General features: G+C 38.7%; 2 long non-coding RNA genes across 3 annotated transcripts; one reads left to right on the top strand and one right to left on the bottom strand.

Annotated features, from left to right (window-relative positions):
* Nucleotides 1–89,961: 89,961 nt before the first annotated feature.
* LOC121832627 (uncharacterized) lies at nt 89,962–143,460 on the bottom strand. The gene is made up of 8 exons (XR_006076251.2): nt 143,375–143,460; nt 114,573–114,710; nt 108,718–108,845; nt 107,203–107,351; nt 103,755–103,815; nt 101,903–102,371; nt 98,248–98,469; nt 89,962–91,101 (listed from the first exon to the last, which is right to left on the bottom strand). It is a non-coding gene; the product is annotated as an uncharacterized LOC121832627 (long non-coding RNA).
* Nucleotides 90,192–99,660, top strand: LOC143267663 (uncharacterized). Of its 2 annotated transcripts, XR_013043037.1 has the most exons (3): nt 90,199–90,326; nt 92,165–92,278; nt 99,349–99,660. It is a non-coding gene; the product is annotated as an uncharacterized LOC143267663 (long non-coding RNA). The 2 variants fall into 2 exon arrangements; XR_013043038.1 differs by lacking the exon at nt 92,165–92,278 and having other exon boundaries at nt 90,192–90,326.
* Nucleotides 143,461–144,179: the final 719 nt, after the last annotated feature.

The raw sequence follows: 144,179 nt of genomic DNA, 5'->3' as shown, positions 1-144,179 counted from the left end.
TTTCATTACTGGATATTGGTTCAATAAGGTTATTTCTTTGTATCTGAGTGAATTTTGGGAGTTTACCTTTCACAGAATTTTATATAAATGCAGTTCATTATACATATTCAATGTGGCATTAATCATTTGTACTGACACAACTCTTTCTTGCTAAGATTAGTAATTTGTATCCTTCCATTGTTTCTTGATTGAGCTTTTAATTTTATCATTTAAAATAATCTCTTTATGATTATTTCACTTTTCTCTGACTCAATATTATTTTAAATTTTTATACCAATTTAAAAAAATTCTAGTTTGTTTTCCATTTTATTACTGATTTGTAATTTTTATTTATTTATTTTTATTTTATTTTATAACCATAATATGTATTGCTTGCTATGCAACAATCCAGAATTTACTAGCTGTTCCAGCAGCATTAATATATGTCTTTAGTTAGAAGAAAACATTATTTACATAAAAAATGTAGAGATAAGATTGATCTTTACTCCTACAGGCTATTTTTGTCTCTCATAACGCTCTTTTGTAAACAAGAATAGTAAATTGATAATAAAAACCTAAATGTCATGAATATATTATGAGACTAAAAAGTATTTCTTCCTTATTTTTTCCCTTATCTTTACTATCAAAATTATCTTGGAAAGTCTCTGAAAATTCTCACTAGTCTGACTCTGTTTCATTCTGTAACTGAATCATGTTTTCTTAGGGAAATGTGTGGATCCTCTTTTTGTTGTTATTGTTGTTTAGTTGTAAAATTGCTCCACAGAAGTATGTTATGAAAATTTTGTAGAGTTCTCCCGCCCCCTGCCAAAAAAATTCCAACCTTTAACCATGATGCATGATGAGCAGCACACAGAACCTCGGCAGATGGAGTGATGTGAGGGGCAGGCCTTCTGTATACACTATTCATTCATCTTACATTTCGAGGATGATTGCCTTATACACTTTTTTTTTGTCAGAAGCAGAAATGTATTTAGTACTTTTTTTGTCTGAGATTATTGTTCACACAATATTTACTATTTCTTTGGAAGAGGGGTTGTATGGTTTCTACATTCCTGTGTAAGACTTCCATGTCTCTTTTATACTTCAGTCATTTCCATCACTTGTGAAACATTTAGTGCCACTATTTATTTATACATATTTACCATATTGGTGGATTTAAAGGATGACACTTACTTGTCTATTTGCTGCCTACAATTGTGGCTTCATTTTTATAGTGTTTTTGTCTTTCAACATATCTCTGGTTATTTACACATTCCTCCTGCCTTCTTATTTTAACTTAATTGATTATTTTGTTTTGTTAATTTTTGAAGTTTTGCCATGCTCAATATTTATCAAAATTTCAATTTTAGATACCTTTTACCCATAGGTCTGCTGTCATGAATTTATCCAATTTGTATACTTGCAATCTTTTTGCTGTAAGGCATTCACAAGGCTGTCCATTACAATGTTCATAACAGAGAAAATAAAAACAAACAAGAGACCTTTAGGAATAGAATCTTTAACTAGGTTTTGCAGTACACTCATATGTAAGATACAGTAAGTGAAAAAGACAAAGCACAGAACAGTATGTATTACGTTATGCTTTTTGTAAACTTTCGTAAGAATCTATGGATAGAGACATGGATTTATATACATTCATATATGCATGAACACTTTAAAAAATAACGGAGAGCTCGTTACTCTTCGACTTACAGGGACTGTCACTAAAGGCAATAGAAAAAATATGTTTATTTGAATTTTATGATAAGTATTTTATTTTTAAAATATTTATCTTCTTATGTATATGTGTAGTGTGTATGTGTGTGTGTGTGTGTTTGTGTGTGTGTGAATTGTTTGAGCATATTGCCCCACATGCATAAGTAGCCCATTGAGATCAGAATAGGCATCAGACACCCTGAAACTGGAGTTACATTTGGTAGTAACCCAATTCGTGAGTGCTGGGAAGCCAAACCTGGGTCTTCTGCAAGAGCTATAATGCTCTTATGGCTGAGCTGTCCCTCCAGCCCAAATTATTTTACTTTTAAAAAAGATATTGAGAGGTCTTTGAAAGCTAGAAATCAGGCATTTTTCTTACTTATTTTATGGATAACAAAAAAAACCTCAATAATATAAAAATGGAAAGCATATGCAGGATATATACTTAGGTCTGAGATAGATTTGTTTCTGACTAGTACCCATCTTTGAGTTGGGGTCATTCTGTTTAGAGATTGGACAGAAGTTGTTATCCATACTCAGTCAAATAAATGTACACATATGAAGCTTCAACACAGCTATATGGCTTCAAAAAAAGATCCTTCCACACCCCACACATCTTATACTTCATCTTTAGGATCTTTTTTATAATTAAATCTGAGTAGTTATGAAGAAAGCCCTGAAATGCTATATACTTTGCTTATTCTAATTTCAGAATTTGTGTTTTCAGTACCTTGCTTGTGTTGACATAAAACAAAGCCACATGTTAGACAATTCACACAACAAGAATTAATTCATCAGGCTTCAAAAGGATGGTAACCTATTCTCAGGGTTTCAAAGCTTATTTCTTCTTGAGGCCAGCCTTTTGACCTACTCTGATTCCTGTGTCTTCACACAGCCTTCACTCTGAGTGTATACTGTTGTTTTCTTTCTTGTAAAGAGACCAGTAATACTAGATTAAAGCCACACCCTTATGATCTCATTTAACCTAGATACCTCTTTGATTGCCACATCTTTAAATGTAGTCACACTGGGAATTAGGAATGGAAACTTCAAAGTCAATTTGTTTGCTGTTGATTTTGACCAGAAGTTAAGGCCAGCTACCACCCAGCCTCTTCCTGTACTCTGGCATGCTGCTTCTGCTAGAGCTATCTAGTCTACCCAATACGCCCTTCTCCTCTACTCGTTTGCTGTTGTGTCCTTACATTATGCCTCCTGCTGCAGATATCCTTTTTGCTGGGAAAGTTATTGATTGGGTTGTTCTGCCTGGTTTAAAATGAGACTACAAATAAAATAAAATAAAGCAAAATGAGACTGTGTGCTGTGAAAGATGGATTGGTTACAGGTGGCCTTAAAAACCTTACTTAATTTCCATTGGATTTTGTAGCTAGAGTTTTCCTGCCTTGCCCACAGTCAGAACAAATCTTTGTCACCCACCAGTCCCAAAGCTGCTCAGACCCAACCAAGTAAACACAGAGACTTATATTGCTTACAAACTGTATGGCCGTGGCAGGCTTCTTGCTAACTGTTCTTATAGCTTAAATTAATCCATTTCCATAAATCTATACCTTGCCACGTGGCTTGTGGTTACCAGCATCTTCACATGCAGCTTGTCATGGCGGCGGCTGGTAGTGACTCCTTCTGCTTTCCTGTTCTTTCTTTTCTCCTCTCTGTTAGTCCCGCCTATACTTCCTGCCTAACCACTGGCCAATCAGTGTTTTATTTATTGACCAATCAGAGTAATTTGACATACAGACCATCCCACAGCAGGATTTGGTACAATTTCCACTGGATTTGGAGTTTTTCTTTATCTTTCTATTTTTTTTTTTGAAGTAGGAGTTTTCTCATTCCTTTACTATTTTATTCAGTGTTAAAGAGGGGAGTCTGGTAAAGGGCCTTTATTTTACTGTAATCTTTAATACTAGATAAATTATTGTTAATGGTTATTATTGACATTATTAGAGTTCTAAAGATAGAATTTTGGACATTAAAAGATGTTATATACTTATCTTTAACTTTTCTTCAAAATATTTTCAATGTTAAATACAATAATAACCACAATATTTATAAAATAATTTAATATTTTTTGAGATGTAGCATAACTGTTATTCTCTCTTTCTTTTCCTCTCTCCAGACCCTACCATGTATCCCCACCCCATTTTGCTTTTTTTCAAATTCATGACCATCCTTTCTTTGTTTCCCTCTCCATCTATCTGTCTATCATCTATCTATCTATCTATCTATCTATCTATCTATCTATCTATCTATCTATCTATCATCAATCTGTGTGTTCTTAAATACATAAACACAACCTGTTCAGTCTGTATAATGTTACACACACACACACACACACACACACACACACACACACACACACGTTTTCAAGACCTTAAGAGCTGCTCAAAAGGAGGTATATCATACCCGATACAGGAAACCTAGTCATCTATCCAGGACTAGTGAAGTTATGGAGTTTAGAGGAGAACCTACAATGGCTACTTTACTAGGCCAGCATAACCCCTAACTACATTCTAAATATTTGTCCTTATACCCATAGATAAGTGTGGTCCTCACTCCTCGTCAAGGTAACTTCGTTTTGCAACAAATGGACAGCATTTCATTTTTTTTTGCCAGCAATTGCTGAGCTCTTATTCTGTGCCAACTATTTCACTATTAAGAGGTAACATAACTTACCCTATGTAATCACCAAGAGAGAGAGAGAGAGAAAAAAACTACTAAATCTTAAAAATATATATACCTGTTCAAAGGCACACAAATGACAAACGTTAAAGCGGATTGTTAAATACAGCTCTACCTCTTTATATTGCTTGTTCACAGATGTTATCTTATGGATAGTGTCTTCGCAGGAAAAGGAATGAAATCTATCAAAGAAATCAATGTAAAAGAACAGCAAGAGCACTAACAAAATACTCTAATAACTGTTATGCTTCTGTTTAACTGATTGCTCTGTTCCCCACAACATCAATAAAATGTGGCTAAGTCATCTTATACTTGAACTCATACAATAAAACAGACAAAACAGTCATGGTTACAGAGTTTTCCACTGAAGAAAGCAATATATTGCCTGTGCTGTGAGCTGTGACTTGTTTATTTATTTCATAGTCATTTACTCCTTTATGCACCAGATAGACTCCACACAGAAAAACGAAGCCATAGAACTGCTTGGTTTACACTAATACAGTCAATACAGATTGATGCTGTGCTTTCTCCATGCCCAAATATCTACTAACATAGAGAAAATCTAGATTATCTGGCACTGAACACTCAAAAATGACTTTAGATTTCTGTGCTGGATGATGAAAACATTCTTGTATCAGTCTATCAAGGTTTGATTGAAATACAAATTCAGTGATAATTGGAATAGAACTCTGGTCCAAAGCATGACAGAAATATTCCAAGCTTTAGTTAATGAACAGGAGCAAATGGAGACTTCCAGGTACATGCCTTGACTGAATCAATGATTCAAAAGCATGCCATTATAATGTTTAAAAATAAGTTACAATAACAATTTTAACCATTACTACCTTGTAGTCAATAGATGAGTCAATAAATTACAACATTTTAAAATAAATATCTTCTCAGCCAAGGTCTTTTATCTCATACAATATTAGCATGTTACTACTATGAAGTAGTGGCTAAAGAAACTCTTGACTTGCATAGAAAGTTCATATTTGGTGGGGTTATATCAGAATATGAAGTATTCTATTCATTAAAAAGATCAGTTGATCATGCTGGTCAGTTTTATGGTCAATTGACCCATGCTAGAGTCCTTTGAGAAGGAGGACTCTCAGCTGAAAAAAGCCTCCACAAGATTTATCTATAGGCAAGTCTGTGGTGCCTTTGCTATGAAAGGGTCCAGCTCAGTGTGGACCGTAAGTGTGGACCACTGCGCTGATGGTCTTGGATGGTGTAAAAACCCCAACCTGGGAAATTCATGAGGAGTAAGACAATAAGCATCATCCATCCATGGCTTTTGCATCAGTTTCCACCTCTAGGTTTCTCCCATGCTTGAGTTCCTCTCTTGGATTTCTCCATGATAGACTGTGACATGGAACTGTAAGCTGAAATAAACCTTTTCTTCACTAAACTGCTTAGGGTTATGGTGTTTTATCATAGCAATAGCAACTTTTCTTAAGACAGTTGGTGAAAAGATCTGCTCAGGAAATAAGAGCACATGAACTGCAAAGCTGTGTAATTGCCACCATTGACATTTTATCTATTATTTTCAATCAAGCTCACTTGTTTCCTGTATTCAAAATTAGTTAAATCACATTTATAAAGATTGATCATTGACTGGATTTATAAGGTTTCTAGGCTGCACTTACTGTTTCTGAGATATTTGCTAAGGAAGTTTTAGCATTTACATTTTCACATTAACAAATACATGAAAAACTAAAGACAGCATGATTAGGTAAATCACAGAGATTAAATTGTGGCAATGGAGAGGAGCCATGAGGTAGAGATGAGCAGACAGGACCATAGCATAAAGGAGATTGCTTTACTGGCTGCTAAAGCCATGTAAATAATACCATGTCTCAGTTATGGCTGACACAAATCTACATATGTTAGGTGGCATGAAAGTCTAACAAACTAATATTAATCTTTTGGTTTATGTAACTGGAATGTCAGAATATGCACATTTCCACTCATAACTCCTTTTCATCCAAGAAATTATTACATAACTCCAAGAATATAGATATATGAAGTAGATATATATATCAAACATTTATTGACAATCAAATAGAAATTCATTTTAAAACAATCCCTTGGTATACATTATCACCAATAATATTATCACTTATTAAAAACAAAAGCAAAATTGCATGCATGACAGATGTACATTTTATGTGAAGAATTAAGTCATAATAATATGTACTACAAAGTACAGAACATCTTCACTGTTTTTCAGGATTGATCAATATTTTGATTTGATTTTTACAGTCATTAATACTGAGAATGGTGTGTGTTGTATGTATGTATGTATATACACACTATAAGATGGAGAAAGAGGTTTAAGGCAATTTCATAATCTGTTAATAATCTATCCTAATGCAAGATAAAAATTAAAAATTCATTTAACAAACTTTAATTCAAACTCAACTTAACAAATCAAACAGGATTTTGAGTCTGCTCCTCTCTCTCTCTCTCTCTCTCTCTCTCTCTCTCTCTGTGTGTGTGTGTGTGTGTGTGTGTGTGTGTGTGTGTTTATGTACATGTTTGGTATATGCATCTGTGTATGCATAAGAAGATGTTTACCTTTGAGAGGTCAGAAGTCAACATCTTGTGTATTCCTTTATTGCTCCCCCTCCATTTCCTTTTCAGAAGAGAGCAGGCTTCCAAGAGACAGCAGCCAAACAGAACAAAACAAGATACAATAAGGCAAGGCAAAAGCTCTCTTATTGAGGAGAGACAGAGACAGAGACAGATGGAGAGAGAGAGAGAGAGAGAGAGAGAGAGAGAGAGAGAGAGAGAGAGAGAGAGAGAGGTTGATGTGTGGAGTGAAGAGTTAACTGTAGTGAGAAACTTTAAAGATATAGGAACATACAGGGTATGTGGAGGATTTAGATGTATTTCTGGCAATGAGAAGCTATTGAAATGCTTTAAGTTAATGTGCGTCACAAGTGCAGCAGAGTGTCAAGACTACGGTGGCACCGCAATGAAAACTTACAGAACTCAAATGTCTTTCCAGAACTCAGCATAGAAAGTGGAACACAGTGAGTTCTCAACACAAATCTGTTCACTGCTAATGTGAGTGCATCCGTTGCTGTCAGCAGTTCTGCCAGGAGACTTGGAAGTCTGGAGAGTCCTAATAATTATTCCAATGCCATGGCTATGAGAATCATCACTGACACGGCTGTTTCTAGGCTGCATTCCATCTTGTTTTAACATCTAGAATGAGAGGGTATCCAGAGAGTATTTCATGAGCACACTGCCCAACCCCAGACAAAGGAGGAATTCTGCTACAGACTAGAATAGTAGCAATATTATAAACAAGAATATACTTATGCAATCCATTTTACTCTCCTGGGAATCACACAAGCATGTGGGATTAACATAGTAGAGATCAAAGGACCTAGTTTCAACAGCATTGATGCTGACTAGGTCTCAAGAAACAATAACATTTCCATTCTGGAGTTAATCTGCTAGGATTGGCAAATGTCAGTTTTTTAAAACAATAATTTACAGGCATCGTGTTTACAAGTGGAAATATAATCTGTGGGTTCTCAATAAACAGTAGCTGGCTGACTGACAGATAAACACCCCCATAAACAGACAAACACTCCTAGTCAATGGGTGCCATATATTTTAAAAGACAGTATCATATCTACATGTGTAAACTAGAGATTAAATATATAAAAATAATCAAAAATGAAATAGCAAAAACATTTTTAAGCTGTAAATTCCTTGAATGGCAATTTCAGATACAGATCAAAATTACTGAGGTGTTTTAGAATGTGGGTTTTGTTAAGTAACTTTACTCCACAAAATGAGTGTTCTTCAAAGACTACAAGTAACTATCCTTTTAGAATTTCAGTATTTAACTGGCCAATTAATTGATAAATAATGAAAGCAGTGATCTTGTGAAAAATATACGTCTTGAATGTAAAATATGTAAAAGTACATCTCAAACAAAGTTAAGGTTATAAAGAAGACAGGGCCAAGCCATGAGAGGGAACCCATGCCCAACACTGCCCGGATGGCCAGGATCCTAACACTAGATGGCTCAGAGACCTAGGGTAGAACCAAACACAACTGACAAAAAAAAAAATCAATGAAATGATTCCTATAATATTCTGCTATATTCATAGATCAATGTCTAGCCCAATCATCACTGAAGAGGCTTCCGCTAGCAGCTGGTGGGAGCAGATGCAGAGACCCACAGCCAAACATTAGGTGGAGCTCAGGGAATCCAGAAGAAGGGAGGTGGAAGAATTATTAGAGCCAGAGGACTCGAGGACACCAGAATACTGCACACAGAATCAACCAAGCAGGACTTATAGGAGCTCACAGAGACTGAAGCAGCAATTGTGGAGTCTGCATGGGTCTGTGCTCGGCCCTCTGAATACACGCTGTGGCTATTTATCTTGGGATTTTTGTGGGACTTCTAAGAGTGAGAGTGAGGGTATCTATGACTCTTTTGCCTGCTCATGGAACCCTTTTCTTTTTTACTGGGTTGCCTTGTCCAGCAGTGTATGAGGGTTTATACCTAGTCTTAATGCATTTTGTTATGCCATGTTTGGTCAGTATCACTGAAAGGCCTGCCCTTTTCTGGAGGAAAATGGAGGAACAGTGGAACTGGCAGAGCGGGGAGGGAGGGGGATGGGATTGGGAAGATGGAAGGCTATGGTTGGAATGTATTGTATGAAAGAACAATAAAGAAAAAGATAAAAAAGTAATTTGAGTATAAATTCTACTCCCAGTTTTAATCATGCTAAAATTCTGTCAGGTGCCCTTATCCAAAGCAATGAGCATATCCATAACAATTGAGATACAGTAACATTTTGATTATTGATTGTTGGACCAGTAGCTAACAGCTTTATGAATTTAGTAAAGATTTAACCATACCAAGTTTAATATTTTATTCTCTCAACAATGAGAATAGTTCATTTTATAACTGCAGCAAACAGAATATTTTTAGGAATACAATATCTGGTGCAATACTAGGCAATTAATAAGCGTTTATACTTTTGGTTCACTGGAATTCATTAACAATAAGGATAATGACAACCTCTCCAATATCAATGCTCCATTTAGCATCATCTCTCTAAAGACTGAGAGACAAGGAGAAGTTAATTTTATTTATTTGTAATATTTTTATATTTATTTTTATTCATGTGTATATGAGTGTGTATGCGCACCTGGGTACAGGTGCCTTCATAGCTAGAAGAGGATATTGGGTCTGCTGGAGCTGGAGTTACAAGCAATTGGAAATCCCCTGAAGTGGATGCTGAGACTCACACTAGGGTCCCCTATCAGCAAGTGCTCATAACAATTCACTATTTCTCCATTCCCACAAGGAGGAATTTTGGTTGTATCCCTGAATTAAGACAGAAAGAAATTAAAAGGTAACACAGACCCAGAAAGACAAGTATGGTATGTATTCACTTCTAAGTGGATATTAGCTATTAAATAAATGATATTCAAATTATTATCCACAGACTTAGAGAGGCTAAGTAACAAGGAGGGCTATGGGGTGGGGAAAGCATGGTCTCCCTGGGAAGGGGAAATAAAATAAATTCTGAGGGTGGACTTGAGGTAGGTAGGGACAGGAAAGGGAGGGATCATATATATCAGGGGTGGGGGTAGGGATGGAGGGAGAGTGAAGAATTGGAGGGGGCGGGCATTAAGGGGAAGCCAGGAAACCTAGTGCAGAAGACACTTCCTGGAATTTATGAGGCTGACCCTAGTGAGGACTCGTAGTAATGGAGGATTCAGTCTGAACTGGCCATCTTCTGTAGCCAGACAAGGCTTCCAGTGATGGGAATGGGTTACATTCGGTTGAGTTGTTGACCCAGGAGGTTCCTATGAAGACCCTTAAGCAACCCAGTCTGATGCTAGAACAGAAGATCACCCTCTGAAAACTGACAGCAGGGACCCCATTGCTGAGGGCAACATCCACTCAGCTCATTGAACACAGAGAGGTCGTTGAGCTGGTGTGGGCTAGGAGCCTTCCTCCTGTGTTGTAGCCTGTTTGGTGGGAGAAGGTGCTCTTCAGGCCATGGAAAGAGAAACCTGGACACCAACCCAGCCACAAAACTCTCCACCTACAATCTGTCCTGCTAGTAAGATATGCCAGGGTAATGGTGGTTCAGAAACTGTACGAGTGACCAACCAATGTCTGATTTAACTTGAGGCCCACTCTAATACTGCTTGGATGGCCAAGAACCTGAGACTGGATAGCCCAGAGATCTGGAGTAGAACAAAGCATGACTGGTCTAAATAATAACAACACCAAAACAATGAAATGATTCTTAATTCTGCTATACTTATAGATTGGTGCCTTGTCCAGTCATCAGAGAGGCTTCCAGCAGCAGATGCTAGCTGGTGCAGAGATCCACAGCCAGACATTATGTAGAGAAAGAGGGTGTCTAAATCAGAGATCTCTGTCAGGTAACCCCCTCAGAGATCAAGGAATCCCTCGGAAGAGGGGGAAGAGAGATTGTATGAGTCAGAGGGGATGGCAGACACCAGGAGAATATGGCCCGCTGAATCAGAGTTCACATGGGCACACAGAAACTGAAGTGGCAAGCACAGGGCCAGCATGGGTCTGCACCAGGTCCTAAGTGTGTATTTTATGGCTGTTAGCTTGTGGTTTTGTGGGACTCCTAACAGAGGGAGCCGGTGTGTCTCTGACTCCTTTGCCTGCTCTTGGGACTCTTTCCCTCCGCCCGGGTTGCCTTGTCCAGCCTCCATAAGAGAGCTTTTGCCTTGCCTTGTTGTGTCTTGTTTTGTCCTGTTTGGCTGCTGTCTCTTCTGAAGAGGAAATGGAGGGAGAGTGGATCTGGGAGAGAGGGAAGGTGGGGTGGTGGCTAGGATGAGAGGAGGAAAGAGAAACTGTTGGGATGTGTTGTATGAGGGAAGAATCTATTTTCAATAACAAACAAAAGAGTGCTGAAAAAAACAAAATACACACATTAATAAAGAACAAATGCTTGAAAAAGGTTAAAAGCCTAAGTATGTATATACGCAAATAAAAAAAGAAAGATGCAGAACTGCCCCAGTGGTTAGAGCAAGGAAGGTGAGGTCTGCTCCCTCTGGTGGTACAACTGAATATCTGAAGAGTGTTCACAACTCTGATGATGTAAAGGAGAAAGCTGAGATCACTAAACTTCCATTAACTAACCCTATAGACACATTAATGGAGGGTTTAAGTGGAGACCCAAACTCTGAATGAAGACAAGATTCAAACACTTTGAATGAATCGCTGTGACAGCCTCTTAACTGTTCCACCTGATTCCACATCATACTTTCAAGTTGAAAAGGAGCTGCTGGGGGGCTGGAAGATGTCTCTGGTAAAGCATTTGCTGTGTCAACATGAGAATCCGAGTTGGATCCTCAGCACAATCCATTGTGTGTGTGTTGCGGGGCATGGGGGTGGGGGGGTGAAGGGTATCGAATATTATGGCATCTGTAATTCTAGAGCTGGGAAGACAGAAACGAGAGTATCTCTGGAGTTTGATGGCTATACAGTTTAGCCAATTAGTGAGCTCCAAGTTTCAATCAGAGACCCTGTTTTAAACTAAGATAGAAAACAAGAAAGGATGATACTGAACATTGACCTCTGGCCTCTGCATTTATGTATATATGTGTGTGTGTGTGTGTGTGTGTGTGTGTGTGTGTGTGTGTGTGTGTCACTGTGTGCCCAGAAATACATACACAGGAAAATGTATATACCCATATCACCCTCTCAAATACAGAGAGAAAATATCAACTGGAGTAATTATTTTAAATCATTAAATGTATAAACTATGCTGTTCCCTTGCTCCAAGTCATTAAAGTTAGCAGATTCCATTACAGTGGCCACCTGATTTTAAAGAATTGCTACTCACCTATTCCACTCTTGATACACAGACCCTTCTTGCTGTTTACACATGCTGAACAGTTTTCTGTGTGCAGGCTTCTAGCTGTATCCCTGACATGTTCATATTTTATGACATTTTTAACATTGCATGTGATTTATATGTTTAATTTTGTCTTCTGTGTAGAAAGAAACATTACAAAAACAGGCCAGCCACGCTTCTTTCTATGTAACAGACTCTCGGTCATTTTCAGGAAGCATCACACTGCAGAGTTGCATACCCGTCAGCCATAAAATCTAAAATGATGTCATCTATAATGCCTACATGAGAAGCTAGCTTTACAGTACTGTCTTTATTCATCAAGACTTCCTTACAACCTCTGTCAAAGGCCTTTAGGATGTAAATATAAGAGCCTCTTCCCCCTATGAATGTGGCTTTGGCTTCTTCTCTTAATGTATGAACAGTGCATCCAGTATTGTTTATAATTTTCATTTTTTAAAAAATACTGTTCCAAAATTTCTGAATCTTTTATTTAAATTTACTTTTATCAGAATTTAATATAATCAGAAATTTGAGAGTAATACAGGTACAAGCCAGAGAAGGTTTATGTCTTCATACTTTCTGCACTTGCATGGGTGAAACACAAGATTTTGTTAATCCTGTTTGTAAGTGAGGACGGAAGAATCCTACAGTTTAGTTATAGAATATTTCAAAACCAGGAAGGAAATTCTTCTACTATTAATTTGTATGTTCGGAGATTTATAAACACAAAGTCATCCTGTGGCTTTAAGATGAAAATTACCAGAGAGAACCCATAGCCAGTGAGATTTGTGTTTTCCAGCACTGACTTTAAATGAAGAGACAGAGAGATAGTGCCGCAACACAGGCTCCTGATACTGCAGATGACAGTAAAGTCAGGAGAACAGTAAATAATAAAGAACTCCACAGTCAGAGCAGAAGGCAGACCACTTAAGGACTGGGGCTAAAAGATGACCAAAGCCAGAAATCAATGCAGATAAATATAAACTACGGAATTCTGAAAAGGAAGAAAAAGAGGTAATGTCATGGAAGCCAAATACAGACAGCTGCAGCATGGTGCCAGAAGTATAATCAGGACCCACAGGAAACAAGTTTCCAAAGGGTGCAAAGCCTTGTGTATATTTTGGTGATAAAGGCAGGAAGAATGATCAGCCCCTGAAATATAATAACAATCAACATGCAAAGGGGAGATTTTTCAGATGCTATCAACTAAATCTTTTGAGTGCATTACTGTTGTTATTGACCAGGTTCATATCTGGAAAAGCACAGACAGCCAATAAGAGACCAAGAACAACTGTAATGGTACTAAAAAATTAAAATTCCATTTTCCTTAACTTTTTTTGATGAAACAGTTGTATGAATTTCCAACAGACAGTAAACCAGATATCATATTCAAGTGTTCCAGGAATTTCGTTGCTAAAAAAAAAAAGGGGAGGAATTGGTCTGTGAAATTATATACATCTCTCTCAAAACACTGAATTTCGAAAATAAACAAACTGTCTCTAATGCCCTGTGGTGGTCTGAGTGACAATTCTGCCATAGGCTTAGATGTGTGATTACTTGGTCCTCACTTGATGGTCTGGTCTGGGTAGGCTGAGGAGATTTGGCCCAGCTAAAAGAAGCATATACCTGAGTGTAGGCTTGTTCAAAGCCCACACCATTCCAATTTTTTCCTCCCTGCTTCTTGCTTGCAGTTCAAGAAGCGAGCCCCCAGCTCGTGTTCTGCCACCGTGGAACCATAAACACAAGCAAACTCTTTCTTCTATAGGCTGCTTTGGTCGTGGTGTTTGATCACAGCAACAGAAAAGTGTCGAACACCCCTGAATGCATCTTTCTTGTCTTTCTTTTCTAAAGTGGTTGATAGAACAAATATTTATATTTCTTTTATGTAATTCATCACTGTTTATTTTTTTTGCCAACATAAATGTTCCCCAACGTTTACTCTAGTTTTGATTCCAAATAGTATTAAAATTTTCTGCTTAGTTTCAAAACAAAGACTTTATACTATGGTAACCGAAAGGCTTAATTTTAAAAAAATCAAAAAACAACAGCAGTTGTATAAAATGATTATCCTGTACAGTGTGGACATGCATTGTTTTACATGTTTAATCACAACTTTATGGGATACATCGTATAATTATCCTCTCGGCAGAAGAGTAGATGGAGACACGGAGAGACTAAGATGCCTGGGATGGGGAAGGGCAGAGTATATAAGTCTATAGGACCACTCAAATCCCACCCTTGCTCTCTAGGCCCTGGACACAGTGCTGTTTTCCCACACATCATATGCATGAATAGTATCCAAAATCAAAGAACTCAGAAACAACAGTGCATCCTGTGCTTCCCTGATGAGAGCAAAACTGCCCACATCTTGGAAGAAAAACAACATCTCATCTCTTTTCCTTGTTTGTTAAATCAAATGAGATGATATACAAGACTTCATGAACAACTTATCTTTATAAGAATAGGCTCAAAGCCAGGCATGGTAATGCATACCTATAATTCCAGTGCTTGGAACGCCCAGGCAGGAAGATGGCAAGTTTAAGTTCAGCCTAGGCTGCAGAGCAAAGTCTACTTTCAGAGAAAAAAAATCAATTAATCAATCAAACAAACAAACAAAGAACAGCACACTTTAAAAAACAGAGGGTGTTCAGTGTATAGCCTGCTGGCTGCCAGTTTCATGTTTTCCAAACTAAAAAGTAATCACTGTGGCTTTTCTTTTTCTATTTCAATATCTCAATGAGAACCAATAGAAGATCAGCCCTCATCGTGGTCATGTCTCCCGGAAGAGAGTATATATAGTGAGGACACCTTAGCATTTTATCTATGAGAAAAGCCACATCCAACTTTATTCTGTTGTCACCAGCAAAACCATATAATATTCATTGCCATAAGGGGGAAAGATGAGAAATGAGAATGCAATTACCAAAGACACAGCATCTTGATTAAAGGGATCCTGTGCAGAAAGACAAACAAGATGTAGGCAAATGTCAACATCCTAGGAGCTGGTCCTTTAATCAGACCCTCCTTTCATTCCATCTCAGAATAGGGCTCAAAAATCTGGTGCCATCTCCCTGCCTGGATGCTAAGTCCCTTAGAATAAAAGATGTGTCCTGGAAAAGAAAACCAGGGTTGTAACAGTCCGGATAGATAAGCGGACACATAGACTATCATTTTCCTGCAACAAATGGAATAAAGATCTGTGGGTGACAGTGAGAGAGTATGGAGGTGCAGCTTTATCACCTTCCTGGCAATGCTTCTGTGTAGCATTCATGGCCATCCCCGCCCCGGGGCCATCATTAGTCCTTGCACATGGAAGCAATGAAGATGTCTCTTCAAGTAAATCATTGGAGTATTTTTATAATCTCATATAAAATTCTCTAATATTTTTTTCTAAGTTTTCCAGGTTTGGGGTCTTAATCTTTTATTATTTACAGTGTGCCGCAGTTTGAAGGAGCATGGTGGGAAGCTCTGAATAAATACCTGGATGGAAAAAAAAAAGCAGCAGTATGCAATGCTCTATTAAAAACTAATAGTCTTTCTTTATCTTGTTATTATTGGTCTACCTCCAACTACATGTGGTTCTATGAACCTTTACCATTGATCAGTAAAATTATCATAAGACAATCTTCAGAGGTCCCATGTGAAAAATCCTGTATATATAGTGTTTTTAACTATCAGAAAGACCTTGGGCATCTACTACAATGAAACAATTTTTTCTATTTTTTTAAAGGATATCAGGATGAAGAAAATTATATGTAAAAAGGAAAGAAAGAAAAACCTTAACTAAAATAAATCTGCTTCAGATTCAAATTTGACCCTTAAGAATATACGTGAGCAGGACAGGTACTGTGGGTGAGAGAAAAATATCCTGCTTCATTATCAATGAGAATTGGATAAAATCACATGCTGCTAGCAATTCACCATTGTATTATTTATCAAAATACAGTTTGGGGGGGGGAAGATACATCATTTTAATTTCATTTTGGAAAGTCTTAAATTTCTGTGTTGATCTGTACTATTAATTAGATCTGATTTGCGTCAAGATTCAGCTCTGGATTCCAAACATATTGGTCCATGAAAAGGGTCTGATCCTTGTCTAATGACAGATAAGTGTGGACCAGGCACATGGAGAGTCAGGACAAAAGGTGAAACCCTGAAGACACTGCCGAATCTGTGTCCTTGTGTATCCACGCCTTCTGAAGTCCAGTGCACACAGGAAGAGAAGCAGGCAGCTGTACAATGATGAGGAGATGAGGAGGGGGAGAAAATGATACTGAGCCTGAGTGATTCGTGTTGAACCAAATACAACAATGATCTTTGCTGCATTTTAAACTCTGTGTTTGCCACATTTGTTTTTTCTGTACTAGCCTAAGTTACTTTTCTCAAGATAAGTACTATTTGTGCTTCTTGGGGACTGTGATTTTTAAAGGGCTTTCTGCCTGTTCTGGATTCTGTATGCCATTTGGATCCTCAGTTTATTTGCAGCTCAGCCAACACTCATTTTGAGAAGTGGACTGCTTGTCCTGCCATTAGTCTCTTCAAGTGAGTTCTGCCTCATTATGGTCTCCTAGAACATTTCATTCTCACAGAGACATGGTACAGACTCAGTCTTCTCATTTTACTTCCCTGGGCTTTAAAACACTTTAAAAACTTCTCAAACAAACAAACAAAAAATGTTAAAAATCACATTATCAGAACTGGGTTATGTTTTTAAAATATATCATGAACTTCCATGGTTTTAGTTTAGAAATGAAAAATAGTATTATGGAATGGGACTTCACATTTACACAAGTCAACCTCTATGTGCATGAATGATTTAAATATATGTATGGAAACGAATTCAGCTGCACAGACATCTAGTAACTTGGGATGCTTCTTAGGAAACCACTGTTTTCATATCTTTTCTTATATATATTTCATCATGAATGCCCAAATGTTGGTTTTTGAGCACTACCAATTCAAACCTGGGCTTCCTTCAATACATAAAGAGTAATAGTCTTATGTGTTTTATGACATCCCCCAGCTCTACTCATTTTCCTGAAAATGATATAATTTCATTCTTCTACATGGCCAAGTAAAACTTCATTCTCTATGCACAGTGTTTCCTTTTACCCAGTAAGCTGTTGAAGGTCACCAGCATTCACAAGTTGGCTATTATGAAATGTGACAAAGAAACACAGATGTGTAGGTAACTTCTGTAGCATGCCGTCTTATATTTCCTGGAAAATATTCCTAGAGGTGATATAGGCGGGTCACATGGTAGTTCTATTTTTAGTTTTCTTGAGGAACCTGCATACTGATTTCAATAGGGGTGTTACAAGTTTACATCCCCAGCTGTGGTGAATTGAAGTTCCTCTTTTCCATGCCTTTGCTAGTGCTTGTGGTCATTTGGTTTTGGCGTTTCTGCTTATTTGTTTTGTTTTTGGTTAAAAGTTGTTCTTAGTTGGATAAAATAGTCTCAAGCCAATTTTAATTTGCATTTACCTGATGGCTGGTTGTTGAAGATTTTTTTCATGCATGAATTGCCATATGTAGTTGCATCTTTTGATAACTTGATTTATTTCATTTGCTCTCTTACTGACTGGATTGCCTGCTACTTTGTAATGTAATGTTTTGAGTTCTTTATATATTCTAGATAATAGTTCCCATGTCAACTCTATATCAGACAAAGATTTTCTTCCATTTTCTTGGCTATCTCTTCTCTGAATTATTTCCATTTGTCAACTCTTGATTTTATTTCTTGAGCTATTAAGGTGATTGTCAAGGTTCCTTTACCTATATCTGTATGTCGAAGTGCTCTACAGAGACATTCATGTTTTACATTAAAGTCTTTGATTCATCTAAAAGATTTTGGTTTTGCTTTTAGGGTTTAGTATTGTTTTGTACAGAGTATGAGATGAGGATCCAGTTTCATCTTTCCACATCTTAAGCTTTTCCAGCACCATTTGTTTGAGAGGATGTGTTCTCCAATGTATGGTTTGGCTCCTTTGCTGAAAATACGTTGGGTGCTACTGAGTGGGTTTAATCCTTGGTCTTTCTCTATAATCCATTTATCTAGTTTCAGCTTTTGTACCAATGCTGTGCTGTTTGCCATCAAAATTCTAATGACACTATCACACAAATAAAAAATAATAATAAAATTTTTATGGAAGACAAAACACCCCAAGGAGCCAAACCAGTCCTAGCAAAGGACCAACACTGGAGGTGTCAAAATGCCTGATTTTGGATTTTGCTACACTGCTGTTGTAATAAACTTCATGTCTCCTAGACCTGAGTTATGGCATTTTTTAAAACTCTTTTGTTCCAGTTAATTTAATTCTCACTGTTGGATCATCTTTTTGAAAGTAAGAAATATCTCAATAATTTTCTCCCAGTACCTACTGAGCCCTTGACAGCAAGTAGATTCTCAAAACGTCTTTGACAGAGGAATGAATAAATTGAATGCTGTGCTAGCATTTCTTGTCATCAGTGCGTTTGAGGGAAGGCAGTAACCAAGGCAAGAACAGCACTACCCATGGAGAGGGGGTGGGTACAGTCTTAGACTTGGTGCTCAAACTGCTACCTGCTTCCTTGGGCAACTTCCCAATTATTAAAAGCCAGTGTGGACATGGATCCTAGTAAGTGGAAATTAGTGAAAGATAAACAAAGGTTTCATTTAATCACATTGTCAAAGCATAAGCTGTTGTGTACTTGGGGACTGAAGAAAAGAAGCCCAGAAAACCTTGATACAGCTTTATCCTTTGAGACAGATTTTTCATCCAATCATTCTTAAGCATCTTTATCATAGTTGTCTTTCAAGAAGGCAATTTATATTTAGCAAGAACAACTATTAATTAGTATTCATGGGCATAGTCTTTCTGTTTGTTCTGATGTTCCAAAATTGCAAGCAAAAAAAAAAAAAGCCTGCCATTTAATTATATTAAATCAGATATGTGAACAACAAAATTCTGGCATCAAGGACTGTATTAACAAATCGTGCCAATTAGAAACACACAGTAAGTTCTATGCACACCCTTTTTCATCGTGGATTTTAAATCATATAATGGCACAGTAACAAACACAGCTAGCATGATGTGACTGTCACATTTTCCACACGTTCATTTTTAGCTACTTTGCCTTTTGAAGGAAACATACAGTGTGCTGTAGGCCTATACGTAAATGCTTCCCAAAATATAGGAGATAATTATATGCTTAAAAAGTAATATGCAAATACAGTTCTTCAGATAATCATGAACACTTATTTCTCCATATGGGAAGCTAGCCAAGAAGTGAAGGCACACAGCACTTTGGGAAGCCTTCCATTTTGGATACAGCAGTCAGTGCCCAATCAAACACTGCATGAAGAAGGTGGTGAGACTTCTGTGACCAAGTGCACAACCCAATATAAGGAAACCTTAAGATTACAATGAACATCACTTGAGCAGGACCTCATTAAAAAAGTCCATTCAAAAATGTCTAGTTTAATAATAAATGTTGGCAATCACTAAAATGACACAAATTAAAAAATATTTAGAGCCGGGCGGTGGTGGCGCACGCCTTTAATCCCAGCACTCGGGAGGCAGAGGCAGGCGGATCTCTGTGAGTTCGAGGCCAGCCTGGTCTACCAAGTGAGTTCCAGGAAAGGCGCAAAGCTACACAGAGAAACCCTGTCTCGAAAAAAAAAAATATTTAATTATGTCTTTCTTCAGAAATATCCTTGACATAAGTAGAGATGGGAAAGAGCAAGTGCCTTTGGATGAACTATACTTTTTGATATCTTTAAAAATGGATTTTTATTTCCCCCTCCTTCTCAGTCTCCTCTGCCCCACTGTGTGTGTGTGTGTGTGTGTGTGTGTGTGTGTGTGTGTGTGTGTGTGTGTGTGTTGGGAGAGAAAAGAAAAAGGACATTGACTGTCTTGTCTTATTCTCCAAGACAGGGTCTCTCACTGCTCCTAAAACTCACCTGACATACAGCAGCCCCCCCCCACTTCTCCCCACTTGGCTGGAGGTTCAAGTGTGCATGCGCATAGGACTGTGCCTGGCTTTCCCCAGGGTGCTGGGGTGGAAAGTCCTGCCCTCTGGTATGGGCTCCTCCGTCTACTCTGCCACCTTACCTCCCCGACCTGTGTTCCGTGTCTTGTTTCTGCTCTGCTGCTTTGAGATTTGGAGAGATCGAGATTTGAAAGCAGGAAGCATGCTGCTGCTGCCATTTCCAGTCTTCCTACTCAAGGTTATTTTGGCTTTTGAACATCTTTGATGGTTCCACTGGGAGTTTAGGAATGTATTTCTGTTTCTTTAAAGAATGCTGTTAAAAGATTACTTTCTTGATTCTGGCAACAGATTTTTATTTATTTTTTATATTTTTTTTACTAAGAAATTTTCTATTCATTTTACATACCAACCACAGATCCCCTCCCCTCCCTCCTCCCACCCCCCAGCTTTCTCCCCCATTCCCACCTCCTCCAATGCAAGGCTTCCTGTGGGAAGTCAGTAAAGCCTGATACACTCAGTTGAGACAGATGCAGGCACCTCCCCCTGCACCAAGGCTGTGTAAGGTGTCCCACCATAGGCAGTGGGTTCCAAAAAGCCCATTCATGCCCTAGGGATGGGTCCTGATCCCACTGGCAGGGGGCCCCTTAAGCAGATCAAGCTACATAACTGTCTCGCCTATGCAGAGGGCCATACCATTATAGAGGGAGACACCATGGGTATAGGGAGAAACCTGGTGCTAGGGAAGTTCCTAGGAATCTACAAGGATGACCCCACCTTAGACTACTAGCAATATCAGATAGGGTGCCTGAACTGTCCTACTCCAATAATCAGATTAGTGAATAACCTAACTGTCATCATAGAACCTTCATCCAGTAACTGATGGAAGCAGATGCAGAGATCCACAGCCAAGCACCAGGCCAAACTCCAGGAGTCCAGCTGAAGAGAGAAGAGGGATTCTATGAGCAAGGGCCATCAAGATCATGATGGGGAAACATACAGAGACAACCAAACCAAACTAGTGAGAACTCATGAACTGTGGGCCAACAGTTTTGGAGCCTCCATGGGACTGGACTATGCAACAGATTTTTATTTCTTGCTGCTGTTGTCTGTCTTTCGAAATAACCAACTCTTGGGTCGTTTCTACTCTTCTACTCCTTTTTTTAAATTTTTGATTTACTTTTAATGCTAATAATTATTATTTTTTGCTTCTTCACCAACTGGCATTTTTTTCTAGTTCCTTGAAGAATAAATATATTTAGATTTTGTTACTGAAAGTTTGCTGTCTTCCTTTGGTTGAATCCTGAATTCTTGTAGCCTTGCATTGTTTTCTGTAGGCTTGAAGGAGTGAACATCTCTTTCAGGCCTTAAGACGACCCTCATGAGGAAAGTTCTTTACAGGTATGTGGCTATGAAGACATTGGCAAGGACAGTCACCTAGCCACTCTGTCCTTGATGGTGAAGGATGCAAAGGTCATCTAGCAAAGCTTGTGATGTCTGTGGTGGTAACAAGAGCTGGAGGGTTCTGTTGTAAGGACTCTATCTATGTCTTTCTTCTCTCCTGCCAGGAGAAAGACCTTTGTGGTATTATGCTCGGAGATTGGCTCAATATACTGTGAGTCAACTCTGGCACCTAGGATGTATGCAGATTTGTGATGGCAACTCTGATGGACATCTAGGGGGCGGGTAAGTGGTCACAGCTCTAGGCTTGGTGGGGAAGAGTGTATGTGTACCTTGGCATGAACTCTGAGCACCTCCACTGATGAGAGTCAGGGTTGCAAAAATGCTGTTTTTCTTTGGTGGCAGAAGCTGGGTGTGTCTATGAAGGTGATGGGAGTTCCTAGGATTCTGGGCAGCTGAGCTCTGCTGTGGATTTCTTCTTTTTACTTGATTTCAGAGAACAGGATAGCAGATAGCAAAGGGGGATCTGTCTTTATGCATGCAACTTTGAGTTTTGTGCCTCCGGGCTTCACTACCTTCTTCATTGTGATCCAGACTTCTGAAATTACTTTTCATGGCAGATTTGTTAAATTATTGCTTTTGGAAAAAACATGGACTCAGATCTACTTTCTGAGTTTAAAATCGAGTCTCTCTCTCTCTCTCTCTCTCTCTCTCTCTCTCTCTCTCTCTCTGTGTGTACACATACATACATACATACACACACATATACATTTGCTTGTGGAGGGTAATCAATAGCATTGACACTAGCCTGTAATGCTTGCTGGAAGAGGGGAGGTCAAGGGAACCCCTTTTGTTAACAACTCAAAAAGATGTAACCCATCCCTCGTATTGGGGTTGGTGTATGATGTCCAGTTGGGGCACTCTCTCCCCCAATATGTTAACTTCATTTAGAATCCTTTTTCATCTGTGTATAGTTCAGGCAATATAGAGCAGCAGGTTTCCACAGAGCTTTTGAAAGGCCGTTAGTGTTCATCATCGCTCCTCATACTCCGTCCTCTACTCTGCCCTCCCATCCCTACTCCATTTCATCCCCTTGTTTATGCACAGGATCAACACATGAATTTCAGCTCCCTTAAACCCCATATTTGCTATTTTCAGCACCTTATGATAACAGTCAGGTTCTGATGATTCCTTTCAAACATGAAAATGGAAAAACATCTTCAAACACTTTTTAAAGTTTGGTTTTATTTATTTTTATTCTTTGTATGTGCATGAGTGTTTTGTCTGCATGTATGTGTACCTTAAGCATTCAGTGCCCATAGAGGCCATCAGATTCCCCTGGGACTGGAGAAATTGATGGTTGTGTGCCACTACGTGGGTGCTAGGAGTCAAACCTTAGTCCTCTGGAAGAGCAGCACCCAGGGCTCTTTCTTAACCACTGAGCCATCTCTTGGAAATAATCTTTTTCCTCTTCCTCCTCCTCTTCTTTTTCTTCTTCTGTTTTTATTTGTTTATTTAATTTGTTAGAAGTTTGGACAGTTAGTATAAAAAAAAAGAGAAACAGATAACTGTTTTATGCTTAGATACTTGCATTATCTATTGTTTTTATTTATCATTATTTATTTACTTATTTGTGTGCCTATAGAGGGCAGAAGACAGCTTTAAAAGAATCAATTCTCTCCTTCTTCTGTGTGGGTTCTGAGTTCAGATCCTCAGGCTCAGGGCAGCTGTCCTCCCCCCTCCTCCACCTGGGCCCCTAGCTGTCTGGGCATGGGGGAATGTGTTTCTATTTGCAAGACAGGTTTTCTTTGGAGAGGATTGCCTCACTCTGTCGAGGAGTTCTGTGGTTGTATAGTTTCAATGTTTTCTCAGTGCTTTCTTTTCTAGGAAGGCAGAAAGAACAGCTCACTGGCTGCAGCCTATTGCTCTAACTTCCAATTACTCATTAGCATTGTGCTGAAAGGTGGGGGGAAGAAAAGGTTCTCTGATGTTCAAGCTAAGGGTTATCCTTGAGCAGAGGCAGAGGTGCTGAGAGGGAGCCATGCTGGATTCATAAACTCAGTCTTTAATTCCCTTTCACTAGCCAGGAAATAAAATCAAGAATGTGAACCTCTTTGGGCTGCATTTTGTTGCTCCATTTTCTGTCATCATCCCAAATATTTATTTATTTTTAAAATTTAAATTATCAGTCTGCCTTGCATATGAGCCACTCAGTAATGAATTAAAATGGCATCACTCCATGCAAAACTATGGAGTTTTACTAAGATAATTCTTATGCTCTTAAACATTAATGTACATGTAAAATTTGAATTTTAGAAAGCTTTTTAGAGGTTTTAAAATATCCAAATGCTTTATTTCTGATTTGGACTTAAAGACAGGAAGAATGGGGGACACAGAGTCACAGGAAAGTGGCTATTGTCTTTTAAAGAGGGCCTCTTCTCTTGTCATCCTCCAGTATCTCCATCTATAGTCAGGCAAAAACCCAATTAGTTATTAATTGATGTGCATTAAAATTCATTAACTCTGCATGTGAGGTCTGGACTATAATTAACTGTCTTTCTTACCTTTTGTTCTGAAATCTCTTGGTAAAAGATCCCATTGCTAATAAGAAGCAGGGAAACAGTTTTGCTGTCTGTCGTTAGAAGCAAGGTCTCCAGAAGGTTGTGCAGTTGAGTGCCCATCATGTCAGATCATAGCCATGTGGCGTTGTCAAGTCTTTAAAAATTAATTTCTCGGGTCAAATTTATTTTTGAGACATTTGAAAGAAAGGATCGATTGGAGTAACAGAATTTTTTGGTGCAATGTTTTAATCTGATTAAGATCTTTACATATTTAATGAAACTTTGTATATGTCTTCCACCAAATCAAAATTTATATTCAGTTGAAGAAGTAAAGAAAAAGAACAACCTTGCAATCATGCAGCTTCAAATAGCTTTGAAAGTAGAACAATTTTAAACTGAATTTGTGGAGATCATAGCATAGTTTCATAAGAGACACCTAGCAAATGAATGATAGACAAAATAAATTTTTACTGCATACTCAACCGAAGGAAGAATTTTCCTGAGTAGTTTGCAGCCAGCTTCTGAGCCGATATTTGGAAAGATTTACAGTAACAGTTATTTTGGATCTTTGGTATCTGTAATCTACCAATATATATATATATCAAAATCTCTCTCATCTCAAGTGTCTTCAAAGTTGGGCATGATGAGAATTATGTACAAACCTTATTTAGGTGGAGATTCTAACCCATTTTGTAGTGGATCCATCTGTGTGTAGACTCAAATGAGAAAGAAAGGTTAAAATTCATAAAATTTAGAGGAAAACCATTAAGAATTCTTGACTCGGTCTGCTTCTTTGCTCCGAATTATACTACTGGAGCTCTGTGGTTTCAATGACTTTCCTAAAGTCAAGGTTTTGCTAACTATTACCAGAATGCTGGCACTCTGCTCTCTACCTAGTGTATAGTAAGATATTTCTAGTGCTTAATGAACATAAGACTTACTCTCAATCTATAAAGCTGTCATTGATGTTTACATTAATCTGGATGTGCTGTCTGCAGGTAAAGATAATTAACTACATGTAGCAGCTAATATTTACTTTAGTGCTAACATGTTATAGCCACATGTGCCAGCCTCCTATTAAATAATTTAACCCTTAGATTAGCTTTGTAGATCTATCTCATATAATCCTCTTTGCTTAACAAAATGAAGATGTCAAATAATATGCCCAAGTCTGAACTTCAAGAAAGGTGACCTTTGTTTCTGAACATGCCCACTCACACCCCAGACTATTGCAATGGTGGCCCATTGCGGTTAAGTGATCTATGTGAATGCAATCCCATCTTGTAACTATTTTTAGTAATTCTCAAAATGTATTAAAATAATTGCCCATTTAAGTACAAACCAGACAATTTCCTCCTGCTTCTTGCTGCTTTGGGTTCGCACTAGATCTGAAGAGAGAAACAGGTGATAAAAGAATTCTGTTTTGGTATTGTTAAACTTAAGAATGTTGCTCATAACTTCTCTTTACTTAAAACCTTCCTGTGGCCATCTACTACACTGAGAACAGAAGTCAGATCTTCACCCCATCCTGAGGCATTATGGGATCTCAGTCTTGTTTATCTGTTTGTTTTCAGCCTGTTAATGTTTTTTCTACTAATTACATTCCAGCTCCAGAATCTTGCTTGTAGTTCTAGACTAAGCCATGCAAGTTTTTCATGGTGCTTTGCCCTCAGATTATGTTACAGAAGATTAGGAGTTAAAACATTAGTCAGGTGTGATCAGAAAAAAAAAAGCCTTATCCCTTACAAAGAGCCCTTGGTGCTGTTTCAAAGGACTGGAGTTTAGTTCCCAATACCCACATCAGTCTCACTAACATCTGTAACTCCAGCTCTAGAGGATTGGGTGTCCTTTTTTAGGTCACCATGGGTACCTGCACGTACAGACGAACATGCACAAAGACACATGGCCAAACACACGTACACACATACATAAAACAATAAATCCTTTTTTAAAATTGAAAAAGAAAAATAATATTAGGAGATAGCTCTGAGTATTACTTACATTCTGCATACCATGTGTCCCCAAGCACCTCTTAAGAGGGATTTCTTGCCCCAGGAGAATGGGAGAGAATGGACATGTGCTGTACCTGAAGGTTTCTGTGTGCAATTGACATAATATTGGAAGAGCGAAGACATTTACAGAGTGAGGAAGCTGGGCTTCCATTGTGGATTAGGAGTATGAGGGGCTAAGTGATCCCTCACAAAAAGGCTGGAAGGACACATTAGTCTCAACAGAGTATGGAAAAGAAACTAGAGGCTGAAGAACACTCAGGAGTCAGCAACTGGAAGAGACATTTCCCATGCTAGGGGATACTCAGTGACTGGTTAAAAGCAAGGATAGTGCAATGGATTGAACTGACTCTGTCCCCTATGTTGAAGACCTAACCCTAATAGGCTGGGTATTTGAAGAGGGGGCATTTGTTTTGGATGAGGCCATAGCAGTGAGGCTTTTGTGAGGTCATGCTGACACACTTGTGTTTGTCCTGCATTCGCCATATGTGATGAATTAGATGTCCAGACATCCAGTCCATGATAAGCTGATGAAAAAACATGGTTTCCAATTTAGTAACAAAAGATTTCCATTCAACAAACACCCTGTGTCTTGTCATTTGTCACACTCGAGGGACAAGACCAGATTAAAACCAGAAAGACAAAATGTTCCTCTAGTCACTCAATTACTTCTCCCTTGACCTGGCTGGCTGGTCCTGCAGCAGCAGAGAATTGAAAGAAGCCTGAGTAAGGGGAAATGTGAAGAGGAAGCTTTTGCCCAAATCCTACCCATTCTGATCTCTGAGGCTAAAGCAGACCCAAATAGAAAAGAAAAGAAAATTTGTGTTGGATGACAACATTTTTTCTTTTTTAAGTGTTAGACAGCATTAAGCTTTTTCACACATTCAAAAGATGAGGAGGAAGGAGGAAATCATCCAAGAGTGCATCTAGAGTCAGAGAAGAGATGTTTAACAAGTTGATTTGAAGGGATAGTGACAATATAAAAAAGTTTCTTTCTGCTTCTGCACAACAGAGATGTTAACCAACCAATCAGACCTTCCAGTAAAATAGCACAATACCTACAATAAATAAACCTGGAAATGCACAGGGAAGGCACACAATGGCAGTGGTGCAGTGGTGCCCAGCAATGCATTTTTCTTACTAGATCAGTTAAGGCAGTGAAGAAAAAAGAGATGTTGAGCTAGGCTTTCAGCATTTTATAGGAATTCAAGTTTAAGGGCACATACATACAATACCAGATGGAAAACCTATAGCTCAAGGCCAGCCTGGTGACATAAAGAATTCCAAGCCTGCCTGTGGTACCTTAAAAGAACTTCCCTAAAAATACTAAACAAAACAATGACAAAATAAAAAAGAAAGGAAGGAAGGAAGGAAGGAAAGAAGAAGAAGAAGAAGAAGAAGAAGAAGAAGAAGAAGAAGAAGAAGAAGAAGAAGAAGAAGAAAGAGAGAGAGAGAGAGAGAGAGAGAGAGAGAGAGAGAGAGAGAGAAGACATCAAGACATCCCAGGATTTAAGGTAGAGGGGATGAAATTTCAACTAAATAACAAAGGTCAGAAAGGCAGCTTAAGCTACGAGAATGATCAGCATGTGCTAAGAGGACAGTAGATAATTGCCATATTCTGGAAAGATACCAAAGAGAATGAGGCATGGAAGGGGTCACTGCTGTGGATATCACACTGTATAAATAAAATGCTGATTGGCCAGTAGCCAGGCAGGAAGTATAGGCGGGACAAGCAGAGAAGAGAATTCTGGGAAGTGAAAGGCTGAGGCAGAGAGAGCTGCCAGCCACTGCCATGAGAAGGTGTTAAGATACCGGTAAGCCACGAGCCACGTGGCAACTTATAGATTAATAGAAATGGGTTGATTTAAGAAAAAGAACAGTTAGCAAGAAGCCTGCCACAGCCATACAGTTTATAAGTAATATAAGTCTCTATGTGTTTACTTGGTTGGATCTGAGCTTTTATTTTATTGGAAAATAAAGCTAATACTTTAGCAGCTGAGATGTGCAGTGACAAGCAGTTGAGAAAAATCTAGATAAAAGTGTGTGTGTGTGTGTGTGTGTGTGTGTGTGTGTGTGTGTGTGTGTGTAATTGTGAAACTCAGGAGAATTTTGACATTATTTTAGAACTGAACAGTTAGTGGCTTAAAAAAAATACTTCATGGAAAATTTCCCTTTGTCCATGTCTTGTTCAGACAGACAGCCATGTTGACTTTTTTAATACTTCTTAAAGACACACAAACTTTTCTGCCCCATCTTCTGCAATGATACCTGAACCTTTGGTGCAGGCCAATGCAGGTATTGTGCAATAGATGTATTCATTACTATTGGGTACCAAACTATCCCTCATTTTCATCAGTCCAATGCCAATGGATATGCTAACAAGAAAGGGAGAGACCTCCCAGAGCCCCAACTCTAGACAAAGAGCTACAGGCAACTGGGGAAGGCGGAGATGACTGGGAGAAATGGTCCTCCCCAGGAAAAGACTGTAAGTTATCTATTATCAAGTGGTCTGCCCTGAAATCATACACATGCATATACATTATATGGGTTGAGCAGGTTGTATTTATGTATTTTGGAACACACACCATCACCACCACCATCAACAACAACAACAATAACAACAACATTAACAATTAAGGAAAAAGAGGCCATGAATTTGAGAGAGATGAAGGGGATGCATGGACAGGGATGAAGGGAGAAAGGAAAAGGGAGGAGATATAAATTTCAAAAGACAAATAACTATAGGGAATCTTTCCAGTGTCACTCTAAATTATAGTAAAGCCATTGTAAGCAGAAGTCTTTTCTGTGAAAAAAGACTAGAATTTCAAAACCAGAGACGCTGGGTGCATTTAGTATATCCCTCTGATCCTCCTTTGCAGATGAGGCAAAAGAAGCGTCGCGACCTCACATAACTAAGACAGAACTGGTAGAGATGGAAACAAAGATGAGTCTCGGGATACAGCTATTGAAATGTAATTTTTTTTTTTTTTTTTTTTTTTTTTTTTTTGCTCAGCATGCTGGTGCGTCCTAACAAATAGTGACTGGAAGGTAGAAAACAACCCGGATCAGTGTGCTGAAGCTGCTGGTGGCGGGGAGCTAATGGCACAGAGTGGAGACATCGTGAACATACGTGGCTGCATTTGCCAAGAAGCAAACCTGCTTTGAGGTGCTTAACAGTGCTCTGCAAAGGCGAAATTCAGTGATGTCTCTTCAACTCGCAGTGGCCCTTGCTTGAGTATCTATCTTCCTAGTAGGCTGAGCTACCCTGGGTCTTCCTAGCGATCATGAGACAATGACTACCATCTCGAGGCCCTAAGAGTGAAGCTTAAACTAGTTGTCCTGTAAGTGGCAGACAAGCAAAGACTGTTAATATCAACAAATAGTATTGCATTTGTTAATATAAATCATAATTTATATTAGAGGAAGCAATTCAAACTCTCCTTTGAAGATAGGGGTGTCTGAAAAGGCATAGATAAAGAAAGATATTTTGTAACCACATTTAATCATAAAAACTTAATAACCAAAGTCTTGCATGAACTACATCTTCTCATGGGTTCGCCTCTTAATTCTAGGCAGCACAACTAAGATGATTTTTTTTTCAAGACAGGGTTTCTCTGTGTACCCATGCCTGTCCTGGAACTTGCTCTGGGTAGCCCAGGCTGACCTTGAACTCATAGAGACCTCCCTGCCTCTGTCTCGAGAGTACTGAGATTAAAGGCATGAGCCACCATGGCCTGGCTAAAAGGGATTATTTTCTACTTATTGACTGAGAGATAAAGATCTTGGAAGATAAAACATACAATTAAAACTGGCTAGCTCTCTGTCCTTCTGTACTCATGACGATGAGCCCATGGCAATGGCTGGCCAAGATGAAACCTATAGGTCTTTTGCTCATATGTTGTGCTACTGATTTTGTGTTTTCAGATGAGTTCTGTGTGTGCCAGTGCGTGTCTATGTCTGCACGTGTTCCTCCTACTTTCTCTTTGGCTCTTTGTTTTTCTCTGTTTGTTTGTCTTGGCCTGTTGAGGTCTGTTTGCCTATTTGTTTTTAATCTCATATTACTTTTTGATTTTTTCTTAGATGCCTGTTTGTTTTCTAATGAGAGAAAAAACAAGAAAAGATGTGGAATTATGTGGGTGGGGAGGATCTGGGAGGAGCTGAGAGAGGGTAAAAATACACTCATACATGAAAAATAAAAATAAATTTATTTTTAAAATACCTACACAGTTAACATAGGCAGCCCTGTGCCTTTTTTATTTGTACAGAAGTAAATCACATAATAGAAAACTGGAGAAACATTTTTGAATCATATGAAGATGCAAATAAGTGGTAGTGTCCTTCATGTCCCTAGAAAAACTGAAGGAGACACAATGTCCTGGTCCAATAAAGGGAGAATGGAGGCTTTAGCCTCAACGATTATGGGTCTGACTTTCAGTTTATCTCAATGAAAGAGGTTTTGCTGAGCTTAATCCACACTCTACTGTAACTAGAGTTTTCCTGCCTTGCCCACAGTTAGGACAAATCTCTGTCACCTGCCAGTCCCACAGCCGCTCAGACCCAACCAAATAAACACAGAGACTTATATTGCTTACAAACTGTATGGCCATGGCAGGCTTCTTGCTAACTGTTCTTATAGCTTAAATTAATCCATTTCCATAAATCTATACCTTGCCACGTGGCTGGTGGCTTACCGGCGTCTTCACATGCTGCTGGTCATGGCGGCAGCTGGCAGTGTCTCTCTGCCTCAGCCTTCCACTTCCCAGAATTCTCCTCTCTCCTTGTCCTACCTACTTCCTGCCTAGCCACCTACTTCCTGCCTGGTCACTGGCCAATCAGTGTTTTATTTATTGACCAATCAGAACAATTTGACATATAGACCATCCCACAGTACTCTACTTCTGAGTTTGAGTGTGCTTACTTGATGGCATTTTCCAATAGTAACTGCATTAGCCTCTTAGAAAATACTGCAGAAGTGTTGCTAATTCAAGGAAGCTTCCTGGTTTTGAAAAGGACTTTGAGGAACTTGGATTGCTAGATCTTCAATGTCCAACTGAATACGAGAGTACACATGAGGAGAGAAGGCAGAACCTTAATGAGCCAGTGATGAGTTACAAGGCTAAGAAGTATTCACCAAATCTGTGAACAACAAAAGCATTCAGTTGCATGTTTCTCCTGAGGAACAGCTTCCTCAAGAAGAATTAAGAATTGGCTGCCTATATTAAATTCTAATTTTCATTCTGTTAGGGAAATTTCCACATTGTCTGTGATCAATATTTTTCTTTGCTGAAAGAAATGACTAAAAACATTGGTGCATGCACATCCTGCAACACATTAAACATGCAACCTGTCTTCACTGAAAATTTCCTTTAGAAACTACTGCTAGGTTATTATTTTTAAGTGATGAGTGGCATATTAGCAGTGAAAAAACTTGAAAGTATAAAATTCAATAAAAGCCTGAATGCATCTTAGCTTTGATGCATACCAGTGCATGAGTGTGCATACGTGTGTTTTTGTGTGTGCGTGTGTGCATGTGTGTGTGTGTGTGTGTGTAATTTTTCCCTAACCATGGACATTCTATCATAATTCATAATTTCTTCTTTTATATAAGAAAGAGGTACAAGCTAGAGTAAGAGTAGTAACTGGAAAGTAACAATGCTCCTAGTTACTCATAAATCACTGGGGAGCACAGTCATCTGCTCTTTTACTTTTCATTGTGGCAGGAAATGATCACATGGACCTGGTGACTGAAGGAAGGGACAGGCCATCAGTGGGTACGAGTTTGCCACAGATGGCCTCAGAACTCTGCACAGAAGTTCTTTACAATGATCTTTCACTTTTCAGAGCAATAGTAGCACCCTCTATTCTTCAGTTATCTTTATTTTTTTAGTATAAAGATGATGAGAGATTATTTAATTCATGGAGATTGCTCTTCATTTACTTGGTGAAACCCAGATAATCTCTGCACTTGGAAGCTGTCATGTGTACAGTAGCAAGGGAGGAAACGTGTTCCATGCATTCACTCCAGGATTCTTTGAGAAATGAAATCACTGCCAACACATGTCATGCTGACAAAATCCTGAGCAGACTTGAGAACTTCTTAGCTGCATCTAAGAGGCTGTGAGATGTGTGAAGAGTCAGGAGCTGTGATCATCACCAGCACGCAGATGAATGGTTCTTTGCTTAAACTGGGCACAAGATGAACAACAAAATGGGAGATGGGCGAAAACAATGCCTGTCACTTTAAGAGGCTATTACAGCATCCCATGAAGACAACAGAGGCACGAGGGGAATAATGCTGCCTTCACCGCTCTTTGCAACTGATGAACAGCTGAAGGGGATGGTTTCCTTCTGGAGAGAATGAAAATAAGCCTATATGGTCTCTTCTCAGCCCGGTGAAGTACCATCATTACCCAGTATTTGAGGCAGACCTCCCAGAAGGAGCCAGTGCTGCTGCTTCCATGTTGGGAGAATGCAAAGGTTGCACATTATTACCTTGAAAGCTCAAAGTTTTCTTCTTTTCTGAGACCAGTGACCCCCAAACTCTGTCATTAGTAGCAATAATTAAAAGGTGCTCAGAGAGGGGATGGATGGATGATTGCCACCGTGAAGCACATTCTCATTAATTTATTACCGATTTTTAACTTGGCTTCATTAGGGCATGTCTGTTGAAGGCCATTTAAGCCTCAGGGGACATACCTGCACTTCACATTGCCTCCATACTGGATCCAAGGGGAGGAGCCTTCTGGATTGTTGCTCTCCGTGGACTCATATATGCAGACAAGTGGGGGGACTTGTAAATCTCCAAGTTGGAAATGTGATCAGTTTTAGGATGTTCTTGGGGTAGATGGAACCAATTTTTAGGAGTCGGCTCTTGAAAGCAGTCATCAGCTGGGCCAACTGGGAGGCACTTCTGTATTATTCTTCTGTATCAGTGAGAAATGCGAGCAATCCCAGTCCTGTCACAGAAAACCAATGACTCTGGTCTAGCGAGTTCTAAAATCCCCTCAGTTTTTACTTTGCTTTCAGTATTTCTCAGTATTTCCAGTTGCTGGATGTTTCATGAAGACAGTCTCTTAGGAGAAGGTGAGGTTTCAATGAGCAGGTGCCACCAGGCCCGTCTCAGAGATGGTCTCTAAATGAACCCTTTCAGCACAAGGCATTCTTTCACTTTAAAAATGCTCCCAGTGAAATAAATTATTCCTATTATCTCTCTGCCTGAAGGCTAAAAATACAGAGCTGTGTCTTTTGGTTTCCCTGTGGATGTCTCTTGTGACTGGGCTGTAAAAGGCATAAATCGCTCTATCTCAGAGTTGTGCTACCACCAAGGAGAAGGGGATGAGGCATTGGTGGATGTCCATAGCATAATTTACTTGTGATTGTCTTTGTCTCCTATAGAAAAGCAAATGCCACGCCAAGTGCCCTTGAACTTTATTTGAAAGGATCAGCTGTTTAGGAGTCTCAAGGGTGAGATTTTACCCATCGTTACCATTGCTTTCATCTCCACAAAGCCTAACTCAAAACTGGTATAAAGTAGATTGTGAGTAAATGAATAATTGAATAAAGCATTGGTTTATGTCACAAATGCAATGGCCTTTTCCATTGTCCCCCATGCTACTAGGTACAGAGAATGTGACCCAAGATCTTCAGAAGTGGAAGTAAATTCTTAAGCAAAAACAAAGAATTATATTTGCTTTAACTCTGTAATTAAATTAAAGTATTATTTTTCTTTAATTTGGCAGACCACTTGGAAATTTGGATTATGCTTCTTGGAATTTTTAAATAAACCTATTAAAGACAAGAGGACCCACAAATTGCCACATTAAAAAATAAATGCACAAAACAAATCCATTATCCCACACTCACAAAGCACTGTTTACCAATAATTAACAAATCCAACTGATATTAAGAACTTAGCCCCCTCTAATGGAGTAGACCACAGGGAAATATCAAAGAAGTGCTAACAGCTGGCTTGTTAATATACTCAGTCTTTTTTTTCTTTTACAAGAAAAAACAAATGGAGAAACACAAAAGCAATTATCCAACAGTTCTATATAAGTTGTAAGCAGATACCCTGATGGGATTGATCACATAACTATGTTCCAGACCCTACATTCTAATATCAAATGCTAGAGATATAAGATATTATTAAACAAGAAGTGCTGGTACCTAAGAAACTAATTTTATTCTTCAGTAAATATTTTTACTAAGAAAAAGACCCAGTACTCAGCCACAGAGCTTTAGTTCCGAAGGAGCATTCATCTCATTAAGTCTCTGCTGTACACCATCTGCTTTGATTCAGACTCATGTAAATAAGTCATTTAAATAGAATAAAGTCCATAGAATATGAAAAATTTTGCATTGCATTCCTGCTTTACTTTTTATATCTTGGTCTATTTTGAACCACTGTGAATGTATCTGAAAAGGTGGAAAAGATAGCCAATGTTAGAGCTAATCCATTCAAGAGGAAAGAGCAGCCCAATCTTTTAGATTCCCTTTACCCCTCCAGAATGCCTTGTAACAACTTATATCAGGTCTATTCTGGAGTCATTTGGTTAAAGAAACTTTTTGTGACTCATCGAGAGAACTCCTTTGCCATCTATGTTGTGTATAGCTTGCATCAGAACACTCAGGGGGTGATTTTCTGGGGTGCTAAGGTAACATTTATCTGTGGATAGTTCTATTCTTTCCAGTATTCCGTGAAGTACCTGGCATATAATAGGTATTCATCAATATCTGTTAGAAAAATGAACAGATAAATCAATAAAATTTTAAATGGCAGTGACAGATTATCATATCATTATTTAAAGCAAAGTAGATATAACTACATGGTATATAATGGGTGTCAATCAAGAATATTCTTTTAGAATACTTCCTCATCAGCAACCTTCATGTTTATTAACCCTACTATGGATATACTTACTAAACCTACTATGGATATCCTACATTGTGCAATCAATCTCCAAGATACGTCTGTCAGTATCAGTTCATTTACTATGTGCGTACATAGAGGAGGGGTGACTTTGAAGACCTGAGTATGTACACAGTGGGGAGAGAGGTTGTTAAATGCACTTACAATTTCTTATTTGAAGTCTTAAGTTCCTACAGGATTTCTTAAGGAATAAAGCTTTCTGAATTTTACTAACTACTAGTTCAAAGAGCCTACTCATGTTTACTGAAAGTTGAGACTTAGTTTCATTTTAGACCTAAAGGAAGCCTAAGTAATTATTATTCATTTAGATCCCATCCTTCAAACATCTCTTTTCAGTGTTTGTAGTGATTGTGGGTAAATACTAACTCATGACAGACGTTGTCAGTTGATATAAAATAAAATAATGCCTCTAACTTCTAAAAACATCTTTCTAAGCATATTTGATTACCTTCCTTCACCTGAAAAACTGCATGGGAACTCAGAACCCAGGCTGAAGCAATCCACTGTCCCTTGGTTCATACTGGAGGCTATTGTAGACCAGTAAAAAAAATTTTTCAAGGCAAAAGATTGAGAAGGCCCAGTTCTGCTAAATGGAGAAGCATTGTGATTTATTACCTTATACTTTGTATAATAATCAAACTACTTCGGTTTAAGTATGTCTGAAGCAAGTATATAAAAACCAAAATTAATTTTCACATACTTCCATGAATGTTAAATGGCTAGACAGTAAAATAATACAAGGAAGGGGAAAAAGGTTTAAAATATCATTAACCTTTACTTCAGTTTCACTGTTTGGTGTCAAGGGACTCTTGATGCAGAGTCCAGGTTTCTTCTGCTCTTGAGTGGTGATGGGATAATGAATAAAAAAGCACCTGGAAAACATCTTCATGGTCCTGTTTGGAAGAGGCTTGAACTTATATTTAACTTCACAGCGATATTGCTCAATATTTTTAATTTTAAGGAAAATTAAACTCTGTCAATGCTTCATTGATATATGTACATTCCATGATTTTGCTTATTGTATTTTTTTTATTTTCACAACAATACATGTCATTCAATCACCTGAGTACAATAATTTCTGTATTCTTTCATAATACTTCAGTTTCCTTTGTTTTCTAAACTATTAAATAGGTAAAAACAACCAAAAGCTCTTCGAAACAGAGGATAAAATCAGGGTTGGATTTAAGAAAAACAATTGTATGTTTTCTCTCTCTCTCTCTCTCTCTCTCTCTCTCTCTCTCTCTCTCTGTGTGTGTGTGTGTGTGTGTGTGTGTGTGTGTGTGTGTGTGTGTGTGTGTGTGTGTGTGTGTAGGAATGTACATGACAAACTCTGGTGCTTTTCATTTGAGACAGGGACTCTTGTCTGTCGACTACACATGCTGACCATCTGACCCATGAGCTTGATGATAATCTTCTTTCTTGTCTCTCCACAGAAATGCAGGGATGACAGATGCTTGTCCCATTCATCTGACTTTTAAATGAGTTTTAAGGATTTGAATTCAGGACCCTACACTTTCATGTCAGAGCTTTTATTCCACTGAGCCACCTCCCTAGCTCTCTAGGGGCAACTTTCAATGCATAATACTCAACAAAAATTTGGCATTTTAATGGTTCTATGATTGATAGATGTCACATGGGAAATTGCTAAGCATAGGTGAACTTTGAACAATAGAGGAGTCGGATAACTTCCATGTAGCTGAACATTCACGTGTGTCTTTTGAAGTCTCTCAAATTTCACCAAAAGCCTTTGGTTGACTAGAAGACTTACTGTAAATACAAACTATTGTTTAGCACACATTTCTATAATCTATATAGAATATACAGTAGAAACTACATGATAACCATGAGAATTCAAGTAGAGAGATAACTTCTCACAGAAATAATTAGCATCTCAGGGCATTTAAAACTGTTAACTTGAAATACCTGTGTGCAATAGTAAGTAAAATGGCAAACTATAGTTGTAAAGTGTGTCCACTATTGATCTTATACAGAATTTTATTTATTTATTTATTGGTTTGTTTGTTTGTTTAGACAAATTACTTCTATTTAACCCATGCTGGTCTCAAATTCATGATCTTCCTGCTTCAACTATCCAAATGCTGGGGCTATGCAGTTATGATTTAATACTGCATCTTCATTTGTTTTATATTGATTTATTTTGTGTGTGTGCATGCATGTCCAAATGCCACAGCACATATGTGGAAACCAAAGGACAATTTGCATGAGTTTGTTCTCTCTTCCCATCATGTGGATTTCAGGTATTAAACACATGTCAAGCTCAGTGGCAAGGGCCTTCTTGCTGCTCAGTCAATTTGACCACCCTACAGAACTGCATCTTTGATGTTTGTAATGAAAATGTACATATTTTACCTATTCATATATTTTACCTGATAGGTAGCATTAAGCTATTACAGGACAAATTTATAGATATAATTTATTCTCTGCAGTTCCTCTGTGCCATCAGGTGTGGTGGTTTGAATTAAGAATGGCCTCCACATGCTCATATGTTTGAACACTTACTTGGTCCTCAGTTGATGGAACTGTCTGGGATGGATTAGGTGTGGCTTTGTTGGAGGAGGTGAGTCGATGGGGTGGTCTTCAATGTTTCAAAAACCCACACCATTCCCAGTTAACTCTCTCTGCCTCAGGATTGTGTCTCAAGATGTGAGCTCTCAGCTACTGCTCCAGAGCCTTGGCTGCCTGCCTGCTGCCATGCTTCCCATCATGGTAACCATGGAAGCAGGAAGCTTTTGCTTCTTGCCTGCTTACCTTCACTCTCACTAATAAATCCATCCATCCTGTTCCTGAGGCATTCACTCTCTGGTGTTAAGACCTACTTCTCTGGGATTCCAACTTAGACTGAATACTGGCAGCTCACTAAGATTTCCCTGAGACTCCAGCACCAGATTAGGACTACTGAGACATCCATTCTCCTGGGCTGAACAACTACTGGATCATTGGCTTTTCTGTCAGGAGACAGCCATTGTAGGACTGCTAGGACCACGGCCTATAAATCACTCTAATAAATAATTATGTTCATTCTATCAGTTCTGCTTGAAACGGGATCTTACCTTGTCTTCTCTTCCCCAATCCCGTCTTGCCTGTTTCCTCATAGGCCTCTCTTCTTAATTGTTATTCAATGAGTCACTAGTACGGGACCCTTATCTCAGCATTTGCTTCTCCTGAATCTGAATTCTGCTAAAGAACTTATAGTTCTTTATATGGATTTGAAGGGAGCTTAGTAAGGGGACTTCAGGTCCATCAAGGAAGCAATGGGAATTACATCACTCCAGTTTGTAAAGGAGGAGATCACCCCCGAAATAGGTGGACTTGCTAGGCTAGTGCGGTTACAAAATGACTCTGCTACAATTAAAATATGAAACCGCAAGGTAACAAGCCTCTGCATGTCTCCCCACAACCCCCTTTCTAACAGGCAAAGTGATGGCACACAAGCAAGGGCCTGAAAAGGGGAATTTTTCAGTCTAGAGCTGGGCTTCAGCTCCACAGCAGAAGGCTAAGGATGCCACAGGAGGACACCTGGGCTGCATCCTATAGAGTGCTTCAGAGAAATGGAATCAGAACAATGGATGGAGCCAGCTGACGTCAGGATCTCAGGTCTGAAGGCATCACGCTGGTTAAGCTCTCTGGAGTCTAGAGCTTCGGGTTGTGTCAGAACACAACTGTGCCAACCACGGCATCTGCCCAGGGTACTGATAAGAATAGGGTGGGAATAAGCCTTGCAAATGCACTCAGTGCTGAATACACACCTTTCCCAAGACTTCCCAGAATGAATCGCTTACATGCTTACTTGCACATTTTCTCCTTTATTATTTCAACTTCAGTCATGAAACGTAGTCAAGTAGAAAAATTCACAAAAAATTCTCAGATGAATCATTCATTATTTTACAAGAGAATACAGTTGTTTTAAGGTGCCTTAGTCATTTGTATAACACTGCAGTTTCTTTGGTATGAGTCTACTTTTTAATTTTTACTTACATAAACATATGCTTATTACACAGTAAATATTAATAATATTTAATACATGATTGTGTGTTTCAATTGAGGAATATTAAAAAATTGGTGAATCTGTGACTGGTAGATTTGAAATATATCTTTGGCATTTGGACAGCTGTGGGACCAAAATTCGGAGTTAAGAGCAAGCAAAGAATGTTTTATTGCCAGTATCTAAAACAAATTTTATTGGTAACTTTTATGCTTGTAGGTTTGAGTAGTTTTATAGTGAAGAGTTCTCAAAACTGTCATAAAATTTTGCCTTGGGGGTTATGATTACATTTGTATCTTTCCCAAACTTGTATAAATAAAAAAGACAGTTTTTACTGTGAAAGCTTAAAAGGTTAGAGAGGTATTTGGTCTGTGATGAACCTTTTATAGGTTTGATGTTATATGAATTGATTTTTAAAATATCAATAAAAAAACAAGTTTAAAGGACTTGACAGAGAAATTGCAAGAAACTTGAGGATAAAGTTTCCATTCAAATCGACTCACTACATAGAGTTTAATTAGTTTATTGCAGTGTCTAACATGTCTTCTAGTATTAGCAGTGCTGCTACTTCACAAGACTGTGATGTGAAATTTATGTTTTGTGATGCCTGGGCAGTGCAAAGAGGTAAATCTTGTCTTTCTAGACTGTGTGAGCACAGGCTGGGCAGGCATTTGACTGGGATGTTATAGAAAAGGGAGAGAATTCTTGTACAGGAGACCAGAGAGCCCTAAGATTCCTTTCCAATCTAGAGTGCAGTTTTTAAACTCTAGGGGTGGGGTCTTTTAAACATTAATTTGTGGAAATGTCCTGCCGTCTCCCTCTTCCTCTACCATGTAGTTTCATCTTCTTTATCAAAGAGAAAGGGTGGGAGAAAGTAAGAGGGAGGAAAGGGGGAATAAGATGTGCATAGTGCTAATACTGTACTACGAAGGTACTAAAGAGGGAAGCCCTTCCTCATTTTCCAAAAGTGGTACTAAAATCAACTTCAGAGCTAGAATCCACAGCCTTGTCTTCTTGGATAGCAATATCTATACAGTTAACTCACCATTATAAAAGTTTTAAAAAATTATTACTTAGAGCCAATGGTAAGGATTGAAGGAGTGATGAGCCATGGCACAGATGTCGATTCATTATGACACAGATTTCGGTCTCAAAGGCTGCTTCTTAGTCAGCAGAAAATCAACTAATGTCTTGGGTATTTGTTATGTCACATTCCATTTGGGGCCATTATAGCAGTAAAGAAGGTAAATAGAATTCTTGATTTTAGAAAACCTACTTCTCAGTGGAATGGGGATAGAATGGGAGATAATAGGCATATGTAAGACAATTCCAGATCTTAATAGGTGTTTTGTAGGAAACAGTGGGAGGAAGTGATGTAATGAAGAATGGGCTTTTTGTTTTGAAGATTAAAAGGTGAGGTAACTCCATGAACGCAACTTTAGAAGTGGTCAGTAGATGATTCTCTAAATAATGTCATGTGATTTGACATCTGAAGGCACAGGCTTAGCATGAGATCTTGGATAAAGTTAGTGACATCAGAGGAAAAGCAACAGTTACAGATTTGTAATGGGAACATCCTTGGCAGGGCCACAGGACAGGATGTGCAGCTAGCTGTACATAAGGAAGACAGGGGAAGGAAATGAGGACTCTGAAGAGCAATCAGGAGTCAGTCACATAGATAGCATCATCTGGTCTACAGGAAAGAATATAGCTGCTATGCTATTCATGATGAAATAGGAGAAATTAGACCTGAGTTTCTTTTTTGGTTTTTCGAGACAGGGTTTCTCTGTGTAGCTTTGCACCTTTCCTGGAACTCACTTTGGAGAACAGGCTGGCCTCGAACTCACAGAGATCCGCCTGCCTCTGCCTCCCGAGTGCTGGGATTAAAGGTGTGTGCCACCACCGCCCGGCTGAGTTTCTTTGTGCTGTACTCTACAGAGAACCTAGTACGAATTTATGGGGAGCAGATAGGAACCTGTGATGATCAATTAATCCAGGCCAAAGACAGACTATGGAAGTTATGGTAGCAGTATAAGAAGTAGTTACATTGTAGAATATATTTTGAAACAAAATTGGTAGGGAATTGTGATATATTTCCACACTGTGAGGAAAAAAAAAGGAATCAATAATAATAATAAAAGTTAAAAAATAGTGACATTTACTAAAATGTTTTTTGGTCACTTGTCATGTTGCTATGGCAAAAATGCCTGGCAAAGGCAACATGAATAGGGTTTATTTTGACTAACAATTGGAGGATAAAGTCCATCATGGCAAAGGACAGAATGGCTACAGCTTGAGATAGAAGGTTATGTGAACTTCCATCGGGAAGCAGGAGGTGAGTGCTGGTGCTCAGCTTGCCTTCTCCCTTGTAGTCATTCCAGAACTTCAGCCACAGCATGATGCCACCCACACTTGGGGAGGCCTTTCTACAATGATCAACCTAATACAGATATTCTCTCCCAGGTATGCCTAGAAGTGTACGTTCTAGGTGATTCTAGAGCCTGTCAAGTCAACAAAGATTAACAATCACAGCAAGAGAGAAGAAGGAAAATTGGAAGATTCGATGGCCATCAGCAATTCTTTTTTAGCACAGTTAAGGTTCAAACAAAAAACATATTGGCTTTTAAACAAAAAAGTAAATTGATTTAAGAGTGAGATTTGCTAAGGATAGTAAGAAAATGTGCATACAGCATAGTTTGTTGAGATCCTTTGAAAACCAAGCTAAAGAGTTTGGGGTTGATCTTGTAGGCAGTGGGAGATTTATAAAATTTGAGAAATTGCATGATTACATTTGTGCATCAGACAGTTGATTCTACCGACATTGTAGCCACTAGAATGGGAAGGGAAGAAAGAAAAGTTAAGAAAAACTAGAAGCCTGGGCTGGACAGAGGGCTTATCAGTTAACATGCACTGCTCCTGAAGAACCAATGCACATGTAGGATAACTCACAACCACATTTAACTCTAGGAGATCTGACATCTTCATCTGGCCTTTGTGGCACACACACACACACACACACACACACACACACACACACACACACACAAAACCAACCAACCAACCAACCAAACAACAACAACAAAAAAACAACAAAAAAACCTAAAATCATAACAAAACTCAGATACCCCTTAGAATGACTCAGGAAATGAAGATATTATCATGTCAGTGAGGTGGAGAAGGGCAATGAAGGAATTCATGGACTAGTCATAGACTCTGAAGGCAGGTGTCAGTGACTGGATGAGGGAGATGAGGTATACTATACATTGGGTTTACTGATCATGCTAGAAAGGATAGGAGCCATAGTCTCGAAAAGAAAAGTTACAGAGAAAACAGAAAGAGAAACCAAAGATTTCCTCCTTAGTTGTTCCTGTTTGTGTAGCTTTTGTCTATCTGTTGACACCCTGACCACAGTACTCTTAGAGTAATAGAGTCTAATAAAATTTAGCAAGTTAGTAGATTAGACATGAAAATGAATGTTGATTAGAGGTAATGCTGTAAGATTTAGAGGAAATGAATGTTAGCTACACAACAAGAAACTTCTGTGACTATCAGGCTGGACCCAAGCTCTGTCGTTACAGGTTGAAATAATAAGCGCTAAACTTCCTTTCAAAATAGAGACAACAAAAGACAATTATCTACAGAATCTCGTGTCTTTTGTCTGTTTCCACTTTCCTCTCCCTCTTCCTTGTTGTGATATTTTACCCTCTTAGCATGGGACTTCTTATCTAATTAATCTTTTCCACACTTCTCTCCAACGTTATTCTTCACTTCCTTCATGTATACATCACTTCTCAATTGGAATTAAACATTTTATAAGACAGCCTTCCCATGTTCTACAGTGGTAAGAACCTTTAGTCAAAACATATTAAGGCCATGGAATGAAAAATACCATTATGTCAACTTTGTACAGATGAATAGGAAGCTTATTTAATGTGGTTTGCTGCAAAGATCAGGGGATGTGTTTACAAAGCACCTGGATTTCAATTCTAGCATGTTTACTTAATGCTTTTAATAGGCAAGTTACTTTTATTGAATGCTTTGCTAGTTTTGTTATGAGTAAGAACATTTATGTGGATCCATTTGAATCTCTTTATTTCTCATAAGAATATATATCTCACAGGACCATAACACTATTAAATGGAATGATATATGTGGAATGTTATGCAGAGGGCTATACAGATAGGAGCTTTTCATCTCCTGTCTAGCTTACTCAATAAATGCTTGTTGAATGAATGATAGCCTCTCTGTAGGACTCCTAGATCTGCCCCCATAGATCTGTCAGTCTCCATAAAACTGTTTCTTGCAGCGTTTGTAGCTGCCAGTATTTCTGTCATTTTAATGCTTCTTTACATTTTCATTGTATTGTTTTGTCTTAAACAGTTGTATAACACTATTATATAAAATAACAGCCATATTAAATTATGATAATATTGGCACTTTCCTTAATCTTGATTTTCTTTTCTGAAAATCATTTTGTTCAGTTCTCAACTGTGCAAAAAAAAGTGATAAAATATTTAAATATTCCATAAAAATAACCATAAATGTATAGCAACCTGCGAAGACTATCATTTAGTGAAATTCTCATCCAGCTCTGCATGTCCCATTTATACTGAACTGTGTTTACTTTCTAACACTTTCCTTACTGTAAAATGTTTGCAATTGACTTGGAGACTTGTCTTAAGAACATGAAGCATGAAAATATTTATTTGTAACCTGTTTTAGTCATCTCTTTATACTGTGACCTCAAACAGAGTGCTGCACTCTGGTCTGTAGCTCCCTTTCTTGCTCATAAGAAACAGGAAAGTTCTATTCCAGACTGTACTATTAGATATCAGTATATTTCAACCCAAATTTACTACATATAAATGACAGAGATTAATGATGATGAAAGCAAAGTAATAGACAGTAAGCCACAGAAACAGAAGTGATGCCAGCTGTTTCCTGTTTTTCTTAGACCTACCGTAGACATCACCCAGAAAAGCTTATATAGAATAAAGAATGTTCTTTGCAGCAACTTGCAAAAACTTGCATAGACGTTGCATGAAGTCATTCTGTTCTTACTAATTCAAAAAGAACATAGCCACCAGCTTCGCGCTGCCCCTTCTCAGTTCATTCTGCTTCAGAACCTTACTCTAAATGTTCCTCTGAATATAATGCTCTTCTTCTGCAGATCACTACACAGTTTGGTCCCTCACTTTATTCGAGTCTTACTTCAAATGTCTTTCAAAAGGTCACTCCCTACCTTGTCCTTTATTGTCAGTATTCCTTTTCATAATTACTAGAAATTAATTACCTTCATACACATATATCATTTGTCCCCAGTAGAATGTAGGCTGTGATAGCATCTGCACAGAACACTGTTATAGTCCCAGATTCACCAAAGTACCTGGACACATTGGGTATTCAGAAATATTTTTAATTGATCAATAAATTCCCGATATTTGTTTGATTTAACTTCCTGTAATTCTGGAAGGTCTTTAAGAGTATCAGTTCAATCCCATGCCTTAATAGCCTCAGCTTCTTGTATGTTCAAAATTACTGAGTAAATATTTAAATTTACCATTTATTAGGTTTTTGTCCTAATCCAGGTTTTTGGATTTTTTCATTTAGTCCATGAAATAATGTTCTAAGTTTGCTATTGTCTCTGCTTTAATGACAAGGAATTAGATGCATGAAAGTCAACAGCTGAGATCCTTTAATTTTCTTAGGATCATTTGGGTAATAAGTGGTCAAGCTGGCATCCTAACCTTATTTATTTTAACTCAAAGCCCTCTACAATCTATCACTAAACTATGTTCTGGTTGATAAGTACACGGTTAGGATAATTCTAACTGTAAACATTGCATTTAGTCTCCATTTTATGATCAAATAGTGAAATCACCCAGTCTCCCTTAATGTAATCACCAATGTCTGTTAAGCATTTCTGTTCATAAAGATGGATAATAATTATGCCCTTAGCTAATATTTATAAGTTGTTCTGAGTTTTTAATTTGAGTTTGCCTCATGATATGGTAATCACTGTAGTTTATCGGATGAAATCACAGTTCTGAGGCATGGCAGAAGTCCCTTTCATTCATTCTGGAGTTCATTATCCAGTGAGAGCTTTCAAATAGTCAGTTCCTACACCTTCCCAAGAAACCCAAAGGATCAACTATAGAGTGTGGGCTACATGATGGAAAGGCTATTTAAAAAATTAAATGTATACTTCTAAGAAAATAGCATTTGTTATCATATTCAGTAATGTATTTCTGTAAGAAGGATACTATTTTAAATCTCTTGATAGAATTTTATTCAATCAACTTCTGTGTGTTGAGTATACTAATTGCTAGATGCCAGACACTTCTATTTCTGGGCATTGAGGATTTATCAATGAGCATAAAGATATGCCTTAGTAGAACTTATATTCCAGATGGGTGGAGGGGGAGAAGAACTGGTAATCTATAAATGTAACAGATGGTAAATTATGTAGGCTATTAAAAATGTTCAACTGTGTGATAACATAAAAGAGACTGGAAGGGTCAAAGGTGGTGTCTGCATGAAAATGGTATAGTGAATAGGTGGTCAGGGTGGGTGGCTGGGAAGGAGCCGCTGGACAGAACAAGCAAGGAGAATTATCCCTGCAGATATCCGAGGGAATGGCTTTGAGCAAACCCAACAGCAGCTAGAAGCAACTTGGGCTAGGAAAAGTTTATTTGGCTTGCACTTCCACGTCATAGCCCATTATGGTTGAGGGAAGTCAGAGCAGGAAGTCAGAGAAGGAACTCAGTCAGGAACACAGAGGCAGGAACTGAAGCAGAGACCATGGAGGAATTCTGTCTACTGACTTTCTGTCCCTGGTTTACTCAGTTTCCTTTGTACACAGCCATGGCCCACTTGCTCAGGGATGGCATTGCCCACTGTGGCCTGAACTGTGGGAGTCTGGCTTTGACCTACTCCCACATTTTGAAGGGTTCTCAGGTGGAGGAGAGAGGAATTAAGAAATGATTGACAGAAAGAGAGACCTAGCTGACAACAAGAAAAACAGAAACATAGGATAGCTACAGGAGGGTCTGGATCAATACCCACCAGCTTCGTCCATTATTGAAAAGTTTTTTTTTTTTTTTAATAATATGCCAAGGGGAATAGCAAAAGTCCTCCCCTTTGCAAGATCCAAGCAAACTGTACAGCCAAGCATAGACCCTTCCAAACACCTGGTAACCATGTCCATGGTCAAATCATCTATCATGCAGCCCTGCTGAGTAAAGCAAGCTCAGGTTCTCTGACTATGAGTAATTTCTCACTAGGAAGTCTCTGTGGGCTCCCATACTGAGCACACATACACCAATTAGCAATTAAGAAAATATCAGGCCCACATGTTCACAAAACAATCTGATGGAGGTAATTCATCTATTGAGAGGACCTCTTCTCAAGTATGTCTAAGTTTGTGTCAAGTGAACAAAACCTAACCAGCTGAGACCCTAAGAAGCAAATGCGAAGTGAGGAGAATTGTTAGTTGGTCTTAAAATAGAGTACTCACTCATGCTATTAGTTTCTGTTTCTACATCTCTCTCTCTCTCTCTCTCTCTCTCTCTCTCTATATATATATATATATATATATATATATATATATATATATGTTTGTGTGTGTGTGTATTCTTATTTCTACATATCACAAAAATAAATATTGTTTTGTGCATGGATCTCTTTCAAATTCCATTAAAAAATCTGTTTTGGATACTTACGGGTGCCTAAAAACTGATATGGCATTTGAAAAACTGGATGTTCATAGTAAAGGACATCATTTACTATGGATGGAACCTGATCTTCTTACATTACATAGGAAAATTAATTCAAAGTTGCTAATGAGCTAAATATAAGATCCAAAACCTGGACATACAGGCCCAGCAGCGGCCCACAGAGGTAGACAGGCCCAGCGGCAGAGACAAGCAGACACAGGTAGGCCTGCGGAGGCGGCCCGCATAGGTAGACGGGCCCAGCGGTGGCAACCAACAGGGATATTCAGGCCCGGCGGCAGCCGGCAGAGACATTCAGGCCCAGCAGCGGCCCGCAGAGGTAGACGGGCCCGGCAACAGAGACAAGCAGACGCAGGTAGGTCTGTGGCGGCCCGCAGAGGTAGACAGGCCTGGTGGCAGTGGCCGAAAGGGACATTCAGGCCCGGTGGCAGCCAGCAGAGACATTCAGGCCCAGCGGCGGTCCACAGAGGTAGACAGGCCCAGCGGAGAAGACAAGCAGACACAGGTAGGCCCACGGAGGTGGCCCGCGGAGGTGGCCCGTAGAGGTAGACGGGCCCAACAGCGACAGGGACATACAGGCCCAGGCGGCAGCCGGCAGAGACATACAGGCTCGGTGGTGGCCCGCAGAGGCAGACAAACCCAGCGGCAGCTGACAGGGACATACAGGCCCGGCAGTGGACCGCAGAGGTAGACAGGCCCAGGGACGAAGACAAGCAGACGCAGCTTGGAAAAGGGACGCCCCTAACCCCAACACCTGGGGAAGAAGCTATCTCCGTGGGTCGGAACCAGAACAAATCTGAACACTCCGTCTGAGGACAACCCAGGGCCCAGCTGCTGATCCTGTGAAACCCAACAACTGGGAGGTGTTGGTGAGACTACCCTGCTCAGCTGAAACCCATCTGGGAGAGGATTCAGATGCCTACAGTTTGAAGTCTGAAGAAACAAGATCAGCTGAGGAGTTGACGAATGAACAAAACGTGACCTGGGAACACAGAAGAAGGTGCTACCCAGCCACCAAACCAGATCACCAGAATCATAAGTATATAATTCACCGACTGAAATCAGCTGCCCCTGAAGAAATAGCCCAATAGCACCAATTTAACCAAGAACCCCTACTAAACCAAGACTAAAAATTAGAACAAGAGAGGCACTCTCAGACATAGACACCACCTGCACCGCCACATAATAATCAAAACACTAAACACACAGAACAAAGAAAAAATATTAAGAGCCACAAAGGAAAAAGACCAAGTAACATATAAAGGCAAACCCATCAGAATAACACCAGACTACTCAATAGAGACAATGAAAGCTAGAAGATCATGGACAAACCTCATGCAGACACTAAAAGACCACGGAGGCCAACCCAGACTATTATACCCAGCAAAACTCTCAATCACCATAGGCGGAGTAAACAAAATATTCCAGGATAAAACCAGATTTAATCAATACCTGTCCACAAACCCAGCCCTACAGAAAGCACTAGAAGGGAAAATTCAACCCAAAGAAGCTAAACACATCCATAAAAAATCAAGCAATAGATAATCCCACACCAACATACACCACAGAAGGACAACACAGCACAACCACAAAAATAACAGGAATTAACAATCACTGGTCATTAATATCCATCAATATCAATGGTCTCAACTCACCTATAAAAAGACACAGGCTAACAGAATGGATAAGAAAACAGGACCCATCCATCTGCTGCATACAAGAGACACACCTTAACTTCAAAGACAGACACTACCTCCAAGTAAAGGGCTGGGAAAAGGCTTTCCAAGCAAATGGACCTAAGAAACAAGCTGGTGTAGCTATCCTAATATCTAATTAAATAGACTTCAAACTAAAATCAATCAAAAGAGATCAGGATGGACATTACATATTTATCATGGGAAAAATCCACCAAGATGAAGTCTCGATTCTAAACATTTATGCTCCAAATACAAAAGCACCCACATTCATAAAAGAAACACTACTAAAGTTTAAAATGCACATCAAACCCCACACATTAGTAGTGGGAGATTTTAACACATCACTCTCACCAAAAGATAGATCTACCAGACTGAAACTTAACAAAGAAATAAAGGACCTAACAGATATTATGACTCAAATGGACCTAATAGATATCTACAGAATATTCCATCCTAACACAAAAGAATATACCTTCTTCTCAGCACCCCATGGAACCTTCTCAAAAATTGACCACATGCTTGGACACAAAACAAATCTCAACAGATACAAAAAAAATGGAATAACCTCCTGTATCTTATCAGACCACCATGCCTTAAAGTTAGACCTCAACAACAACAAAAATTATAGAAAACCTACAAACTCATGGAAACTGAATAATGCCCACCTGAAACATCAATGGGTCAAGGAAGAAATAAAGAAAGAAATTAAAGAGTTCCTAGAATTCAATGAAAATGAAAGTACAACATACCCAAACTTATGGGACACTATGAAAGCAGTGCTAAGAGGAAAATTCATAGCTCTAAATGCACACATAAAGAAGAGGGAGCAATCCCATACCAATGAATTAACAGCACAACTGAAAGCTCTAGAACAAAAAGAAACAAACTCACCCAGGAGAAATAGACACCAGGAAATAATCAAATTGAGGGCTGAAATCAACGAAATAGAAAACAAGAGAACAATACAAAAAATCAATAAAACAAAGTGTTGGTTCTTTGAAAAAATCAACAAGATAGACAAACCCCTAGCCAAATTAACCAAAAGGCAAAGAGAGAGCACCCAAATTCACAAAATCAGAAATGAAAAGGGAGACATAACAACAGACAACGAGGAAATCCAGAGAATCATCAGATCATACTTCAAAAACCTGTACTCCACAAAAATGGAAAACCAGGAAGAAATGGACAATTTTCTGGATAAATACCACATACCAAAATTAAATCAAGACCAGATAAACCATTTAAATAGACCAATAACCCCTAAAGAAATAGAAACAGTCATCAAAAGTCTCCCAACCAAAAAAAGCCCAGGACCAGATGGTTTCAGTGCAGAATTCTACCAGACTTTCAAAGAAGAACTAATACCAGTCCTCTTCAAAGTGTTCCACACAATAGAAACAGAAGGAACACTACCAAACTCTTTTTATGAGGCTACAATTACCCTGATACCCAAACCACACAAAGATGCAACAAAGGAGAACTACAGACCAATCTCCCTCATGAACATTGATGCAAAAATACTCAACAAAATATTGGCAAACCGAATCCAAGAATACATCAAAACAATTATCCATCACGGCCAAGTAGGATTCATCCCAGGGATGCAAGGATGGTTCAACATACGAAAATCAGTCAATGTAATACACCATATAAACAAACTGAAAGAAAAAAAAAACACATGATAATCTCCTTAGATGCTGCAAAAGCCTTTGACAAAATCCAACACCCCTTCATGATAAAGGTCTTAGAAAGATCAGGAATACAAGGAACATTTCTAAACATAATAAAAGCAATTTATAGCAAGCCAACAGCAAACATCAAATTAAACGGAGAGAAACTCAAAGCGATACCACTAAATTCAGGAACAAGACAAGGCTGTCCACTCTCCGCATATTTATTCAATATAGTACTAGGAGTTCTAGCTAGAGCAATAAGACAGCATAAGGAGATCAAAGGGATACAAATTGGCAAGGAAGAAGTCAAACTTTCACTATTTGCAGATGATATGATAGTATACATAAGTGACCCCAAAAACTCTACCAGGGAACTCCTACAGCTGATAAACTCCTTCAGTAAAGTGGCAGGATACAAGATTAACTCAAAAAAATCAGTAGCCCTCCTATACACAAATGATAAAAGGGCTGAGAAAGAAGTCAGAGAAACATCACCCTTTACAATAGCCACAAATAATATAAAATACCTTGGGATAACACTAACTAAACAAGTGAAGGATCTTTTTGATAAGAACTTTAAATCTCTAAAGAAAGAAATTGAAGAAGATATCAGAAAATGGAAGGATCTCCCATGCTCATGGATAGGTAGGATTAACATAGTAAAAATGGCAATCTTACCAAAAGCAATCTACAGATTCAATGCAATCCCCATCAAAATCCCAACACAATTCTTCACAGACTTGGAAAGAAAAATACTCAACTTTATATGGAAAAACAAAAAACCCAGGATAGCTAAAAGAATCCTATACAATAAAGCAACCCTTGGAGGCATCACCATCCCTGACCTCAAACTCTACTATAGAGCTATAGTAATAAAAACAGCTTGGTACTGGTATAAAAACCGACATACAGACCAATGGAATCGAATTGAAGACCCTGACATTAATCCGTGCACATATGAACACCTGGTTTTTGACAAAGGAGCCAAAACTATACAATGGAACAAAGAAAGTATCTTCAACAAATGGTGCTGGCACAACTGGATGTCAATATGTAAAAGATTACAAATAGATCCATATCTGTCACCATGCATAAAACTCAAGTCCAAGTGCATCAAAGACCTAAACATAAATCCAGTTACACTAAACTTAATAGAAAAGAAAATAGGAAGCACTCTTGAACACATTGGCACCAGACACCATTTCCTAAATAAAACACCAACAGCACAGACCCTGAGCACAACAATTAATAAATGGGACCTCTCGAAACTGAGAAGCTTTTGCAGGGCAAAAGACACAGTCAATAAGACAAAAAGACAGCCAACAGATTGGGAAAAGATCTTCACCAACCCCACATCTGACAGAGGATTGATCTCCACAATATATAAAGAACTCAAGAAACTAGACATCAAAGTACTGAACAGTCCAATTAAAAAATGGGCTAAAGAGCTAAACAGAGAATTCACAAAAAGGAACTACAAATGGCTGAAAGACATTTAAAGAAATGCTCAACATCCTTAATCATCAGAGAAATGCAAATCAAAATGACTCTGAGATACCACCTTACACCTGTTAGAATGGCTACGATCAAAAACACCAATGACAATCAATGTTGGAGAGGATGTGGAGCAAAGGGAACACTCCTCCACTGTTGGTAGGAATGTAAACTTGTACAACCACTGTGGAAATCAGTATGGCGGTTTCTCAGAAAATTAGGAATCGAACTACCTCAAGACCCAGCCATCCCACTCTTGGGCATATACAAAAGGAATGCTGATTCATACCATAAAGATACATGCTCAGCTATGTTCATAGCAGCACTATTTGTAATAGCCAGAACCTGGAAACAACCTAGATGCCCATCAACGGAAGAATGGATGAAAAAAATGTGGTATATATACACAATGGAGTACTACTCAGCAGAGAAAAACAATGAAAGCATGAAATTTGCAGGCAAATGGATGGAACTAGAAAAAATCATCCTGAGTGAGGTAACCCAAACCCAGAAAGACTGTTATCGTATGTACTCACTCATAGGTGGATTCTAGATATAAAATAAAGAACAATCAGACCACAACCCATAGAACCATAGAGGCTATATATATATATATATAGAATGGAGGTCCCTAGGATGACTGTGGCTTATAATAAATTTCAGTTTCACTCAATTATTGAAAAAAAATAGCTAAATGAATGGAAACACATGAACTATGAACCAAAGGCTGAGGGGCCCCCAGCTGGATCAGGCCCTCTGAATAGGTGAGACAGTTGATTGGCTTGATCAGTTTGGGAGGCAACTAGGCAGTGGGACCAAGTCCTGTGCTCATTGCATGAGTTGGCTGTTTGAAACCTGGAGCTTATGCAGGGACACTTGGCTCAGTCTGGGAGGAAGGGACTGGACCTCCCTGGACTGAGTCTACCAGGTTGATTGCAGTCCTCGGGGGGAGGACTTGTCCTGGGGGAGGTGGGAATGGAGGGTGGGCTGGGGGTAAGAAGAGGGGGTGGGAAGGGGGAGAATAGGGGAACCCATGGCTGATATGTAGAACTGAATGGTATTGTAACATATATATATATATATATATATATATATATATATATATATATATATATCCAAAACCTGTACTCCACAATATTGGAAGATCCAAAAGAAATGGATGATTTTCTGGATAGGTACCCTATACACAAGTTAAATCAAGACCTGATAAGGAATTTAAATAGACCAATAATCCCAAAGGAAATAGAAACAGTCATTAAAAGTCTCTCAACCAAAAAGAACCAAAAAACCCCTAGAAAACAGATGGTTTCAGCCAAGAATTCTTTTTTGTTGTTTTTTTTTTTTTTTTTTTTTTTTTTGAGACAGGGTTTCTCTGTGTAACTTTGCACCTTTCCTGGAACTCGCTCTGCAGACCAGGCTGGCCTTAAACTCACAAAGATCTGCCTGCCTCTGCCTCCCGAGTGCTGGGATTAAAGGAGTGCACCACCACTGCCTGGCTTCAGCCAAGAATTCTTACCAGAATTTCAAAGAAGAGTTCATACCAATACTCTTCAAATTGTTCCACACAATAGAAACAGAAAGAACACTGTCAAACTCTTTTTATGAGGCTACAGTTACCCCGATACACCAACGATACAAAGATGCAACAAAGATAGAGAATTGTAGACCAATCTCCCTCATGAACATTGATGCAAAAAATACGCAATAAAATACTGGTAAACTGAATCCAAGAATACATCAAAAAACTTATCCACCATAATCAAGTGGGCTTCATCCCAGAGATGCAAGGATGGTTTAATATATGAAAAGTTGTCAATGTAATATACTTTATAACAAACTGAAAGAAAAAACCCACGTGATTATCTCCTTAGATACTACTGAAAAACCTTTGACAAAATACAACACTGTAGCTTGATTTTTCCTGCCTTGCCCACAGTCAGGACAAATCTCTGTCACCCGCCAGTCCCACAGCCGCTCAGACCCAACCAAGTAAACACAGACACTTATATTGCTTTCAAACCGTATGGCCGTGGCAGGCTTCCTGCTAACTATCCTTATCTTGCTAACTGTGCTTTTATCTTAAATTGATCCATTTCCATACATCTATACCTTGCCATATGGCTGGTGGCTTACTGGCGTCTTCACATGCTGCTGGTAATGGCGGCGGCTGCAGTGTCTCTGGTCATGGCGGCGGCTGCAGCCTCTCTGGTCATTGCGGCGGCTGCAGCCTCTCTGGTCATTGCGGCGGCTGCAGCGTCTCCTTCTGCCTTTCTGTCCCTTTATATCTCCTCTCTGTTAGTCCCACCTATCTTTCCTGCCTAGCCACGGCCGATCAGGTTTTATTTATTAACCAATCAGAGCATACAGACCATCCCCCAGCACAGCCAAGTGCAGACCATCTCAAACACCTGCACTCAGGCCCATGGTCCTAATCATCCTCTATACGGACCTGCTGGGTAACGCCACAAAGAACCTGAGAATGGGCTCCCACAGGACCTACAGAGCATCCCACAGCACAACACCCCTTCATGATAAAGGTCTTAGAGAGATCAGGAATACCAGGAACATATTTAAACATAATAAAGGCAATTTACAGTAAGACAACAGCTAACATCAAACTAAATGGAAAGAAACTCAAAGTGAGTCTACTAAAATCAGGATTGAGACAAGGTTGTCCACTCTCCCCACATCTATTCAATATAGCACTCAAAGTTCTAGCTAGAGCAGTAAGACAACAAAAGGAGATCAAGGGGATACGTATTGGGAAGGAAGAAGTCAAACTTTCACTATTCACAGATGATATGATAATATACATAAGTGACCCCAAAAATTCTACCAGGGAACTCCTACTGCTGATAAACACCTTCAGTAATGTGGCAGGATAAAAGATTAACTAAAAAAAATTAGTAACTCTCCTATATACAAATGATAAATGGGCCAATAAAAAAATCAAAGAAACATCACCCTTTACATTAGCTACAAATAATATTAAATACCTTGGGGTAACTCTAACTAAGCAAGTGAAAGACCTGTATGACAAGAACTTTTAGTCTCTGAAGAAAGAAATTGAAGAAGATATCAGAAAATGGAAAGATCTCCCATGCTCACAGATAGGTAGGATTATCATAGTAAAAATGGCAATCTACAGGTTCAATGCAATCCCCATTAAAAGCCCAACACAATTCTTCACAGACCTAGAAAGAGCAATACTCAACTTCATATGAAAAAAACAAAATACCCAGGATAGTTAAAACAATCTTGTACAATAAAACAACTTCTGGAGGCATCAACATCCCTGATGTCAAGCTCTACTATAAAGCTATAGTAATAAAAACAGCTTGGTATTGGCATAAAAACCAACATGTGAACCAATGAACTGAAGACCTTGCATTAATCTGCACACCTATAAACACCTGATTTTGCAAGGAGCCAAAACTGTACAATGGAAAAGAGAAAGCATCTTCAACAAATGGTGCTGGCATAACTGGATATCAACATGTAGAAGATTGCAAATAGACCATATCTATTGCCATGCACAAAACTTAAGTCCATGTGGATCAAAGAGCCCAAGATAAACCCAGCTACACTGAATCTGACAGAAGAGAAAGTAGCAAGTAGCCTAGAACACACTAGCAGGAAACCACTTCCTGAATATAACACCAGTAGCACAGACACTGAGAGCAACAATTAATAAATGGGACCTCCTAAAACTAAGAATCTTCTATAGCAAAGGACATGGTAAATAAGACAAAACTATAGCCTACAGAATGGGAAAAGTCCTTCACCAACCCTCACATCTGACAGAGAGCTGATCTCCAAAATATATAAAGAACTAAAGAAACTAGACAGCAAAATATCAAACAACCGATTTAAAAATGGGCTACAGAGCTAAACAGAGAATTCTCAATGTAAGAATCTCAAATGACCAAAAGACATTTAAGGAATTGCTCAACATCCTTAGTCATCAGGGAAATGCAAATCAAAATGACTCTGAGATACCATCTTACACTTGTCAGAATGGCTAAGATCAAAAGCACTGCAGATAGCTTATGTTGGAGAGGATATGGAACAAGGGAAACACTTGTTCCCACTGTTGTTGGGATTGCAAATTCGTACAGTTTGGAAATCAGTATGGTGGTTTCTCAGAAAATTGGGTATCAATTTACCTCAAGACCAAATGATACCACTCTTGGACATATACTCAAGGGATGATCAATCATATCACAAGGACACTTGCTCAACTATGTTCATAGCAGCATTATTCACAATAGCCAGAACCTGGAAACAACCTAGATGCCCCTCATTCAAAGAACAGATAAAGAAAATGTGGTACATATACACAATGGAGTACTACTCATCAGTAAAAAACAATGACAGCATGAAATTTGCAGGCAAATGGATGGAACTAGAAAATACCATCCGGAATGAGGTAACCCAGACTCAGAAAGACAAACATGGTATGTATATGGTATAAGCAGATCCTAGGTGTAAAGCAAAGGATAACCAGACTACAACTCACAGCTCCAGAGAAGCTAGCTAACAAGGAGGACCCTAAGAGAGACACATGGATCACTCTGGAAAAGGGAAATAGGTGAGACCACCATGAATAAACTGGGGGTGAGAGGATGGCAATAGATGGTAGGCGATGGTGAATGAGAACATAAGGGAGCTGGATGGTTGTGCTGGAATAGGGACGGAGTGGGAGAGCAAGGAAAGCGATACCATGATAGGGGGAGACATCTTGAGAACAGAGAGAAACAGGGTGCTAGGGAAGTTCCCAGGAATCCATAAGGATGACCCCACCTTAAACTACTAGCAATAATGGAGAGAGTGCCTCAGGTGGCCTACCCCAGTAATCAAATCTGTGAATACCATAACTGTCATCATAGAGCCTTCATTCAGAAACTGGTGGAAGCAAGCCACAGCCAAGCACCAGGTTGAGCTCCAGGTGTCCAGTCGAAGAGAGGGAGGAGGGATTATATGAGCAAGAGGCATCAAGATGATGAGGAAGCCTACAGAGACAACCAAACCAAGCTAGTGGGAACTCATGAACTTTAGACCAACAGCTGTGGCACCTACATGGGACTGGACTAGGCCTTCTGCATAAGCGAGACAGGTGTGTAGCTTGATCTGCTTAAGGGGCCCCTGGTATTAGGATCAGGATCTAACCCTGGTGCATGAGCTGGCTTTTTGGAGCCCATTGCCTATGGTGGGACACCTTGCACAGCCTTATACAGGTGGAGGGGCTTGGGCCTGCCTCAACTAAATGTACCAAGCTCTGCTGACTCCCCATGGGAGGCCTTATCTTTTTTGGAGGAGGGGATGGGAGGGTGGACTTGGGGGTGAGGTTGAGGCAGGAGGAAGGAAGAGAAGGGATCTATGATTGGTATATAAAATGAATTAAAAATTTCTCAATTAAAAAAGATCCGAAACTATAAAAATTCTAGAAGAAAATGCAAGGAGGACTGCTTTGACCTTGACCTTGGAAATGATAATGTGAATAGCACAGTGCAGGTGAGTGTAAGGAAGCAAGACTGCATTCAAATGTTTGTCCACTGTGAGGAAAGTAGAAAGGTGAAAAGGCAGCCTACATATTGGAAGAAAATATGTGTAATCCTTACATCTGAGAAAGGATTAATATAAAGCATGCTTTACAGAACTCAGTAATAAGAACCCAAATGATCCAATCTCCAAATAGAAAAAAGATCTGAGTAAACATATCTCTAAAGAGTGTCTAGTTTAGAAAGCGGTTGATATTAATAACAAAAAATACAAATCAAAACCACGTTGAGAAATCTCCTCATGTCTTTGTGGATTCCTTTCTCTCTGTCTCTGTCTCTGTCTCTGTCTCTGTCTCTCTCTCTCTCTCTCTCACACACACACACAGATGCATAGAGGACGATAAGTGCTGGGGAGGTGTAGAGGAAAATGTTCAGTGATGTTTCTATTGTGATTAACAGTACGGAAGTTTTCTGAAAACTTAAAAATCAAACCGTAATATGACACAACAATTTCTCTGCTGGATAGCTCCAAAGAAAGTGCAATTTTCACCTCATGAAGAAATTGATGCTCAAGATTGTTCATGGCATTAATTGTAATGACTAAGATATAGAAAAAAAGTAAATGCATGTCAAAAGATTAATGAATCAAGAAAGTGTCATAGCCGGGCGGTGGTGGCGCACGCCTTTAATCCCAGCACTCGGGAAGCAGAGCCAGGCAGATCTCTGTGAGTTCGAGGCCAGCCTGGTCTCCAAAGCGAGTTCCAGGAAAGGCACAAAGCTACACAGAGAAACCCTGTCTCGAAAAACCAAAAAAAAAAAAAAAAAAAAAAAGGGTCATTATGTGAACATAAATTTTTGATTCTTGTGGATGACAATAAAATCAGAAATGAATTGAGAAGACAAATGTCAAGTGTTTGCCTATTAGAAACTAGGAAATTATTAATCCAAGATTTTTGTAAATTTAACATCTCCATCAGCAAAATATGAGCTTTGGTTTTTAACACCACAAACGGTGGTGTTAGTATTTTTAATTAGTTGTTTTGGTGCTGATGAAGTGGTTTTATATTGTGACTTTAATTTACATATCTGGCTAATGATGTTGAACATTTTTTATCTGCTTAATGGTTATTTGTATAACTTTTTCTTTGAAGTAGTTCCTCAAATCTTCTGTTCATGTTTTAATCAACAAGTAGTCAACTTTCTTATTATTTTAAAGGAGTTTGTGAATCCTAATACAAATTTTCTTTGCAGATATATGCTGGTCAATATTTTTTATATTCTGTGCTTATTTGCATTTTCTTGTTGATGTGTTTCAAAAAGAAGAACTTATTCATTTTGATGAAGTCCAATTTACTGTCTTTTCTTCTTCTTTTCTCTGTTTCTTTTTGGGAAAAATCCCCCCATAAAAATTGCTTAACACAAAAAGCAAGATTCTCTCCTCATCTATTTATAGTTCTTTAGTCCTTTGTTAAAATTTAGATTCAAGATCTGTTATGTATTTTTTAGTTTGATGTAGTGCCAAGATTAAAACTCATATTGTTCTATACATATATCCATTTCCCAGTATTACTTATTTTCAGTGTTGAATTGCATTGGCGTTTCGTGTGACTGATGAAGCTTGTGCTTACATGGGGTTATAACAAGACTTAATCTGCTCTGTTAGTTTCTATTGTGCTGGCAGCAGGTTATCTTTTTATTTGTTTGTTTTGATTTGCTTTGTTTTGCTTTTAGAGAGATATTCTTATTCTATAGTCCAGGCTGGTCTGGATCTTTATATGAAGTCAACTTTGGCCTCAAACTCAGCCCTCTTTTGTTCTCAGAATGCCATGTCCTGGTATTATGGGTATGGGTAGCTATGCTTGGTTTTAAAATAGTTTTCTGAATTTTAGCTTTTGAAGTCAGATACTATAAATTCAACCTTGTACTTGTTGAAGATTCCTTTGCTTTACAAGGCTTTTTACATTGCCATTTTAGAAACATTTTAGAAATTTGTAGATGAAAAATGATGAATTTTGATCTGCATTACATAGAATTTATGGATCAATGTGGAGAAAATAGACACCACAAATTTCAAAAAACCCTAAATATATTTTAAATGTACATCTGCAATTTTTGTCTTTAATTCCTCAAAGTAATTTATGGTTTTTATTGTATAATCATTGAATAAATGATAAATTTTCCCCAAAATATTTATGCATGTATAATTATTGAAAATCCTCTTCTGTTTCACTTTCCAATGTTTTGTACAAATCTTTAGGAATGCAACTGGTTTTTTTTTATGTTGGCTGAAGAATCTATCATCCTGCTATACTCAATTTTAAATTCTGGTATATTTCATTTTAAAGACTCCACAGAAAATTTAATGTTGATGATAATTTTATGTATGGACAAAATTTCTCACTTCCAAGTGTTTATATTCTGTATCTTTCTTTCTTTTTTACATTGTATGGAATAGGAACATAGGTTGAGGGTAGGTATCCTGAATTTGTTTTTTAGGAAAAATGTTTCAGGTCTCTTTGCTGTGTGTTGACCTTGCATTATATATTCACCTTGTATTAGGGGTGAATTTTAAAAATCATGTTAGCAATTTGACATTTTTGTATTTTTCTAACTTTCTAGCAAATATTATAAATAAACACTAATTTTATCATATTTTCCTACATTTATTAAAAGAATTATGTAATGTGTAGTTTTTTGTCTTTATTCTGTCAATACAAATCAGATGGTTGGATATTTATATTTTTACTTTATTCCACACCCTGTTCATACCAGGATGAGAATCATCTCTACAATGCTAAGGTTAAGGCAAACTCCATTTGCTCCAGGAATACTGTCTATAGCGATCACTTTGATGCTGATATTTTATTATGGGCTTAAAGACAATTTTTTTGGAAAGAATAACCCTTTTTCTTTTTCTTACTGTATTCCTTGCTAATCTGTGTGTAAGGTTAAAATATTTCTCTTTGAATTAATATAAAATTAACTAATAAAGGCACTTGGCCTTTAATTTTAATTGTGAGATTTCTGATTATAAAGTCAATATCTTTGAGAGAAACAGGCTGACATTCATTTTCTAGAATTTCCCTCTCTATGATAATTTATTGATATGTTGTTCAAAATAATTGGATGTTTATGCAATATATGTAGATTCCATACTGATATCACTATTATTATTTACATTGCTAATTTCAGTTTCCCTTTTTGTCTTCATTAGTTTTGTTAGAATAATCTGTTTTTACTCATCTTTTCATATATACTACTGTTGGGCTCTGGTCATCTGTTCCTGGTTAACGTGATTTCATTTCACCTGCTCTTTCCATTGTTGCCATTTCTTTCTTTTTTCCACTAACATTTGTCTTTATTTACTTGGATCTCTACGTTTTTAAGGTAGAGAATTTTCTAATTGATTTCCTAGTGTACATTTCCTCTATAGTTTTAGTTTTAATTACACATATTTATGGGGGACAGGGTGAGATTCCAGTACATGTAGGCAATTTCTCCTGATACGGTCAAGATAAGAGGCATGCCTCTGACATCATTTCTTTGCGCTGAGAACACTCAAAATCAATGCTTTTACTTTGAGATCCTCAATTATTGATGCCAGCTATAGTTATTGTTTCGTACTGTTGAACTCAAAGTCATTCCTCTTACACAGTCCTCGTGTTTGTACCTGGTCATCATCACCCTTTCTAACCCCACTCTCCCATGAACCTTTCCTGGGCTTTAGTAACAGTACTCTTTCCTCTACTTCTATAAGATCAACTTAGAAAAAAAAAACTTCACATAAGAGGAAACACAGGTGCTTTTAGTTTTGCATCCTGACTTATTTCATTTACTATAATACAGTGTAGTTGTATATATGTTGTGGCAAATGGCAGAATTTCACTGCTTTTTCCTAAAAACTATTCTACTCTGTATATACACCACATTTTTAAATTCATTAATCTGTCAGTGGAAACAAAGTTTATCTTTATGATTTTGCAACTGTGAACAATGCTTTATGGGAAGTAGCAGCTATTTCCTTGACATACTGATTTCATCTGGTATATAAGCCAACTAGTTGTACTGTGGGTTTTGGGTTGTTGTTGTTGTTTAAATTATACACTGTTTTCTAAAATGGTTATACAATACATTCCCACCAACAGTGAGTGCTTAAGGCTCTTTCTTCATTTGTATTCTCATTAGCATTCTTTCTTTCTTGATCTTTCTGATTAGTAGAGGTAGTCAAAATCTACTTTTATATGTTGAAACATTTTGACACTCTTATTTCAATGACATAAATAAAATAATCAACAAGATAGAGAATATCTGTCTGACATTATCAACTTAAATTATCTCACTAACTTTATAAAAGTAACACGCAAAGAATTAATAATATAACATTTTTAATTGCGTCTGAAATCCTTAGCAGGATAGGTCATGCTCAAGGCCATAAAGTCTCTGTACATTTCAAAAGTATTTTTATCTTACTTCAATGAAATTAGACTAGGAAAGAATAACATAAGAACAGTAATACATGTGAAAAAATCAATTAACACATGAATTGAAGCACACATCATAAGAAAATTTTAAATATTTTGAAATGAGTGATTAAGTAAAATCACATCTTTGAAAGATTGATGGGTTAAACCTGTGCTTGTAAAGAAGCTGGTTCTTTTAAATCCACATTAGCAGATAAATTGTCTGTAATCAAAACTAACGTGTATCTATAGCCATGCCCTGTGACCTTTTGCTATCAGATGCCTTTTACTGTGAGAACTGTGTCATGGTAAAGAGATCACAAGAAATGCTGAAACTAATGTAGGGACTTGAGAAACACACACAGTTGCATCTGCCTGCAAATGAAAGCTATAACTCTAACAGACCGCAAGGAAATAAAAATGGATGAACTACCTGACTAGGAATTCAAAACTTCATGAGATACAAAATAACGTTGACAAGGAAATGAAATTAGGAGCATAGCTTGTGGTAAGAATGAGACATTCATCAAACAGATAGAATTTCTTCTACTTTGAGAAATGTGACAGTAAGGGAGCCCCCAGAAAAGTTACTGGAACTTCTAACTGAATGAAAAAGTTGCTTTACTTTTCTTGTAGTTTCAGTAAAAACATTGAATTCTTTCACTTTTTGTTGAGCTCTTCTTTGGAAGTTGGTACTTCCCATGGGCACTGGAGCATGACTGTTTTATTTGGGTTTCTAGGCATGCATGTGGGACACGTTACATTACTGCCCTGTTTGATTCTCAAGGCTTCACAAACAGCACTCTTCAGTTTCCATCTGAGTGAAGAGAGTCCCCTGCCCTGCCCGCTTTGTTCATCCTCATGTTTTGTTTTGGACATTTGGATCTGTGTTCATTCAATGGTCTGTGAGTTTGAAATGTCAGGGGGAATAACTGGACAATGGAACTCACTTAAAATTTAAAACTTGATGATGTCCCTAATGCTCTTTCTGTTGTCACAGTTCATTTTGTTGAATCACAGACAATTATCAGGAAGTATCTATTTCTTAAAATGTGCCCTGAGAATTAATTTTTAAAGGCTTATCTTGACTTCTCTTTACAGTTCTTTTCCCAATCCCAAATCATTACCAATACCTTTCTGTAGCTCGAATTCTAATTAGTCTTAATAATAAAAAGCAGGAGTCAGATATCAGGGTGAAAGATGAAAAATCAGAGAAACAGAGCAGCCAGCCACTAGAGAGACTGCTTACCAAATCCTCCTGTCTCCTCCTACCTTACATTACTCTTTCTACCTCCCCAGTGCAGGGGTTAAAGGTATGAGCCTCCATGGCCTGGCTCTGTTTCTCTTTTAGACTGGCTCAATCTAGTGTAGCTCAGGAAGACCTTGAACTCCTGATCTTCCTGCTTCCTCCTCCCAAGGGCTGGAATTAACAGTGTGTGCCACCACTGTCTGGCATCTATGGTTATCCAATGGTTAGCTCCACCCTCTGATTTTTAGGCAAGCTTTATTTGTTAGAGCACAAACAAAATATCACATCTTTCCAACATTTTTGTGTGTGAGAGAAGGGATTCATTGAGATACAAATTTTAAAATGAGAATAACAGGGAAGTTCTAGACCAGTGGTTCTCAACCTTCCTAATGCTGCAACCCTTCAATAACACAGTTAATCATTGTGGTGACCCCAAGCATAAAATTATTTTGTTGTTACTTCATAACTGTAATTTTGCTACCATTATGAATTCTAATGTGGATATCTGTTATGCAGGAAATCTGATATGCAATATCTGATAAAAGGGTCATGGCCCACAGGTTGAGGACAGCTGTTCTTAAAGGTGGAAACAGATTCTTTTCTAGATTAGAATTACTAACTTTCTGTAGTGGACTATGAAATTATTTTACTAATTTGTTCCTTTGTGTAGAGAAGGGAGGAGGTGAAAATAGCTACAAAAATGGCCTTTAAATCTCCTCAGATTTCAAGAGTGTGTCACTTGGGTAAAAATACCTGCAAAGGCATTGGGAAGAGGAATCCACCTTTCGCACAAAACTCTTATAAAATCTAAGTTCACAAGTATAATATGCATACCCTGATATAAAATAAAATACATATTTTTATTATATAATTATATTGACAAACAACTTACTCTATATTTCTGGGAGTGTTTGGAATATATAATAGTATCTAGTGTTCTGCTACTTCTTGCAAAATTTAATCAAGATACTTTTATTCAATTTATCCTTTAAAAACTTTAACAGAGTTCTTTTCTTTACAAAATATTAACATTTTCTTGTCCTTTTTTTCCAGGAAACATAATGAGGGAAAACTTGACTATAGCTTTGAGATTTGAGTCTAATTAAGTATGAATGAAGAAGCAGATGACTCCTTTTATTTTATATTCAACCAACATGACTACATTATGCTCATTTAGAAAGCATACTAGTGGCCGAGAAAGAAGTGATACATACAACCTCAGATGCTTGAAGAATTATGTGCTTGAATAACTTTATTTTCTTCTGACTGTGTAAATGAATGCAAAACTGCAGTTTACATTAATTTTCCCCTTAGAATTATTTAGATACTGCCTCCTGTGTCTCTATTGAAATGTCAGGCTTTGTTCTCAGTTCAAGTCAACTAATATTTGTGTGTGTGTGTGTGTGTGTGTGTGTGTGTGCATGTGTTGTGTGTGTGCATGAGTTGTGTGTGTGTACATATTGTGCCTGTGTTGTAGAAGACCATGTAGCCAGAATTTTCATAAGAAAAACTGACTTTTACAGTTAGTCTCTGAGATAGAGCTGGTTAACTGTTGATGTTCCTTTACAGAAAGTAGGAATTGAGAGGGTCATTGGACCCTTACCTGTCATCTTGGGTACCCCTTCCTATACCTCTTCACCATTTGTATAACTAACCTCAAGTTGCCTCATAGTCTGGAGGTCTCAAGGTGCTAGGACATGTAGAGTGGGAAGTTAGCTGGGGCTGACAGATAGGGACTCCATGTGGTAGATACAGGGAAGTTGTCGTCCACACTGGAGTGAGACTTCCTGATGGTGAGTCAGCTTTGGGGTCACCTGGGCTGCTGTAAGCAACCCCTCATCCATATTCTGCAATCAAGTCCAATAAACTCATTAGTTCCCCCAAATTGAGTTTTGATGTAATGTCATTTTGGTTTGTTAGTGACCTTATGATAAAGGAGTAGACATTTGCTACTGTTCGCCTAGGGGAAGAGTTCCTACACTACCCTTATTCTTAGAATGAAACCCAGGGCACATGATAGGCAAGCACCTTGCCACTGAGTTGTTCAGAATCCTCAGCTCCTGAAATGTTATTGTTGAAACAGAGTCTTACAGTCTTAGGAAGGCTGACCTCAACTTTGAGTTTTCCTACCTCATCCTCTCACACAGGTAAGATTATAGGCATGTCACCAAACCCAGCATGCACCTATTTCTTGTCTTCAAAAAGACTCAATACATGTTTCTTGTCTGGTTGACCCTGTCTTTTAGAATTTGTAAACTGATAATTGAATGGAAAGACAGTTGATTTATAGACTACAAGTTGCACAAGAATAATTTCTGAAAGAACAAACTGATGCTGTTGAAAGTCAAAGTCCCTAATTGGATACTCTGCACATTTCCAACTGAAGCTTCTTCGTGAACATGATGTTCTTACAAAATTAATTTTTTAAAAAATGAATTTTACAGAATTTGCCTCAGTAATGCTTAAAACTCTGCCATTCTATATAGTAATATTAAAACATGAACTGGAATCCTCTGAAGAGAATCTTCTTAGCGTCCATAGGTAAAATTCTAACAATAGGATGAGAAATTTAAATTCTTGGTAAGAAGAACAATTTTATCTCCCAAAGTACTCATCATCTTTCCTCTGGGTTTTTCATGTAGGCTATTTAGGTGAATATTAAAAGTGTGAATAGAAATATTTTGTATCCATGATGCTTCAGATTGGCATCCTCAGAAGATGAGAGGTACTGCCAAGTGTATCTAATCAAGTTTCATAATTTACAACCTGTGCAAACTGTGGGCAAAGAACCACAGCAGTTGTGCTGAACATTTCTGGGAAGATGCCGCCACCCCAGCACCAATTATTAAAACCTCTTGCACACATTAAAGCCATAAAGATTAAAAATATAGCACACTTGTCATTAAAAATGGATGACTTCATGCAATATGCATTATATACAAAAAACCAGCGTCCTGCCACTTGAGTTTATCACCACCCTACGGAAGATCCCACAAACCCAGAGTCCCACATCAAAGCTCATTTTGGCAAAGCCCAGGAATGACTTCCTCATGCAAAATAAACACAGATGTTCCACACTCAGGCAACTGGCGAGGACGAGATGGTACATGGGGGATGCGCAGTTCTGTAAACGATGGTGCCTCATAGCTCATGTTCTCTTTTATGCAGGCTACAGATATTGCTTCAAAAGGGCTGATTTGGGGACTGAGAGATGTCTCAGCTAGTGCAAGTGCTTGTCGCCTTACTCGAAGACCTGTGTTGGGTAACATGAGCCTACATGGTAGCACGGAAGAGTGGACTCCGGAAGTTGTCCTCTGACCTCTGCTTGTCCAGATGTGCGCACACATGCGCAGGAACATGCTACCCAAGTGCAAAATAAATTATCAAAAATGATTCTGCCATCTTTAAACATGCGAGTTTTGACTTTGGGGCTGACACCTTGAGCTGGTTCTTCTGCACGAATGCAGAAGTGACACCTTCGTAGGATGTCAGCACGGCTTGTTTTGAACCACCATACATTTCATTTGTATCCAAAGCAGTGCCTTTCTTGTCAGTGATTTATTGATTTCTGTCTGAGAGGTATAATATTAATGACTATAGTAATTGTAAGAAGGTCTGAGGAAGGGAAGTTTCTAACCTCTTCCATTAGCTGACAGTTAAGAATGGGCGTTCCAAATGACCAGATAGCTATGATTGCCTTCTCTTGTTCCTTTCAATCACAGCTAATTGCAATCGAATACCTTGGCTAAGTAAACATTCTTGAGACTCACATACATCCACCATGCCTAAAAAAGTTTCAAAAGATAACACATGCTTGGGGTTTATGCTATGTGTTATATAATTGCACCGATATTTGAATGTGTCTGTTTAAAATGTGTACTCCAAAAGGAGTCCTCCCTTATAATACCATGTTGGATACATAGGATTGGAAAAAGAATATGGATTAGATATTGCTAGGCTTTGGAACTAAGCAAGGTTTTGGAAGCCTCTGTCTTAGAATATTTTAAATCTGAAATATAACTGAATTACATGAAAATATAGGAATTTTTAAATACCAACAAACCCTTCCTATATTCTGCAAGTATTCTATCTTGGTTCCAGTAAGAAATGTGTTGTGTTGTGCAATTTTATGCTAATTAGTAGAAAATATTTTAAGTTGCTAGCCACATAAGAAGACAAATATTGTCCATCGTTTGCCTCCATTTTGCATTTTATGTGTCATGTGACAAGCATGAGAAGCAAAACTAGACTGCGTCCCAATCTTCCTCGTACGTGATTCTTTATCCATTGTTGCAATGTCATTTGCATCTTTCTGATGCACGTTATCAATGTTATAAAAACATATACAATACACATCTTTATGAATTATATACATGAACTACTAAACCTACACATTATATATGGTAAAACTACTCAAAAATAACAATTAAAAATTAGATGAAACAAGATAGCATTTTAAAACAAACATAATTTTGTTTATTGTAATTTCTTTATTTTTATTATTTAAATACATTTTAAATTTTTTACTCATGTGCATTTATACATATATATACACGCGTGTGCCAGAGCCCATCAGACTCCCTGGAGCTAGACGTACAGGTAGCTGTGAGTTGTACGATGTGCATGTTAAGAAGTGAACTTGGTTAAAAATCATTTATCAAATGCTAACTTCCAGATTATCTGGAAAACTAAAGATGCAAGTTGCTAGAAATCTGGCATCCCAATTAAATTCTGATTTTTAAAAGTATATAAAATGTCCCTCAAATTACTACAAGTCCCACTGCAGACGTGTTTATTTCACCCTTCTCATAAGGTATTAAGTTTACAACTCGCTAAACATTTTACCAAACATGGGAAACCTGCAAGTTAGCATTTGATAAATGATTTTTAAGCAAATATAAAGATTTTGTTAATTTATAATTTATTAATGTGTTGTTACTGTAATTGAAAATGTTGTGGATACTTTTAAATTCAGTCTTTGTAGAAAGAACTGTATTAAGCAAAATTATGTGAATAAATATTCCCCCAAAATACAAAAAAAAAAAAGAAGTGAACTTGGATTCACTGTGAGGCCAATAAGCATTCTTAATTGATGAGCCATCTCTTCATCCCCTCTTACTATCATTTAAAATGACTTCTTGTCTTATAATTTCATTTTTGGAATAATTCCAAAATAAAAAAAATTGAGAATGTAATCAATGTGAAAAACATATGCTTTCCATATTTGAAAAATCTTATGATACAGAAATTTAAATACCAGATTCTTTAAAAATAGTTCATTTGCATTCTTGGTTATAATAATTGCTATAGTGAAACTTTAAGCAAATTGTGACAAATGAAAGAACATTTTTTACTGACTATTCAATCATGATACTCATTTAAAAATCTCATCTCTCATTTAAGCAAAACTATTTTTCTTAAAATTTGACTAATAAGCTTATGTCTTCCCTCATGCCAATCAGTTTTCCTTGCAAACAAATCAAGCTGTGTCAAATAATTTTAAAAATTCATTTAAAACCCAGTGAGAATGTTGCTCATGTTTAGTGTGCACAGGTTTGGAAATCTCAGAGTTGGCTTTCCCTTTCATTTCCACATCCACTCACTCAACCAACCTAGGACAAAAAGTGCAGGACAATGTCATCTGTACTAATTTTTTCCTGTCATTGTCATCCAAATAATGCGATACTTTACATAATATTCATGCTGTACTATATAGTATCAGCCGCCTAGCAATGATCTGAAGTATATTGGAGGATGTGCACAGTGATATTTTTATAATAGATCATTACTAGAGAATTTTGATTTCCAGGTGTAGGGATCCCAGAATAAAATAGTTGTGGATTCCAAGGAGCAATTGCATTGTTTTTTTTTTTTTTTTTGAGACAGAGAAATGAACATTTCTAAACATTAAAAATTTCAAAATCCATCCTCCATAAGCCAAGCTACTTTCTCACTTGCTAAGGTCTTGGTTATTCTTTGTAGAGTTATTCAAAGTTTTCATCCTTAAACAATCTGCTTGGTAACATCCTCCTGTCGGCCACTTCTCATCTTTTTAAAAAACTTGGAAATTTCAAAACTGTTCACTTTTTTTTTTGTAAAAGAAAAAAAAAAGAGTGATTCATAGTTCAGTTCACACAACTGTAGCTGGGAATTTTACTGGTCTCATCCGGCACCAAGGTCCCACAGCCACTTATAAGATTCCTGTGTCTGGCCTGGTTCTGCAACCACTCAAACCCAAGTAAACACACAGAGGCTTATATCAATTACAAATTGCACAGCCATGGCCAATGGCTCAAGCTTCTTGCTAACTAGCTCTTATATCTTAAATTAACCCAATTTCTATTAATCTATTAGTTGCCACATGGCGATGGCTTACCAGTTTGCTGGCATGTTGTTCCTTCGATGGATTGCTGGTGTCTCTCTCCGCCTTCTTCCTGTCTCTCTGTTTAGATTTTCTGCCTGCCTCTAAACTGCCTTGCCATAGGCCAAACAGCTTTATCAACCAATCAGAGCAACACACATTCACAGCATACAGATTGACATTTCCCATCTCACAAGTGCTCATGATTTACCATAAATACTATAACATAGCCAGGCAATGTTTATGGGCTGAAAGGAATGGTTTGTTATTCATCCCTGTTTTGCAGAAGATATTATGCAAAATTTAAAAACTCTTAAGTTTTCTATTTCTTTTTCAGCCTTCCCACTCTTTTCTATAATATGTAAAATAATGAGTAAGTGTATGAATGAAGTTATTGATTAACCCCAGGATTCCCTTCAAATTCTTCATGAAACAGTTCCTCAGATTTTGGATGTCTAAAGTTGCCACTTATATATTGTTTTATGAAATACATTATTTTTATTTAAAAATGTTACTTATAAGTATATTTCCTCTGGTAAAGCTTTTAAACTGACTCCTAAAGTATTTATTTGTCTGTTTCATTATTAAAATAGAATCTGAACCAATACCAGTGGGAAGTAATTATTGAAAAAATAATGTATTAATCAACTTTTCACCACTGGAACAAATACTTGAAACATTTAAAGGGTGTAAAGATTGATCTAGGCTTCTTGTTGCCAAGACTTCAGTCCATGGTGAGATCTCTCCATTCTATGTGCCTGTGGTGAGGCAAGACACCGTGGTGTCAAGAGAGCCTGCTGAAGGAGGCTGCTCACCTCATGGCAGCCAATGAGACAGCAGAACATGAAGGGTCTAGGAATCAAATACATCTTTTAGAAACACACTCCAAGTGGCCTGTGTCTTCAGAGTTCCCACCTATTAGTTTGTATCACTTCCAATAACACAATCAAATTATGACTCAATGAATGAATGGATCAATCCACTCAGGAAGTCAGAGTGCTCATGCATCAATGACACTCAATGATTGGAACCACCAACTGGGAACCAATGCTTCGACACATGAACCTTTTGGGTGTCCCTTTCTGTTCATTTCATAAGAGGCAATATAATTGATATTTGCTTTTCTTCTATATCTGTCTTTCTGTCCTTTGTCTTTCTATTTCTGGGATGCTGGGGCTTTCAGACAGCTGGAGTTGAATCTGAGGCCTCGCTTATGTTTCTCATGTCTGTCTTGGAAGACAGAAGGTAGATTCTGGGGGTAAATTCCCATCATTTTAGTCACTGTGTTCTGGCATGTGCCTGTTTCAGGGGCCTTTCAGAGGCTGGTAGCTCACTAACGTCTACACCACAGAGTAATATGAGTCGAGACCTCCAGTGATGATGGCACATTTTAACGTTTCCTTAGCAAATAGAAAAGAATAACAAGCCTGCTGTGTGCCTCAGAGGTCAGAGAGAAGAAGAAGGGCCCACACCAACATCACACCTAGTGAATCAAAAATAACTTGGAGACACAGAAAAATACATGAACTGAAAAAGATAGAAACATATATGTGCATATGTGCACAGGTTTCTTTGAGTTAGAAATTCAGTTGATGGAAGATGATAGATGATAGAAGACTTTTGTTGCCATCTGTGTTAGTCATAATTAAAATCTCATTGTACTTCTTATATTTTTAAGTAGAAATCATGCAAACCACTCTTTTGTCACAGTTCAGTAAAATTAGAAATTAAAAATTAAGCTGTGAAAATTGCTTACCTACATAAAAATTTAAAAATACATTTAAACAAAGAGGTAAAGATTATTCTAATACTGATAAAGAGAAATACTAATATAAAAACATGCGGTAAGAGAAAAATTTGCAGTTTCATTATTAAAGATTAATGACCAAGGAAAAGAAAATTGATATACTAGAAGTCAGAAAAAAGATAGGTAAGACACACAGTGCAAAAACTAGGGGTCTGAAGTTATTAAAAATAAAAGCTGAAATTATATACACTGAAAATTGACAAAAGTAGAAGAAATTAATAAATTCAAAGAACAGTTATTTAAAAGACCATGAAGAAGTTACCACATGGAGAAAGATGAAAGAATAAGTGTAGAAGGCTGTGATGGGAAAGATACCATTGCAGATGTAGAAGACACCCTTGTTGTTTTGAAACAGGATCTCTCTATAGCTCTAGCTGTCCCAAAACTGATTGTGTAGACCAGGCTGGCCTGGAACTCACTGAGATCTGCCCATCTCTTCTTTCCAAGTGTTAGTATTAAAAACGTGCACAAGATTAAAAATCCGGAAAAGATTTAAAATGTTTGATTATCTATGACTTTGATTAAAACTTACTAACTTAACATTTGTCGTTTGTCCACTTAATGTTACTCTAAAAGCAATTACTCTTGAATAAAAGCTTTGCTATCTCAGTATAGCATTCTCTTCATCTCTCTCAGTCCTCCTCCAGCCAGGTTTGTGGTCTCTGCGAACATCACTGAAATGGCTCTTGTCCCCATTATTATTCTTTACATTCTTAAATATAGCTTTGAATTCCTGTTCTACATCTCTTTACACCTTGCAGAAAGTCTTGGTCCAATGAATTACATCTTTCTCCTTGAAACACTTCATCTTATTGATTCCAAATCCTCTGCTTTTCAGATCTTCCTTCTTGTGGGCTATTTCCTCCGTTTTCCTTGTTAAGTTCCTCCTTACCTTCCTCACCTCTTCCTGGTGAGCTGTCATTCTCTGCTTTTTTTTTTTGGTTTTACCTTAGTCTGGCTTTATGAATTTGAATACCTACCCCCAATTTCTCACTCTACCTATGTGTATGTGGCTGTATAGTACACACACACACACACACACACACACACACACACACACACACACACACACAGGTTTGTGGGCCATATAATTCTAATCTACCTTCTATGGCATTGCCCCTGCCTTCCCTCAGCATCCTGTGTCCAATTTCTCTGACTTGGAAATTATACCCAGAAACACCCTCTCAGCTGCTATCATCGTAGGTCAAGCCGGGAGCTTCTCCACCCCATGCCATTTTGATTTTCTTCTTTTCTATTCTTAATACTTCATAGTTTGTCCTCAATATCTTATCCAGAGAGATCTTTAGAATTATAAAAAAATGTTAACTTGAATCACATAATTCCTTCTCTCAAATCTTCTAATGGCATGGTCTGTTGGGAAAAACCTTCAGTTTGACTCTTTTAGGAACTGTACCAAGTCTTTTAGGCAAGTATGAATTCTACAGAAACAATAACTAAATAAATAAATAATCCATACATATCAGCAGAATTATATGTTCAATATATATTAAATCTCACTATAAAAGGAAATTTATAGACCACAAGAGTATACAGTGTATATTGTACAACTAAATATGATAGTATAGGAAGAATATGTTATAAGGTATAATATGTGACACAAATGTTATTTCATTTGTTCAATCCAACTTTTTAGTAGTTTTGAAAGAATAGACATTATTCCAGAAACAACAGCACAAAACAGAGTCTCTGTATGGTTTATCTCCATCTTCTCATTTCACAAAAGATAAGGACATCCACTAAAAGCCAAATAACTGGCCCAAGGTCTTGTTTCAGTGAGCATGAAAAATAGAACCAGATATTAGACCTCATGGCTTCTCCTGGTACAGGGTACAATACTCATTCTTCTCTCTTCTCTTCTCTTCTCTTCTCTTCTCTTCTCTTCTCTTCTCTTCTCTTCTCTTCTCTTCTCTTCTCTTTTCTTCTCTTCCCTTCTCTTCTCTCTATTCCTTCCTTTTACAAGCTATAAAAGTTGTATATATTAATATCCTCATTTTAAAATATATAAAAACATAGAACCATATGAACAGAGTCATCTGGCCCTGATCTTTCCAATGACCACCAAAGTGCTAGTCTGTACAAATACTCTTATTGTACAGATAGAACCTAAATGGTATGAAGTAGAAATCTATTAAATCTATTAAATCTATTAAAACAAACAATGATAAAAACTATCATTCTAGGATATTTTCAATGCAAGTGAAAACAAATGTAGATAATGCGTGCCTCATATGAAGCATTTAGTATTCTAGCTCTTCTGCTACATGTTTTCTCACTTAATTATTATAACAGACCTCTGGGATGAGGTCTATTATTCCCCCAATTTTCCATTGAGAAAATTGACTTGGGGAGGTTAAATCATTTGTCTAAGGTCACAGCTAGCTAGCAGAAAATCCAGGAACCAAATTCACATTTTGTGATGTTAAAATGATGCTTCTAACTATCATGAATTGCAAACTGAAGCTAATTTGTTCCAAAATTACTATGACTTTGAGTCACAGAAAGCTATACAGAGGAATAAAAATAATAAAAATTCCTAGAGAAATTTTCAAGACTGGGACACAGGATATGTTAATAAATAAAACTGGTAGTAGGTATGGTTACTCAAACTTTATTTATATGGTTCTAATTTTTTCTAGAAAATGAAAAATGAAACACACACATGGGGGCTTTCCCAAGTAGAAAGATGAACACAACTTCTGTATTCTTGCAGATAGCACTAAAAGATACTAAGCAACATATACAAATGAACATGGAGATGCTGACAGGTGAAAAGGAGAATGGAGTAGAGAAAACTGCATCTGGATAGGGACATGGAGGTGTGTGGGGTCCTGCCCCACCGGGAACTTAGGTCCCCGAGAACGGAGACCTGGAATCCCTCTTTCCTGGGAGACAATCAGATGCATCAGGGAGCCAAGTTAGGCAAGGACTCATTTATTTAAAATCAACAAACTCCTTTTAAAGACGTGTGTGTGTGTGTGTGTGTGTGTGTGTGTGTGTATGTGTGGCAAATGCCCTATCAGGCTGATCAGCTTAAATGTTACCCAATCACAAGCCTAGTCTACAGTATTTACAGTACTGTCTATGAGGGAATCATGTACTGACATCATCTTTTTTAACCTGAAGTTCTAAACGTATTTCTTTGTAAACAACTTGGGTTCCACCCTCTACACTTTCCCTCAGGGCCAGCTTTACTAGCACCTGGCTCCATAGGCCCTTCCCCCACAGAGGTGAGTTCTCTTTTGTTACAAACACGTTGAACTTTATTTATTTATTTATTTATTTATTTTAATTAAAAAACATTTTTTATTAAAATTTGTTTAATTTATGGTCTGGTGAGATAGTTTGGTGAGTAGAGGTGCTTGCTACCAAGCCCAGAGACCTGAGTTCACTTGCACACACATCCAATAAATAAATGCAATAAAATTTTTCATTGTCCAATTTAAGGCTATTCCAACATAATTCCTGATAAATAGAAATATCTCTATAATGGATCTGAGTAATTTTACCAAATGAAGCAAAACAAGAGGCAAAGATATACATTGCAGGATATTGGTTGCTGCTTGATTTTATCTTAGATTAGAAATAACACATGTTTTAAGATAGAATAGGTTGAATTGTGATTTTCTTATAGATAGAATAATTTGTAGCTATTAAGAAGCATAACGATCATACCTATGCTAATTTTTAAATAAAGATGGAGGATACTAGATGTGGAACAAGGATGACTGGACTGATACTCACATCACCAGGGAGGCTACCTGGAAAACAGGACACCAAGAAAGACATGGGAATTGCCCAATGACAGAGAAATGTCTGAGATCTACATGAACAACCTGGACATGAGTGGGAGTAATGAAGGGCAAGGGTCGAGGGAAAGAGAGTCTGTGGGAGCGGGAGATCCCAGCTGGATCAAGAACAGAGAGGGAGAACAAGGAATAGGAGACCATGATAAATGAAGACCACATGAGAAAAGGAAGAAACAAAGTGCTAGAGAGGCCCACAGAAATCCACAAAGATACCCCCACAATAGACTGCTGGCAATGGACGAGAGACAGCCGGAACTGACCTACTCTGGTGATGGGATGGCCAAACACCCTAATAGTCGTGCTAGAAACCCCATCCAATGACTGAGGGAACTGGATGCAGAGATCCATGGCTAGGCCCTGGGTGGAGCTCCGGGAGTCTAATTAGCAAGAAAGAGGAGGGTTTATATGAGCGAGAATTGTTGAAACCAAGGTTGGATAAAGCACAGGGACAAATAGCCAAACGAATGGAAACACATGAACTATGAACCAAAGACTGAGGGGCCCCCAACTGGATCAGGCCCTCTGAATAGGTGAGACATATGATTGGCTTGATCTGTTTGGGAGGCATCTAGGCAGTGGGACCGGGTCCTGTGCTCATTGCATGAGTTGGCTGTTTGAAACCTGGGCCTTATGCAGGGACACTTGGCTCAGTCTGGGAGGAGGGGACTGGAACTGCCTGGACTGAGTCTACCAGGTTGATCTCAGTCCTGGGGGAGGCTTTGCCCTGGAGGAGATGGGAATGGGGGATGGGCTGGGGGGAAGGGGAGGGGGGCACGAGAGGGAAGAACAAGGGAATCTGTGGCTGATATGTAGAACTGAATGGTATTGTAAAATAAAATAAAAGGAAAAAAAAGATTTAAAAAAAAGAAGCATAACGATCATACCTATGGTAATTTTTAAATAAAGATGGTAAAACTTTGCTACAGGATGATCCTAACAAAATTAAATATGCCAGCCAGACACAGAGGAGGCAAAATTAAATACACCTAAAATAAAAGACTGAAAGGAATACATCACACAATGATACTAACAACTATTACCTTTCCCTGGAAGCAATGATGGTAATATAATGCTTTTCTATTTTTTTAATCTTTTAAATTCCATGGAAATTATTCAAGGAATACAAATGTGAACTAAAGTTCCCAGAACAAAAGAAAAACCTACATTAAATATTCCAGAGGTTGCCTATTTAAAACTTGTAATTGTGGAGAGTTACAAGGCTACAGAACAGAGCCAAATTATCTGTTGCTATCTCGGGTGTCTTTTTTTTAAAAAACAAAACAAAACATTTATTGTATAATTTAATTTTACATATCAGCCACGGATTCCCTTGTTCTCCCCCCTCCTGCCCCCCCAATCTTCCCCCCAGCTCACCCCCCATTCCCAGGGCAAAGACTCCCCCGAGGATTGAATTCAGCCTGGTAGATTCAGTCCAGGCAGGTCCAGTCCCCTCCTCCCAGGCTGAGCCAAGTGTCCCTGCATAAGCCCCAGGTTTCAAACAGCCAACTCATGCACTGAGTACAGGACCTGGTCCCACTGCCTGGATGCCTCCCAAACAGATCAAGCTAATCAACTGTCTCACTTATCCAGAGGGCCTGATGCAGTTGGGGGCCCCTCAGTCTTTGGTTCATAGTTCATGTGTTTCCATTTGTTTGACTATTTGTCCCTGTACTTTATCCAACCTTGGTCTCAACAATTCTCGCTCATACAAACCCTCCTCTTTCTCACCAATTGGACTCCCAGAGCTCCACCCAGGGCCTAGCCATGGATCTCTGCATCCAGTTCCCTCAGTCATTGGATGGGGTTTCTAGCACTACAATTAGGGTGTTTGGCCATCCCATCACCAGAGTAGGTCAGTCCCGGCTGTCTCTCGACCATTGCCAGTAGTCTATTGTGGGGTATCTTTGTGGATTTCTGTGGGCCTCTCTAGCACTTTGTTTCTTCCTTTTCTCATGTGGTATTCATTTATCATGGTCTCCTATTCCTTGTTCTCCCTCTCTGTTCTTGATCCAGCTGGGATCTCCCGCTCCCACAGACTCTCTTTCCCTCGACCCTTGCCCTTCATTACCCCCACTCACGTCCATGTTTTTCATGTAGAACTCATCCATTTCTCTGTCAGTGGGCAAACCCTGTGTCTTTCTTGGGGTCCTGTTTTCTAGGTAGCCTCCCTGGGATTGTGAGTAACAGTCTAGTCATCTTTGTTTTACATCTAGTATCCTCCTATGAGTGAGTACATACCATGTTTGTCTTTCTGAACCTGGAAACAACCTAGATGCCCTTCAACTGAAGAATAGATAAATAAAATGTGGCACATATGCACAATGGAATACTACTCAGCAGAGAAAAACAATGACATCATGAGGTTTGCAGTCAAATGGATGGATCTAGAAAAAATCACATTGAACTTTAAACTGAAAAGACCAGCAATACTCAAATGCCAATGCGGACAGAAACTTAAAAAAAATCTCACATTCTCTTAAAACTACAAAAAGAACAGCCGAGTTTATTAGGTAAAACCCATTCAGAAAATAATTATTTCATGCAAACCAAAATAAACAAAAGGAAGGTGATATCCCCTTACCACAGTCAAATCATCAGTGGGCACACTTTCACTCTCTTAAGTATATGATGACCCCACACAGTCTTCATCTCAAGAGTCAGGTCACTGGAGATGACATGGGAGCTTGGATTTGACATCGGAGTTCTTCTTCACTTTCTTATTTGCATGGTACTAGACAAGGACTGATAGAGCATCACCCAAAATAAGGGGGCCTCCTGTTATGCTAGGACATTGGAGGTACATTTGGGTTCAGGAAGTCTCATCTAGTACAGAAGTGAAGAGGAACTGCTCCACTCAGTGTCAGTAGAGGCTTCCAAGACAGGAAATAACATAAAGCCAAGTTATAAAGCTGGACAAGGTGGCACACACCTTTAATACCAGCACTTAGGAACTTAGCAGATAGAGGCAGGCAGATCTCTGAGTTTGAGACAAGCCTGATCTTCATCGTGAGTTCCAAGACAGCCATAACTACACAGAGTAACCCCAGCTGGGGAAAAAGGCAAGGTGAAATAAGACCATTGTAAAAACATTGTAAGTTCAGGTTTTAATAGATAATAACTGTGGCAGTTTGGATAGGTGTCGCCCCCATAGACTGATGTGTTTGAATGCTTGGCCCATAAGGAGTGGCATTATTAGGAGGTGTGGCCTCATTGGAGGAAGTGTGCCCTGTTGTGGTGGGTTTTGAGGTCTTACATACTCAAGCTTTGACCAGTGTGGGACACAGTCACCTTCTGCTGCCTGTGGATCCAGATGTAGAACTCTCAGCTCCTTCTCCAGCACCCTGTCTGCCTGCATACTACCACGCTCATTGCCATGGTGATAATGGACTGAACCTCTAAAACTGTAAGCCATCCCCAATGAAATGTTGTCCATTATAAGAGTTGCTGAGGTCATGGTGTGTCTTCACAGCAATAGAAACCCGAACTAAGACAATAACTGAAGCTAAGAACCAGAAAGCTTTCAAACTGAATAGCAACAGAAGAGACGACAGCACTGGGTTTGTTAGAACTATCAGACAAAGATTTAAAAGCAACTGCCTTAGTTACTTTTCTATTGCTGTGATGAGACACCATGACAAAGGTGACTTAGAAAAGAGTTTATCGGGGGATCATGGTTTCAGAGAGTGAATCCATAACCATTATCACTAGGCTCATGGAAGCAGACAGGTAGGCATGGTGCTGGAGTGGTAGCTGAGAGCTCACATCTTGAGACATAATCACAAAATAGAAAGAGATACTGGGAGTATGCATGCACACACAAACACATGCCAACAAGTGTAATAAAAATAAACACACAAAGAACTAATATACCTGAAACTTTATACACAACATTTGTAGCACCTTTTAACAGTGATATAATAGAAATTGTTTAGATCTCATTAAATGAGTGAAAACAAATCAATGTGTTTTATCTAAAACTTATGATCTTTAAGAGTATATGTAATATTTGGTGGAGATGGTTAAAATGCACTCACAACAGACAAGCATATGATGTAGCTATGCTCATTCATTAGGTATAGGCAGTATAAGACACAATTTATTCCCCCAATGTTCTAAACAATTTATTCTTCCCCAGAAAGTGAAAACTGGTTAAAATCGGCAGCAGAGAGTTTAAACTACGGATAATTCATTATTCTCAAATCTGTTCAAAAGACACAATGTAAGTAATTCTCAATCTTCAGGCCTAATTGAGTGTCATTTAATGATCTAGTTCTTTTTATTTGAGGTACAATTCAAAAGTAATTTGTTTCTACTGTGAGAAGCACCGACACAGGATGTCTTTTCTATTACAGCTCTGAATATTCATTACTGAGGATTTTCAAAGCCTGCAAAGGTTTGCTTGGAACCTTCATGTGTCAGAGCCAGGTTGTGTCCAAGGACTGAGAACTGCTGTGGACTTGAGTGCCACCATACACTTCCCAATGACATCACCTAAAGTAAAATGATGTCCAGTACCATTCACTCCTTTTATCATAATGCAGAACTGATACTAATTTCTAAGTGTAAGAGCTGAGGATTATTTGAGTGTATTTAACTTTCATGTTCAGCCTCCCTCCTACATCTGCCCATCCATGGCCAAAGAAGAAATGAAAGAATGCTTTATTGTTATTGTCTTACTTCTTTAAAAAACTTTTTTTGAGATTATAATATAATTATATTATTTCCCCAGTCCCTCTCCTCCCTTCCAACCCTCTTTACTCTCTTTCAAATTCATGACCTATTGTCATTAATTGTTGCACACACACACCACAAGTACACAAATACAACCTGCTTAGACTATGCACTTATTATTTGTATGTAGTTTTTCAGGGCTGGGCATTTGGTATACGACAACCAATTGGTGTTCTCTTCCCTGGGAAAGACTATTTCCCAGGTCTCAACATTCCTTAGTTTCCTGCAGTTCTTTGTGTAGGGTGAGGCTCCTGGGCTCTGCCCACACCCATCCAAATGAGCATGTCAATTGTGTTGATCTTGTTCTGCTCATGTTTAGGCAGCCATGTTGGTAACACTTTATGGGTGTAGCTTCTGACATTCTTAGAAAATTCCCTTTTCTTTTGGTTCTTACAATCTTCCCACTCCTTCTTTCAATGACACCTAAGCCAGCCTTGGGTGAAAGAGCTGTATCCTGGAGCTCAACAACTCGGCATTTTGATTGGTTGTGGCTTTTTGTAATGGTGTCCTATTTACCTGTAAAGAAAAACGAAATCTCTAGGTAAATGGATGGAGCTAGAAAAGATTATACTGAGTGAGGTACCCCAGAGCTAGGAAGACAAGCACTGAATTATTCTTTCTTATCTGAGGCTCCTAGCTCTGAATCTTCAGATGTGAGAACATAGTAACTGTTGAAACCAGGAAAGTAGAAGAGGGACCACTGCTGGGATGATGATGTGGGGAAGCAATGGAGAGGTAAACAGTAGAGTACAAGTGATCTGAAGAGAGAAATGAGGAAAATTGTAGGGACTCTAATATGGAGGGGGCAGGAGATAAATATAGAATCGGGAAGGAGGGTAAAGTAACAATAGGATGTCTGAAAAAGTCATAAGGAATTATACAATTAACTATCTACCTAAAATACCTATAATACATATAAGTCTGTATATAAAAGCACATATATAGTTTAAGTGAAATTTTCTTATCTGGGCTGAAAATGCTCCTCCCAAGAACTAAAACTATCTAATGAAAACCACAATACCAGGTATAGAAGCCCTCTCCACAAGACTCCCAACACATTATACACTATTGCTATTGCCCTGCACTTCAGACTCAGAGTCCAGAGGCCCCTGGGATGGAACTGATCTGAAATCCTCCTCTCTGAAGACTAGCTTTCATATCACCAGAAGGTGCTATGCAAGCTTGCAAAGAAGGGAAGCTACAAACCATCCTACCCAGCTATTACCACTATGAACCACAATGACTATCATGGCAAGATAGCCCTAAAACTGTGGCAGTGGTCTAAATACCTTGGTGGTCACCAGCAGCTTTCTAACTGGACTAAAGACCTATGCAATAAGAGGGAAACCATGTTTGGTACTGAAAACCTAACCAACCACCCAGAGCTAGTGAAGTCACAAATCTTGGAGAAGAACCTATAACCACCACTTAACTAAAACAACATAATCCCAAACTAGATTCTAAATGTTTATTCTCATACACACAGATAAGTGTAGTCCTCATCCCACATGAAGGAAATGTCTCTTTGCAGCAGAGAAAACACTTCTAAATGATCACACAGTAAAACGACCATATAAAAAGTTTCTCTTAGACATGTGCATGTAAATTTCTTTCCATTAAATGTTTGCAAAGACCTGGTTGATAAGAATTAATTGTGTACAAAACACATAATTCAGATTTTGTATTATAATGTTGAATAATTTCATGAGTATTAATTTAAAGGCTCATTGTTTCTGTTTTGGGTGCTAGTACTGGTTAAATATAATGGTTGTAATGGAAGACACAGTTTCTGTACTGTATGTCTTTATCATAAGGGTGAACTACAAATGGAAACTTCACTGGACGTGGGGGAGGGATGTGGGCTAGGAGGAAAGGAAATATGAGACTTTCTAGAAGTAAACATCCTGCATGAAGTCATGCAAATTTCACTATGAATATTTCTTTCAAGTTGTCTTATACACTGTTCCGTTTATAATAATTATGTAGATAATAATATTTGGTGTAATGACAGTGTAAATACAATCATTACATAGAAATTACTATTTGCCATAGTTGTGGTACACTTAGGGTTAGATTACTACTGGAGAAAATTCTTTGCTGCTTATCATAATACCAAGGGCTCATTAGTTGATGAAGTACTTTGGACCTATTTTATTTAATCCTTAAATTAATTTTATTGAGTTATAATTATTATTCCCATCTAGTAATGAGAAAACTAAGTTTTAGATTAAGTCATTTTCTAAATAAATTAGGCTCCAATTCTAGTTAGTTTTCTGAAGCCACAGCGGGTACTTACCTAGCCGCCTATTAGGAGAGTCTTCAACTGAAGTCAATGTTAATGAAGTAAAACTGTATACATTATTTTCTGGTGTTTGCTTTTTCTAACTCACTGTTGTTAGAAAACTCAGGCATATTTAGAGGCTCTGGCTAATTTCTTTTACCTCTCTGTAGTGTCATGTTATGAATCATACTGATATCTGTCTGTTCTACCATGAGTGGGTACTTGTTTTGCTTCCAAGCACCATTCTTCTATCCACAGTATTATCATGAACACTCTACACACTCTTGAAATGCATAGCTCACAGGTAGAGCAGTTTCTTTACTGTATATCACCAGAAGTGGAGGTGTAAGGCTCTAGGATATTTACAAGCTCTGTTTTATGGGAAAAATAAATTGTTTTCCAAATTGCTTATTTTATTTATCACATCACAGTATTCCTGTTAGTACACATTTCCTTCAATATCATGACTGCGAAATTTCTCAATTGTAGTCAGTCTCTAATTATGAAATGGCTTATCATTGTGACTTTGCTTTTGTAATTTCTTCATTTTAGTGATAATGAACATCTTTTCGTATGTTTATTAATCACACATTATTTCTCATTATTATTGTTATCATCTCCATTATTTTTTCCCTGTGTGGTTGTTTGTCTTTGACCTCATAAGTTATGATTATTACTGTTAAACTTAAAGACTTCTTCACAAACATGATCTCAGAACGACATGCACTGTCTTCTAAATTATTAAATTCTCCTTTTCACAGCCCAGTGCACCGTCCACCTATAGCAGTTTGAAGAAAAGTTATGATTTCACCTTTTCTCTCTGGTTACTGAATGCATCAGCATCCCTTACTGAATAATTTCTGCAATGCTTCCTCTAACCTTTACTACTCAGGGGTCTATATTTTTATGGCCTATGTACAGTCTTTCCAACATTTCCTATTGATCACCTTGCTTTATTTCTATTGGTTAAGGGACCCTCATCATTTACTAGTCCTGAAATCCCATTGTTTCCCACTCTGATTTTCTCCCCAGAGAGGTTTCTAGACATTAGAGCATAATGATTACTGGACTGATAAGAAAACATTTTCAGGGGCAGCCAATATATCTCAGTAGGTAAAAGTGCTTGCTACAAAAGCCTGAAAGTCTGAGTTTGATCCCTTAATCCTGTGACAGATAAGAACTGACTTGCAAAAGTTGTCCTCTCACCCTCAAATATTATGTGCAGTAACATGCATAAGCCTGAGTGTGTGTGTGTGTGTGTGTGTGTGTGTGTGTGTGTGTGTGTGTGTGAACACACAATAATTAAAAAAAAACAGAAAAAAATTATTCTGGTTAATTAAATTATCAATAAATTAAAACTGTCAGGAATACCTGCACATCGTTACTTATTCTATAGTTAATGTATGAATGATCTTCTGTACTCACAAACCTTTTATAAGGATGTTATTAACTGCTATGAAGAATGCCCTCAATTCCTTTCCATAAGGTCGTAGGGCAGCTAAGGTTTTAAACTGTGTTACTTTCTTGGTATTGAGGTCACAGACTGCCCTGAGTCCCAGCACAGGTGGCCCAGCTCTGTGTGAAGTGCCCAAGCCTGCAAACCAATAAGGTGTGTCATGGATCTGTGGCCATTTGCTGGCCAACTGCAAAGCTCCCTTGCTGTGTCTACCAGAGAACTGGCATAAGTTAAAGACTTCATGAGGCAGAAAACACAAAACTGCCGAATTAACAAAGTGTTTCTCTTTACACTTGCACAAAGTGGGGGGCTTGAGCACAGCTAAGAAGAGATGTGCAGCTCCACCCAGGCTCTACCACGTGATCTCAGTGCTTCGCCCAGCTCGTTCACTTCCTATGAGTTTTGTCACCTGCCAATAATTCACTGGTTCATAGAAATGCCCTCCCTTCCTATCTCCCCCAGTGGATTTTATTTGAGTAGGTTTGAGGACTATGAAATTCTTACTTAATCAAAATTGGGGACCCCTATAATTAAGCCACCCCAAAGTTAACTAATAGGAAGCTTGACTTTTAACTATAAACAGTTGTTTACCATATACATGCATTATATATATGATATATATATATATATATATTAGAGTTTTTGCAATTTTTGTCTAATTTCTGCACAGAATGTAGCAATAAAATGACTTCTAATAACATTCTGCTATATTCACAGATCAGTGTCTTGTTCAGCCACCATCAGAAAAACTTCTTCCTATAGCAGGTGAAAAAAAAAATACAGAGACCCTCAGCCAGTCAATATGAAGAGAGTGAACAATCTTGGGACACTCAGCTCTAAATGAGGTGTCCCCATCAAATCCCTCACTTCAGTCAACACTGTCAAAGAGGAGGAAGAAAGAGTTAAAGAGCCAGAAGCAACAGAGGACACCAGAACTCAAGGCCTTGTAAAACACTCCAGGATTGACACGTGCATGAGCTCACTGAGATGGAGGCGGCATGCACAGGGCCTTCCCTTCATGGGTCTGCACCAGATGGGGTTCCAGAGCTGAAACAAGGAGTGGGCACCTGCCCCCTCTCTTACCCAGAAACTATCTCCAATTGATACACACTTGCAAATGGAAGTTTAGTTGTCTTCAAGGGAGTCTCACTGGGGAAACAAACTGCTCTTAGGGGTAGGCCTCAAGTTCTTCAGTAGATGGCATCAACAAACAAACTCAATGGCATTTTTGGAAGTTCCTTGTCTCATAATGTCATGTCAGTTTTTTTCTTTCCTTTTTAATTTTATCTTTTCTTATTTTTAAATTCTCTCTCTCTCTCTCTCTCTCTCTCTCTCTCTCTCTCTCTCTCTCTCTCTCTCTCTCTCTCTCTGCCTCTTTCTCACACCCTAAGGGTCCTTTGCATATATATTAGGGCTTCCTGTTTTGTGTTTTCTGTGGGATCCTTGAGTGTATGAACAAGTGAATCTCTGTGTTTATATGTTCCATGTGCCCTTTCTTGGGTTCTTTTTCTTCTGTTTGCTGGCTTTGTCCTATTCTGATGTGTTTGCTCTTGTTTTATCTTAACATATTTCATTTTATTTTTATCCCTTAGAAGCCTGATTGTTTTCTAATGAGGCAGGAAGAGGTTGGATCTGGATGAGAGGGGAGATGGGGAGGAACTGGGAAGAGCAGAGGAAAGAGAAACCATATCATAATCATATTATATGAAAAAAATCTATTTTCAATAAAAAATACTTATTTAAAATTCAAAAAATTATTTTAGGTGTAGAAAGGGGTTACTCGTTTAAATATGGCACAGTCCTATATCTATCACAAAAGACACATGGAAATATACTAAATACGAATTTAAAATAAGCCAAAAATGTCATGAAGTAGGGAACTTACACTTTAAACTGTATATTCACATTAGTCAAAGTGTCCTGGTCATAATTCAGCTACTATAGTTATTTACTGACTTCCTCATAATATAGAATCTCTCTCCTCTGAAACATCTTCACAGGGGTTTATATAAGTTCTGGGAGGTATTATGCTATACATCTCATTTGCATACTAGAGAACTGAAATATAAATTGAGTTATTTATTTTATCCTTGGGAATACTATTAATGAAACAGTTAGAATCCACAAAACTGCGACACTAATGGGCTATTTCATTAGGACTTAAGACAAGTACATGCCACAGCAACCAGTTACCAAGGAAAATGGAAAGACATTTTTAAAAGAGAGAAATGAAAGTAATGGTCTTTGGATATGTCACCCGGGTTTAAAGAGCCTGGAATTCAAAGCGTTAACACCTATAAGCTGTTCCAACAAGGGAATATATACTGTTAAAGATTGGGAGTTATTTAAAATGCCAGTGAGTATAATAGCAGTGCTCTGAGATAACCATTTCATCTGCCTACATAACTCTAAAATTAATGAATAATGAAGCGATGCCCTTCACATTCTCTTCCCTTTCCATTCCAAGATATATTGATCAGATGACATTTATTTAAGTTTGGGATAATGTATTAATTTCAAGATAATTATTCAATATACTTTTGTCACTGTTGATATGCTTCAATGTCATGCAGGGGCCGAGGGATGAATAAACTGTTATCTGACATTGGTGGACAGAGTGCTAGAAATAAACGCAATTTTTCTCCTTGAGATTCACTGACTTGGGTCCTTATGGGAGGGGTCATGAAAGAGCAGAAAGATAAAGATAAAGAGGGGTAGGATTGTGTAACCCCCGGGGTTAAGAGGACGTGAATGTTTCAAAAGACGGTATTTGGGGGACAAAGTGCCTTTTCTATTGTTGCAGGGGTCAGACTGATCCTCAGCAGAGCTGACAGGGCCCATCCTTAGTGGATGCCACTGCAATATTAACACTCATTTGGAGCAGATGTGACTAAGAGCATGAAACATTGAACAAACAGCTGCCACAGATCCAGCGCCATTGCGTAAGCTCTTATGTTCTATTAATGCAGAGGATTGGCGAGGCCAGGAGGGCAGATGCTATTCCCCTCAGTTCCTTGGCAGATGGGCCTAATGATGGCTCCTCAGAGAAGTGCTTCCCCGTAGACGCGACCCTCCACCTCCTGTAAATATTCTAATATAAAATACCTGCCCAAGAAAAAGATGTATCTAAGGTCAGGTTATGCTGTGTCAAGTCATCTGCCCATATGCATTTCAATGGAGAGTGGCTTTTCTAAAACTCTGATTTACTCAACTCTGATTTTAGTAGTCTGCTGGGCTCAATGCTGTCTCTCCTCAGTCTGTGATTGCCTGTGTTCACATTTGTGTGTACAGGAAATGCCAAAAGCTCTGTGCTTCACTGTGCTTCCGCTTATCTGAGCTGGTGAGCTCAGAATGCTTCCGAGTCTGCCACTGCCCATTCCACACTCACGTGGAACCGCCTTAATTATAATATAAACTCACCATTTTGACCATCTTAAGTGAAGAGTTGTGGGTAGAGGGTACACACAGAAGGAGATGAAATTTCAGCCCCGTTTAGATAATGGGGCTCCCAGGATTCCTCAAACAATCACAGTCCACTGAGCTGTGATCCATGGTCAAGTTCTTCTCAAATACAGAATCATGCCCAGGAAAGGAGGAGTGCTGAGCATGACTGTCTCTCTTCACACACACACTGTTTAGGGCCCACTCATAGCAGCAGCCATATTTTTTAAATATGGAAGACAATGCAGAACTTTACCATCATCCCAGGAAATGTTGGGCAAGAGCTGTAGGTTGGACATGAGTTGTTTTCCCAGATGCCTCAGAACTGAATGAAACAAGATGTGCTGAGAATATGGTACCAGAGAGGAAGTCAGCTCAGAATGTTCTATTTTTTTTTCTCCTTTCTGGAACCTAACATGACATAAATCCAAAGCCAGGAAGTCACAGTTCCAAACAAGTTGTACTAGATGCTGCTTAGAAACAGCAAAGCAATGTGTGAAATGCCTGTCATGCTGAAATGCTCTCTAGTTTTCATGAAGGAGAGTGTCTGGAAGCCACCTTCCTTGCAGTATGTGGCATATAAATGAAACAAGTTGAAGTTGATAATAGCACAAAAAAGAAAGGCTGGTATGGTATATGCTGGCATGATTATAAAACATATGTACAGACATGGAAAAGATGAACTGATGTGCATCTGTGTGGTGGAGTGTGTGCATATGTGCTCTGTGTGTGTGTGTGTGTGTGTGTGTGTGTGTGTGTGTGTGTGTGTGTGTGTGTGTGTATACTCAGGATGGTGAGGGGGGAAAAACTGCTCCTACATGTGGTTTCAAAATTTTGTATATCAGTTATTTAGTTCAAGCTTTACAAACAGCACGGTTTTGACTTTTGTTTGAACTAAAAACTACCACCTGTCATTTTTTTTGCATACTCTCTTGACCAAAGAGTCAAAGAAAAATTCTGATATGTAGTGCTTCCAACAGTTTTGAAAACTATATACTGAGTCCCAGGATGCAATAAAAAGTACTTAAGATACTCACTTCCTGGGGATTAAGAATGACTCATATTACATTTCTAAGTTGTTACACTTTGTAAAGTCCATAAAATAAACATTATCCTCATAAAAATACAAGGGTCAAGGATGCTTTAGCTGAAGCAACACGGTCTGCTTTGGGTACATTTGCCTTGATGCACAGGGTGGTTTCAAAGACAGCAAGCCCAAAGAACTAAATGCAATCAGCAACATGCATATGCTGTTGACAAGGTCCCCTTCACTAATTAAGAATCTGTCGCTCTGTCACACTGCCAATGTCCTGATAGAGCTCCTGGCTTGTGATTGGGCCTCAGTGACCGAAGCCCGTTACAGTAACCACCATTGTGTTGTAACATGAGAAGCTCTGATCCCTTTTTTAAGGATCTATAGGATGAGGCCCCTTCAAGATCCACCCATTCGACAGGCTGCCCATCCATTGTTCCTTCTGGCAGTGTGTTGGCTATTTTTATGTTAACTTGACACAAGCTTGAGTTATCTGAGAAGAGGGAACCACAATTGAGAAAATGCCTCCATAAGACTAGCCTGTGGACAATCCTTTAGGATGTTTTCTTTTTTCTTTTTTCTTTTTTTTTTTTTTACTTTTTATTTTTAATTTTACAATACAATTCAGTTCTACATATCAGCCACAGATTCCCTTGTTCTCCCCCTTCCCATCCCCCTCCCCTTCCCCCCAGCCCACTCCCCATTTCCACCTCCTCCAGGGCAAAGCCTCCCCGAGGACTGAGATCAACCTGATAGACTCAGTCCAGGCAGGTCCAGTCCCCTCCTCCCAGGCTGAGCCAAGTGACCCTGCATAAGCCCCAGGTTTCAAACAGCCAACTCATGCAATGAGCACAGGACCCAGTCCCACTGCCTGGACGCCTCCCAAACAGATCAAGCCAATCAACTGTCTCACCCATTCAGAAGGCCTGATCCAGTTGGGGGCCCCTCAGCCATTGGTTCATAGTTCATGTGTTTCCATTTGTTTGGCTATTTGTCCCTGTGCTTTATCCAACCTTGGTCTCAACATCACCAGGGAGGCTACCTGGAAAACAGGACCCCAAGAAAGACACAGGGATCACCCAATGAAGGAGAAATGGATGAGATCTACATGAACAGCCTGGGGGGGTAATAAAGGGCGAGGGTCGAGGGAAAGAGAGCTTGAGATCTCAGCTGGATCAAGAACATAGAGGGAGAACAAGGAATAGGAGACCATGGTAAATGAAGACCACATGAGAATAGGAAGAAGCAAAGTGCTAGAGAGGCCCACAGAAATCCACAAAGATGCCCCCACAATAGACTGCTGGCAATGGTTGAGAGAAAGCCTGAACTGACCTACTCTGGTGATAGGATGGCCAAATACCCTAATTGTTGTGCTAGAAACCCGATCCAATGACTGGAGGATCTGGATGCAGAGATCCACGGCCAGGCCTGGGATGGAGCTCCGGGAGTCCAATTAGGGAGAAAGAGGAGGGTTTATATGAGCGAGAATTGTTGAGCTTTCTTAGTTTGTGATTGATGTGGAAGGGCACAATCCATTGTGGATGAGGTCATCCCTGGGTGTGTAGTCCTACATGTTATATGTAAGCAGGCTGAATACGCCCTGAAGGGCAAGATGGTAAGCAGCACCCCTTCATGACCTCTGTACCTATTCTTGCCTTAAGTTCCTGTCCTGACTTCTCTCAATGATGGACTGTAATCTGCAAGGTGAAAACTTCCTTTCCTCCAAAGTTACTTATGGTCATGGTGTCTATCACAGTAATCAAAACCTAATTAAGGCAGATGCTATTCGTAGACTACGAAAGATTACACTAATCTTTTATTTCAGGGAGTCTACACTCAAATTCAGAGTCTCATTGATGTTGGGTTGCATTTTTTTTTTTAGTTTAACTTTGCATCGTCAAGATTATTACATTCTTAAGAGTGGACTCAGTATATAAGTACTAGAAAATATTCAGTTGCTGTAGGCAAACAAAAGTATCCATTGACTTATTGATTTGGCTCATTTCAGATCAGACTTATTTATTTTAATTCTATTTATTTATTTATTTATTTATTCATTTTAGGCAGTGCTGGTGATTGACTTTAGGACCTTGTACATACTTGGCAAGTGTTCTACTGCTAATCCTGTATCACCTTAGAATATTTCAGAAACATGTTACAACTTTCTGTACCTTACTCCAACTTGGAAACCACCCTTTATCACATGTGCTTTCCCTATTATCTCTGTTTTAGCAAGGGTTGAGAATAGGTTATATAATGAACAACTTTCACTTCTCTAAAACATATTTCACCCTCTTCCGCATAAAAATGAAAGGAAGACTGCACTCCACAGTCTTTAATGGTTGCTATTTGAGGGATATACAGAACGGACAGAGCGCTGGCTTCACTCAGACTTTTGCGTACTCCACCAGCCAGCATGCTGGATTGTGTGTGGAAATGGTATGTAGTACTCTCTTATTTTCATCTTTACTCTATCAGCAATTTTTCATGGCTTTAATTCTGAAATGAGCTATGTAGACATTAGGTTTCTAATTGTTTAAGCTGTGAGGCAGCACTTTCTGATCTACTTGTGAGCAGTGGTCTTAGTGTGATCTAGTCACTGGAAGGTGCAATAACTAACTAATAAGACAGTGTTTAATAAACACCAGAAATCTAGTTATTTTGTGCCCGGGACATTATTCCAAGGAATATAATTTATTGACCTCAGATCTAAGTTGAATTATACAGCATACGCTTTGCTTGGAGCAATATTGCTGCTTCAAAAATTGCCACCTGGCTAACAAGCCCAATGAGCAATGTACAAGGGGCTCTGATGTCATTTATAACAATACCTATACATCAGATAACAAGAACAGCATTGGCTCCCACCTCTGTTGGCTGTCCTAAGTGCTGGAAAGACTAATCTGCCTCTCTGAGTTGCTACTGGCCATTGCCACCTGCTGGCTTTGGCACTCTGATCCCCTGGCTCCACTCCTGGAGTCCTGGCAGGCTCCCCATGATGCCAATCTTGAGCCAGAGAATGCAGGGATGTTTGGAACTCCTCTCATTGATGAGGCTGCATTGTGCAAAGAGGCTGATGATGGGGAATCATGTGCTCTCTGGGGTCAGCATGTTGACGACTCTGATGATTAGCTGGCTAACAGCAGCAATGATTGGAAAGTGCCCCAGAGCACGTCACACATTGGCAAGGAGAGGATGTTGAGGGAGCAAGCATCTGTGGAGAAAATAAACAAGGCTTTATGAGATAGTTGTGAACATTTTTTTTTCATCCAGCCTGAATTCATTTTAGACATTTAAAACTTTACAGAGTATTGCATTTGAACATTTATATTTTAATGTTGCAATTCCTCATCCTGTTGGTTTTACTTGTAAGTTGTGTCTTAAAAGTTATCAGATATTCTCATTTAGCATGTGGGTTGTCAATTTTTATTCAGAGTCATGATGGTTTCTCAGTGCAGGTTTTTTTTTTCTGAAACATCAAGCTTCTTATCTTGTGCAGTATTTTAAGACACAACACCTTAATATTTTTGATCATTTGTATTTTAGCAAAATTTGTAGAGAAGTGAAGGTGTAGAACCTAGCCTAACAAGCAAGACTCTATGAGTTCAACCCCAAGCACTGAAAACGTTTTTGTGCACATTGTCAATAGGCTAGTCTTCTCTTAGTAAGGGTGGAGCATTAATGAACTTTTTTCCAAACAGGTTTCAAATTCCCAGGTGGAATTATTATTGAGTCAGCATTATTGATGTTCATTATAGACAGAATCATCATAATCTAGCATTTCACAGATATGAATCAAGCATGAAAATGGGGCTTTCTGTAGTCTTTTATGATGCCAATTTGGTTTAATTCATGTATGGTGAATTCAATAGATTAGAGGATCAAAAAAAAATAGCCTGTTATACTCAGAGCTACTGAGAGCAATGTTCATGACACACAGGAAAGTAGTACTGTGGGTAATGTAGTGAAGCACTAGAGTTAGAAGTAAGAAAAGGAGGGAATATGGATAAGAGCATCTGTTGGGGCTTTTGTGGGAAGGGATGGGTGAGGATGGTTAGAAGGTTTAGGTGGTGAACTATTTTGAATAATATTAGCAGGCCCTGGGATGTGGGTACTATCTCTTGTGAAATTTATGGTCCTGAGGGGCTTAAAATAGGTGAATAGTAGTCCTGGCTATGAAGACCTGCAAGAGGAAGTAGTTGGGATGGACTCTGCCCAGGTTTACTGCACCTAACGAGAGATGACATTTGTTTGCTATATCTTTTAATTATCTCAAGAAGGGAAGCCAGACATCAAATCACCAGGAATAAGAAGTGAAAGGACTGGATTCACCCATGAAGTTAGCCACCCTGTGAAGGACCATGCTTCACCAAGTTTATGACAACAGAAATGTAAGCTTTATGTTTTAGCTTCAAAAATCTCCCCAGTCTCCCTTGAGTTTTCTAATAACTGCTTTAGCACGGAAGGGAGAAATACAAAAATTTCTAGAATTCATTGTGGCCACCCATAGTCACTTCCTGACAGTATGCAGAGAGGGAAGAAAAGACAAGAGAGAATCTGAGTACAACCACATGTATGGCAACCCCCCGTGGGTCATGGTGACAGGTCCATTTGGTGTTCTGATGGCAGAGTCACATTATTAGAAAAGTACCTAATACTAATTGTGTTTCATTTTGCTTTGGTGGATGGCAGGGTGTATAGAGAAGGATTATTTTCTTCTGATTATAAGATTTGTCAACAGCTGGTCTTCAGAATGTTGGAGGGTGGATGCCTGTGGTCTGGACTTCTGACATTTAAGAGTTCCACAATACTGAGCTGGCCTCACTGGGCTAGTTTCTTGGTTATTAACATGGAGATAACATGCAAGGATAATATTATATTTAGTAATGTTCAAAATTTTATCTTTGTATTTTTGGTTGTGAGCCTAGCCTTTAACAGCTGAGGGGGGCAGGAAGGGAGAGAACAAGGAAATCTGTGGCTGTTATGTAGAACTGAATAGTATTGTAAAATAAAATAAATAAAATTTTAAAAAATTTAAAAAATTTACCTTTGGGTAGATCCAATCTTATTTTAAAAATCAGGCATAAGAAAATTTGATCAATATTTCATCTACTAATGCTTCTGCTCCTTATTTCATACTCTTCCTTATAGATATGAGATATTCATCTTCATTTTTGTTCCTCTTAACTTAAAACTAGAAAGCATCCAAACTTTGTATAAAACTTTCTTCTGAAGAACAAGTAATCTGAGCATATGTTATCATTAAAAATAAACAAAATATACAAGACTGTTGTGGTCTGTTTTTGAAATGTCCCCCAAATGTCCACTGTGGTGGTATTGTGTTCCCCAAAATATTGTGTACCCTAATAAACTTATCTGGGGTCAGAGAACAGAACAGCCACTAGATACAGAGGCTAGAAAATGGTGGCACTCACGCCTTAAATCCTAGCATTCCAGAGGCAGAAATCCATCTGGATCTCTGTGAGTTCAAGGCCACATTGGAAACAGCCAGGCATGATGACACATGCCTTTAATCCCAGAAAGTGAGCCTTTAATCCCAGGAAGTGAGGGCAGAAAGCAGAAACGTATATAAGGTGTGGAAACCAGGAACTAGGCTGGTTAAGCATTCAGGCTTTCGAGAAGCAGTTCAGCTGAGATTTATTTGGATAAGGACCCAGAGGCTTCCAGTCTAAGGAAACAGGATCAGCTGAGGAACTGGCGAGGTGAAGTGGCTGTGACTTGTTCTGCTTCTCTGATCTTCCAGCATTCACCCCAGTAACTGGCCTCAGGTTTGATTTTATTAATAAGACCTTCTAAGATTCCTGCTACAGTTCAGAACTTGTTCCCTAGATGGTGTCATGTTTTGTGGGGAAGATTCTGGCTTGTGGAAGTAGGGGATTTAAGGATATTTAAAGGCTATATCTGAGCCTGGTCCCAGTCCAGCTCTCTGCTTCCTGCTTCACTAAGGTATGAGAGGAATTACCACATGCTCTTTACCACCACGGATGCTGTTATGATTTCTATGTGTTGATGGAGCGGAATGTCTGTGGCCCAGATAAAGTTTTCTCAGCTCGTTGTTTCTGTCAAGGATTGCATCACAAAGGTGGAAAGTGACAGACACAGAACACTGGGCCAGGGGAGTGGGATCTCTGCAACCACTTGACCAGTCCAGGAGAGTCTTAAGCATTTGTAACTAGTTTTCTAGGGAAATAGTTAAATGTTTAGAGCTTTGGGCTGGAGAAACATAGACACTGAGAGTAGAGAGATTTTAGGAAAAGGGACTCCATCGGGGATAGACAACAGCTTCTCTTTGATGGCACTAATAATCTCTTCAGCAATCATCTATTTTATCCACACTTGCTCTGTCTAAAGCTCTAAAAATACTCAGGCTTAATTTTCTTGTCAAAATTCTGGTTTTATAAGTTTTTCTGATCTTTTTTTCCTCCTAATTATCAATGTAAATATAGCTGAAAGCAGCCAGCAATGATCATACTATAGCATAAATGTTATGCCACCTTAAAATTCCATCTGCCGCCGGGCGGTGGTGGTGCACGCCTTTAATCCCAGCACTCGGGAGGCAGAGCCAGGCGGATCTCTGTGAGTTCGAGGCCAGCCTGGGCTACCAAGTGAATTCCAGGAAAAGGCACAAAGCTACACAGAGAAACCCTGTCTCGAAAAACAAAAAACAAAACAAAACAAAAAACAAACAAAAAAAATTCCATCTGCCCAGTAAATTATTCTAATACTCTGTTACTACATATTCTTATTAATTTTTTTGAGAATTTCATGCATTTGGCATCATTAACAGTGCCAGATAAGAGTCCATATGGGGGAGTAGGCCTTAAATTTAGACAGAAAGTGGTTGGTTACTCCTGTAACATTTGATATCCTATTGTATCAGTGGGCGTATCTTGCCAGGAAGGTCATTACCGTAACTTGCAGGGTTTACAGCTGGATTATACTACTTTTCTTCTCTGGTTCATCGCCAAGCACCTTCCAGCATTGTGAAGTTAGCCCTGAACCAGGGCAATAAGAAATGAGCCTTGCTAGCTTCATCCATCCTTTTAAGTTTCCAGGGTAAAAACTCATTTGAAAGAGTCATTTTAACAGAGAGAGCTGAAGGAGTTCTCTGCTGGAAAAACACCATGCAGGCAGGCCAATCGTTTCTTGGGTTCAGTCATGCATGCACTCGGGGGAAAAGTGCAGCCATGTGCCAAGCAGGCACAGCTACTTCCTGAGCTGAAAGTAGAGCTCAGCACCATCCAGAGACGCAGAATTCAGACTTTGCTCTGTTAGATTTCCACGTTGTTTGGGTCAAATCTTCCTTTCCTATCTTTCTGATTCTCCCTCTTTAGTGAGAATATTTATTCTGTGTCATTGTATATTAGAAGTATGTAACTTCCTGTTTGTTTTTTTTACAAGGGCTCACCATGAAGACATTGCCTATTGTTTGGACTTAGGACTTTTAAAATTTGGGGCACTGTTACAGATACGGGGACTCTTGAAGTTGAACTCAATGCATTTAACATTATGAGATAGCCACGAAGCTTTGGGGGTTAGGGTAGAATGTTGTAGTTTGGGGCTGAAATGGTCTCTCCATACTCATGCTTTGAACACTGGTTACTTGGATGGTGGTGCTGTTTGCCTGGGGGTGGGGCTGTTGGAGCTTTAGTTGGTGATGGCTGGCAGAGGTGGGCACTAGAGACAGGCCTTTGAAGACCATAGCTGGCTCTGGTTATGCCCTAGTTTTCTCTGCTTCTTTATTCACCAAGATGCGAAGAGACCCTGCTACACATTCCCACCACAGGGAGCCCCGCTTTGTCTTTCTCAATAGTTCTGAAACTGTGAGCTAAACCTCCCTTTCTTTCCTCAAATTGTTCCTGTTGGGTATGCATCACAGCAACATGGAGACTAACACAATGGCTAAAATACACAGACAAGTTCCAACGGAAGGCAAATGTACCAAGAAAGTCCTTATTGTTTATACTATGATTCTTCTTTCATTTACATGTAGCAGATCAGATGACCTATGGCTCTTCTACCTTTTAGTAGTTTTGTGGATTCATAAAGGAGAATTAGGAAAATGTAGAGTAGGAGAAATAAGAAATTAAAATTCTCTATAGTCTTTCCAGCTGAATTTATTGTCCCCATTCTATAACTTTTTTCATTGCTTAATTTATTTATTTAATGTGTGTATGAGTCAGGGTATGGTATGTATGTGTCATGGCATATGTGTGGGGTTCTGAGGAAAACACTATGGGTTCTGGGAATGCAGTTCAGGTCATCAGGCTTGCATGGTAAGCACTGTCACCTGCTATAACATCCATGTTTTATTTTCTTTTTTATTTCTAAGTCAGAATATTAAAAATAAATTTAACAGGAAAATATATATAATTCCTATTTCATTTTTCATAGTATTATAATCTTTTGCAAAGCTGTCACATAATCATTTCATGCAATTAAGTAAAGTTATCTTTAAAGTGTTTCAAATTGTTGTAAGAATTATTGAGACACTTGAGAAAACGCAGCTCTAAAGCAGAGGTCCAATGCATGGTCTAGAGGTGACTGGAAGTTATCCTGAGGAGGACTAACCTAAAAACCTCTAAATGCAACCAAAGGAGTTTCTTCAAGACATGGATTTGTGGTTGTCTTAGAAACTTAAACACAGTATCATTAAATATACCCCTCTTGAAAGAACGAACCAATCTTCCAAAAAGCATACCAGAGCCCACTGGAGATTGTTGTGATATTTCAATTTTATTGTAATCTCTCATTCCTTAATGTTGCCCTACTAATGTAATTTAACTGCATTAAGGAGACTTACAGAGGATTTGAGCTGGGTACAAGGTTGAATTAATTGCCACTAGAGCCACATCTAATTACTGCTAAGTTCTTAGGGACAAGTTGGTGGTGACAGGAATGAAGAGAAACTAGATGCTTTATTGAAGATAGCTGACATGAGGGAGATTAAAGGATGCTTCAAAATATGCACCTTTTAGGTTAGGTAGAAAACAAGAAGGTTGCCACAGACTGATGAGGCAAAGTGACAAATTGAACTTTTATCTTAAAGACTTTCCAAAATTCTCTTTTGCCTACAGGCAATTATTGCTGTATCTAGAGGCGTAGTATTGTTCTCCTAGTGAGGGTGAAACCTAAACATGGCCATTAATATCTTCAATATATCATTTGCTGTGGGCCTAAACACGTGTAGTCGACAGTTCATCCGTGGTAACAGGCCTATTTTGCTCCTTGAAGATTTGGTTGTGTGATGAGTATTGAAATGGGTCATTTTATTCATAAGTAAAAATACTTGAGACCCTATCACAGGAGGGACTATTAAAATATTAGATTCTTAATATAATGAACATGAGGACTACTATAAAACATTGAAGGATTATCTGTAGATCAAGGAATCAGTTTACCTCAGATGGTTCCGAGAGTAGAAAGTTAACAACAAAAGTAAAAGCTATAATTGAAAAGTTAAGAATAAATATAATCAAGACTCTTGTAAGAGTTGTAGTCTCTGGAAAGCACCGAATTCTCTTTCACCAGAGGTATGTGGTGGACATACTGGAAAATGAGTTGGAATGGACTCAGACTAGAGTGAACACCCTCTAACACCTTCCCTGTGTTAACACTCACAGGACTCTACACACTAAGGTATCATGCAAATGACTCTACAGACTCTTACAGCAAATCACCACAACTAGCAAACTCAGAAACAACTTGTTTCCAGCAGAGCCAAGAATTTTGAGCGGAATCTTCCATTTCCTACTCAGTCCTCCCCTGGGTACCAAACTGCAGGGGAGTAAAAGACTGTGTTCTCTTGATAGATGAGCTGGAGAATCCCTCACAGCTGTGTTGTGGAAATGTTCTCTAGTTCCCTCATGATAACACTGAGTCATAAAAGGAAGAAATGAACATTTATTTGCCAACTCCACCTGTCTGTTGGGCCCACCATATCTATATTAGCATCAAGGGAACTTGCCTATAGTGCTAAAATTTTCATCAGGAGGAGAGAAGCAACTGCTACTCCCCTGAAGATGAGGTTCCTCTCCTCATAACGAACTAAATGACCAGAATTGAGACTTGGATGCCTTGGTTGTCAACACTAATGTTCAGTGAAATGGTCAGAACCTAAAAATCTCAGAACATTTCCAAGCTTTATGTTTTAACAATTCAGAACTAGATTGAGGATTTCTTTTGTTGTTCTAAATCCAGTCTGAATATATGAAAGTCTTTTTATTGGAAAGGAAGAAAGAAAGTAAGACATTCCCTTTTGTTTTCTGGATCAAAAGAAGGTCAAATAAAAGGGGGAAATGGGTAAGACTCAAATGAAGCAAAACTTTAAAAATACAACCTCTTAAAATTTATACTTTGTTGCCAGTTCTCTATTTCTTGTGTGAAGTCCTCCCTTCCTTAAGTTCCTTCTGACAATATTTTCTCACAATAACTAATACAGCTGCAAAATCCAGAAGCCTGCAGGTCCAGCTCCTTTTCCTCTTGTCTGTCAGTCTGTCAGATGATGCTGCCTTCATTCAAAATAGGTCTCCCTTGCCCAGTCACTGTTCCATTGTCCTCTCTGGAAAGACACACAGTGGTGATTTTACCAGTCCTAGACATTTCCTGACCCAGTTAGTTGACAACCAAGACCAACCATTACAAAGGTTGTGAGAATAATGAGTGAATTTTTCTTTGAAACTCTATTATAATTATCATCATCATCATTATTTATTTCAACATAAAAACATTTATTTAGGTTTATACAGAACCTGGAGGAGGGCAAGGTGTGTGAAGTATTGTTTTTTTATTTTTCATGTAAAAATAAGGTGGTGAGGTCACCCAGATGTTAGACAATGGAATGAATTGCAGTAAACCCAGGGATAAAAGAAAACCACACAGATCCCATAATCCTGGGACTTTTTATAACATCAGGTACAAAAATCAACTGGAGAGCCAGTATGATGGCTTAAAGGCACTTACTACCAAGCATGACTGCCTGAGTTTATCCTCTGGACCACATGATGGAAGGAGAGTATTGACTTCTACATGATTTCCTCTGGCCTGTGGCACATGGCTAACTCCCATCTCTCTACACACACACACACACACACACACACACACACACACACACACGAGAGAGAGAGAGAGAGAGAGAGAGAGAGAGAGAGAGAGAGAGAGAGAGAGAGAGAAGAGAGAGAGAGAGAGATCAATTGTAGAACACTGAAATTTTCTATACCACAATCCACATAGCTACTGTGGTTTGAATGCAAAATGTCCCCCACAGGTTTGGGCAGTTGGCCATCAGTTTACAGCACTGTGCTACTGTGGAACACTGTGGAAACTTTGGTAGCAGAAGTGAGGTACTAGGCCCATGTCTTAAAGGTTATGTCTACTTATGGTCTGAGCTCAAGCTCTCTATTTGCTGATCTCTCAAGATGTGATGTCATCCTCCATACAGGCCAACGTGGTGGAGCCACTTCAACATGCCCTTCTTACCACAATGGATGAACTCTTCGAAACATGAGCCAACGTAAATCCTTCCTCCCTCAAGCTCCTTCTGTGGGCATTTTGTCACAATTACTAACACAGTCGCTGAATCCTGAAGCCCATAGAGCTGCTGGAGGAAAGCTCAAGAGCTGTGTGTTACAACGAGAGGAGCACACCCAGTCTCCACCAGCTCTTCAACAGGAACCTGAACTGAAGCCTGCCACCTGCGCCTTTACTATTATTTCTGCCAGAAGTAGAACTTAATAAATTCAAAGACAATGTTCTCTTTGCTTTCACTTTAGAAGTTTTAACCAGAAGTTTCCCATTGCCAGAAAACACCAGGAAGTGTACTTGGTGGGGTTATGCTAGGCTATGAAGTTTCCAGGCTTCCAGACTCCAGGGTTCAGAACTGAGCTCTGAATTATGGGAATGGAGGAGAAGAAAATGCAAAACTGGAATGAAAATACCCAGCATTGGGGTATAAATGGTAAATAGTTTGTTTTGAAACATGAAAAAGATTAAAATAACAATTATATCATTAGTGTTCATTAACTGTCTGGTTCTTGCTCTGTGAACACCACTCAACAGGAAGACTGAATGGCATTTGTTGTCACAGACAAATCTGTTTAGAAAATAGAATAAAATAGTGCTACCTCAGAGAAACAAGAGGGCTTCCCAAGGGTCTTGAATACAGAGCTCATCAGTGTCGGCTCCATCGGCCCTTTCTCACCCCAGGGAAGTTACTGCAGTTACTAGCTCTGTGTTGAGCAGTCCAAATGTCTTCTGATGGAGCCTGCCTGAGGTAAGCCAGGCTACACATAGCTACCCCTTCAGATCCTAGCCAAAATACACAGGAATTCTTTGTACTGTTCTCACTATCAGTGTGGTGGATTTCAGCAACTCCCAACTCACAAAATTCAAAAAAGCACCGTATGTAAGTATAATTGTATATGTGTGCACATGAATAGGTATGTACTTATCCATTTCAAGTATGTATGGAGGCCAGGGGTTGATGTCTGAATGTCTTCCTCAGTCATATCACTACCTTACTTTTTGATATAAGATTTCTCACCGAACCCTAGACCTCTTTCTCTTTCTCCCTCTTTCTCTTTCTCTCTCTCTCTCCTTTCTGATCAAGTCCCTGGGATCCTCCTGTTCTCAAGCCCCAGTTCTAGGGTTGCAGACAAATGCTGCCACGTCCAGCTTTTCACATGGGTGCTGGGGATGTGAACTTGAGTCCTCATACATGTATAGCAGGTACTTTATCCACTGAGCCATCTCCCCAACAACTTTATTTATGTCCTCCGAAAAATATGGCTGAAGGATAGACATACAAAATAGGGTCTTAAAAGGGTTCTAAATTGTTTTTTTTCATTATCTTGTCATGAGTCACTGTACATCACCATCATAACATGCACAGAATTTTACCAACAGGAAGTTCATTGAAGTGTCAGAGCTTCATTACAGGGGTAAGACTGATCAACTCATCACCCACGTGCCTGACCACACTGTTCAGCTCCTTCCTCTTCCAGAAGATCAGTTTGATATTACCTGGCTTCAAGATTTAACCCTCTTATTGTGTGGTTGACCCTATCCTGAATCATCTTAATAATACAGATTGTGTAGGTATATGTACGTTACCTTGTTAGTATAAACTCTCATGGTCTACCATAATTAACAGAGACACTACTGTAACTATAAAAATTAGATAGTTAGAGGCTACCTTGCAGACTCAAGGACAAAATACAGGCAGATTCTTTGTAGCTCAGGATCAGTTCCAGCCCTTAAGAAGGCAGGTTTTCAGAGCCTTCTTTCAGGTCAATAATGAGATCTGAAGTTTTCTCCATTGAGCTCAGTCTCATATAGAATGACAGCAGTCTCCCTGATCATGTTCCAACATGGCCTTCTCCATCTGCTCCTAGGTGTATAATTACCTTATCTACTCTACCTAGCTAAGATCTACTAAACAACTCCCACAATCTCCCCACTTGACCACCCTATTTATACTGATCCCCTGGGAAATGACGGTAGCATGGATGTCACCTGAATACTTCATGGGTTTTGCCTTTGGACACTGGAATTTTGGCTGGGGCTTCTACTTCTGCTACTCCTACAGCCATTTCAACACTGAGAACCCAAGAAATATTGGCAGGATATAACAAAATAAAGAATTAAATTTCAGACAAGAAGATTGTCATTAATGCAAACATCTCTGGAATTTTTGAGAGAAGCAATTAACAAAATTGTTCCTAACAATATTGAAAATAACTTTTCAAAATACAGAGAAAAGTTAGATCTGATCTTCTTTGGATACTTAATTCACAAGAAAATTATTAAGCTTTATGTCATATAACTTAAATACCTATAGGATGTAAATATAGGATTGCGACATTTGCTTAGTAACATCTTCAACTCTATGTTTGAGAAGATTATATTATGAAACTAGCTCAACGTTATCTGCTACATACATGGCCTATCTAAAAAATATAAGAATGATGAAAGTAGACTTGGTAAGTATTACTTACCATAGTCTTTTGTAGAATAGTTGTTCTTCATCTACTTGTAATAGCCTGCCGGTGTTTCTTGCAGTGAACGTTCAGCACAGGGGTGGAGAGTAGATTGAATTATTGAGTAAAATTGTTTTGTCTCATTTAGTGATTTCATACATTGTGCTTTTTTCTGGATTCTTATGAAAATCACACCTTCCCGATCCTCAACCACATGATTGGCTTCAGTTAAAAGGCTGTTACAGATGAGCCACAGATGGAGGCCTGAGACAGACTTGTGTGGCTGGGAATATCACACACAACACTGCCATGACCATGTGAAGATCTTGCCCTGGGTAGCAATCACCACTTCAGCTTGCACTCCAGAATTATATAGCACATGGAACAGACCAATCCTAATCTACAGCAGAGACAAGAGCAGACAGCTCCAGCACACAGCATGGAGCCAGCACCAGCTGAACCTCCACCTCTGCCAACACCAGCTGACCTACAAACACACAAGACCAAACAAATGGTTATTGTTTTAGCCTATTGGCTTTTGGAGTGACTTGCTGAGTGGTATTATTGTGGCTATATTAAGTAACAGGGTATTGACAAAAAAAATTACTTAAAGTATGTGGTGCTGGCTCAGGATTGGATGACAAAGACCAAAGAAACAGGAAAGTATGGGGAAGATTACGTAGCAGCCATATGTTTAGTGACACTGTCATTCATGGGAACTACACAGGCAAGGAATGTCTCCTGAACTGCAAACACTTAAGGAGATTAAAGCAGGTAGATAAAAGTGAAGCTTTTAGATACATTCAATAACATCCAGAAACTCTGATGAGCTCAGAAAAGAACATCACTATTAAAAGGGAATAAACAGCTGATGTACGTTTGGGGTAGGTTCTCACACAGCATTATGGCAGCAACAGTCTGCTGATACAGGATATACTCATTTTAATCCAACATCCCCATTGTCCTTTTTCCTTATGTAAATATTGGCAAAATGTTATGCTACATGTGATGAAGAATGCCAAGGAGAAGGATGGAGTTTATAGAATTATTGGCATTTGTAGTTAAACAAACTTTATTTTCAGATGAAGTGATTTTAAAATACATTTGATGAAAAACGATGGTTGATAAGTTTTACATATCAGCAAATATGAGCTGCTTCATACCACAAATATATTTTTAAATAGACTGGCATCCTAACTACAAGACATATTTTAAATATTGATGGGCTGATGAAACTTCTGAATAATTCAACAATTAAATTATGCGACACTTTACCAGTTTTGCCTGTCAGTGAAAGAATAATAAATATCCATGTATATACTTTAATTTCTGGTAAATGTACTACTGAGCAAATTAAGATACCCCAGAATTGAACTCAACCAATATGGTCAATGTGATTAATTTTGTTTAAATCACTGCCGTAGACCTAATTCTAGGCAGAGGCCTCATAAATTCTATCTTGACACAATCCAACAAGGTTGCAGTGCCAGTGATGATGTGTGTATTTGGGGCCTGGCTCAGACCTTATCCCCAACTAAAGACTGGCCAAAAACAGTATAAGTGGGAATAGATGCCAGACTGACTTTGTAGCATCATAGAAATGTGTATGTATTTATCCACCTCAATTGTTTGAGAAAGACTATCTGTATCTGAAAAGGTCCATGACCCACACAATGGTACCATAGACAAAATGTGGACATAAACATAATTTTTTATGCCAGGAAATTCATCATTTGACAGAAGCAATAACAAAGGCTTCACTGTGTTTCCACAATGACAGGAAATTCAGTGCATGTATTAGTTACTTTTCTGTTCTGTGATAAAACACCATGACCAAAAAAGACTTATAAAGGAATTTCTTTTGGCTTACCATTCAGAGGTACTCTTCATAACAGCAGAAGAGCCATAGCATCAGGCACCGGAACAGGAAACTGGAAGGATCAAACATGAAGCAGAAAGCAAACTGGAAGTGGACAAGTCCATAAACCCCCAAAGTCAGACTCAATGATATCCTTCTTTTAGCAAGGCCACACTTCCTAAGTGTTCTATAATCTTATTCAAACCACCAACTGCATAATATCAATCTATTTCATCTTTCATGTCCTTGAGTGTGCCAATATTTTACAAGGAAAAATAAAAGTGTAATATGGATACAAAAGAGAACAGGGAGATTCAAACTTTATCGTGATTAGAAACTTACATCATATATTCAAATTTCAATTGTGTCAAACATCCTAAGTTTAACATAACTATTTTGAAATAATTACTTGGTTTATATATTCAAACATATCCTAGAGGATTATCTAATAAAAATGACCTTGTGTCTCATAGGCTTGATAGAAAGATATTATATCCCATGTCCTAGTTGGGCATCAATGTGTCTGTTTTTATGCCAATACCATGTAGTTTTTATTACTACAGCTCTGTAGTACACATTGAAATCAGGGATGGTAATGCCTCCGGTAGTTCATTTATTGTTAGGATTGTGTTAGCTCTCTTGGGTTTTTTGTTTTTCCATATAAAGTTGAGTATTGTCCTCTCAAAGTCTGTAAAGAATTGTGTTGGAATTTTGATGGTGATTGTGTCAAATCTGTAGATTGTTTCTGGTAGAATGGCTATTTTTACTATGTTGATCCTACAGATTCATGAGCATGGGAGATCTTTCCACCTTCTAATTTTTTTTTCAATTTCTTTCTTCTGAGACTTGAAGTTTTTAATCATACAAGTCTTTTACTTGCTTGGTTAGAGTTGTCCTAAGATACTTTATATTATTTGAGGCTAATGTGAAGGGTGTTGTTTCCCCGATTTCTTTCTCAGTACGTGTGTCATTTGTTTACAGGAGAGCTATTGATTTTTTTGAGTTAATCTTTTACTTAGCCACTTCACTAAAGCGTTTGTCAGTTGTAGGAGTTCCCTCATGGAAATTTTAGGGTCATTTATATGTACTACAAAGTCATCTGAAAATAATGGTGATTTGAGCTCTTCTTTTCTAATTTGTATCCCCCTGATCTGCTTCAGTTGTCTTATTACTCTAGCTTGAACTTCAAGTACTATATTGAATAGATATAGAGAGTAGACTGCCTTGTCTTGTTCCTGATTTTAGTGGAATTTCTTTGAGTTTCTCTCCACTTAATTTGATGTTGGCTATAGGCTTGCTGTAAATTGCCTTTATGGAGTTTAGGTATGTCCCTTGTATCCCTAATCTCTCCAGGACTTTAATCATGAAAGCGTATTGGATTTTGTCAAAAGCTTTTCAGCATTTAAAGAGATGCTCATGTGGGTTCTTTTTCTTCCAGTTTATTTATATGGTGGATTAAATTTAGTGATTTTCATATGTTGAATCATCCCTGTGTCTCTTGGTCATGATGGATGACCTTTTTTGTTGCATGAATCCTAAGTGGTCTTGTAATAAAAACCTGAAGCCAGATATTGAGGTAAATGCTAAAAGATCAGAGACAAAGGAACAGGCCACAGCCACTCTCACCTCGCCAACTCCATGAATCCTCTGACTGAACGCCCTGAGTCCTCAGCTGAAAGATCTCTAGTTCCTGTCTCCTCAGGCCTTATATGCCTTTCTCTGCCCAGCCATTTCACTTCCTATCTCAACCTTCCTAGTGCTGGGATTGATGGCCTGTGTGTGTCCCAAACACTGGGGTTAAAGGTATGTGCCACTACCGCCTGGCCTCTATGTTTAATCTAGTGGCTGCCTCTGTCCTCTGATCTTCAGGAAAATTTTTTGTTAACAAGTAAAACAAAATATCACCACACTTTTTAATGTGTTCTTGGATTTGGTTTGTGAGCATTTTATTGAGAAATTTTACATCTATATTCATAAGGTAAATTGATCTGTAATTCTCTTTCTTTGTTGAGTCTTAATGTGTTTTGGGTCTCAGGGTAACTGTGGCCACATAAAATGAATTTGACAAATTTCCTTCTTTGGCTGTTTTGTGGAATAATTTGAGGAGTATTGGTATTAGCTCTTCTTTGAAAGTCTACAAGAATTCTGTGCTAAAACAGCCTGAGCATGAGTTTTTTCTTTCTTTCTTTCTTTCTTTCTTTCTTTCTTTCTTTCTTTCTTTCTTTCTTTCTTTCTTTCTTTCTTTCTTTCTCTCTCTCTCTCTCTCTCTCTCTCTCTCTCTTTTTGTTATTGTTGGGAGACTTTAAGTGACTGCTTCTATTTCAGTAAGGGTTATAGGTCTATTTAAATTGTTTATCAGATCTTGATTTAACTTTAGTAAGTGGTACCTATCAAGAAAATTATCCATTTCTTTTAGATTTTTCAATTTTATGGAGTACAAGTTTTCAAAGTATATCCTTATGATTCTCTGGATTTCCTTGGTATCTGTTGTTATATTCCCCCTTTTTCTTTCTGATTTTGTTAATTTGGATATTCTCTCTCCATCATTTAGTTACTTTGAATAAGAGTTTGCCTATCTTGTTGATTTTTTTTTTTCAAAGAACCAACTCTTTGTTTCATTGATTCTTTGTATTATTCTCTTTGGTTCTATTTTATTGATTTCTGCCTCCAGTTTAATTATTTCTTGCTGTCCACTCCTAATTTTATGGGTGGACTGGGGGTGGGTACAGGAGCAGGAAGGATCAGGTGGGTGGCCAGAGAGAGTGCTCTGAGAGACAGCTGGAATTGGGAGCATGGGGCGGGGTGGAACTTAGTATAGTGGAAATTTCCTTGAATCTATGAGGGTGACCCTAGTGAGGACTACTAACAGTGGAGGATGCAAAGTCTGACCATCTTTTGCAACTAGACAAGGCTCATTGGTTGGACTGGGTTACATTCAGCTGAGCTGTTGGCTGGTAGGGGGTGGCTTGGGGGCTGGGAAAACATGGGGGTTCTAATGAGATCCTAAACAACCCAGGCTGATGCTAGGACAAAGGGTTGTTCTCTGAAAACTGACAGCAGGGCCTCATTGCTGAGGACAACATCGCACAGCCCATTGAACGTAGAGAGGTTGAGCTGGTGCCTGCATGGAGCCTTCACCCCTACGTTCTAAGCTCTTTGGCACAGGAAGGTATTCTTCAAGCTATGGAAAGAGAAACCTGTACTCAAAACACTTGACTTATAACCTGTCATGCCTGCAAGATGTGCTGGGGCAATGATGGCACAGATGTCTGGTATAAATTGAGGCCTGTGCCATAAAAGGGAGCCCATTCTCTACACTGCTTGGATGGCCAGGAATCAGAGATTGGATAGCCCAGGGACCTAAGGCAGAACCAAACATGTCTGATATAATAATAATAATAATAATAATAATAAATAATAATAAATTAAATGACTCCTTATAATATTCTACTGTGCTCACAGATCAGTGCCTTGTCCAGTCATCATCAGAGAGGCTGCTTCTGGCAGAAGATGATAGCCAGTGCAGAGACCCACAGTCAGACATTATGTGAAGAGAAAGTCTAAATTGGAGGTCTCTATCTGGTTCCTCCCCTTGAAGATCAGGGAACCCTGAAGAAGAGGGTGAGGCAAGATTTGAGGAGTCAGAGAGGATGGGGGACACCAGGAGAACATGATCCACTGAATTAACTAAGCAGGGCTCACATGGGCAAGCAGAGACTGAAGCGGCAGGCAGGGGACCCACATGGGTCTGCACCAGGTCCTCTGTGCTTACGTTATAGCTGCTACCTTGGCGTTTTTGTGGGACTCTTTTAACATTGGGAGTGGGTGTTTCTCTGGCTCTTTTGCCTGCTCCTGGGACCCTTTTCCTCCTATTGCATTGCCTCAATATGAGGGCTTTTGCCTTGTCTTACTGCATCTTGTTTTGTCCTATTTGGATGCTCTCTCTTGGAGGCCTGCTCTTTTCTGAAGATGAAACCAAGGGGCAGTGGACCTGGGGTGGGAGCTGAGAGCAGCATATTATTTGAGAGTCTATTTTCAAAAAAATAAAAATTTAAAAAAAGTACTTAAAGGTTTTCCTGTAAGGTTTATTATTTTTACTTCAGTTTTGTCAGACTGTTGAAATGGTTATGAAAAACCATTGTTTTCAAGAGTCTTTTTAATTTACTTGGTAATTGAGACAAGGTAATAGTAAAAAATAAACTGAATTGATTCCTGGAATATAATTTGGTTCTGTAGTGTTCTCCTGGTATGAGAAAAATATCTTTTAGAGCAATCAAAATATTAAAGCCAGTGTTGTTTGCATCCATCAAATGCAATCATATCCACTGCATCAGGCATATCGACTTGCCCTGGGAGTCAAGGGCTGTAACAATAAGATATTTGCACATTTCCCACTGGCAGGGCAATGGAATGGTTGAATATTTAACCAGTGTCCAACATCACAGTGTATATCCTTGATTTGAGGGCCTGTCGGGGCCTAAATTGTTTGTATTTCCCAGAAGTTTATGGTTTACCATCTAAAAACTATCATGTTCACCCCCAATTCCTATAGCAAATTGCTTCATACATGTTAAGTTAAAGGATAATGTTACTTTTCTGATCATCATTAGCAGGCAGAAATAATGGGTTCCATGTATATTTTATCACTTACCCAAGAGAAGATAGCAAAAGGAAGAGTGAGAACTATTGCATTGAATAGATTCTTTTAACATAAAACAGTGGCCTAAAAACCATGTGAATTAAAAAAAAAAAACTTTCATTTTATGTTGGGAGGGTCTAATGATATCTCATCAAAAGAATCTGTACCGGTGTCTATGGGATGGCATTTCATATCTGTAAGTCTCTTTTCACCAGTTGTTAATTAAAATTGGGACCAGGAACTAACCTATGGCTTAACTGACTTAATCAGACTTGGAAATAGCACTTACTCATGCTCTCTTACGTGATTGTCTTATAGCGTAGAATGTTAACGGACCTTATAGTGGAATACATTTCTTCTAGTTAGCTGAACCAAGAGGAGGGCTGTGGTTCCTGTTTGTGCTTTCTCCGTTTGGCTCCACTGGCTTGAAAGCTCTGCCCCAGCTTGGCCGAGAGAGATTTCCTCTAGACAGGAGTTGTAAAGAAAGCCATTTAAAATGCATAAACACAGTGTCTAAGCCCTGCCATGGATCTACCACCCAGCAGGGCCATCACCCTAACGTGCTATGTTACTTCCTAACTGCTCTGTGAAAGCCCCACTCCCTTCTCAGCTATTAATATTCATGTAAATTTCTACAAACTGTGTTCAGGCAGAATGAAAATCAACATTAAAACATCACAAAATTGTAAATATTCTAAGACCAAATTTTCCCCAGAACAAGCTTTCCAGAATGGAGAATTTTATCTTCCTTTAATTTTGGAGTCAAACTAAAATAATATTGAACTAGACGTCAAAAAGCCAGTGTTTCTGTCTTGGCTCTGCCGCCTGCTAGCTGGAGAATTGAACTAGTATTTATTCATATTTAGTTTGTGTCTGTCACAGTTGCTAGATGACAGATTAGAAAGAAAACTAGCCCTACCTTTCACAATGTCTAATGGTGGGAACTAACTAGATATCTAACTTTGGCAACTAAGAACCAGTTTACATATATATCACTATACTGGAAGGCTTACGTCAGCTGATAGGTAGGCTGGGTTTTGTTTTGTTTCGTTTTTTGAGTTTATGTGTAGCTAGAGTTTTCCAGGCTTGCCCACAGTCAGGACAAATCTGTTACCCACCAGTCCCACAGCCGCTCAGACCCAACCAAGTAAACACAGAGACTTATATTGCTTACAAACTGTATGGCCGTGGCAAGCTTCTTGCTAACTGTTCTTATAGCTTAAATTAATCCATTTCCATAAATCTATACCTTGCCAAGTGGCTTACCAGCATCTTCACATGCAGCTTGTCATGGTGGTGGCTGGAAGTGATTCCTTCTGCCTTCCTGTTCTTTCTTTTTTCTTCTCTGTTAGTCCCGCCTATACTTCCTGCCTAGCCACTGGCCAATCAGTGTTTTATTTATTGACCAATCAGAGCAACAGATTTGACATACAGACCATCCCACAGCACTTCCCCTATTTTTTTGGAGGTGGACCGAGCAGAGCTCCAGAGAACACCACTGGATTTTGATACACCTTCCCCAGACCCCACAACCTACCCTTCCCTTTTTTGTAAGTTACCCACTAAATAAATCTTCCTTTTAACTACATGGAGTGGCCATAATAATTTCACCAATATTTATGCTTAAAGGTCTATCTCAGAAGTCACATTTTCAGAGTGTTCCCCAACCCAAATTCCATGTACTTCAGTTTTCATGCACAGTTCCCATAATCCCCCTAGAACAGAATGCTATGACATGCTAAGGGAGAGATGCTATGTAATGGGTTACAGGTGACACCTGACAACAAGTTAACTAGATCTGGGATGGAGTACTATGTGCTTCCCAAATCCTCACCAATGTAACCAAACCACCCAAAATAAGAATGTCCATCTTGATTACAGCAGGGATGTGACCTGAGAGAAATAGTCATGACACATTTTCGGGCCAGACCTAATGTGTTCAGAAGAAAATGAAAGACATAATTTATCGATCAGAACTGTGTAGAAATTAAGTATGGGGATATACTATTGTATTCCATATTTTTAATTTTCTTTTAAAATAGAAGTCAAAGGAAGAATGTGAACTGCTTGTGTTTAGGAATCCTGAAATATGATGATTCTCTGTGTATATTTGCTGCTGGATGGAATGCCTTAATGGTCTGCATAGGCCACATCATGGTGTCACTCAAAGGACCTGGTCTTCCTGGAATCAGGCAATTGCTAATGACTCTTTATGGCACTGGGGACTGGTAACCTTGAACTTGGATTAAGGGTCCCTATCTATCATAGGAGGATGATGATTCTCATCTGGTTTTAGCTCTTGATATTGTTTCCAGAATTATGCTCTATGATGTGCACAGTCTAGTTGTACAGGGCAAAACCTTGCATCCACCACATACATGTATCAATTCACCTTCATTTCCTGTGAGAAATGCTTTCCTTTCAGTAACACAAGCACTTTTTAGGGAAGCATTCATTCACCCTCAATTAAAAAAAACATAGATAAAACACATAGATAAACAACATATCATATATAGCATTTAAAGTACTCAATAAACATTACCTAATATCACCACCACAATCATCATGACAGTTAAACTCATCAAAACTATGGTATCTAAGTCTCATTGATCAGTTGTATTTTCTACTAGATGTTAGCTCTGAGCTGACAAGAACCACAATTTTTCATTAACACCATGGTCAACAAGAATAAGTGGTGCATATTTTTAATTAGCTAATATGGAACAACACAGTGAAATTTACATAAGTGTTATATTCATGCAACAAAACAAGCCAAGCTTTTAAACACTTATAGTCTAGTGAAACAGCATGATGTGTGCAACATCAAATAATTTGATGGTATTGGGCATGGGATAAAATAATAGAGTAGATATATCTTCTCTGACTGATAGAAGTTTACTCCATGGGGATGGAGGATTGGAGATTTTTGTGGAAGAAGGTCTCTTTCACGTGTGGAACAATACATGCCTAGTATGTGACTGAAAATTTTTCTATGCTCTTGATCATCCAAGGGTATTTTATGGGTAAGAAAAATTTTATGGAGGGAAGAGCAATGAGAAGAGAAAGATAAACTAAGTTTAGAACTTAGATGTCTTACATACTCTCAGTAGCTTTTATTGTATGAAGTGGGGCTTTTGTTAAGCCTTTCTTCATTTGAGTAACCAGACCTCAGCACCCATCATCATTCATATTCACCATTTCTCTACTGTTCACTCAGGGAGAATGATGTGCTGTTTTCAAAAATCTTACAAAAAACACGGCCTTGGGCAGAAGAGATGGCTCAGTGATTAAAAGAACTTCCTGCTTTGCAGAGGACCCGAGTTTGATTTTCAGCACCGACATCAGGTGATTCACAACTGCGGTGGCTCCAGTTCCAGAGGAGCCCATATCTTCTGGCCCTTGTGGGTGCTAGCATGCATGTGGTGCACATAAACAAATGCAGGTTCACATACATTCACATAAACTGTAAATTAGTAAATATGATTTTAAAAGCCCACTGACACAAAAGCCTCTTACCTGAGATCTACCTTTCATAGGCCTGGAAGGTGATATGCAAGCTGCCAGGGAATGAAAGCAATCATGAAACCCGTCTGTGATGCCTATGAAACGTAACAATTACCAGCACCGCAGGATACCCCTAAATGTGCAATAGTAGCTCTTATATTTTGGTGGTAACCAAGTTCTTTCACACTGGATTCAAGACCCACTACTGTAAACCCAGTCAATTGCACGTGGCTAGTGAGTTCATCAATCTTAGAAGAGAACTACCTACTGTCACTTTCTAAAACAAGCGTAGCTCCTAACTACATTCTAAATACTTACTCTTATGCCTACAGATAACCACTCATCAAAGAAGCTTCTTTTTGCAGCAGAAGGAGACCATTGCATAAAGTCACAGCTAGCGAAGAAAATTCACAGAACAAATGACTGACCACGGGGTGCCCAGCCCCAGTTGGCAAATACCATACAACGCCTACGTACAAGACTCAGGGAACACCATAGAAAAGAGGGGAGAAGGACTGTAACAATCAGAAAACACGCCGGGTGGTGGTGGCGCACGCCTTTAATCCCAGCACTCGGGAGGCAGAGGTTGGCGGATCTCTGTGAGTTCGAGGCCAGCCTGGGCTACCAAGTGAGTTCCAGGAAAGGTGCAAAGCTACAGAGAAACCCTGTCTTGAAAAACCAAAAAAAAAAAAAAAAAAAAAAAAAAAAAAAAAAAAAAAAGAATACAAAAACAAGGAAATGCACTACATGATTGTGCTTGTGGGTTAGGGGTGTGGGCTTGTGTCTATTTCCACGCTCAAGCCCAGACCTGGGCAGGCCCTGTGCAACAGTCTCTGAGTTCATATGTGCATTGGTCCTATTGTGTTTAAAAAGAGGTGTTTCCAGTCTGGAGAGATGGCTCAGAGGTTAAGAGCACAGGCCGCTCTTCCCGAGGTCCTGAGTTCAATTCTCAGCAACCACATTGTGGCTCACAACCATCTGTAATTTGATCTGGTGCCCTTTTCTGGTGTGTAGGCAGAATACTGTATACATAATAAATAAATAAACCTTTAAAAAAAAAAAAGAGTTGTTTCCTTGGTGTCCTCCATTCTCTTTGGCTCTTACAATATTTTCACCTCCTCTTCTGCAGGGTTCACTGAGTCACGAGGGGAAGAACTGATTGACACAAGCCATTTAGGACTGAGTGTTTCAAGGTCTCCCATTCTCTGCATATTGTCTGGCTTTATGCCTCTGTATTTGTTTCTATCTGCTGTAGGAAGAAGCTTCTCTGATGACGGCTGAGCAAGACACTGATCTATGAGTGCAGCAGAATGCTTTTAGGAGTCATTTTGTTGCTATAGCAGAACAGTAATATTTTATTTTCCTCTAGGTATCTGGTTTATCTAGTCTCAGGCTCTTGGTCACCAGAGCTGGGATGGGTTCCATCTCATGGAGTGGACTTTAAATCCAATCAGATACTGGCTGGTTCCTCTCACAGGCTTGTGCCACTATTGCAGTAGTGCATATTGGAGGCAGGTCGCCATAGTCAACCAAAGGGATTGTAGCTGGGTTAATGTTTACCTTTCTTTGGTAGCATGCAGAGTATCTTACAGTATGCTGCACACTAGTCAGTAGGGATGAAGTCTTTAGGTAGGCGCCAGCATAATCTGTTCTATGAGTTACATAGAGCTTGTCTTCAGCAATGGGGCCTTACCATCTGTTTGTAGAGAATAATCAATAGCCTTGGCAATAGCTTGGGTTGTTTTGGAGCTCCCACTGGGGCCCTTTGGCACATTCCTCCTATTGATTTCTGACCCTGTTGAACATCTCCATTTGCTCCCCCTTGATTTTCTTAATGGCCAAAGTTTCCCTTTTAACTTTTCTGTCATTTAAAACCTATTGCATAAGCAATAGTCCAAACTATTCAGCTGGGACTCCATTCTGAATTACTTTTTAACGTCAATCTTCCCAGCCTTCCCCCATCCAATTCACTCCAAGATGGAACTTGGTGAATTTTCTTCTGAAACACTCCTCAAATTTACATCATTATTCTTTCTACATTAGTTGTACAGGTAATTAAGACATCACCTGCCTGATAATACCTTGCAATTCACCCTTCATAATGCTGTCAGCCTTGTTCCTTAAATGCTGCATATTAGTCTGATCCACCAAGTTCCTGCCCCGAGATATTAACTTAATCTCCCAGAACCACTGCTTACTTTGTGAAAAGCAATTATTTCAGCAATGTTCTACCTGCTAAAATGTTCTGAACTTTCCTTTAATACTAGTGTAGCTGAGGTTTTGATAGGGAAGGTCATGACCAATGCCTAAATAGGCTGATTTCTAATTTGCATAAAATGATCCCTTAGCAACCATCACACCTTTATGTTTGTGCATTTAACAAGCCCAAGTTACAGAAATTTCTACTGGAAGCACTCTATTATCTAGTGGACATAAACATTAAGGCCAAGCTATACAGTTTCATTATAAGATAATGAGAAAGGTGTGTTAGTTAGTTATTCATTTTGAAATTTCCCTTTGTCAAATTCTGCCATTACTTATTTGGCATGTTGCTAATGAGCAGGAGGCTTTAATGACCCAGATATTTTGGAGCTAACCATATTCCATCAACATTCACATCCAAAGATTCCCTAATATAAAAGAGAAATATGGGTGTAGAGATGTGGCTCGATGGATAAAGCACTCACCACATAAGCTGTAGTCCCAAGTTCAAATCTTCAGTGTGTGACTGTAATCCTAGTCTTCCTATGGCAAATTGGGAGTAGGACTGCTTTCCAAGCTGTGTAATTTGGAGCAATCAGTTAACGTCTCTGTGCTTTGGATACCTAAATAGAAGCAATTATAATAATATATTGATAATGCAAGTAGAATTTATATACATATAAGGTCTGGTTTATGAAAATTCTGATTTCACGTTGTCATTATACCATTTTTATAATCTGTCTAAATATTCCATGGTGTTAAAAGTTGCCAGAGGACAGGTGATACCCTATTACTGATTTTTTAAAGGATATATGTATCATGACAAAGATAAATAATGAAATATATTAATGAATGTCAAGTAGCTAAAAATACTTTGTGAATAAGGACAGTAAATGTGAAATAAAATGAAACTTTTTAATGTGATGGTCTAAATGTGGCCGTATTTAAAGGTAGAGATTACACACTGAAGGCCTCTTGGAAAGTTAGAATTCTGTAATACCAGAGGAAATGTTCCTACCTTTTAGACTAATGCATGCACATTTTCTATTAAGATATACATAGAGAAGGAGAGTAAGGTAGACATGCATTGTGATTCAGATTTTCCTACTTACAGATGGTAACATTCTGTGCAATAATAATGCTCTCAAAACCATTTGCAAATTTGTCCAGAAACAACTCTGCTTTAATGACGACGTTTCCACAGTGGCAGATGGCAGAGGGAGCAGTGAAGGATGCTGCCGACCCACCAGGGTTATGTCTGTCACTAAAGCGATCTGGCTCCAAAAGCCAAAGTCTGTTGAGGTCACACTGGCTATTGCTCTATTGGAAAGACTTGACTGATCGCATTTGTGCTTATTCTATGAATGATGACCTTATAGATGGGGTCCTGGCAGTTGCGTCCTTCTGTGAGAATGTGATATAGAGAAACATACAGTTTCTGCATCCTATATATTATAGCATAATATAGACACAAGGGGGTCACTAAATGAAACTTCAAAAACATACATTTGCTAATTTTGATACTCTGTTCTTGTTTCTGAATAACTAGAGATACTGGAGAAGCAGTAGCAAAGCTATTTAATATATATTAATATTAATATATATATATAGTCTTATTACATCTAAGATCAATTAAAGCTAGAACAAGAAAAGAAAATGAACTATATAAGTGAGTTAAAAATCCACCATATTACTCTTCTAATAAGGGCACATAAACATAAATTGAGAACCAGTTACTCTCCAAGCACCTAACATTGGCAGATGGTGAAGATAAAGGGAAATTAAAAAATAAACTTCACTGTTCAAGTGAACTTCTTGGTATTCTCAGAAGAAAATGGTATATGAGTCCATGGGGACATATAACATGATGTAATAGTGCTTATGAAATGCATTGTGTCAAAATAACTAACTTTCTTTTATATCATGAAATTATTGGACACATTTATAGAAGAATGAGTGGATGAGTTTAGCTTTCAAAATGGAAATTACTCCATTGCATACCATAGTCATCAGGAGCTGCAGAGCTCCTCTCCATCCATGGACTGAAGGGAAACAGAAAAGTTAAGCCAAAGCATTAATTTTCTGGGTCACTTACAAAATAAGAAAAATAACCCGTGTGAGTAGAGCTGCTCATTGATAATAAAATGTATCTATAACTTGCTTTCTCATTTACCTCCACATTTCCCATCTTCAATTTTTATAATCACAAGAAAGCAATTCAATGAGTAGTCCTGCCAATGGCATGCTGAGACAGTAAGAACTGGTTATTAAATTTTTGGGAGTTTCACAAGGTGTTTTTATTATTAAAAATTAAATTTTATGCCTTTATAATTAAATAAATGATATTAAGACAAAGGCAGTAAATACACAAAACTCATAACCTTAATCATTTTATTACATTTTGCCATTATCTATGCTCATGGGGGATTTTTATATGTGTTATATATGTGCCATGGCTTGCTGGACTATTAGGTATTTTTTCCCAGCTCTGCTTTCAGTGACAGTGCGCTTCTAGCTTGAAGTCAACCCTGTATGGCGGTATTTATGCCTTGGAAATTGGCAAGTGCTGTAAGTGCTGACTATTCTAAACAGCTACCAGCACATCACTGTGTACACTATGTCCTTTGGGCTTCGATGCCAGTTGCCCAGCAGGCTATGCTATCTACTTTAGCATGGAAGGCGGCATGAATTTTTAGTATGGTTTCTACTGGCTTCAGGAACATGGAATGGAGTGTGTATAAAGCTGTTTCTGGAGCGATGGTCTCACTTCTGTTAGACACCCAGATATTCCATAATTACAAAACTGGCAAGGCATTTTTAAAGGAAGAATCCTTATCTTCTGTAAGCACTCCCATATGGTGATATTTTATTTGTACTGAAGTGTGATTTTATTTGTATGTTAATAAATAAAGTTGCCTGGGGGTCAGAGCTAATAGTAAGCCATAGCAGAAGCTGAGCAGTGGTGGTGCACGCCTTTAATCCCAGCATTTGGGAGGCAGAGCTAGGCAGATCTCTGTGTGTTCAAGGATACAGCCAGCATGGAGACACACACCTTTAATCTCAATACCAACCATAGAAGACCTGGAGATCTGTATAAATGGGCAGTGATGAGGAGGTCATGTGGTTGGGTTTACAACCAATGAGAAGGCAGAATAGAAAGTCAATGAAAAGGACAAACACACAGGATGTAGGTCCCTTGCTGAGGAGGACAGCAGCGGCAGTGAAGGGTAAGGTTTTTAGCTCATAGCTCTAACCTCTTGGGCTTTCATCTCTGCATGAGCTCTGTTTTCTTATTTAACAAGACAGTTACATCTACACTCCTTTTCTGTGAAATGAAGATATTAAGCAGTATGGATTCTGTCCATTTTCACATAGCCAAAAATGTTCCTTGTATACACATTTTATCCAGCCAAACTCCCTTCAGTTTTTCTTTGCCTGTTTTGTTCTTAATTATGTCTCTAGACATATAAGACAATCTAGACAATAAGAATTTGAATTTCCTATGCATAATATTTCATACTTATTTATTCTAAATTATCATTCTTTACTCAACTGAAATTCAAATTTCACTTGGCATTCTATATTTTAACTGACATCTTGACTCCTAAAGTCTTCCTTTATCCACTCCTCCATGTTCCTCCGTGTTCCTTTTTCTGTCCTTCAGACCCTGCTGCACTGATTAGTTGTTGCCTGGATTATACTATTACTCATATGAACAAGATTTAGTTATGTCTAAACTCAGCTCCATCTTGGTCATTTCCTAACTTCATTCATGTTACCCATTAGTTGTTCCAGATCTTATTTATCTTAGTAAAGAAAAAATACTAATTGCTTAGTATTGCTAGTAAAACTAAACAAGATTATTATACTAAACATTATTAGACCAAACATTTAATGTAGTGCTTGACAGGTAGATGTGCTAAAATGCTTGTTATTTCTATTATAAAGTTTGATTTTATATATAGATATAGATATAGTTGTATGTATGTACACACATACTGCTTAGTCTGATGATAATGACAAGGACACCATCATGATGTCCCATTGCCATTGACATCTAGCCCTGGAACTTACCCCTGAACTCATTTTCCCATGCCTTTCTCTGCATACCCTTCCTGGCTCCATCCATCTTTTCTGGAGTAGATGATTAGAATTAATGGAATCAGTCTCATATATAACCATCAGAGGAACCCTAAACTGTCATGAGATTTTATTTCTTGATTTTCATGTTAATGTGTCTAAAACACACTCATTCATGCTAAGGGATCAGAGCAAGACACAAGCATTACTTTATGAGCACTGACGAGAGACCTGCTTAGAGAGGAGGATGGCAATGACACTTGACTGAGTCCAAACTCTGAGGGATTTTTGCATATGTTCTTCCCTTGCATCCTCCTAACAGCTGTGTGAGCACACCTCCTGCAAAAGAAGTGCCTAAGAAGTGAGAGAAGCTGAAGAAGATTTGGGTGAAGGGACTCATTATGTGCCTTGTAGGATATTCCCGTGATAAATCACCTATCCTTACAAACATTCTATAACATAGGCACAGCAGGGTGTTGTTATGCTCACTGCCTGTAGTAAACGAAACTGAGAAGTTGGTAGGATACATGGCAAGGGTGTAATTAGGCACTTCTTGGAGTTTTCCTGGAGCAGGACACTCTGATTTAGTACTGTCCTTTTCCCAGTTACACCAGCAAGGGCGAATAGCGCTCATCAGAAGTGAAGAGGCTGGCCTGTTGGTAACTGGAATGCCATGTCATAAAAATTCTGGAACTCTTTCTAGCAATAACAATTAATTACTTAATTAATTGATAAATTAGTAACATTTGCCATGGACACATGAACTGGGGCAACGATGATTACTTGAGTGAAAGATTTTAAGGAACATTAGTTGAGGGAAATGTGAGATGCCTGAACCACTATTTGAAGTATCCACTTTTCATCAGTTCTAAAGGTTCAATATTGAAAACCTCAAAGTGATGATACTTTGCCAACTAAATTGCCCCAAATAACAGGAGGATAGAGCTACTCGTTCCCACCAACGGCTTGCAATTCCTCCACCATTGTTGTTTCACCTACAAAAACAAAACTCAGCCTAGGTTTAAATGTTGCCTTCACTTATGGACTGTACGTGTTCCAGAAGAGGATTTTGTTATGCTTTGTTTTGCTTTCTTTATTTAGCTGTAGTGTGAATTGAACCAAGGGCCTCATGCACTGTTCAACCATTGACCTGCTTCTCCAGCCCAAGAGATACTGTGTTCAGATGGATATATAAAAGCTGTGTCCCCACATGTAGGTGCTCCATTTTTAGTTTTCTTTTCAAAGCTTAAAGAATAGTAGGTTTTCATGTGGATTTTAAAAACATCCTTAGTGTTGGTTATCCCTTCCTATAGCCCCTCCTCTACCCAAACCCAATTCCCTCCCACTTAGTCATCCCCATTCCATGATTCCTCTTTCTCCCTTCATACCTCATGTGTTCTAATGTTCCTTCATCTAAGCTCTTTCTTCTCATCCCTTGCAGACTCTGCTTTGTTCCCGGTTTCTACCTTTACTCTGTTAAGCATACAGCTAGGATTTACATGTGAAAGAGAACATGTGTTATCAATCTCTCTTGGTCTAGGATACCACATTCAGTATAATCACTTCCCATCCATTTACCTGTAAATTTCAGTTTTGCCTTACAGCTGAATAAAATTCCATTGTGCAAATGTGCCAAATTTTCAATATACATCCATTAGTCAATGGTCATCTAGGCATTTTCCATTCCCTAGGTTTTGTGAATAGAGTAATAATGAATATGAGTGAACAAGTATCTCTGTAATAGGATAAAAAAAATCCTTTGGTTATGTGCCCAGGAGTGATATAGCTCCACAAGAGGGAATCCATGTCTGGTACTATAAACCTGGCTGATAATCCATGGTCTTGGAGGTCATAGGCCCTTGGGGAGAACCTAATACTGTTATTTTGGGAAAGGGGCATAGTATCAAACTGTCTTCCAATACTTGTCCTTATGGCCAGACTAGTACATCTCTCACCTTTCATTAGAAAAACTGCTTTATGCAATGGATGGTGGCTAATACTGAGACTTACAACTCATCAAAGCCCAGAGATTAAGTGACTGGATGCTCAGCTATAACCAGGACACCTCTTCCCTCCCAAGATTCAAGACTTTGTCACAAGGGGGGTTGCTCCAAAATAGTGTCCCGGGGACATGACAGGGTTGCTGCACTTGTGGCTTCACAGCAGTTGTGGTTGCCTGCACAAGACTAGTTAAAGCCAGTCAACACTCCATAAAGGAGGGGGGAGGGACTCAGGAGGCCAGTCCTAACTGAGGAGCTTTTGCCAGGAAATGTCTCTAGAAGGAGGGAGAATAAGTTGTCATTGGTGGTGTGGCCTAGGGTAGCTTGCTCATGCTCCAGTAGATGACCACATATAAATGAATATATGGGAAACACTAATTGTAGTCAGTAGGTTATAAGAGAAAAAGGGGAAGAAGCAATAATGAAGTTGGGAGGTGGAGGGGGCATCCAGGAGGAGTTGATTGCAGGGAATGGCAAATTCATATGATCTATATGCATTGTATTAGCTAAGGAAATTACCAAAGAATATATAATAAAAAATTAAAAACAGAATATTATTTTAATGACATTTTTAATTTCTTGGAGTTATCAATTAATTCTGTATAGTTAATATATTTCCTAAAATAATTTCTAAATTTATTTAAAATGTTCAATTTACTGTTATAAACAGTAAGACTATGTTAACACACATTTGCATTAAAAACTACTCCTTAAACTAAAATAAATAGATTCTTAATTGTACATATTCACGCAGCCAAAAAAGACTAATGTATAATAGTTGATTATTTTATGAAATGGAATGACACTAGTTTTCTATGAACATACATGTTTAGACTTAATAAGCAAGTTGTATATGTAATCTTTGTATTTCTCTGGGCCTTTTTAAAAACCATACTGTCAAAACTACCCACAAAGTACAAAGGATAGCATGCTGGTTAAAAATGATTTATATATTCCCCAAATCAGATTACCTTGGTATTGAAGACCTAGGTAACTTTTCATAAATCATTTAACCCCATAAGATTCAGTTTTTATCAGCTGTAAAATGAGGAGTGTGAAAAAACACCACTATCATGCTGTCAGAGTGAGAAGAGAAAGTTGATATTCTATTTCATACTGAACCTAATACAAAATACTCAATAGATATTAGCTAATATTATCAGTAATGAACAAATTTTAACATCCATAGTATTATTATTATTATAAAATGGGTAAATTTGGTAAATTGCTCAAACAATTCTCTAAAAACTATGAAGGAAATTGGCTTCTAAATGGTGATGTTTATGCTTCCAAATTAGTGCTATTTTCACCACTAGCCACAGAAGTTTTTTTATGCGTTGAACAGTGGTGAATGTAAAAACTCGACCAGCATGATGGTGAAGTCATTGGTAAGCTGTTCACGTTCCAATAAATAACCCTGAACCAACAGTAATGCAAGCAACCCTAATATAACTTATAAAAAACCAGTTTGTGAGAACTGGACAGTTGGACCAATTGGAAAAGTTGAAGTGAAAGTTCTGTGCCCATAAAATTGTTTTAATATGAAGCAAGGGAAAAGGTATGATCACACCATCAGCAGAACACTGTTACAGATTTGCCCAATGTGTATAGGATAAGCATGGCCTCTCTTTTAAAATGCATGCAAATGAAAAACCCCCAGATCCTGCCTGATTCCCTCAAATGTACTAGAAAGAAATCAAAATGAGTCAACCTTGAGAATGTTGGTTAGTTCCTCTTTATGACAACTCTTTGTAGCTCACGGTAGGTCTTGAAGCTAATTTTAAAACAAATCAGTGTTTTGTAAGGAGAATCCAATGACTTAGAGACAACAAATGGAACATTGTTGATAGGATATTCCTTTCAATGATTGTTACTATAGCTCTGACAAGATTTATGTAGTTATGCTTCAGAAAAAAAGTTTCTATCCATCTATGTGATGAACTTCTCACTTCAAAAAATAAGAACACACACACACACACACACACACACACACACACACACATTTCAAACTTATATATGTGCCATACATAGTCCTGCCACTTCAAGTCTCCAATGGGAGAATTGTAATAGATTCTTCTTTTAAGTAGGTGATAAATCATTCATACAACAATGTTTTTGAGCACCAAAACAAAGCCAGGTCTAGTGATGGGCTACATTAGTGTACAAAAAAGACCAAGTTACTCCTTATGGAAATTAACTTTTACTGTGATAAACAGTAAACCATGAAATTAATAAAGGTGTAACATGTAATACAGTGTTAGGAGCCAGAAAACAATTTACAGAAACTAAATGGGCTGGAAAGTCATAGATGGGATAAGTCGCTGGTATTTCACAACGTCTCAGCAGTGAAAGCTTTCTGATCAAATGACACTTAATAGAAACATAAAAGAAGTGGGAGGTGAAAGAGTGAAGTAAAATGATATGATGGGGAGGACAAACAGAGAACAGCTGGCGTGGAGACCCAGAGGTACTCCGTTGATGTGTGCAAACCACAGCAAGAAGGCAGAAGTGACTGGTGCAGATCTAAGGCCAAGAGATTAGGAAAGGTGCTTTGCAGGGGACTTTGCTTTAAAACACACAATTATCTGTTGACCTCCTGTGAGACTCAAGGGTGAAATGGAACAGCATTTCAAAAAGTCATTGTCATCCCCCTGTCATATCAGGGATAAGTCAAGATGTTCCATGGGTTAAAGGGCTTGACACAAAACCCTCATGATTTGATTCTCCCCACCGAAAGCAACCGTGGAAGGAGAGAACCAACTTCCCAAACTTGTCCTCTGACCTTGACGTCTTGACGTGGGCATCATAGCATATGCATACCTATACACACATACATACATACATACACACATATACATTATTTATATATACATACAACACAATAATAATAAATAAAATTAAATTAAAAAAAGAAATACGATCTAATCACACACAATCTCCCCCCACCCCCACAAGGCTGAAAGGTCAAGAGGTCATCACAGAAGAGAATCAGGAAGGGCTAGATGTTGGCAAGGACAAGGACCAAAACTGTGTCTTCTGAACATGAGAAAACACGGAACTCATGAGCTCAGAGTACCTGAGGTCGCCTCATAGACTTGGACAAGAGCATTCAAGTTAACACTCAGCTTGGAAGTGGGAAGGGATTGTTAGTTCTTTCCTATAGCTGAAGAGCTACTGACAGTAGATGGCTTTCTCAGGAAGGAAACAAAGGTTTTTTTTGTTTGTTTGTTTGTTTTTGTTTGTTTGTTTGTTTTTTAATTGTGGGCCCTATTTGGTATTTTGAGGTCTAGTTTACTGAGTTCTTTATATATTTTGGAGATCAGTCCTTTTCTCAGATGTGGGGTTGGTGAAGATCTTTTCCCATTCTGTAGGCTGTTGTTTTGTCTTATTTATCATGTCCTTTGCCTTACAGAAGCTTCTCAGTTTCAAGAGGTCCCATTTATTAATTGTTGCTCTCAGTGTCTGTGCTGCTGGTGTTACATTTAGGAAGTGGTCTCCTGTGCCAATTCTAGGCTACTTCCTACTTTCTTCTCTATCAGGTTCAGTGTAGCTGGATTGATGTTGAGGTCTTTGATCCACTTGGACTTAAGTTTTGCAGATGGCGAGAGATATGGATCTATTTGCAATCTTCTACATGTTGACATCTAGTTATGCCAGCACCATTTGTTGAAGATGCTTTCTTTTTTCCATTGTACAGTTTGGCTTCTTTGTCAAAAATCTGGTATTTATAGGTGTGTGGATTAATGTCAAAGTCTTCAATTCAATTCCATTGGTCCACATGTCAGTTTTTATGCCAATACCAAGCTGTTTTTATTACTATAGCTTTATAGTAGAGCTTGATGTCAGGGATGTTGATGCCTCCAGAAGTTGCTTTATTGTACAATATTGTTTTAGCTATCCTGGGTATTTTGTTTTTTCATATGAAGTTGAGCATTGTTCTTTCGAGGTCTGTGAAGAATTGTGTTGGGATTTTGATAGGGTTGGTATGAAAAATGAATAAAAAAATTTCTTAAGTAAAAGATTGTGGGCCCTGGTAGGTCAACAAAGTTCCACTGGATGGCCCCATAGACATGGGTACACAAATACATGAGTTATTTTAAAACAATAAAAAGAGAGAGAGAGAGAAGAGAGTGAGGGAGGGAGGGAGGAAAAATGGAAGGAAGGAAGGAAGGAAGGAAGGAAGGAAGGAAGGAAGGAAGGAAGGGAGGGAGGGAGGAGGAGGGGAGAGGAGGGGAGAGGAGGGGAGAGGAGGGGAGAGTTCAGGAAGTATAATATGATCAAAATATATTGCATGCCTAGGTGATATTTTCAAGTAATTAATTAAAATATATTAATTAATTAAAATAAATTGATTAAAATGAGTCATGAAAGAGTGTATAAAGCTAACTGTTGGTTTTGGCTTTCAACTCTGTCATGAATTTTTCATTTTTATTTTCTGGTGGATCAGTGCATTGAGCTATATTTAATAGTGAAAGTGTAAAACCCAATGTCAAGCTCCTGAGGGACTCCTGGAAGGACTAAAATTGCCAGATAAAACTGTATCTAGCATATAGGAAGGCTGGAAGTTAGGCTAGCTTTCCATAAACAAACGTAACTGGTGGAGCATAAGATTCTGAGAAAATATCTGGGAGAAGAGTGAGGCCCAACCCTGGTCATCAACATTTGGATCTGAAGTATTTTCTAGTGCTATTTTAGCATTTTGATTTGAAAATATTTCTACATAAAGAAAAAATTTGTTTCCATGTGGACAATCTTCACAGAACATGTTAATTGTTCTTGGTTCTTGCCGGAATTCTTGGTTCCTAGCTGCCAAGAAGTTTCCAACAGACTGGTTCTGGGCTCCTCTTCCTCCTCAGGTCTGTGTAAGTTTTCTTTCTTTGACCCTGTCTCATCAGTTCAACTTGTAAAACTGTGTAAAATATTACTCCCATTGGCCATTCATGACTGATGTTGTCCTGATTCCCAAGAGAGTCTTCTGTGTTAAAAAAGCCCCACAGGTGACAGGCCAGTGGATGTGATTTTTACACTCTGTCCTTCAGCTGCCCCAATGCCTGAAAAGCCAGCACTGAAGTCCTTTGAAAAGTTTCAGCATCAAGCCTTTTCTTATGAAAGAAATGAAGATTGCAGAGGAAATGGGACTTTGCAATATTCAGATGACTATTTGGTTTTCTCCAAGGATTTTCTTATTAGCAGACACTATATGTATACATTTTATTGACAAATTATTGCACAATTGCAAATTAATATACCTCTTTCTAATAATTCCCCACAAATAGCAAAAACATTGACTAGTGAGGGGGGTCATCTTACACATAACTTAAGCATGTTTCTGAACAGAGATGACAACCAACTTGCTGGCTGCACGTGGACCACCTACCTAATGAGAAAATGAAAGGCACCAGCAGAGAGGAGATAAGGTGACAGACAGACCTTGGGGAAATGCCAGTTTGCAGGATATGAGATCCTACCAAATGTATGATCAGAAGGTCCCATGTTAAACTTCTTGAGCACATGGAGGCGACGGCTCTGGTAAACTGCTGTGGCTCACTTTATGTTTAATCACTGGCGATTGTTTTAATGAGACAGGGTAAACACCCAACTTCAGTGAGCATTCACATTTGAATGTGCTCAAAAACTTTTAAGAGATTTAGACATCAGGAATTCAGAATTGGATATGAAGAGTCCACCACAGGTGTCAGGGAAAACTCATAGTGTTTTCAGCCCATTTTACCACTTGGTCTACTCCTGCCCTCAGTTTCTCCAAGTGCTGATTTTTTTTTCAAGTGGACCCATAAAATAAGAAGGTCGCATATAATCCTATCTATAGGGCTAATTTTCAGGGCTATGTGGACCTAAGTCAGAGTTTACGCAAAGCATTTCTAAGATCAAAGTATTAGATTGTTTCTGGTGAAGGTAAGGAACTTCACTTCCAGTTTGTTTAAATGAAGCCGAAGGAAAGAGGAAATTTTTTTGACATTCATTAGGAATCTAAATGGACCGAGGAGGGCTGTAAAATACATTTTATTGGAGCTCATTTAGATTGGAAGCAGAGGAACATCTGTAAGTACTCTGATGGGAACTGTGGAAGAACTTTCTATGTGTAAACTGGGATCTTTGCTTTTAATTATTTGAGTGCATAGACTACTGTATTGTGTGTAAAGACTTATTTGGGCACTACCTCTAGGCCACGGCACTCAAATGCAAGCCTGCTCCATTCAGAGCACTTTGCTTATACTCTGTTATTCAAAATAGGATCTTTTTGCTGTTAAGAAATTTTTTGTTCATTTTACATATCAACCACAGATCCCCCTCTTACCCTCCTCCTGCTCCCCCGCCCAGCCTTCCCCCCAACCCCCCAACTCATCCCCCATCCCCTCCTCCAAAAGGTAAGGCCTCCCACAGAGAATCAGCAAAGCCTGGTACATTCAGTTGAGGCAGGTCCTCCCCTGCACCAAGGCTGTGCAAGGTGTCCCACCATAGGCAATGGGCTCCAAAAAGCCAGCTCATGCATCAGAGACAGATCCTGATCTCACTGCCAGGGGCTGCTTAAACAGACCCAGCTACACAACTGTCTCACTTATGCAGAGGGCCTAGTCCAGTCCCATGGAGGCTCCACAGCCATTGGTCTAAAGGTCATGAGTTCCCACTGGCTTGGTTCAGTTGTCTCTGTAGGTTTCCCCATCATGATATTGATGCTCCTTGCTCATAGAATCCCTCTTTTCTCTCTTCGGCTGAATTCCTGTGTTTGGCTGTGGATCTCTGCATCTGCTTCCATCAGTTACTAGATGAAGGCTCTACGATGACAGGCAGGGTATTCACCAATCTGATTACCAAGGTAGGCCAGCTCAGTCATCCTCTCCACTATTGCTAGTAGGGGAAATAGATGAGATCTCCTGAGTAAACTGGGGGGGGGGGGGCAATAGAGGGTAGGGGATGGGGGATGAGAACATGAGGAAATGGAATGGTCGAACTGGAACAGAGACGGAGTGAGAGCAATGAAAGAGATATCTAGAGGGAGACATCATGAGGATAGGGAAAAACCTGGTACGAGGGAAGATCCCAGGAATCCACAAAAATGACCCATCTTAGACTGCTGGCAAAACAGGATCTTGAAAGCAAGAGAAGCAAGCAGAGGTTGATTTCTCTGCAGCTTTGGTTTGCGGAGGGTCCCCTTTGTGGATTTACTCTCCCGGGTGTGTATGCCTTCCTGAGTGCACCCAATCACAGCTCAGTGGCGTTGCTCCACACCGCATTCTGAAGGCGTGAGAGCATTGTTTTCCTAAGAACCACACACGTGTTAGCTTGTACTGGATTTCTCCTGAAGGAATTTCCACAAAGTGGATATGCCAAGCATTCTTCTGTTTGCAAAGTGAAATCATATGCCATTTAAACTAAACTCTCATGAAGTATTTTGTTCCTCAGGAAGTTGACATCATGATTCCAATATTATAAAATTCCTTTAGTCTCTAATATAACATTGCAGAGGACTTCACAACCTCCACACACTTATTAACCATCTTTCTATATTGTTCCATTGTTTATTGGATGGAAAAACATTTGAAGAATGAAAGGTCATCAAGTTTGAAAAGGCAAGACAGATAATGGCACATACTTCTCTTAGATGTAATTCCAATCCTCACTCTTCTTTAGGGGGGCTGGATTCATCTAAATGATTTAGAATTTTTCTACAGGTAATGCTACATAGAAAAGCATCAATATTTTCAGAATAAAGCAAGGATAAAGGCATTCTCATTCCAAATTGAAGACGTTCATCACTTGGATATACTCACTAAACAGCCACTGAAGTCTGAAGTGAGCAGCTCACACAAGGCATAGCTAAAATGGGAATAATAATTTGTGAACAGTCATGAGTGATTTTTGCATAGTTTTTTTTAAACTCCATTTAATTTGGAAATAACTTTGACAATTTACTAAATTATGTCTTTCGGTCCCCTCTGCTTAGTGCAACAATTAAGAAAGAAAATTTCAAAAGAACAAGCTTTAAATTGGTCACTCTGGCATGGCAGATTTTATTATGGATGGCTACGTGCTCCTCAGAAAGACACTTCTCGACTCCCTGGGAAGAAAGCATATGACTGAGTTTCAGCAGTTCAGTTTTTACATTAAAATATGGCCAGTGAGGAGTTCCAATCTGTCAGGGAAAAGTGGCCATGCGGCCAGAGTTATCATTTTACTTTGGGGGTCTTACATTTGCCAAGTGGTCAGCCAGCTGTCTATCTTTTTTTAAATGCCAAACTGAAAAATCTGAACAGTAAATTGCTTTGGAACATTTACTACCCACTGAACCCAAAGAATTTTTAAGAAAACTTTCAATAATGAATATTAAAGTTTTAGTACGTATCCTAAGAGTCAGGTAAGAAGTCTAAGCCCCGCAGCTGCGGACATCTAGAGGACATGCTGAGGTTGAGAAAGTAGATGCTGATGGATCCAACTTCCATGGTTATGCAAACATCTCTCTGAGCCTTAGTTCTATTATATCTGAAATGGAAATCACAGTAACAGCTCAAAATTTGTGTGGTACTTACGGGAACATATTCAAAGCCCCGACAGAAAATAGCAAATGACAATTCACTATTTAAATACACCTTCTAGGCTTGTCAGCCAAAGCAAACCACTTGAAAATAGATAGCTTTCACTTGATAGCATATACTAAGAAAGGGCCAGAACTTCAGTAAGGAAAGCTACCAACAGTGCGTCTTTCTGTCTGCTTGAGGATGTGAGAAGTTACCTTTGGGGTGAGGACTCCAAATCAATGAGTTTTCTGTTTCTTTATAAAAAAGATTTGATTGTCTTTCTGCTTTCCTGGGGGAGCCACGGGGAGGGCTGCAGGGGAAAGTGCCAGGCAGCCACGTTTACAGGGGATAAATAATCAGTTGTGAGCTCGGTGAGTGACTCTCGTTAAAAAATCCAGACATTGGAACAGCTCCCGAAACACACTGCCGCCGCCACCACCACCAATCTCTTTTGCATCTCATTGGCATTTGAGGACGTTAATTGACTCATTATTGCAATTCATATTCAGGAAAGCAAGTTGATTAAGGAAGGCAGATGCAGAATCTCCAGACGCAGCTATGGCCGCCGTGTTTGTCCCGGCAGTGTACTCGAGTGATTAGAACACTTAGGAAGCCCCCGCCAGAGGGAGAGGGAACGTGCCCCGCTCACGGTTGCCCACGCAGAAAGGGGTTTCATAAAAGCATTAGCATTCCGCACAAGCTTACCACGGTGTAAAGTACGAATAGGTAAAGTTGGTTTCCAGCCCTTTTATACTAATATAATCACTTCACTTTATTTCAATTGCTTTGCAAAATAAATAAATAAATAAATAAATAAGAAAGAAAGAAAAGAAAAAACAAAAACAAAAAAACATGGTTTCTTTTATATATGTTTTAACCAAGAAATACATATTTTTAAGTTGGTAAGATACAGTATTTGATCCTGAGTTAAAGACATCCAAGAATAATTATCAGTGGTAAATTTTGTAAGTGATTTCTAGTGTTTTACAACATGGAAATTCTCAGTTTGAATAAAGACAGCTCCAATGAGTTTAGAGGTCAAGTGTGTTTTATAATTCACTTGACTACCTGTTTTCTTTAGTGTTTTCTTCCTTTTTAAACAATTTTAGGTTCTTCTTTCATGTCTAATATCTTTGTGCAAGTAGATGCATGTATAAACACATGAATTAGTTAAATGTGCATGTTCCATGTTTAAATTTGGACTGACCAACATTTTGAGCATATCAAGATATGTTCTAAATGATTGGTGCTCACTATTTTGGAAAATGCTTAATCAGTGTGGGAGTCTGCTGGAGTCCACCTCCAACCTGTCAAAGGGTTCTTGGTGGGAGGAGAGAGGAATGAGGAAATGATAGATAGATAGATAGATAGATAGATAGATAGATAGATAGATAGATAGATAGATAGATAGATGATAGATAGATGATAGATAGATAGATAGATAGATAGATGATAGATAGATAGAAACGATAAGAAAGACAGAGACACAGGATAGCTTCAGGAGGGCCCTGGGTCAATACCTAATCGCCTCAAGGTTTATTCCAAAGGGCTTTTTGTAAAATGCAAAGGGGTGAGGCAAAAGACCTCCCCCTTACAAAATCAAAGCACAATGTACAGCCAAGTGTAGCCCCTTCAAAACACCTGGTAAACACACCCATGACCAAATCATCCTATTATGTAGCCCTGCTGGGTAAAGCAGGCTCAGATTCTCTGACCCTAAGTAAGGCCTTACTAGGAAGCCTCTGTGGGCCACTACAGGTCAGCTGAACACAGAAGGTAGAGCTGACATATTCTTGATAGTGAATATTCTTAGTAATTATATTGAAACCTTTAAACTCTTCTTTCCACTTTATATGCCAGAGCATTGTTCAGATCTTGCTCTGAAGAGGGGAAAAAAACAAAACACAAAACAAAAGCAAAAACTTTAAACCATAAGAAATTTATCTAAGAGAATTATTTATATAAATATTTGCTGGGCATTAAGAATAATCAAACGGGGGCTGGAGAGATGGCTCAGAGGTTAAAAGCACTTGCTGCTCTTCCAGAGGTCCTGAGTTCAATTCCCAGCAATCACATGGTGGCTCACAACCATCTGTGATGAGATATGGCGCCCTCTTCTGGCATGCAAGTGTACATGCAGAGCACTCATGCACTCATTCATAAAATATAATGTATAAATAAAAATTTAAAAAAAAAGAATAATCAAATGGGATGGATAAATGGCTTAGCAGTTAAAAGTATGTATGTTCTTCCAGACAACCCAAATTCAATTCTCAGCACCCACTAGGCAGCTTATGGCCACATCTAAGTCCAGCTTCAGGGAGATTCTGGCCTGTGCAGTAATTTGCACTCACATAGCTGCCCCTCCACATACACACATAACAAAAATAATAAAAAGAAAATGTATAAACAATAATCAGAGAGCTTAAGAGATAGCGAAGCAGTTAGGAACACTTGCTGTTCTTGCAAAGTACCTGGATTCAGTTCACATTTCCCACATAGTAGCTCACAACCTCTGGTTCCAGAGAATGCTTTCTTCTAACCTCCAAGGGCACTGGCACACACATGGTGCATTATATACTTGCAGCCGAAACACTAATGCACATAAAATAAAAATTAAAACACTTTCAAAAAAATGAATAAAAAAATTGGCATAGTGGATAAACGCACTGACCACTAAGCCGAATAAGCTGAGTTCAAACCCCAGGACCCACACAGTGGAAGGAAAGAACTGATTCCAATTCTTGAAGATTGTCGTCCTCTGACCACATGCCTCCTGGTGTACTCATTCTGCATACCATCAATTAATAAATAAAACATAGCAAAAATAATCATTGCCATTTAATGATATTATTGCTTACCCAACTACCTATGAGAATTAGGTAATTTTAACTGTTTACTTGATTTGCATTTAGATTTAGATTGAAAATGTATAGATACATAGTTAATAAATTTTCTCATGTAGATAGGTTGACTTATGTAGAACAGAAATGAGCCACAGATTTATATCCTTTAAACCTCCTAATAACTCACTTCCTTCACTGATTAATTCCTTTGGACATAATACAAAAAAATCATATTCACATTCTTCATGTGTTGGTTATTTTAAGCATTGACATTTCAAAGTATTTTTCTACAAAAAATTGACTCAATAGAAATTTTATGGTCCACTATTACATAAGTGACAGGAATTAGGGAAGGGACAAATGTCATAGATTAACACAACATGACACCCACTATCTTAGACTTTATGTCTCTCAAAGCATTGAGAATGGCACAAAGCAATTGTATATGATACATGCACAACACAGTCTTTTAGCTAAAGAATGCACAATTAATTGAAAACTTCAAGAAAAAAGTGATTCATTTTCAGCTATTTATAAAAATGTAAAGGAAACCCGGGGAATATTTGTACCCATACCTTCAAGTATGTACATGATTTTGATACAAGAGAAAAGAAATTCATTCCAGGTTAACATAATACTATGAACAAATTCACAAAACAGAATACAAGTCTGGGGGGGGAGAAGTAGTTCTGTGTTATCTGAGCACAGAGTAAAAGGGGACCAGGAGTGTGGCAGGAAGACAGGCATTCATTAGACTGAGCAGGACTTGAACAGATACATCCAGGGGTTGACACTTCATTTCATACAGGACTTAGCATTGTAACAAATTTTAGCAGAGCTAAGGTGGACGTGAGGCATCACAGTTACTTGAGAAGATGATATCTCAATGAACTGATACTGGCCCAGGCAGGCTGATAAACTGTAACAGGAAAATTTTAAGATGAGTTATTAGGATAAGCAGTTCAATAGCTCTGACAAAAGTCCAAAGAGGAGTTACCAGCCTCAGGAAAGAGACAACCAGCATAGAACTCGGAGCATATGTGTCTGTGGTGACGGAGATATAGAACTCTTCGGTAACCATAAGATGGTTGAAGAAGGGAGATAGGGACAAAATGGGGATACTGTAAATACTCCTAGCTTGGATTACTGGCCTTATGACTGATAAAAAATGTAAAAAGATGTAGAGCATAAAATAGAGACCGAGAGGACTCTGACACGCCTTTTATGAGGTGATGCCCAGCCAAGTATTGTCAGAGTGGTTGGGAAGACTGGTGTAGAGTTAGCAATCTCCACGAATGTCTGTCATGTGGGGGTTAGAATGGACATTATGGGAGTCAGAATATTCACAATCTGGTCTTTTCAGGAACCAAAGCTGGAGGAGGCCATGTCACAAAATGTCTGAAAGCATGATGTGGCAGGTGAAAAGATGAAGCCAGTAAACCACAGCCTTGCTGCTTTTATGAACTCTTGGTTTATGATGACCTAGAAAATGTGGTCTGGAGTGAAAATCAGACCACAGAGACAGACAAAGAAAAGGAAAAAACATCTCACTATCTTCTCTGATATGTGGTCATTTCCTCATTTATCATCATTTATGGTTCTCTCAAAAAAAATTACACATGGCTGTCCTAAAATCAGAGATTATTCTTGGCAATTTTGTCCAATCCTTTGTTTATTTTCTATTTTCCTCATATCTCCATACTAAAGAAGAAAAATCATTGAAGATTTTCCTCTTTTTTGGAAAAAAAATAGTTATCTTTGGTATGTGAGTACAATAAAAATAGTACTTGAATCCTAGATAATACTTTTCTAAACATTTTTCTCATTTAATCCTCCAAAGAATCTTGCAAGAAAATTTAGTCAAGCATAGCTATTCCCACTTCATACACAAGCAACTAAAGTACCGTGCAAAATGTTATATGTGGGACATATTCAATAAGAACTCACTGGCTGACTTTACAAATCAGTCATTTGTTGCGAAAGCTTTATCAAGGAGCCATGGGGTGATTTTGAAGTACAGTATCTCCCCTCCCCACCTCCCCCAGACTTTGATATGCTAAAACTTAGAACATGCAGGTGAGATGGCATCTGCTTGATTGTATCATACCAAAGCAAGTCTCCACTTTCCTCACCAACACTAATGATTCCCACACTGTCCTTTCTCCAGCTCTAACTTACACGACATATCCAAAGAGCAAGGCTTTTGCCAGCAGGAGCTCATCACTGTCAAACAAAGACAAACTTGCCAGTTGTCCTTCTGGTGGCCTCGCCTTTCAATTTTCCCATGGGCAGCCACTCCTGCCAATCTCCCTGGATTCTCTTCCAGATATAGCAAGTCAAATAACCTATAGTGATAATTTCAGAAGGACATCATTCACTAGAATCCACAGACAGCCTCATATTGAGGATGCATTTCACACTGCATTCCCTGGTCTGAAGAACAGCTCAGGTAGTTCCAAACAATTGGTGAAGGCTTGCTGAGAAACATTTGAAAAGCTGTCTGGGTCTAGTGGGACAGAGCGCCACAGAGACCATGTGCTATAGACATGGGATAGAGAAAGGTACGATATGCACTAAGCCTCATATTATCTTGTGCTGATGGAAATGGAGTCTGAGCATCCTCAGATCAGGCTATGGTATCTCCAAAGCAAATATTGTTATGTTCAGCTTTCTTAAGAACAACGTTGGGCTTGTTAATGGTAGCTCCCTTGCCAACCAATATAAAATCTTAAGCAATTTCTTATGATGCTGGGGATGGCAGCTGATGCTGTAATCAAACACAGAAGTAGACAGCTGTTTTAATCAAGCCTAACTACATGTTTGCAAATACTTTAAATAAGCATCAGAGAGCTTTGTGTGTTAATAAGCTTAGCATTCGCTGCAAAAGGAAAATGATGGGAAATCCAATTCAATTCAGTGAAAACTAAGTGATTGTTTTAAAGTTGAATAACTTTTTCTTACAACTGTATGCTTTGAATACTGACTACTCTCACTTCCCACCTTCCTATCATTTTTGCTCAACTTCTTCCTCCCCCCACTAGTCTTTCTTACATTCATGTCTTTTCATTTTGTTTTGTGATTCACCAAGGTTAACCTGGGCCATCTGCATGTCCATGGTTTATAGTTATACATTGGATCCTGGTGGTCTCAGCAGAAGGCACACAACTAAAAATAGTAATTCCTTCTCTACCAAAATGAGCAGTAGCCAACAGTTTATAGGTAAAGGATAGGGCCCCGTGAGTGCCTTCCATGTCCTTGAATGACTGTTATAGATCCAGTCTTGTGACGTGAGTTAATGCTTGCAATAATTGTATGCTTTCTAGAAAACAGCGTTTCATAGCCCTTCACCCTATCTCCTGCTCTTTCCTAATTCCTGCCTCCTCTTCCACAATGTCCCCTGAGCCTTAGAGAGGTGGTGTAAGTGACTTGCTCCGGTCTGGGTTCATATCCTCACTTATTATTTTGCATCTTGAGAAGCTGTGTTTCTTTGCTTTCAACACTGTTTATGACAAGGAGAGGAGAGGAGGCTTCTTTGAGTGAGGCGAGAGCTGCTTTTTGTCTGTCCTTGTAAGCATAGGTACTTACAAGGCTTTAGCTGCTCTGTCAGTTAATCATCAGAAATACATTTCCCCTCCAACCTACTTCCCTAGGCCTCGATTGTTTGGCAAGCTTACAGTTCAGGCATTGGTCTCCCACACCATCATGGAGAGGGTTTTGAATCCACTCAGAGGGAAATTGATTACTCCTCAGTAGTCAAGCCATTATTGCCCAGGTGGCCATATCTTACTTTCCAAAAAGTTTCTTTATACTCCTTTTATTCCAATTAATTTTCTTCCATCCCCCATACACATCTTCACTGCCCCAAGCACCCTCACCTCTACCTAAAACGGATATTGCCCACAATAACCCTTCTCTTTAGCTTCCTCTTACCTGTATTCTTATCTCCCCTGTCTCTTAAAGGATCCTCTCCCTATTCCCTTCCTCATTTTCTGGTTTGCCCAAGTACTCCAGTTTACATACATTATACTAAAGAGTAGAAACTTGGTCTTCATATACAGAGAACAAATGGCATTTGTCCTTTGAGAGGCTCATTGGGTCACTTGATTTAGTCTACTTTTCCTCCAAGTCCATGCTTCCCTGTAAATGTCTTAATTTCATTTTTCTTCATACTGGTGATATTTCATTGTGGACAAGTACCACATCTTCTTTGCTCATTAATCAGGCATCTAGGCTACCTCCATTTCCTAGCTTTTCTGAAGAGGGCAGCAATAAGCATAGATGTACAGGTATCTCCATTGTAGAGTATAGAGTCTTCTGAGCACCTATCCAGGGATAGATAGATGGATCATGTAGTACTTTTATTCATAAGTTTTTAGGAAACCTCCAGACTGATTTTCAAAGCAGTTGAACTAGTTTACATTCTCCCCCACATTGTCTAATGGCACCCCTTTCCCCACATCCACACCAGCATTCATCATTATTGACATTCTTGATGACAGCAATTCTAACTGTGGTGAGAGAGAATCCTAAAGTGATTTTAATCTGCATTTCCCTAATGGCTAAGGATGGTGAACACTTTCTAAAGTGTTTTGTAACCATTTGTATTTCTTCTTTAAAGCATTTTTCTATTTAGTTTTGTCACCTGGATTTTAATTGGGTTGTTTATTTTCTTGGTGTTTAGTCACTTGGATTCTTTGTATATTGTAGACAAAAAGATATTTCCAGCCAATATTTTCCCCAGTATTTAGGCCATATCTCTACTCAACTAACAGTTTCTCTGCTGCAAAGAAGATGTTTCATTTCATTAGATCCCATGTTTAGATTGCTAGTCTTATTTCCTGTGCTACTTGGGTCCTATTCAGAAGGCCATTACCTAGATGTTCAAGGTTTGTTTTAGGGGTCCTGGTGTGGCTAATGGCAATAGATGACAGAAATATAAATGCATCAACACAAACAGAGATAAATAGTTCTAGCTGATTAACCTTGTTAGAAAAAATGCTCACAGGCCTTCATATATTGGACACGTCAAGTGTCATTTTCTTTGTTTAACTTTTGTTAGCCCTGACATTTCTGCTCTCTGCTTCAGTACAGATTGGATTGCTGTCTCAGACACTACATTATTACTTCAAGACTATCACCTCTGCTTCAGGTGACTCACTCAAGGTCACTGAGCATAAGGGGCAGATGGAGGATGTTTCAAAGGCTTTTTGGTTCCAGGCTATTGCTTATCCATTGGAGCTTATAGAGAAAATGTTAGAAAAACCTACAGATCTATTTATCAGTAGATTTTTCTTTCGTTGAAATGGTACATTTATAAGATATGTGTGCTTGTGCTATGATCCATTTATCTCACAAAAGTTGAAACTAGTTTTACTCCTTCCCAGAATTCATGCTTTTTAATTAGACTGGGACTCTGTATTTCAATATAGAACAACTAGAGGATTTCACATGCAAACAATAACAAGAAAATACTTTGGCAAATAAGAGTAACAAAGTAAAAACATCATTTTAGATGTTTTTTGATGTGTGTCAGGGAGTCTCCAGGTTGTTCTAAAAGGTTGGTTTTACATCTTAAATGACAATTCATATACCACCGTTTACCTTTTCTAACATTTCAGATCTATTTGCTTTCCAGAATTCCTCTTCTGTTTCCATGTTTTGTCTGTAATGGAAACAGCATGTCAGCAAGTTCATGTGTGTCAGGGTCCAAGCAGGAAACAAACACCACTATGGACTTCTGAAGTTCAAGTACTGAATTTTTAAAGTTGCAGAACTATAGAAGAGTGAATGCTGGATAGGAAATGGGGACAAGAGGTCAGCACAGGGTTCAGTACCATCCCCAGAGCTAGGCGAGCTGGACCAGGAGGAGGTGTTGCTAAGACTCAGAAGCCAGAGCCATCAAGTGTAACTGAAGGCCCATGAGGATTGACTAGGAGTTGCTGGAAGCATAGAATGCATGTCTCAGCTAGCACAATGGGTACAGACAGTTGTTGCTAGAAACACTACAGGACAGTGGACTGGGGAGAATGTTTTCCCTTCCTTTTCTTACCCTCCATCTTCTAGAAGACCGTAGTTTTATAAGAGCACAAGTGTACAGAAATGTAGGGTGGAGAATAAGTATGTATCATGCCTAAGAGAAATTGAACATCACTCAGTTAATTATTTTACCATTTAGATAAACCTAAAACCAAATTTTGTGTTAAAAAGGAAAAATGGCTTAGTTTTATCCCATAAAATTTTCAATTTAATTTTTATGCTTTTTCTTCTTTCCATCCAAAGTGCATTAGTAGGTCTCTGTTTTTGAAGGATGTTAAACTAGAATAACATTTGGACAGAAGAAACGTTCAGAAATATCCAATGTAAAGATAATGAATAACACAAATTTTACCAGACTGAACATTTTACCACTAGCAAAATGTTCCCTTTCCTAGATCTTGGCCTCTCAGTAATCATGAGACTACTTTAATTAACAAGTGTGTTTTGTTTAGAGGTTCTTTTAGATGCATTACAATAATAATAATAAAAGCCTGAATATTATTTATAGAATTTTCCATGAATTACCAGTGCTGAGGGCAGGGGCGCATAAAAACACTGCTCTGTTCATGGTTGGCTCATAGCTACCTACTTTTCAACTCTTTAAATGACCATGAAAGGCCAGCAAACAAGATACAATATTATAAGACTTCCAGGAGATTCTAGAAACATAGAGAAATTACATATATAATGTTGTATGCAAATTTTTATGTTTTTTAAAAAATATTTCTTTTTTTTTGAGATTATGATACAGCTGCATCATTTCCCCTTTCTCTTTTCTCTCTCCAAATACTCCTATGGATCCCTCCTTGCTTTCTTTTAAATTCAGAGACTCTGTTTCCATTAATTGTTGTGATATATGTGATATATATATATATATTCCTAAATATATAAATACAACCTGCCCAATCTGTATAATACTTCTTGTATGCATGCTTTCAAGAATAACCATTTAGTATTGGATAATCAAATTGGTCCTTTTGCTAAGGAAAAATTTAAAACTCAGAAATTCTTTAGAACTCTGTTCTATGTACTCCATGTGGGATATGAAATACATAAGTGTGCTATGCAAAACCACTTTAGAGAACACAGTATAAGAAAAAATGACTTAATTTTTTATTAAGTAGGGAAACTTCTATAAGAATAAATATGTTACCCTCTCTTTTTATGGCTTTATAACAATCTCACCTTACAAACAAATGCAGACCCATAGCCAAACATTAGGCAGAACTCAGGGAATACTTCAGAAGAGGGGGAGAAAAGATTGTAGGAGCCAGAGGGGTCCAGGACACCACAAGGAAACCCACAGAATTAACTAACCTGGGCTCATAGGGGCTCACAGAGACTGGACGGACAGCCAGGGAGCCTGCATGGGACTGACTTAGGCATTCTGTGTATATATGATAGTTGTGTATCTTGGTCCTCTTGTGGGACTCCTAACATTGGGAGCTGAGGCTGTCACTGACTCCTTCACCTGCTTTTGGGACCTTACTCCTCATACTGAGTCACCTGGCCCAGCCTTAATACATGGGGAGGCGCTTAATCTTATGCCAGCTTGATATGCCAGGTGCTTAATCTTATGCCAACTTGATATGCCATGTTTTGTTGATATCCACGGGAGACCTGTCCTTTTCTGAACGAAAATGTAGAGTGGATTGGGGAATGAGAACAGAGGAGGGGGTGGGAAGGAGTGTCTGGGATGAGAGGAGGGAGATGTGTCTGGGATGTAAAAACCAACCAATCAATCAATCAATTGATCGATTGATCAACTAATTAATTAAATATCACTTTACTTCTTCAGGAACACAAGTAATATTCCTCTTAGTTTCTGTGTTGAGTTACATAACGGTATTCCTTTACTATCCGTGAAGTTTCTAGGCATGGTTTCAATTCCTATAAAACACACGCACGCGCGCGCGCGCGCACACACACACACACACACACACACAGAGAACATACAATGAAGAGCTCATGCATTTATCTGAGTTATGATTTTACATATCAAATTTTATGAATAAAAGCAAAAGATTGTAGTCTATGATACTAAACACTGATCATGAGGTCATATATTATGAGTGCGGGCAAAGGTTTCAAGCCTACGCCTGCCGGTTGCCTGTTGATAGGAGGGTCACAGACACTATATGAGAGCATGAACAGCTCCCAGGAACTCCATCTTTCACATCCCCAGTTACAGCTCTTGACCATCATTCTGTCCCCCTACCAGAGCAAATTTGTATTTTACAAAGATTTTCTATTTTGGATTTCTGATTAATACAGCAGTTGACCAAAGCTATGTATGATAAGAACAAATATCCAGCTATGCATTATGGTGGTCTCTGTAGCAAAATGCTCTAGGCTGCTGGCTCTTGGGAAAGGTTGGGTTCACACTCTGGTCCATAAAGGCCACACAGGACCTGTATGGTGCACAGAGTTGTCAAACTTCATTAGGCCTCGTTTCAGCTGTAACAAGGGGAGTAGAGGAAACCACTTCATTGTGAAAGTGGAATAACTGGAAGTGTGTGGAGAGGTCACAGTGACTCCTAGCACACTGTGAACTAATGAGTGTAAGAATGCTGAATGCTTCCCGCATCCACAAAAGAAACTAGAAAACTTTATTTTAACCATAAGCAATTTGAAGCACTAAACCATAAAATTTGTCAAAATTTTTAGATGATTAAAGCCAGACAATTTCTATGTTAAAAAAAAAAACAGTTAAAGCAATTGTTGTTCAAGAACTATAAGGAAAATATGCTTTATCATCAACAGAGTTAATAATAAGGTAAAACAAATTGCTAGAAACATAGTCTTGAAGAAAAACTATGCAAAATAACAAACAAATTCTCCACAAAGTGTAGCCAAAAGCTCAAAGCCTGTTTTCTGTGAGGCACAGAAGAGAGAGTGTTGCAGGTACCAGGATGGAAGGAAAGTCCCATTGCACATCATCTCTATGGAAACAGAGTCTGCCCAGACATTTTTTTTTTTTTTTTTTTTTTTTTTTTTTTTTTTTTTTTTTTTTTTTTATGGTTGGGTTTGCTTGTTGTCTTCAGCTTGGCAGGATGTGGTCACCGGCCTGTGACTTCCTTCTCTGTCTCTCACTGCAGGATTCTCAAAGTCCTAAGTCCCAAAGAGGGAAACTCTTGAAATCATTTCTCTCACTCTTAGGATTTTTTAAAAATCTCCCTTGCTTTGAAAAAAAAAAATGCATTTATTCAAGCCCTGTCTCGTCAGCATTCTAGAAAAGCGATACCATTTTGCACTGAATTTTTAAATGAAAAAAAAAAAAAAAAGATTGGCCGATTAACAAATATAACTTCTTGGGATTCTGTTCCAATAATCTTGGCGAATTGTTACACTGTAAACCCAGAAAATTAACATTGCTAGATAAACAGTCTGATGATATCTGGCACCGTCAAGGTTCTGAAGTGAGAAAGCACAGCTTCCTGAGGCCTGTGACAGAAAGCCACTCGCAGACCTTTTCAAAGGCCATCCGAATTTATTCCCAGAGATTGACTATGACATGAACAGAAAGGTTTCTTGTCTTGTTCAGAGCTAGCCCGTGGTCTTGAGTTAGCAAGTTCTCTCATAAAGGATGAGTAGCTGAGTTTGGGATGCTAATGAGCGAAGGTTAGCCAGAGGGAATGTGAGCCAAAGGAGCAAAGAACTAGATCCTTCTCTGTGCGGAGGGGCCTAGAAGTAATAAAATCTCAGGACTGTTCCGTAGTCAAATTGTGTTTCAATCAGTTCCTCCAGAATAAACTGACATCGTCTTCCTGACGCTCCCAGCTGTAAGAGTAGAAGTCTGCTTTCACATTTGCATGATTTTGAAGGTCAAATGCCTGCTATCCAAGTCTTACTGATCCATATGGACTAGAAATGCCACAATATGCAATCATCATGAAGGCAGATTGTCTCCTGTAAATCTGTCCTTTCTGTAACACATTCAAAATGTACCGTATTGGCTGGATTATAAATCCTTTCAGGAAATGTGCGCACATTTGTAGAAGCAGCTTCACATTGATGGATGAGGCCGTTGGTGTTCAGAGTACCCTTAAAATAATTTATCATATGTGTAAATCTGGTTTTGCATGTGTCTGGGTTTCCTGTGACCAGGTATACCTCTAACTCACAACCCTTTTTCGAGAAACGAATAAAATGATCTTCAGTTGCTTCCCATATTTTCTGAAGATGGGGGACCTGGGTATTTTATATTATTCTGGATCTAAACTTCATTAGCTAAGTAGAGACTCATGCAAATACATCCTTATCAAGAATGCATTTACCAGAAACTTCGTTGTTCTCTGTATTGCTTACTTTCACCGAATAATCAACATTTTCCCTTACTTTATTCAAAAATACATTTTATTTTATCATTATTTGAATAGCCACATCTCCTGAAACACAATACTTTATAAAAGGAAGGCAAGTTAACTAGATGATGGCCGTTTCGTTGTGTGTGTATGTGGAAAGTTCATAATCTTTGTGTATTTCCTCTTATGGGTCCTTTGCAATATATGTCCTTAACAGGCTTGAAGCCAACACCTATTAATATTCTCTATGGAGCTTCTCTATATTACTTTAAAAAAAATAACCCTTTCCTCTTAGATGCAATGTACTTCTTTTCTTTAGAGGAAATAAGCGATAGTTTATTCTAGAGCCAAATCTGAGTGACCCTGGTCCAGCAGCACAGGTTTAGGTTACCCAGAATCCCATGTTCCAATGTGGAAGCAGTTTCAATAAGTTGTATAGTTTTACAGAACAAAGAAAGTAATAAATTACAATAAGTTTAAAACACACTGGTGGATACATCACAGAAGTACAACACCAAGATGGGGGGACATTTTTGTATAGGCCTTAGAAGATATTTGGTGGCATTCTTTCCTTTGAGGTTGGTGGAAGCTGGGGTCTGCTAAATTAATAGGTTTCTAAAGATCTTAAAAGATTCATCACAAGATGTTATTTCAGACACAGAGGTGGTCAAGGAATGGATATTGGAGTAGCTAAAGCTAGCCCAAGACAAGGTACTTAGTCTCTGGACCTGCAACATTCCAACCTCTCCACATCACCACAGTTCTATCAGTCAAACAGTCTTTGCAGACACAGCTTCTTTCCAGTGATTCTCATCCACAGTGATATCATGTACTTTTAACAACACTGACAAAAACATTGTCCATGCACATAAGGAAATTTAAAAAAAAATATACATTCCAGTAATAATTTGATAATCGTAACAAGGAGGGGGGCACATGAACCTCCCTGGGTAGAGGAAATAGAACAGATATTATGGGTGCACTGCAATGGGGGGAGGGAGGAACAGGAGGGAAGAGGAAGGGTCAGGTGGGAGGAAGATTGGAGGACAGATTACTGGAATTTGGGGGAGTTTGGAGGTGAGGTAGAAATCTAGTGCAATGGAAACTCCTAGGAATCTACAAGGGTAACCCTAGCTAAGACTCCTAGTAAGGTGGGGTGAGAGATTACAGAGCCTAAACCGGCCATCTTTTGTAACCATACAAGACTTCCAGTGGAGAGACTGAGACACCAACCCAGCCACAAACCTTCGACCTACGATTTGTCCTGCTTACAAGATGTGCTCGGGTAAAGGGGGTTGCTGAAATTATGGGACTGATAACCTCCGACAGGTCCAACTTGAGACCCATACCATGAAAGGGAGCTCACCCCTAACACTGCCTAGAGGGCCAGGAACTAGAGACCGAGGATAGAACCAAACATGACCAGGAAAAAGTCAATAAAAAGATTCTTAACGATATTCTGCTATACTCATAGATCAATGCCTCACCCAATTGTCATCTGAGAGAGGCTTCATCCAGCAACTGATGGAGACAGATGGGGACCCATAGCCAAACAGGCTCAGCTCGGAGAATCCTGCAGAAGAGAGGGAGGAAGGATTGTAGGAGGCTGAGGGGTCAAGGGGTCACAAGAAAACCCACAGGATCAACTAACCTGGGCTCACAGAGACTGTAGTGACAACCAGGAAGCATGCATGGGTCTGACTTAGGCCCTCTGCATAGATGTTAGGCTTGTGTAGCTTGGAATTCTTGTGGGACTCCTAACAGTGGGAGCAGGGGCTGCCTATGACTCCTCTGCCTGCTTTGGGGACCCTTTCCCTCCTACTGGTTTGCTTTTTCCAACCTTAATGTGAGGGGAGGTACCTGGTCTTATTGCAACTTGATATGGCGTGTTTGGTTGATATCTGTGGGAGGCCTGCCCCTGCCCTTTTCTGAAACAAGGGAGAGTGGACTGGGGGAAGAGAAGTTGAGGGGGTGGGGAGCTGGGAAGAAAAGAGAGAGGGCAAACTGTGGTTGGTGTGTAATATATGAGAGAATAAATTTTTAAAAGTTACAACATGACTTCATTATTTTGAGAATATTATAATATCCAAATCAAGAGAGACTTCTTTCTAAATGATAACCCACATTTAATGCCCAGAAAACTGAATCCCAGCCTGAATTTACTTATTTATCCCAAATAAAACCAAGTTGCTTGTGAGTCCGCGGGTCTCACCTGAGCTCAACTTGACTCAGATTAGCAACCGAGCCATGGAGGATGTGTCTTCCTGTAGCAGAAGAAGAAATGAAAAGGCA

The sequence above is a fragment of the Peromyscus maniculatus genome, chromosome 10 (assembly GCF_049852395.1).
Source record: "Peromyscus maniculatus bairdii isolate BWxNUB_F1_BW_parent chromosome 10, HU_Pman_BW_mat_3.1, whole genome shotgun sequence".
Classification (NCBI taxonomy): Eukaryota; Metazoa; Chordata; class Mammalia; order Rodentia; family Cricetidae; genus Peromyscus; species Peromyscus maniculatus.
This window is presented reverse-complemented; position numbering and strand designations above follow the sequence as displayed.